Source organism: Mizuhopecten yessoensis, unplaced genomic scaffold (genome assembly GCF_002113885.1).
Source record: "Mizuhopecten yessoensis strain PY_sf001 unplaced genomic scaffold, ASM211388v2 scaffold8035, whole genome shotgun sequence".
Taxonomy (NCBI): domain Eukaryota; kingdom Metazoa; phylum Mollusca; class Bivalvia; order Pectinida; family Pectinidae; genus Mizuhopecten; species Mizuhopecten yessoensis.
Window position 1 is genome coordinate 599,466 of NW_018407346.1, and position 105,880 is coordinate 705,345.

Here is a 105,880-nt window from a genome sequence, read left to right on the forward strand (position 1 = left end):
CATATAATAATGACTGCAGATGGTTTCTGTTGGTCCGTAATTTTAGTTTTACACATATGATAATGACCACCGATGGTTTCTGTAGGTCCGTAATATTAGTTTTACACATATAATAATGAGTAAAGATGGTTTCTGTTGCCCCGTAATATTAGTTTTACACATATAATAATGACTTCACCTGGTTTCTGTTGGCCCGTAATATTAGTTTTACACAAATAATAATGACTTAACATGGTTTCTGTTGGCCTGTAAGATACGTTTTAAACATATAATAATGACTGCAGATGGTTTCTGTTGGCCTGTAATATTAGTTTTACACATATAACAATGACTTCATCTGGTTTCTGTTGGCCTGTTATATTACTTTCACACAGAAACAATACTACAGATGGTTTCTGTTGGCCTGTAACATTAGTTTTAAACATATAATAATGACTGCAGATGGTTTCTGTTGGTTCGTAATTTTAGTTTTACACATATGATAATGACCACCGATGGTTTCTGTAGGTCCGTAATATTAGTTTTACACATATAATAATGACTTCACCTGGTTTCTGTTGGCCTGTAATATTAGTTTTACACATATAATAATGACTTCACCTGGTTTCTGTTGGCCTGTAATATTAGTTTTACACATATAATAATGACTTCACCTGGTTTCTGTTGGCCTGTAATATTAGTTTTACACATATAATAATGACTTCACCTGGTTTCTGTTGGCCTGTAATATTAGTTTTACACATATAATAATGACTTCACCTGGTTTCTGTTGGCCTGTAATATTAGTTTTACACATATAATAATGACTTAACATGGTTTCTGTTGCAGACCAACAGAAACCATGTTAAGTCATTATTATATGTGTAAAACTAATAACACATACAGTATGGTAACAGATACAGTATTGTAACAGATACAGTATTGTAACAGATACAGATAATGTTTAAATCATTAAAAATATGGTACGATTTAGAAATTGGCAGGAGAACATTTTAAAATACAATGGAAATGACGTCATATACCGAATAATACACTGCTGTTTCTGAATATAGTACATGTATCACCGAGTCAACATCACAAATAACCGACCTCCACGTGAGTATGATCTAGCCAATTGGGATGTGGGGAAAGTGCGTGTTATCTAATATAGATTTAATGATTTGAAAGCCCACAATCAATACCCATTTACGTTTATGTCTACCTAAAATGGAAATATCCCGTCCACATCGACATCGACTGCGTCGAAGGATTTTAGCCATTTGACAGAACTCAGAGCGGAGGCATGAGATTGAATCCCCGCTATTTATAATGATGACGTCATCGGGTCTATATCGGTCTGTAAATGATGATTTTATATACTTTTGACATAGTATTGACCACAACAGGTTTCTGTAGGCATGCACTAGTTGTTTTTACATACATATATTAGATAAAACACAGTTTTCATCCATCCTCATTGGCTGCATCATAATCACGTGGAGGTCGGTATTTCGTAACATTAATCTGTTCTTACTATTTTTAGAAACAGCATGTTTATAATCATTGTTATGACGACATTTCAATTGTTATGTCGCAACGCTTTCTGTTAAATTAATACTTTCCTCTGAACGATTTTCATACGTTTCATCCTTTTTACTGATTAAAATATTTATCAGCATCGATATCTAATACAACAATTAAAGACTTTCAATTTGAAGCTAAGTGGTTATATCAACAGGAGAACGCGATAGTGAGCTAAATGTCGTCTCGGTCAATATCACGTTCTCGGGTTCATATAACCACAAAATTAACTCAACAAAGTCCATAATTGATAAATAGTAACCACATCTGATAGAATAACATATACTAATGACTACATCTGGTTTCTGTTGGCCCTTTATATTAGTTTTACACATGAAATAATGGCGAAACATGGTTTCTGTTGGTCCGTAATATTAGTTTTACACATATATTAATGACTACAGATGGTTTCTGAGGGCCCGTTACATTAGTTTTACACATATAATATTGACTTCATCTGGTTTCTGTAGGTCCGTAATATTTTTTTTACACATATATTAATGACTTCATCTGGTTTCTCTCTGTTGGCCGTTAATATTAGTTTTACACATATAATAACGAGTAAAGATGTTTTTTGTTGCCCCGTAATATTAGTTTTACACATATTATTATGACTACCGATGGTTTCGGTAGGTCCGTTATATTAGTTTTACACATTTAATAATGACTATAGATGATTTCTGTTGGACCGTAATATTAGTTTTACACATATAATAATGACTTCATCTGGTTTCTGTTGGCCTGTAATATTACTTTCACACTTAAACAATACTACAGATGGTTTCTGTTGGCCTTTAACATTAGTTTTAAACATATAATAATGACTGCAGATGGTTTCTGTTGGCCTGTAATATTAGTTTTACACATATGATAATGACTACCGGTGGTTTCTGTTGGTCCGTAATTTTAGTTTTACACATATAATAATGAGTACAGATGGTTTCTGTTGGTCCGTAATATTAGTTTTACACATATAATAATGACTACAGATGGTTTCTGTTGGTCCGTAATTTTAGTTTTAAACATATGATAATAACTACCGGTGGTTTCTGTTGGTCCGTAATATTAGTTTTACACAAATATATAAATGACTACAGATGGTTTCTGTTGGTCGTAATATTAGTTTTACACATATAATAATGACTACAGATGGTTTCTGTTGGTCCGTAATATTAGTTTTACAAATATTATAATGACTACAGGTATGGTTTCTGTAGGTCCATAATATAAGTTTTACACATATAATAATGACTACAGATGGTTTCTGTTGGTCCGTAATATTAGTTTTACACATATAATGATGACTACATCTGGTTTCTGTAGGTCCATAATATCAGTTTTACACATATAATAATGACAACAGATGGCTTCTGTTGGTCCGTAATATTAGTTTTACACATATTATAATGACTACATCTGGTTTCTGTTGGTCCGTAATATTAGTTTTACACATATTATAATGACTACATCTGGTTTCTGTAGGTCTGTAATATTAGTTTTACACATATAATGATGACTACATCTGGTTTCTATAGGTCCATAATATCAGTTTTACACATATAATAATGGCTAATGATGGTTTCTGTTGGTCCGTAATATTAGTTTTACACATATAATAATGACTACAGATGGTTTCTGTAGGTCCGTAGTTTTAGTTTTACACATATAATAGAGACTTCATCTGGTTTCTGTTGGACTGTAATATTAGTTTTACACATTTAATAATGACTACATCTGGTTTCTGTTGGTCCGTAATAATTAGTTTTACACATATAATAATGACTACAGATGATTTCTGTTGGTCCGTGATATTAGTTTTACACATATAATAATGACTACCGATGGTTTCTGTTGTTCCGTAATTTTAGTTTTACACATATGATAATGACTACAGATGGCTTCTCTTGGTCCGTTATATTAGTTTTAACCATATATTAATGACTACAGATGGTTTCTGTTGGCCTGTACTATTAGTTTTACACATATAATAATGACTATGATGGTTTCTGTTGGCCTGTACTTATAGTTTTACACACTTATTATAATGACTACAGATGGTTTCAGTTGGCCTGTAATATTAGTTTTTCACTTATAATAATGACTACAGATGGTTTCTGTTGACCTGTACTTTTAGTTGTACACATATAATAATGACTACAGATGGTTTCTGTTGGCCTGTAATATTAGTTTACACAAATAATAATGACTACAGATTATTTTTGTAGGTCTGTAGTACATGTAGTTGGATTTACGTACTTTAAGATGTCTATAAATGGTTTCTGTTGGTATATACGAATGTATTAATTAATTATTTTTTTGCAATTTTAATAACGCTGGAAAGCTTATTTCTTATGACAAATTGTTTTTGCCGACACTTAAATTATGCATGTTTATTTCTAGAGAGAATATGCTTGTGATGAATGTCAACGATTCATATTGAGTCGAATGGAGTGAAATTCCTTTTCAAAAATATCTGCTTCCTGGTTATGAATATCAAAATTAATCTTCATGTTGTGTTAAGGAAACAGCTGTATGGTGCCATGTATTTCATTTTTGGCATTTGGTGTCTATTTATATACTTTATATAAGTGCAGCAACCTTTGCTTGTGTTACATAAGTACGTACACCCTTCAAGATACAAGGTGGTAGACTTCTGATGGATATCCCAGTCCCTGAGGTCTGCTGAAATCTTGGGGGCCACTGTCATCTCATTTGACTAGTGGCATGGTTTATAATTTACACACTTTACAGAAAATTTAGTATGGAATTAACCGATAATCTCTATTTTTTCTGAATTCAGAAATTAAGGGGGTTTACTCACCCGTCACTCTGTTTCAACAGTAATTCAGAGATTTTAAGGATTTCCTACTTTTTGGCCCCTAGTATCACCGGCTCATTACCCGAACACCAACTCTGAAGAATTGAAAGGAAGGTGTTTATATAGGAAATCCTTTGAAGTTTAGTTATAGCCTGTTTCAACTAAGAATGTCAACTCATTTTGTAGATATGATACTAAAGTCGATAATAAAATGGATAAAAAGTTTTTATTTCCTACATATAACTGTAATACACATTTAACACAGAACTAAGTAACAGAAAATAATCATTAAATATTAATTTTTACATTATATGAAAAAGTAAAAATAACATTACATTATATGAAAAACTAAATTCCTTAATTTAAGCCACATTGATACTAATGTCAGCAATAAAATACAGTTTCTATTCCTACATATAACAGTAATACATATTTAATACAGCCCTAAAAGATAGCCATTATTAAACACAAATATAAACAGTAAACCTTTCTGGAGCTAAAGTAGATGAAGAATTTTGAATGAATCATGATGATTTTATTTGGAATGGATTTTTGGAATTCAGAAGTTTTGCCAAAAAGTATAATATCTTCCTGTATTTCGAATGTTTGGTCAGTTTTTAAGTATATCCATCTACGTATGTCTTGCCAGAAGTTATTTGTTATTTGACACTGTTAAAAAAGATGTTCTATAGTTTGTTTGCTTTCTTGGCATAAATTACACAAATCATATTGTTTGATTCCAATTATTTTCAAATAATGATTAAGTGGAAGTATTCTTGAAAGATGAGTCCTAGAAGGAGTAAACAGCTGTATGGTGCGGTGTCACTTCCATTCGACATACTGTAATGTTACCAAAGCTCCAGTCGTCCTTGTGTGCTACCTTCATCTTTGAATAAAGGACATCTTTGTTTGTTGCTGCCGTATATACCATTGTCTGTGATTGAGTCATAATTTCAAGTATACGAATAACATAATATATAAAAAAAAAAAAAAACCATATTTGGCGTCGAAAACCATTGTGAATCCATACCACGTGGTTTTATATGTAAAAATAACTGCTAGTTTAGAAACAGCAAAGATATATGAAATGGCGACAATCATAGGAGTTTTTGAAACATAAACATGTTTCATATATCACATTTTGAAAAAAAGAGTATTTTATAAAATATATTTTGAATGACAATTAATTTTAAGTGCATTGGTTTCCTGTAGTTGTGGTTAGGGTCTATTTCGGTTTATGCTCCACTACAACTTTTGTTCAGTGGTTTGCGTGTTTTTCAATTATGAGTTAATAATTTCTTTCAATAAAGCAATCGGTCATGTAAAGATTTAAAGATTGATTTTTATGACGACTTCCGACTTAACACATGGGCTGAAAATGCAAATGTATTTTGCTTTCAATAGATCAACTCAAATATATAGAAATAAAAACCGGAGAAAATGTCTTCTTAAGCTTATGTAAAGCAAATTACAAATCTTTGAAAACTATCGATCAGATTGCGTAGTAACTTATGTCACTTGTTTATGTATATTATCAATCAAAAATGATAAACGTTTCTCTATGATATACGTATTGTGTAAGTTATCTTCCCTCTCATTTTAATTAACTGTCGAAAACGTCATTCGTGACGTATGGATTACAAGATATTTTAGCATTATACATTTAGTCATCAAAATAAAACTAGTAATTGATGTATATGACTGTGTCAGACATAACGTTTATTATTTTGTAATTATTTTTGACATGTTCCCTGAAAAGGTCACTGTTTTTGCCACGTACACCAATGAATTCATCAACACATATGAAATCATTGTGACGTCATCAACGGAACCAGCATACCACACATTAATGGAGTTAATAATTAATTATATGTATGAAGTACAAATTGCCTTAACCATTGATAGCAATAAGGATCTGTATTAGGAGGCGTCCAAAGGATTGACCTCGATTAAATTCCTTTATGAATAAAAAGGCAATCGTAAATACCTAACTTGTCCTCAGAATTGTTTTTAATTGGTTTTTTCCATAAGACTCGGAAATGATTAATGGACGTGAAGACTCTGTACCAGGTAGAATGGTCGTCTGCTTTCTCATTATACAAGCGTAGTTGTAAAACGTATAAAGGACATTTAATAGTTTCCCGTCGGATGCCATATACAGGTATATTTCACAAGTATGGCAGAATATGGATATTTTTTAGGAGAACGAAACTCGAATGAAATATTCGTATTTTCTGCCGTATGTTATTTAACGAAAAAAATCCATTACATTTTCTTTTTATTACATCTTAAACTTACCTACAACAATGCAAGTTGTATTGCTTCAAAACAGTCGAGATTTAATGTCGTACTATTTGGCGCCATTTTCTAATGACGTCAGGATTGATAAGAATGCGGACTGCTATTGCGAATTGGCTATTTAATACAATAACACTTTTTTACTACAATGTATTTAATAAAATCTTCTTTCATAAAGAGTCAATATTATTTATGCATTGATACTTTTGAGTATGTGGGAAAGATGTACCAAACATCTGTAACTGACAAGGAAGTGAATGAAGTAAATATGACATGCCATTCTGATTGGTCAATAACAAAGATGAAACTATCATTGTTTTGCCTGTATCACAGTGTTAAAGATATAAGTTTTACGAAGCAAACAAAATTCGACATCTCACTGGCAAAAATGTAATAACTATACTTTTCAAAGCCAGGTCATTATCATTTATAAACGAAGATGTATTTTGGCGTCAGAAATGTGCTATGTTGTGTACTGTCAGAAATATACTGTGATGTGTACTGTTAGAAATATAATGTAATGTGTTATGTCATAAAAATGAACTGTGTTGTGTTATGTCATAAATATACTGTGTTGTGTACTGTCATAAATACACTGTGATGTGCACTGTCTGAAATCTACTATGATGTGTACTGTCTGAAATCTACTATGATGTGTACTGTCATAAATGTACTGTGTGTTATGAACTGTCAGAAATATACTTTGTTTTGTTCTGTCATAAATGTACTTTGTTGTGTACTGTGTGTTGTGAACGGTCAGAAATACACTTTGTTGTGTACTGTCATAAATGTACTGTGTGTTGTGAACTGTCAGAAATATACTTTGTTTTGTTCTGTCATAAATGTACTGTGTTGTGAACTGTCAGAAATATACTTTGTTGTGTTTTGTCATAAATGTACTGCGTGTTGTGAACTGGCAGAAATATATTTTATTGTGGACTGTCAGAATAATACTATATTTACATTTGCATGGCATTGTCACTATATAGCCTCTTTGGAAGCTGTGTCGTTGGTGGGACTTTAATTACCATGCAGCACGAGACATAATTCTTAGCGTATTTTAAATACAATACTGACAGGAACTACAATATCCAATGTAAATAAACTTGACGGCTGCTAAAATATCGCTAGGCATTGTGAGATTTTAGAATGTCATTGTAAATTTATGTGCAAAATAAAAAATAAAATGAAAAATACTTTTATTACAACAAAAACAAGACCAAGGTCTGCAATATCGTACAAAATGCACATCGGTTGAAATCACCAATGCCGGCAATGGAAACAATTTTAACGCTCATGCAATTTATCAAAAATATCGTCTGTTACACTGCACTGATCAACAGGGGTTCGTTACAAATGTCTNCGTACAGCATCACCAAGTCAGGATCGGAAGCTACTGACACATATGTTACAGACCTACTGATATGAGTCACAGCACACATAAAAATTTCAGACATTTGTAATGAACCCCTGTGCTCCGTCGCAAGATCACTCACTTCAAACCCGCCTCGTAGCCACTGTTTCCTCAGTTTCTGACGACATGTCAAATAACGAGGCTGTTATAGAATCTACAGACTGTAGGCAAATTCCCATACAATCAACAAATAAATTCACGTCTGGATTCTTCACAAAATGAGCAAAGAGAAAAGTTCGAATTAACTTCCAAAAATAACTCCCTCGTAGAGGGCAAGGTCGGATTTACGGTGTTTACTGTATTTATCCATGTGCTAAATTTGTTCCGGAGAAAAATCGAAACAATTTCAAATCTAACTTTCAGCTCAGAGTTCTATTGATAAACTTAAATCACCCTATAGACATATCATACGCAATTGTATTTCTACTGAATTGTGGAATAACATTGAAGTGTTTGTTAATATTTCAAAGTACTACTTTGTTTGCCAATCAGCACGCGATAAACACGCTGTTCAAACTATTGAACGACATTTTGTGGACTGTCGATAAGGCGGACATTTTGAATTTTAAATATAAATTGTAAGTTAAAAAAGAACATAAGAGGCAGAGAAAACGTAAATATAAGCATTGAACGGTTTTTGTATGGCATTTATTATCTATTTGAATGACACAGGTTTGCAAGCAAACAAATCATAATGCGCTAGCGCGCATTGTGGTGTTTGCTTGCAAAGCTGTGTCATTCAAATAGATAATAAATACCATACAAAAACCGTTCAATGCTTAAGTATTGTGTACTGTCAGAATAATTCTGCTGTGATATGCACTAGGGGTAAATAAGATGTTATATAATGTAAGAAAATATACTGTGATATATATTATCGAAATTAGACTTTTGAAATATGCTGTGTATGATTAAAAATGATTTTTTTCCTACTGCCAGAACTTCATGCTTTTTAATGTCTGTAATTTATCGAGGTGTACATTGACAGAAATCTATTACATTCTATAATGGCTCAATTGAATTGGGCCGTATACCGACGATTTTAACCACAGATGGGACATATAATAATTAGATTATGACATTTATGTTGAACTAAACACATAAACACGTTAATGAACTTAACAGAATGAAATTAAATATCGCGGCAATAACATCCAATTATGACAACAATTTAAGACATGATTTAAAGTGTTGGGATATGGAGGTTGTCATTTAATTAATGTTACAGATATATGGCAACAATCAAAATGTCATTTTACACCATTTGTTATTGTTATTATTTCAAAACATTCTTATTTAATTAAAATGGAAAACTTTAAATATGCAATAATGTACAAATTTCTAATAAAATATGATTATTCTAAATTTAAATTAATGTACAGATATGCAACAAAAGAAAGCAATCCCTTATTTTGTAAGATTCCAGGACTCATGGAAATTTTACAAATTTAAATGAAATATACTCTGAAATTGCTTCATAAAACATAGTCAGACAGCTGCAGACATTAAGTAACACAATTATGAAACGTAATTTATGAGAACTCTACCATACCTGTAACATACATGTACATTTGTAAAACTACCCTTTCCCTTATCTGTTTATTGACCCACCTGTAAACAATATGGTTATTGAAGGTCAACATGACAGGTAATTGAAATCGAACTACTCCTATAGATTTATTGTTTTCAAATATAAAAAAATATTAAAAACTCAATAAAAAAAGTAACAAAATATGTGATTAATTAACATTTCCGACCTAAATATATCGAAAAACACACATTCAATATTACATTTTTTAATCAATCTTAAATAAAAGCACTACTACTAGTACGACTTTGGAACGAGTTCAGTCGACCATTAGGGTTATTGCAATTGACAGCATTTGAGCCCCGGTGTGATACTTCGCGTGGGTAAGACAACTGTCAATCGGACAATTTGTGTGTGATCTGTAAATAGAGTCTGGAAAGAAAAAGAAAAAAATATTCTGAAATATCTCTGTGTGAAGTATCTATTATTCGTGTCATATTTAGTCATATATATGTATGTATGTGAAATATAATAACAATTTTAAAAAGTTTGAGAATATTATTCCTCCGTATAAACCTGTTAATGCTATATCAATCTACGAAAACAGGTGAGGAATAGAACACTACCGATGCTGATTACGTAGAACATTTTCTGCTTACGATTATATAGCATTTTTGTTTTATAGAACTTGACCACGTTGGCGATATAACTACCGTTTGATCGTAAAACTTAACCACGTTGGCGATGTACATACAGTGTACCGTTTGAATGTAGAACTTAGCACTGTTGGAGATGTAGCTACCGTTTGATCGTAGAACTTAACCACGTTAGTGATGTATTTACCGTTTGCACGTAGAACTTAACCACGTTGGAGATGTACATACCGTTTGTACGTAGAACTTCACCATTTTGGAGATGTAACCATCGTTTGAACGTAGAACCTAACCACGTTAGAGATGTATTTACCGTTTGATCGTAGAACTTTACCACGTTAGAGATGTATTTACCGTTTGATCATAGAACTTTACCACGTTGGAGATGTAGCTACCGTTTGAACGTAGAACTTTACCACGTTAGATATGTATTTACCGTTTGATCGTAGAACTTTACCACGTTGGAGATGTAACTACCGTTTGAACGTTGAAATTAACCACGTTCGAAATGTAGTTACCGCTTGAACGTATCAATTAACCACGTTTGAGATGTAACAACAGTTTGAACGTAGAACTTAACCACGTTCGAGATGTACCATATAACTACTGTTTGAACGTAGAATGATACCGCTTTGGAGAAGTAGCTACCGTTTAAACGTAGAACTAACTACGAAAGATATGTAACTACCGTTTGATCGTAGAACTTAACCAAGTTCGAGATTTAACTACCGTTTGATTGTAGAACTTAACCACGTTAGTGATATATTTACCGTTTGCACGTAGAACTTAACAACGTTGGAGATGTACATACCGTTTGAACGTAGAACTTAACCATTTTGGAGATGTAACAATCGGTTGAACGTAGAACCTAACCACGTTAGAGATGTATTTACCGTTTGATCGTAGAACTTTACCACGTTGGAGATGTAGCTACCGTTCGAACGTAGAACTTTACCACGTTGGAGATGTAGCTACCGTTCGAACGTAGAACTTTACCACGTTAGAGATGTATTTACCGTTTGATCGTAGAACTTTACCACGTTGGAGATGTAACTACCGTTTGAACGTAGAAATTAGCAACGTTCGAGATGTAGCTACCGCTTGAACGTATCAATTAACCACGTTGGACATGTAACTAAAGTTTGAACGCAGAATTTAACCACGTTCGAGATGTACAATATAACTACTGTTTGAACGTAGAATGTGACCGCTTTGGAGAAGTAGCTACCGTTTTAACGTAGAACTAACTACGAAAGATATGTAACTACCGTTTGATCGTAGAACTTAACCAAGTTCGAGATTTGACTACCGTTTGAACGTATAACTTTACCACGTTGGAGATGTAGCTACCGTTTGATCGTAGAACTTTACCACGTTCGAGATGTAACCACCGTTTGATCGTAGAACTGTTCCACGTTGGAGATGTATTTACCGTTTGATCGTAGAATTTTAGTACGTTGGAGATGTAGCTACCGTTTGATCTTTGAACTTTACAACGTTTGAGATGTAACCACCGTTTGATCGTAGCAGTTTACCACGTTTGAGATGAAACCACCGTTTGATCGTAGAACTTTACCACGTTGAAGATGTAGCTGCCGTTTGATCGTAGAACTTAACCACGTTGGAGATGTAACCACCGTTTGATCGTAGAACTTTACCACGTTGGATATGTAACCACCGTTTGATCGTAGAGCTTAGCCACGTTGGAGATGTAGCCACCGTTTGTTCGTAGAACTTTACCACGTTGCAGATGTAACTACTGTTTGATCGTAGATCTTTACCAAGTTGGAGATGTAACGACCGTTTGATCGTAGAACTTAACTACGTTGGAGATGTAACCACCGTTTGATCGTAGAGTTTAGCCACGTTGGAGATGTAGCCACCGTTTGTTCGTAGAACTTTACCACGTTGGAGATGTAACTACTCTTTGAACGTATAACTTTACCACGTTGGAGATGTATTTACCGTTTGAACGTATAACTTTACCACGTTGGAGATGTATTTACCGTTTGATCGTAGATGTTTAACATGTTGGAGATGTATTTACCGTTTGGTCGTAGAACTTTACTACGTTGGAGATTTATTTACCGTTTGATCGTAGAATTTTACCACGTTGGAGATGTATTTACCGTTTGAACGTATAACTTTACCACGTTGGAGATGTATTTACCGTTTGATCGCACAACTTTACCACGTTGGCGATGTACTTACAGTTTGATCGTATAATTTTACCACGTTGGAGATGCAACCACCGGTTGATCGTAGGCCTTTACCACGTTAGAGATGTATTTACCGTTTCATCGTAGAACTTTACCACGTTGGAGTTTTAGCTACCGTTTGATCGTAGAACTTTACCACGTTGGAGATGTCACTACTGTTTGAACGTAGAACTTTACCAAGTTGGAGATGTAGATACCGTTTGATCGTAGAACTTTACGACGTTGGAGATGTAACCATCGTTTGATCGTATAACTTTACCACGTTGGAGATGTATTTACCGTTTAAACATAGAACTTTACCACACTGGAGATGTTACCACCGTTTGTTCGTAGAACTTTACCACGTTGGAGATGTAACTACCGTTTAATCGTAGACCTTTACCACGTTGGAGATGTAACTACCGTTTGATCGTAGAACTTTCCCACGTTGGAGATGTAACTACCGTTTGATCGTAGAACTTTACCACGTTGGAGATGTAACTACCGTTTGATCGTAGACCTTTACCACGTTGGAGATGTAACCACCGTTTATACGCAGCCCATATGAGAAACTATCGATAATTTGTGTCACATTTAATGTTACATACATGCATTTGTATTTTAACTATAAACAAAATTAAAGCAGTTTGCGAGTAATGTCCGAGGTCTGAACACTTCTCTACTAAAATCTGTTAATTTTCTATTTATGAACCAGATCTATGTCAGAACTCCATAATCATCTATGCTGACTATGCTGGAACATTGTCTGTTGAAGTCTTTATAAATAGTACTATAGTCTCATTATCGTGACAAGACATAAGTGTCCTCTCTGCGATGTGTCAAATGATGTGTTTGGTTTAGTTAATCTTGTCAACACGACATCTCATGATTATCACGCGGGACCGTACGTCTACCATCTTTCCATACTACCTTGCGAATCAGAGACTAACTAAACACATCACGGAAATAAATGTTCTGTACTTAATAATAGATACCGCTAGTAACTGTTTAGATATGTGGCCTGTTTTACCATTAAAAAGTCGTTTACCATTTTAGCTCCAACAACCAAAAAATGTGATAGAATAAGAAAAAGGCAATACAGAATACTTCATGGGTCTGTGGCAGCACCAAATTATACATTGACAAAGCGGAAACCAACCAGAAAATAAGGAAGTCTTCAAGGAAGTTAAATGATCTGGTATGATTAATGTGAGAAGTGGTTCAAAAATAGAAAAAAGGAGAAATATAAACTATATGGGTATTCCCTTTATTCTACTGTATAGCGATTATATTTCGCGGGGGTTTAGATTTCGCGCTTTGACTAGTATCCGCGAATTCTAAACACCAGCGAAAATATCGAAAATGTAAACCACGTTTACAGACCTTATCATGACATGTTGAAAATACTTATAACCAAACTCTGTTATGCCAGCTTAAATGAACTCAAATCAGACTATAATCTGACAACTGGGCAGTCCATGTCAAAACAACACACATATAAGTGGCCCCAACATATTTATGTGTACACAGAAGGTGTTTAATTGGTTACAGTTTACTCCTACAAAGGTACATACTCATTTGATTTTCTTTCGAGTGAAGTCACTGGCGGATGACGACGCTCGAGATCAGTGTTTTCTAACGGTTTACCTGTATTTCGAGGTTTAACCCTTAAATGATGACACTCAAACTACTTAGCACGGCGTCCTGCTGGGTGTCTTCGGCAGTATGTTTCAGTGAGGTAGCACTTTAAAGTCGGCATCAGTTCCGCGCTATCACAAGGAGACAAACACGAACATATCGCAGCCTCCCAAAATACACACACATACACTACACGCATGCATCTTGCACACAGGGGAGGCCGTCCTTAAATGACCTTAGCTGTTAATAGGACGTTAAACAAAATCAAACAAACAAACAAACAAACTTAGCACGACACATGGGATTCGGGTGCACCGCGAAATTTAACCCCGCGAATATGTAGGCGTTTATTTTGAAGCAAGCCCACTCTTTTTTTTTGTTCTTTGTACACCTTATTATAAAAATCAACACAAAGATGTATACATATGTTCGATTTCTGGCATTTAGAATGAATGCTCATTTTCGACAATTTAATTGTTTGTTATTTTATCGACAAAAAACATAGCAGAGTATAACCTGTGTGTGCTGTTGGGTTTAGTGCAGACTAAACACGATACTATATGCACTGAATACGAAATCGCAAAATATTGACCCCGCGAATTACCATAAAAACAAGATACCTTGACCTCAATGTAAAGTTTCAGCCCTTTACCCTGGTCATTGGCTTATGATCGATACATGTATCTGACACAGAATGCCATTTTTGTTGTCAATCATTTAAACAAGACATTTCATGAAACTTACAAATGATTGATAATACATAAAACATCATTTATTTCAATTATAGTCAATTACCGAAGCACTATGATAACAAAATCTTCGGTATGTTTCTAGAGTTTGATCATCACGTTATATTTGTTTATGGGGACAATTCTATTGTTAAATGCTAAATATGTTTCATGTAATAAAGTGAGTGAAAAAGATATGTTTTAAATTATTATGTCTATCTGAATGCATCACAGTGACATGTATTCAAATTTACCATGAAGCGTATATCTTATCACAAAGTATTGTTGTGAAGCAAAGCGCTAGTATGTTAATAAAATAACGTGATAATGAAATAACGATTGTTTCTATTGTACCATCCTCTTGAATGTTAACGCTAAACTGTTTCTATATTTGTCCCTCTATATACATATGCTGCTTATCCCCTCACAAAAAGTGTCCATTTGTGGACAGAGCACCATATTGGACACGTTCTGTTGTAATGATAAGATAATACCAACCAAAATGATGATAGAGCATTTTGGATTCTTCATAGAATTTAACCACGTTGATGTAACAACCGTTTTACGGCAGACCCCGCCCCCCTTGATAATTTGTTTCAGAATAAGTGTTTATGTTTGTAGGTACTATGATGAAATAAAAAGCGGTTCGAGAGGGGAACATTCCGGAGGTCGTTTCCCTTCTTTACAGAAATCTGTTAGCAATATATTAATATACAACATATGTCAGAACTGGAACATTATCTATGCTGATTATGCTGGCGAATTGTCTGGTTAAGTGTTTATAAGTGGTATTTTGGTCTCATTATGCTGACAAGACATAAGTGTCCCCTGCGTGATGTGTCAAATAATGTGTTTGGTTTGGAGAATCCCGTCAACAAGACATCACATGATTAGTATGCGGATCCGCTTGTCTAGCAACCTTCCTAACTACCTTGCGAACCAGAGACTAATTATGCACATCTCGGAAATCAATGTTATGTACTTAATAATAGATACAAATGTGCCACGAGTGCTTAAATACTATGTGGTTTAATCTTACCTGAATCCAACCGTTCACTGTTTTCCGCTCCAAAGAAATGAAATGTTTATATAACAAGAAATGAGTGACTGTCAAGATGTTTAATAAACGAGTGACAGAAAATGTGATACACTGACAAAGATGAAGCCAACCCTTAAATCAAGGAAAACTTCAATGTAATAAAGTGATATATTATGATAAGCATTGTAATTAACAGGACACTAATGTCAAACAGATAAATAAGGGTCACAATGAAAGAGAAATAGATACTGTAATGCTATCCCATTGACCAGAATCAAGATACGTATACCTTGATCTTAATGTAAGTGTCGTTCTGTCTCTTTGTCTCTCTCTCCCTCTCTCTCCCTCTCCTCGTCTTCCCGCTCGCCATTTCTCCCTGCTGTCCATCTCTCTTCCTCTCTCCCTCTGTCTCGTAATATCAATTGCTTGTAATTAATACCAGAAAGAAGTTAATATATTTGATCATATATTCACGTAAATATGTTATACATGCAACATGTAGCTATATTCTAAATATATGTGCCCTGTACCAACTTTCTATTGGCACTTCAATCTAAACCCGTACTGGTTCTGGGAAAGAGTAAGCCTGCAGTATCCCATCGCATGCTCATAAGAGGCGACTAATGTGTACCCTTTCAGAACCGGGACTGGTATCTTACCTATTGTCCCTTGTTAGAGGTCATTGAGGAAACTAACAATAGACTGCTGTATCTCACTGCATGTGCATTGAAAAAGGCCCCTCCCTCCCTTCTGAAGAATCGGCGGTTTTCTTCTCAGATTTCTTCTAAGAAGACAACAAAGAGACCAAAATTGATCTGCTGCCCCAATAAAACACTTGAGATATTTTTTTGTTTTCTTTCTTTCCTGTCTTCTTTAATTTCTATCTACTTTCTCTTTTAGGCGGTTTCTCTCAAGGCATCCGTCCTCACTTGACCATGGCTGTTGTGTGAACGTAAAAAACCAAACAAACAAACAAAATACTTTAATCTGTCGCTAAAGTTTGGTTATGACGACTTTTGTGTTTGATAGTGTGATATTTGGCACTCCATCTTCCATGAATCGTTAATATAACAACGATTTTGGAAATGACTTTTTGTCGATATAATTTCAATGTGGAAGCACACAAATATGCAGTAGTTATCAAGGAAGTATTCATACTAAGTGAAAAGTGTTATGCTGGTATGAACTGCATCATTTACATTCTTATATATAATAATGCGTATGATTATAAAAAAAACCCAATCAAGATGTTTGTGAAGACAAATAGGCATGTTGTTGAAATAGCTAAGGTATGTGCCGTTTCGTCCCTTGAAATGATAAGACTAACCTGTTCGTATGGGAGTCTCTTTATAAACATATAAATGTTAAGCATTTCTTCCACATCAAACTATCCACTGAGGATGACAGCTCCGTTTTGGACTGAGTCTACTAATTGTATTGGTCTGTTTGTGTTTTACGTCCTATTAACAGCTATGATCATTTAAGGACGTGCCAGGTTTTGGTGGTGCAGGAAAGCAGGAGTTCCTGGAGAAAAAACACCGACCAACGGCCAATACCTGGCGACTGCCCCACGTAGGTCTCGAACACGCGACCTTGTGGTGGAGGGCTAGTGGTAGCAGGATGTCAGACGCCTTTAACACTTGGCCACCGCGGCCCTCTATCTTTATTGAAAATATAGGAAATTATACAAGAATGACATATACCATTTCTATATTTTATATGATATTTAGCCATGTCAGCCATATAAGTACGATTTTGATTCGTTAAAATGAGTTCATGTTCGAAGTATGGTCATGCATATGACGAAATGATGTGATTGCATGAAATGATGAGCGCAAACAATGACGCCCATATAACGAACGTAAACAAACTGCAATGTAGTTTATTAATAACATGACAGGTGTTTTGATCATGGAGCTGCAGAACCACTTATACCGCTTCGGTTTTCATTTTCACACGGACCTAATACAAATTAACGCAGCGGAGTGCTAAAAAAGTCCGACTTTCTTAACCTGTTATTTACGTCATATATCTCTGTGTGGGCCGTGCTTATAAACTGTCAAGTGTTTGTTTCATGTCTTGACAAGAGATGTCAATGTCAGTTTTCGATTGGGTGTGAAATAAACATTGTGCCTGACGTCAGTTTCATTTGTTAATCGTCTGCTACCAAAACAATATAATTTCCATTTAACTAAAAACTAGTGGTAATGAAACCAAAACTCAAAGACAGAATTATTATCATGGTGAACTATGAAGTATGAAGAGATGTTAGGTTCAACCGACCAAATCGAAATTTCACAAACGACTTTGTAGTAGGAGCTATGTATGATGCTAGATATGTGATTTCACTGTGTGCAAACCTTACCCTTGCCTTCCTTGTAATCCCCCCCCCCCCCCCCCCCCCCCTNTAGTTTTTAAAATCTATTTACATGATTGTATGTCACTTATAAAGATTTGAATGGATATAAGGTTAACAGTTGAGTGATAGGAAGACTCCCCCCCCCGCCCTCCCCCCTTCCTGGTTAGGGAAAGACTGACACACATATATTGATTTGATGACACGCCTTTGATTAAGTACATCCTATCGTATAACTGTCAATTTTACCTTTCTAGTGTAACATTTAAGACGTTATACGTTCTCTGTATGTAACAAACAAACATCTATTTACAATCGTATCCCAGTTCAATTAATTAACATATGAGGACTATCAAAGGAAAAATATTCAAATATTTGACCGAGAACGCCCTTCACGCCCATCACTGCTGATGATTGTATTTGCACACTTCCCGTTAAACGGGCAGTATAATTTGCCTACCGCTGATTCACCAAGGGATGTTTTTTTCTCTACGTATTTAAATTCTTCCCTCCAATCAACGAAATCGATTTTAAATAGACAATTCGGTTGTAAGACAAAATCGCTGACTTTTGAAAACCAGCCATTAACTATGACAGGGCAAGCTCAGACAAACAAAGACTTTTATAGTCGACATGAAGTAGATTCAAACACTGCCTACAAACAGTAGTTGTTTCAACATCGTGATGGGTAATCGAATAATGAGCTAATATAGACAGAAAGCGTGATGTATTCCCCATATAGATAATAGACTTCAAACCTTTTTGATGAAGATTCACATGACAGTTCATGTCAGTCACTGATGGGCTGAAATACGGCACGAAGTGCAACTGACTATTAATTTTAAGCAGTACCTCCGTCGTAGAACATTTATATAGAATGACGGGACATTTCAGCAAAAATCCCCCTTTGAAAATCTTGTATTCGTAATGGAAATCAACATTGTATCACCTACCCGTCGGTTGTTTTATAGGATCAAAAGACATATTGATAATATCAAATTTAATTGTACGTGTGTATTAATAAATTAATTGGTCGATTGATTTATTTGGACACTTCTTTGTTTTATCAGATATATAGTAAGGCCCCGTATTCTAAACTGATAATGGTACAGACTTGAGGTTGTAGAGTCAATTTAAATCGGCTGAGACCGCAGTTGTGCTTTCCTACATAATATTTCAGCGTTTATACGAAATATATTCAGAAAGTCTACATAGGTCGTTTTGTTTTTTCAGGTTTTTTTTTCTTTTTTTCTTCTTTCTTATGACTTCGCCGTTTACATATATCTTGTATAATTGCCAACTTAATCATCTAATTCAGATCTGAACATTGAAGAAATTGTACCCCTTTTCAATGCCTGTTTCAGTTGAACATATACACTAATTATACGCATTGACGATTTTTGACAAACAAGAAGTCCCGATAGTTTCTGTGATATGCTATATAACCTATACTTGTCCAGTTTATCACACTAAAATATAAATGGTATCACATTTAGATACTACATGTAATACCATTACTAATGCAAGTATGTATATATATAGGTAATATAAAATATGTCTTAATGTAATGACCTCGGCAATTGTAAGGGATATATTTATATCAGTGTAATAACGTTGGCGAGAAAGAAAAGTCAAATGTATTAAAGTGTAATAACCTTGGCAAGTATAACGATTTCATATTTATATCAGTGTCATATCCTGGGGACGTCATATTTGTTTCGGTGTAATTGCCTTAATAAGTAATGTATTTTATCCATAACAATATAATTACATGGGTAAAAATCAGTAATATAGTTTGTATTTTGTGAAATTGTCTGGATAAAAGTATATGATGCCATATATACTACAGTGTGATTACCAAGGCAAGTTTTACTAACGTACACATTAAAGTGTAATAACCCGGCAAGTATAATAGACATATTACTTTAAGTGTAATTACTTTGGCAAGTACGGGTGACATATTTATTTCAATGTAATAACTTGGGCAAGGATAGGTGATATATTTGTGTCAGTGCAATAGCATGGCAAGTAAGGGTGACCTATTTATTTCATTGTAATAACATGGCAAGCATAAATGACATATTTATTTCATTGTAATAACATGGCAAGCATAAATGACATATTTATTTCATTGTAATAACATGGCAAGCATAAATGACATATTTATTTCATTGTAATAACATGGAAAGCATAAATGACATATTTATAGTGTTACACCTAGGCAACAACATATGATATTTTCATTTCTTGGACAAGGATAAGTGATATCGTATACTTCTTATTGTAATTACCAGGGCAAGAGTAAGTGATCTATTTATTCAGTGTAATTACCCTAGCAAATTTAAGTGATCTATTTATTCAGTGTAATTACCCTAGCAAATTTAAGTGATCTATTTATTCAGTGTAATTACCCTAGCAAATTTAAGTGATCTATTTATTCAGTGTAATTACCCTAGCAAATTTAAGTGATCTATTTATTCAGTGTAATTACCCTAGCAAATTTAAGTGATCTATTTATTCAGTGTAATTACCCTAGCAAATTTAAGTGATCTATTTATTCAGTGTAATTACCCTAGCAAATTTAAGTGATCTATTTATTCAGTGTAATTACCCTAGCAAATTTAAGTGATCTATTTATTCAGTGTAATTACCCTAGCAAATTTAAGTGATCTATTTATTCAGTGTAATTACCCTAGCAAATTTAAGTGATCTATTTATTCAGTGTAATTACCATAGCAAATTTAAGTGATATTTTCCTGGGAAAGGATAAGTGACATCGTAAACTTCTTAATGTAATTATCTGCGTAAGTATTGGTGAAATATTTACCTGTTCAAGCATAAGTGATATATTTATCTTATTGTAATTACATTGGCAAGTATAAATGCATTTTTTCAGTGTTTTACCTGAGCAAGGATAAGTTATATAGTTTATTATCTAGTGTTATTTAATGGACAAATACAGGTGGTATGAAATGTTTATCAAACTTATAATTAGTTACCAGTGTGTTTAAAAGAACCTCTCTTATGATGCCCTATATAACATTGAAGAATATTGTTAGTGCGTTTTTCTTTAGATTAATTACTTATATCATGCTCGGGGTCAGACTGACTTAAAAAATATATTAACAAACGTCAACCACATATTACATAGACAAAGCTACGTCTGCTCATTAGAATGTCAAATGAAAATATCCTTTATTCAAATTTTACCTTCGTTATAATTACGGAATCATGAAACGTATATTTTTACATACTTAATGCTTTAATGAAGACTATTTAAACATATGTTAATACCAATGAAAATGTTCAGTTATTTTCACATAAGTATTTATTAGCTCAATGTTAAGTTGAACTTTTAATGCATAAAAATTAAACGGTTCATTTCCGTGTATTTTTTCCACCCTTGAAATAATAAGCGCTTATAGACAGGTTCATTTATAGCGCAATTAATACCAACCATATATAATGAGATTCTCCAGTGTGGACCTGTGTGTTTACACACACATATATATATACATTTTGAATATGCATTCCAGAATTTTCACAAAGGGACCCTCACAGGAAAACAGTATGTTTTTACTCCTGCTACGGAATTCCTTAAATGATTCGCCCTGGAATTACTGTATTGATTTAATGCAATGTCTGATGACATTATTAAGGAAATGGATTTTTTCGTCATAATGTCGGTTAGATAAATCAAACAATAAATGGAAGTTTATTATTATTGCACGTCCTTACATAAAGCTTACTCATGCACACACCTCCGGTTAATTGTTTAATGACGTATTACTTCGGATCATTTAATTTGTAAATACAATTAAATTTAAAATTCAATTGTTAGATTTAAATATTATCTTTTTTAATTTTTTTTTTTTTAAACCACCCTATTAGGCCCCTAACAGGAGACGTGAAAGCTGGGCACGATATTGAGTGACGACTCCAGGTACTGTGAATATGACGCAATGTGTCATCTGAATGATAGATACACCATTGTGGGCTGACAGCTGGGACTTCATACAGTTATACACTTGTTTGTCGGCCAACGACAATCATCTTCGATAGATCGGCGCACCTGGGAAGGTAAGATCGAAATTAACTGACATTCATTCAATAAGAGTATTGATACATTTTTTAAACCTTAAGAACGTATCGAAAAATAGAAATATAGAAATTTATGCTAAAATGTTCTTTTCTATACTTGCAAAAGGTAAAATGTAAGTTCACATTGGGATATCTTATTGGAAAACCACACTACACCAACAATATTTACGTATATTAGCTTAGTTTCCATTACATAAACATAGACAATTCCTGAACAGCGTCGTTAACAGATAAGTCAGTTTCAAACATATTTTGAAAGAAGTCTTGTATTTTTGCAATAACTTTCGTGTGATACATTCCAATTAATGCTTCACCAATATATCTAACGCTGCAGATCACATATCAAATAACACGGTATCATTTTGATTTTGTATAAAGGTTTAACTGTTTGTTCATATGAAAATCCTTGTGATTTAGATTGCATTTCACTATAATTATCGCTTTCTTTTGAGATTTGCTTTGCCAATGGATTTATTAATATATTTTTCGCTGAAATTTCTACTAAAAGGAAATATACATAATTAATGTTACTTTCCATTATATTTTGGTCATTTGAGAGAACAACATCATTGAAAGCGATGGTTTTATATTCATAGAAAGGAAAGGGAACCGATGAATCACTTGATTTAAACTGATTTCTTTAAAAAAAATATTGATTATAAGTATGATTTCATTTTTCTTGTCATGTTTTCTTTTACTTTGATATCAGATCTATTTAGGGAACCTTAACTTTCTTCTTTACCACTTCTTATTTGAAGGAATAACATTTCTATTATAGTATATTTTTACCAGTTTTTTTTTATCAATATCTACATGTTACTTGCTGTCGTTTTCACCATAGACTATACTTCTATAAATACATAATTCATCTACATGAAGTTATCAGTGTATCAATATTTCTATTAGAAATTTCATTGCACTTTTTATACATTTTGTTTTAAATTTCGGATCTTAGTAACATGACAAAAAGTTCTCGGCACTCGTACCTGACTTACGTTCCTTTTCTATGTTTAGATATGTTTTTGACTTGACTATCATACTTGTAAAACTGCAATTTTCAGGTCTCTAACTTCGAATTCCAGTTTTTAATTCTACCTTCTTTTGTTTCCATAGTTAGTGCGTCATGGCGGTGTATGTGTATCCCGTTTTGTGTCTTTTGCTTGCTTCGCCTTTGTTTCAAGGTAAGTGAAAGATACTGTACATTTTCGCTCGGTCAAACTTTCACCATTCGCCCATGAAATCAATTTTCGCCCAGTGTTAATTTCGCCCATCACATTTTGTTACTATGTGTATTCTGCTGATGACTTATATGCGCTGTCATGTTCAACTCCCTCATCATTGAGGGCGGAAAAGGCACAATTAAACTGCAGCTACAATATTCCGGTATATATTTTGTATTATATTCCATTTAGCCAACGGCAAATTCAAATGCAAACAAATAACTATCAACGAAAAAGAAACCCACTTTGCTTTATATACCGACAAACTTTCTAAAACTTACAAATATTTAAGATTTCCGAAGTTATGCTTTACTTTCATAATTTTTCACATTGTTTTTGTTTATCAAAAATAGATCTAGTTTTATACTTGTCAAAACAAGACCGTATGTCTGAATAAATTGTGCATGCATTAAATGTTAATATTTATTCATGTAAATTTATGTTATCATATTCGCATAAGTGATTCAATGGATGGCGGAATGAAGTCTGTCTAAAGCGTGCTGCCCTTTCCATAATTACGCAACAAAATGAATAAAATGAATATGAAATGAATATAAAATTGTATATTAAACTATGGAAACGTAGCAAAAAAGACTTGAATAAATGTATTAGTTCCGGTGAAAATCGTTTCTTTTCGTGTCTTTAATACTGTAGTATATAGATATATACAATACCGTATTGATATTCATCTAGTGATTTCGTTTCAACTCGTACAAGGTGAATTATATCACTAGAACCGTCTTGACAGATATTAACACGACTTATTGTTGACAGCTTGCTGATATAATGCTTTACAACATTGTTAAAAAATAATTTGAATAATTCTCCAACACCAGTCATGTCCTCGCTTGGACGTATATCACGCATGTGTCATTTTTAGTTTTGCCAACACCTCTCACGAAGGTCAGTTATGAAGAACTCGTGTATATATTTTATGCCTAACCTCTTATGGTTTAAATAGACACGTCAGTAGCTTAAAATGCTATACATCATTATTGTCTTGTTTTAATATTAATCCAACATGTTTTGAAACTGTTAATGCCTTTCTTTGTCCTAGTCATGATAATTCACATCATTACTTTGTTTTCCTTGTGATTTACGACAACCTTAAATGTAATGGTCTGATAATGATATGTCGTTGTTAGGAATTACAATGACAAATACAATTGTAAGCAATAATTGATTTTACCATATAAAAAAGTCCCCTGTTGCGCCCTTCGACGTCATCAACTCATAAGGCAGTGCAAACACATACTTTCAACTTCAATGATGAAATTAGCTAATATGATGACGTCGAGATGGCGACCATGGTAAAAAAGTCAAGATGATTGATATTTATACTTAAAGAAGACTCCGAAAAGTGTGTATTTATACAATAGTCACAACAATATCTTGATAATGTGGTAAACAGAAACTTAAATTCGTTTCATTCATAAAAGGTTAATAGAACTAACGTCATGATCGCGTTACAAAATATATTCTAAGACTCGTTTTATAAATCTCATAGGAAAAGGAAACAAATGAAAGACCCTGACAAAAATACTGAAACACTGACAGATAAAGCATTAAAGATGACACTAATTTAACAGACATCTTAATTAATGATAGATTGTCATATTGTACATCCCATGTCATTCATATTCAAATATGTCATTTCTTCCTTAAAATTATTAACAAGGATTCATTGTTTTAATGAAAGAATTAAAGATTAAGTAATCGTTTCATACATAATGATGTTTGATATATATTATAACGTATTATATTTAATTAAATAAAGACCAGCACGTATACTAAGTATATGAGTGGGGGGAATGTGTGATTAAAATATGATTGAGAAGAAGAAAACAAAACATTATATGTTTTATTGTTAACCTTTCAGATGTTCTGTCTCAGTACAGTAAGTTTCGGAATGTTAACTACCAACAACAAGACATGCCCCTCCGTGCGCGTGGAGGATTCAACGGAGGGACTAGAAATACTCAACAAAGGGGACTGCAGCAGTCAAGAATAATGCCTAACAGAGGTCAATTGTCTCCTAACCAACCACTATCTGCACAAGGTCAGGGCTCGGGTATGATGAGCCCGTATAGTCAATCGGTTGCCATATCAAGCGCAGACGCTGTGTTATCACACAAGTCACTGGGCCCAAGAGGACGTCCTCTACATGCAATGAACAATGGGCCACTAGCAAGGGATCATTCCCAAGGTAAAAAAGAAGCAAATTTTCAAATGTCCACAGACAATGTTCATTAAGGCAGTGCAATAAAAGTAAATGTCAAGAGTCACGTTAGTGATGATGAACTAAGCGCTTGTGACCAGAATGACCGTAGAATGTTTATGTAGATTATGCAAATATGTTTAAAAACGTTTAATTACATCAGTTGCTAAGGACAATGAGTGAAGCATCCTCGATATCCAGGGGTTACGCTCACTTTCGCCCTCTTTGTCCCTGGGATAAGTCAAAGCAAAATTGAAGGCATATGGCTAGTTATTTTTTGGTCTCAGGTACGAATTCCTAACCAATCGCTCGGCTTATACCTGTCCTTTGAGGATTACATAGGAGCAACAATCTACTTCAAAGCCAGTCAATTTTACCGTTACGCGACCGAGCTATTCTTTTGTATGTGCATCAAAGAATCAAACTAGCCTTCCCTTCTAATGGTGCACACTGAGTCTTCCACTTTTCCATCGCATATTCCAGGGTTGCAGGGAGCGAAAGTGAGCGCAACACCTGAAGTATCAAGAATATGAGTCAATAGGCGATTCAGTGTTAAAAGTAACATGTTTTAGTGACTATTTAAATGAGTCAAATAACGTATTTTACAAGCTTTTAGTAGCTTCAATACCTTAGTTCTGCCAGATAAACCTTCCATTAGTTGAAAATTAAAGAAAAAAACTAGTTTTGAGATCTTCTCCACATTTTCCGGCAAAGCTATCTTCAAATTGTTGAAGTTGGTCAGTACCATTTAGAAGTATCGTTTCTTCTTGCTTGGTAACGAGTATGGATCTCGCTGGGTATACAAAGCGCATTACCTGTCAAACCGTCATTTTTGTAAATCTCAATTGAAAGCTTTTTAACTTGCACTGTCAGCTTAAAGTGATAGCAATGACTTTCAAGATATCAATGAAATTTTCTGAAAAACATAAATGAAAAAATATTATGCAAAGGTCTCGTCTCTGAAAATTGTTTACAGTGACACAAATTTCAATATATGTAATGTGGTACATCAGAAATAATTGAAATGTTAACGTATTTTTTTAATTGCTCGAGTGTAATACGATTATTATAAATGAGTAAATACAACTAGCAAACTTTAGCTAGTATTATACACATAATATTGCATCAATGTCAATACTATTATTTCATACTACCCATGCACTGAAGAAAATATGTCTACGCGAAAGTGCGTTATTCAAGTCTCATCACTGTTTAGAAAATCCAAATGCATCTCTGATAGAAATAAGGTTTTACGGTAATTATATCAATTGTTGAATTTCAACAAAACTAAACTTACGAAACTCTATGATATGACGTCTTCTGTCTGTTTTCGTTTAGGGTCCTTTTCGCACGTACCAGATATGGCCGTTGGCGCTAATACTATGCAGTCCGCGCCCAATCCTTGGAATCAACCGGAAGTCAATGCACCTGGATTCATCCAAAGCCGCGGTTGGTGTTTTATTTTCATTTATTTTACCAAAGCCAAATTTAACTGGTCTAATACAAGGACTTTTTAGTCATTTATTGTCGATTAAAACCACACATTGTTGAATATAAAATGTAATTTACATCGTAAAGTTCAGAAAAAGTCTGATTCCAATCTTCAAGATTCATTGATTCATTTGGAAAAATAAAATCACTTAATTTTGTATGTCTTAATATATTTTAGTATGTATATTTTATTTTTAATATTCGAATCCTAAATTGATTTGATGACAAATCGTTTTTATATTATTTCTGCATGATTATAAACTGGTATATGTTGTAAATTGTGTTGTATGCTTAAATGTTTTGTAAGAAAACGGGAGGCAAAATTACATTATAAATGAATTGTGCTCACACTCCCGTCTTTAACTGCTAGATACTATAACTTGTGTTCTCCCATAACTTTGTAAGATAATACAAATGTTTTTGACAGTATAACTATAACATATTGCAAAACTATGATAGTCATAATTTTGCTTGAATAGTGCCTACACTTAAACTAGTACTCTGTGCTACTTAATCAAAAACATTTACTGTTTGTTATGGGAGAATTATAAAATTGCACGTGATACAATTGTTCACCATATCATTGCAGTGGCTTCTGGTTTCCACATGTCAAACACATAGCCAGTTTTGACCGTGTTTTTGACAAATGGAAACGTGTTTTCAGTGAGTGATCTGCGATAAACAATTACCGTTATGTAAGTCTTGTTGAGAAACTTGTTTGTATGTTACGGTTGTATGTGTCTTATACTGCATCAGTGTATCTTGCACATCTAACTGAATTAATATCTATATAACCTCATAACATATCATAAGCAGCTATGTTTTGGTATATACTGCATGGCTAGTCCTGTTATGTTAAATCTGCATTATTCCATATAACTAAGGGCATCCAAGCCGATTAATACTATCTCTGTTAAGAAGTTTGTCTTTCCCAAGCACTTCGTTTATAACTGACGCTACGCACACTAGCTGCTCCATATCACTGCAGATTTGTTCTTGTATATATCTTATATTCCACACAGTTTCTAGATTATAACCCAAATACTCCAATGGTGTTCATTGGATTAGTTATTTTTCAGGATATTCCATCACCATGGAAACGCTCCACCTTTCCCGTAACATAAATACATCTCCAGCATGGCCTTTTACAATATAGTGCATAATACATACAGGACAAAATACATAAAAAGCAGTATAAGTACGAACCGTGACACGTCAAAATTTAGGTGTATTAGCTCATCAGTAAACGATGTGTTTCGATCATCAGAAGGTTGCTATAGCAGAAACAAACTCAAATATTTAAAAGAAGACGTGTTCGCTGCGCAATAAACAGGCACAAGATTCTCGGTACTAATACTCGTCCGTTGACACATGCAGGAGCCACGTGGGTTGACACTGGTGCAAATAGAGGGAAGACATTCGGACATGACCAGAATATGGCATTTAATACAGCCACAAAGCAATTGGATGCGCAACTGCACGGCCCCGACGTACATGTCCAACCTGAGATGGGACATCATCACAGTATAAACACCGTCGGTATACGAAACGCAGGCAATACAAGGATTTCTTCAAATTCACCTTTCCAATCTGTAATGACGTCTCCAGACATTGTTTCCCCAACGCCTAATGATAGACCTTTCGACTCTCCTGTATCGATCACAAACCAAGGTGAAATACCCAGCGATATGCATCAAGCTCTTTCACAGACTACGGGTTCCAATACTCAGCTGTGGGAAGCATCCAGTGTCAACCAGCAACGTGCGCTAGACAATTCACATACGGAAATATTTATGGACCCGACGAAACTAATGCACAGTAAGTCTTTACTTTTTGTATTATTTCAATTTATTTAAATCACGCGCAGATGACCGATGAAAGTTAACGCCATTCAATAATATCGGTTAATGTTTTGATTCAAAAACAGCATAATATCGAAGCAGTGAAATGTAATCTTCTGTTTCAGGCAGAAACCAACCAACATTGTCAGAGCAAATGTCAGGTTTACACTCAGGAGGCGGCGCTACTGTTATGCAAGGAGAGGCTAGTTCGGTTGTTGACCCAAGATTAGGGATTATTTCCTCACCCGACCATATAGCAACAATGGAAGTCGGTTCGAGCCTTGGTGCTCATAGACCACCGCCTGACAATTGGCATGCCAGTATTGAGCACCGAAAGTCATTGAGCCAACAACGGAATATTCCGTCGCATATGCAAAATCATCCTGGAATGCATATAGAATCTCCTTCATCTCAAAGGTTTGAAAACGGAAAACATTCACTTGGAATATTGTCAGACTCATACGTGGTATCAGATGGTAGTACATACGTTAATACAGATGCTGAGGTCAAGGTCATGTCCGGTCTGTCACCTGTTGCCCGTCAGACGCCTCGACCACCACCTACACAGCCTCCCCCAGGTAATTACAAGCTTATGCTAATCACTCATGTTCTTTTTGACTAACTAATGAAAACCCATTAATGACTCCTATAATAAGGAACATTCCTTCTATTAAATAACTTCCAATATCGTTAATGGAAATATATCGGCCATTTAACAGCTTCTTCCTGGTAGCTATTGAAACCTTCGACAGCAAAAGTTACTCTTATGCAAACCACATTACACAAATTATTCGTCCATATAACAACTATATCCACAAAACGTGTTTTCTTAGTAAGTTCGGCCAACTTTAAGCAGCCTTAAACATCCTCCCCAGTGTAAAATATTTACAGTATATCAACTACACACCAAGTTCCTGGGGTAACTACCGACAACACTGTCATCACACACAATATCTTAACAACGCAAGTCACAAAGGGCAACAAATGAATAAATCATAATCAACATACTGTATTCCACAGGTAACTATGTGGAAAACCTCATTATGCAACTTTATTTTACATGTAACTTTCTATCATATTTGCCATAAAAGTCTACAGGGGTAGTTGAAGAACCCCGTCCTCACAACACGAACAAATTACCAGTAACAATAATCATTCTTCCATTAACACTGCATTGCTCAGAAAGTTTATCGCAACTGTTATCAATCTACATATTCCGTCTTTTGGTATTGCAGAGTTATCTTCTCTTGTGGGCAGGTATTGATTGTTACGTCATTTGTTTATAAGAGTAACGTCATCATTTTTTGAGAAAACCAATGACGTAACAATCAATACCTGCTCACAAGAGAAGAAAAAAGACGGAATAGTAATATTTCAAATTATTGTGTTACATATCGTACCATAGTTTTCATATCGCTTTTGGTAAAACATGTTGACCAGTAGCATGAAAAAGCTGTTGCTCTCGTTTGCAGCTTGAAATCTGAGAATTAAGTTTTTGTTTCTTGTATTGCAGTTGTTATTAAAAGGCCCGAACCTGTTATTGATCTGCCGGGTAGAGGCAAAAAGTGGGAGAACTTCAAAGAAATACCATGGGGCAGGGATCAAGGAATATACAAACCTGGTATACCAATAGGTAAAAACAAATACACATTATTCGCCACAGTGCTTTGGATAATGTAAAACCATGACGCTACATAACACGAACTACGTTATATGCGCAAGTATAGCCTTTTATATAGAAATATAATGCAAAGAAATCTGACCTAAGCATCATTTATGAGGAAAATAGCAACAATGCATTGCTTTTTTGTATCATTCCTTAGTGTTATTCATTGATGCTGTAATATGTAATCTTCCTAATATCAAGTGTTATTTTATTGACAATATATTTTCTTTTTAGGTGAAATGGCTGTTAAAAAGACATTAGATCCACATGAACAGCGCAAAGCTCAAACAAGACAACCAAGTTCAACTCAAAAGATGCCTGTGAAAACACCATCAAAACCTGCAACTAAACATGTATTAGATAATCTAATGATATACATTGACAATATTAATAAAAATCTCGAAAGCACCACAACAAAGCAAAACGGAAATACAGGAAAATCTCTAGCGGGTGCAAAACAACGACCTGTTGCAACACAAGGAGGAGCCAAGCAGCAAACGGGCGTAGCTCAGAAAGGCTCATTAAAACATCTTGTTGGCATACAAAAGGATGTCAAACAGCAAACTGGTGTACCCCACAGAGGTTCATTTAAACAGAGAGGTGGATTACAAGAAACAGGTGTAGTACAAGAAGGTGCATTGCAACTGACCGATAGAGCTCACGGAAGTTTTGGAGGGAAATCTGGTAAAGCTCAAGCATTGAAAACAAATGGAAAAAAGCAGGGGTCTGTACTAAAACAACCTAGTTTAGCTCAAAGAGGTCCACTGCACAAAATGAATTCACTTCAAGGGAGTTTACAGCACACCGCTGAATCACCAGGTGGTGCATTACAAAAGACTAGCAAAGTACAAGGAGGTGGATTACAAAAACCTAGAAAAGCGCTCGGAGGTTCAATACAACAAACCGGAAAATCGCCGGGAGGTCCTTTGCATAAAATGCGTCAACTGCAAGGAGGTTTAGAACATCAAACTGCTAAATCTCAGGGAGTTGCGTTACAGCAGACTGGTAAAGGTCAAGTAAATGCATTAAACAAAAATGGTTTAGCGCAAGGAGGTACAATGCAAGATATCGGAAAACCGCTGGGAGGTCCTTTGCAAAAAATGCGTCATTTGCAAGGAGGTTTAGAACATCAAACATCTAGATCTCAAGGAGGTGCGTTACAACAGACTGGTAAAGTACAAGCTTCCCCATTGCATAAAAGTGGTAAATCGCAAGGAGGTTTGATGCAACAACAAAATGGAAAATCTCAAGGAGTGTTATTGCATAAAACTGGTAAACTTCAAGGAGGTGTAGTACAGCAAACCGCAAAATCTCAGGGAGGTGCGTTACAACAGACTGGTAAAGGCCAAGTAAATGGATTACAAAAGACTGGTAAAACACTGGAAGGCTTTTTGAAAGACACTGGAAAATTGCCAGGAGGTCCATTGCTTAAAATGGGTACAACTAAAGGAAGTTTAATACAGCAAGGTGGTAATTCTCAAGGAGGCCAATTGCAACAAATAAGTAAAGTTCAAGGGAGTGTAGTTCAGCAAACCGGCAAATCCCAAGGAGCATTGCAACAAACTGGTAACATGCAAGGAGGCAACACACATAATGCTGCTTCAGTTCAAGGAGATACCTTGAAACAAACCAGAGTTCACAGTAGTGGGACAAAGCACATGACCGGTTCTCAGAAGAAAAGCGCTGCGACTAAACCAGCTACTATTCATACAGGTTCTGCGACGCAAACATCAAATGCTTTGACTGCTGATAGTAAAACTAGCGCTGCGAAAGAACAATTGATAGCGAAAACGAATGTGAATAAAGAAAGCAAATCTGGAATGCGCGATGCCGTCAATGCTGCCCGTTCTAAGAAGTACGAAGCCATGCTTAGCAAACCTATATATAAAGTTATGTCTAATGAGCCGACAGTTACACCGATTTATGGTTCTGTTCTCGGTGAAGCAAACATTCATCATAGCGGTGGTACAACTAGTGGCACAAAGGTCGATACGAAGCCATCGGGTGAGAAAATTGTCTTTCATTCATATTTCTTGTCTGACATGTTTCTTTTATTTAAAAAAAAGTATTTTGTTAATACTATGAAAACATAAACACGTTTAAATTAAGATGCATGAATACATGTATCGATAAATTTGAGATGCATGTCACATTTGATGATGAAATATAGTTACTACAAAACTTTTAACGACATTATATTATTACAACAAAAACATATTTTGGGGTATATTTATATATATATTTATTTCATTTATACATGCATTCAAATACTGAACTACATACGGTTATCGTTTTTATAATTTCAGGTGATCAATTCGCTACTCCATTTCCATCATCCAGTGTCAAGGTTGATAGAAGCAAACTTCATGGCATTCCAATACATTTTGGACGGCCGCAACCAACCCCACCTTTGTCTTCTAGCAACACTGGCTTACATGGCGATGCCGTAATAAAACAAACGACAACAAGGCCTACGACGCATAGAAGCCATGTATATGTAACTACTACAGTGCCATCTTCTAAAGCGATAACCACTATTGCACAATTAACAACTACTACCACTCCAGAGACAACAACAACCACTACCACTCCAAAACCTACGACAACCACAACCACTCCGATACCTACAACGACAACTACTACTACTCCCAAGCCAACGACAACAACCTCTACCACTCCTAAACCAACGACAACCACTACCACTCCTAATCCAACAACAACAACCACTACCACTCCAAAGCCAACGACAACAACCACTACCACTCCTAAACCAACGACAACAACCACTTCCACTCCTAAACCAACGACAACAACCACTACCACTACTAAACCAACGACAACAACCACTACCACTCCTAAACCAACGACAACCACTACCACCCCCAAGCCAACGACAACAACCACTACCCCTCCTAAACCAACGACAACAACCACTACCCCTCCTAACCCAACGACAACAACCTCTTCCACTCCTAAACCAACGACAACAACCACTTCCACTCCTAAACCAACAACAACAACCACTACCACTACTAAACCAACGACAACAACCACTACCACTCCCCAACCAACGACAACAACCACTACAACTCCCAAACCAACGACAACCACTACCACACCCAAGCTGACAACGACAACAACCACTACCACTCCTAAACCAACGACAACAACTACTACTCCTAAGCCAACGACAACAACCACTACCACTCCTAGGCCAACGACAACAACCACTACCACTCCTAGGCCAACGACAACAACTACTACCACTCCTAAACCAACGACAACTACTACTACTCTTAAGCCAACGACAACTACTACAACTACCGAACCAACAACCACTACTACCACTCCAGAACCAACGACAACCACTACAACAGCTGAACAAACGACAACAACTACAACTCCAGAGCCGACTACAACCAGTTCCACTCCAGATTCAACGATAACGACAGCTGATGTAACCACCACAAACGCACCAGGCGATAATTGGATTGGTTCATTTGTAACAGGAAAACCTGTACATCATGAAACTGTGCTTTTAGAACGCACCACGGAAAAATCTTCTACACTGCAATCTTTACCACAATCGACAGTAGATCGCGCGCACAATCAGGATCCTCTTTCAAACGTAGAAACCATGTTAACTAAACCCGTATCTGATGCTAGTGCAGTAAGCCAAATTAATCCAGTTTCAATACCCGGATATCAAATATCAGTAAGAACAATGGAACAAACGTCAGATGTCGGGCAAATTACAGGCATGCCTTCGACAGAACCAACTTACATACCCTCCTCAACAAACCTGGATTTTGCAACCCAACAGACAGAGCAAATGTTGGACTCATCCACTACACTTGGAGCTTTAGGAGCAGATATCCATGTGACATCCCAAACTATCGAGGCATTGCAGATTCACGACAGCAGAACGACACAGGGAACATTGCAGTATGATTCAGTACCTACTACAGCGCAAGGGCAAGCCGTATCTCTTGCTAGTTCCATGGCACACAAAACATCGTCTGTAGCTGAGGCATTCACTGAAGACACAACTACATACGCATCAACATCACTTTCAGAAGCAGATACAACGAATGTGACCGAACCAGGTACTACTAATACAAATAACGAACTAACAACTAATGTACAGACAACATATACGGAAACCAAACCCGTGACAGAACTGCCTTTGGTAACAGAGCCGCTTAGATACGATCATCTCTATATGGCATTTGTCAAACCCGAAACTACAACACAACCACCTACCACTACTACTGTGACAACCACGACAGAAAGGAGGACACCAGAATCAACCACCGAAGCAACACCACCACCACCATCAACAACAACAACAACAACAACAACATCATCAACAACAACAACAACAACAGAAAGGCCAACAACAACCACGTCAACAACTACCATAGAAGCAACGACTACTAAAACAACAGAAAGAAAAATAACAGAAAGAAAAAGAAAACATAAACCAACAGAAACATCAACCATTACAACAGAAGCGGCAACAGATGCTGTACCATCAATGAAAACAACATTTTTCAATGCGCGTTCTGCTCAAGCGTCTAGTGCTGCCGCACCAACCCTGTCTAATACCCTTATTTACACTCCTCGTTCTAGCATTGCTTCAGGGCCAGTAGTAGAAGGGTCCAACTCAGTTCTACCTACAACAGACCAAAGACAATCATCATTATTAACAACATCATCAAAGCAACAAACAAATGCTTTCAAAGGAAATTCACCCATTTTTAGTACGACACTAACGTTAAGGGCAAATACTATTACTAACAATGGCAATAATCTTAGGACACACTCCACAGGCTTAGCGTTCCCCACTGCATCGTCTGCGCGGGCTCCTGTAACCGGATATTCCACATTGAGCAACACCATAACGTCCACCATAGGAAACGGTGAGTTGTATCAGTTGTCTACTACATCTGGTGGGGATGGCATTCCCCATGAAAGTATAACACCCGAAAATGACGTAATACCCACTAATTTCAATATTGCAGGCATGGATACAGCAGTAACGTCAAAACCAAATATGATAGAGGATTCCACTGCCACAAGTGTCAATGGTGCTAAGTCTATTGGGTCTACAGCCACAGAAAAAGCAGGAGACTCAGTATCATTAACACATCTTCAGACTAAGAATGGAAATGCAATGCAGAACCCAGATGTGAATTCCAAGAACACATTATCATATACTACCGATAATACAAATGCACAAACCACAGCTAATATCCAATCATCACAGGCATATAACGCAAAAAAACATGATACACTACGACAACAAACTGAAAATAGTGTCACCACCTCCTCAAAAATCAGCACTCATTCCACAACACAGAAATCTATCGGTCAAAAGTTTACATCTGCTACTCATAAAGCTGCTACGTTGTTTACAACATATCAAGCACCCACTGATGTAGGGAAAACGACCATTAATACTGATCCCCATTCTACACGATTCTACAATCATGACAAAATGATGACATCAGGTCAGCCTAATTTACACACAGTCCCCACATACCCGTCTACAGGTCTGCATTCCACGCAACTCCACAAAACACCGTCACAAACTACATCTGAAGTACCAACAACAAATACTAAAACCACTATACCCTCTAGGGATTCTTTGTCAACAAGATCCCAGAATATAGAAACAATTCCTGTGTCAGGTCAGCCTACTTTAGGTGTAAGTACTGCACCATCGTCTACTGGTTCGCAACCATCTAAATTCCTTAATATACCGACACAAACGGCATCGAGCAAGTCAAATATAAATGTTGGCAACGCCATGTCAACAGGTGTTCCATCAGATCACGCTACTAAAAACAAAGCAAACACATTGACATCAACTGTCGCCCATACATCTCCAATTAATAACACGGAATCGCCAACACTATCACGTCAGTCGACAACTTTTGTTGATATATCAGATATGCCAATCCACCCATTTTTAAACACGGACGAAACACTACAAACGACAAATGACCAAACACACCATCCATTATCAACATCGATGACTGATAATACACATATCAACATTGGGGGAAACATCTTTACTCCGGGTTTACAGTCAACAGCTCCCGATGAAACATTTTCAAATACAAATTCACTTTTGTCACAACAAACTAATGAAGATTTGACAATTTTGAATAATAACAACAGGCCTTTTACTAGTGACCTCTTACTTGTAAATGAAAAACAATCGAAAGGTAAACTTCAAGGAATCCAAGGAATCCCTGTATTCGTTAACCCAACGCCATTACAAAATTCGAACAACCTGTTTGATTCGCATTTAAACTATGACAGGCCAGGGAAAAAGTTCAACGGACAACAGGGGCTAAAGCTTGGCGAAATTGATAATATGCCAATAAAGCCATTAGGTTTACAAAAATCGCAAAAATCGTCACCAATGAAAGCAGGCATTGCTTCTTTGAATACAAATTCTAATACAGGACTCACTGGTCATCAAATGAATCAAAAATATCCTGGATCGATATTTCAAAAAGCACGTGACAGTCGTTACCAAATTGACAGTGACATTGCAATTGTTCCGAAAATAAGTTTTGTTGATCCGCAAATGAATGAACATTTAGGTAGGTTATCTAATCGCGCAAAACAACAAAATAATCAAATTCAACAAAAGCCCAGTTCAATAAACAATAACCATGCTGATATCAATAAAGAAAGAAAAAATCCGAACCCTGAACCTAAAAGTGTATTTTCTAATAATATACCTTCTAGTACTAAAGAACAAGTGAAATCGATAAATGAAAATAAAACAAGTAATCCAAAAGTACGGTTTTCCGACCCAAAGATTTCTGAACATGTTACTGCTTTGTTGAAGAAACTGTCTAGTAGATATTCAGCTCACAAAAAAACGTCAAGTTCGAATCTTAATTTCGTAGATCCTCAGTACCTGACCCCCATATACAAAGCTCTTCTTGAGAACCGTCGTAAACAACTATTCCTAAGCTCTTCAGCCGCCTCCGTGCCACCTGACAACAGAATGAAGATGAAGTTTTCATTAGATCCTATCGCACATACAACAGGAAGTGTACAGAAGACAGAAAATACCCCGGATTCAGCGAGTTTCATCTACCATAGCCCTGTTGTAAATGCTAAAGTACCAACCCATCTCTCTAAACACAAATTTCTGCTTGCAAATGGAACACAAACTCTACCATCGGCTATACAAAATGGAACACTTTCACCAGGTACCTTACTTGGCCCTTTAACTCGTGCAAGTACTTCCAAGGCTGGCAATTCGTTGTTTGGAAAGGCCGGTCACGTACCACGTGGACCTCAACAGGGCCAAGCTTATATTCCGCTACAGAGTATCAATGGAAAACAGGTTAATGTATCTTTCGTGGAGGGATATAAATCGTTAGGCAAAGTAATAGATTATCATCACCTTGGTGATCCAAGTGCAGTTTTTAGAACACGTGATCAGTTTGTTGATGGAAGCTTTGACCAGGGTCCTTTTGCTGATAGTTATAGACAAAAAGCTGACGTAGTATTACCAACATCCGGGGTATTAACCGACTCGGATCCCAGTATTAATGTCCCCCGACAGCAAAACAAATTACCACTTTTTGCACAAGGTCATTACCTGTTTCAAGATCACAACAAACCTATGGAATTAAGCTTCGATGTTCTTCAATATCTATTTAAAACTATGGGTCCTGACAATAAAAAGCAATCCATAAATCTTGAAGCGTTAAAGTCGCAATCAAAATTTCCATTGATAATGAAATATATCGACAGAAGTGGGTTGCGAATGCAAAAAACGCATATACATTCTCCGTTGGTTGCTCTAGTAGATAGTCAACGCGCAGCTCAACATAAAAAAGAAGAGATTTCCCCTATATTATCCTTTACTAAGAATCGAAATCATAATTTAATAGATGTGAGTCAGTCCCTAGCTAAAGGGTTGAATAAAAATAATAGAAATACCACACATAATCAAAATCAAGCATCAGCCGTTGAAGCTTTGGCCAAAGCATCCCTTCTTATTAAGCAAACCCCTCGTTTCAAAGGCAGAATGGGAGTTAGTATGTTCAATAATGACAAAAATAAAGAAAGTGGAAATCTTGCAGGTAAATTTTCTATTGGCAGAAGCAACACCATGTTATCATCGTTCCGAGCTTCTAACAGAAAGTATCCGTCATTCCTAAGTGAACCTAATCAAGTAAATGGTGATTTGGTTACTGATTTGACCGACATTCCGCAGGCTCAAGAGCAGCCTCCAGTTGGATATCCAGAACATGTATCATCTACTACTAGAAGTCAGGATGGGACGACATCACAAAAGCCTATGTCATCCATGTCAACAAGTGTGGCTACAGCTCCAAAGACAACAAAGTCTAGTGTTGACCTGTCAACCGGTGTGTTTCCGGCTACAGACGAAAGTACAATGACATCAATAACACCAAACGATGCCGCTAGTTTAGCAATGAAGATGCATTTGCCTATGGTTGACAATACTGCATCGACTCAGGCTTACCGCTTAATCATTGCTAATAATGAAGACATCGGAAGACGAATAAATGAAAACAGTATTGCCAATGCTGAAAGCGGATTCAATGCAAATCATCTGAATGACATTTTGGCAACCGAAGAAACGCCAGCATCCTTCAATAATAGGTTAGATAGGTTTCGACAGACAGGTGACTCAGATAATATAGCCTTTGGTAACTTACAATCTGATTTAAATGCAAAACATCGCAGTCATAAATTCTTCCCCTCTGAAACCTTAATGAATGATGTCAGTGATATAAACATTATACCAACTGAGCCATATACACCAACAGACAAAAAACATTCCAAGAGCTTTGCAACTAACACAAACATTAAAAACGCAGAACAACCAACAAAGCAAATTCATACTATCATACCAAGTATTAATCTACACACTACAAAAACAATCCAAAGTGCATCAGTATTCCCAACCTCTAGCACAAGCATACACAGCCAAGCAGATGCTACACCTTTACACGATGTCAATAAAAACACAGACACATATATAAATTCTCAACAACATACACACAATGCACAAACCACTGAACAAAGCCCAAGTACAAACGAACAAAATGCGACAAGTTTTGTTCAGCACAAGTCGCGACAAACGGAGTCATCTACGAACACAAACTTGGAGCATGTGCAAAATGGAGCTACAAAACAGGTACAGACAGGTCGACAAGATGAAATGACTAGTTCAGTGAATACAAAGGCCAGTGCAAAAGATGGAATGACAAGTACACAAGGTGATAAAAGAAGTACACAAGATCGTACGACGATTACGCCTGCATCGCATAATGGAATGACGAGTACACATGACGGAATGACGAGTACACATACTGCAACTACAAGTACATACGAGGGAAGGACGAGTATACAGGATAAGATGACCAGTTCACACGATAGAATGACTAATACACAAAATGGAAAGACGGGATCACATACGGAGACGACTAGATCACACGATGGAATGAAGAGTACACACGATGGAGCGACGACTTCATACACGGATATGATATATGAAGAAATGCCCATGGCCAGTGCATTGGAAGGCATGACTGATACACCAAGTGAGATGATAAGTACAACAGACAATGTACCAATTCCAGAAGATGTAGCGACTACTACACATGGCAGGAGGACAGATGCACAAGATGGAATGATTCAATCCGAAGATAGACAATTTAACTTTGATCCTTCAGCTCTTAAAGTGGACCCGTTAGCGGGGAATGATTTTGGAGCAAAGGATAACAATTTCCAGGCCCTCTGGTCAACAGACACAGGATTTAATCAAGACGCGAAAGCAAATTCTGGCAATTTTCCCAATGATCAAGGAGGAAACCAAAATACTTTGATGCTATTCAATGATATGCCGAAATTCGTACAGCGAACTATTGCAAATGTGGACCATCGACCTGGTACTGGTCCTGGTACGTTAATCAATACGTTAGTGAAAGGCTTACATTTAGATTCATCCAAAGGAAACTTTGACAGTCGTGGCAATGCAATGCCTAATAACAAAGCAACTGACTTCACAACGGAACAACAAAGTACTGCTACATTTATGTCTTCAGATTCATCTACAACACAACAATCGCGGGATCAAAGACAAGAACAAACTTCATCAAACAAACAATTGGCCATGACAGACTCTCCCACTACAAAGGAACCACAATTACGGTTGGACCACCTGGTCATGCCTATCGTTAAAACAAAAGAACCGATCACAAAAATGACAGAACAGACAACAACTTCTACAACAACTGAGGTGCCGACAACGACCACCACTACAAAAACAACCACGACCACAGAGGCACCAACTACCACATCCACAACCACAACAACAGAGGCACCATCAACAACCACAACAACAGAGGCTCCGACAACAACTACAACAACAGAGGCTCCGACAACAACAACAACAACAGAGACTCCAACAACAACTACTACAACAGAGACTCCGACAATAACAACAACAACAACAACCGAGGCTCCCACAACACCTACTACAACAGAGACTCCGACAACAACAACAACAACAACAACAACCGAGGCTCCCACAACAACAACAACAACAACCGAGGCTCCCACAACAACTACTACAACAGAGACTCCGACAACAACTACAACAACTGAGGCTCCAACAACAACTACTACAACTGAGGCTCCAACAACAACAACTGAGGCCCCGACAACAACAACTGAGGCTCCGACAACAACTACAACAACTGAGGCTCCAACAACAACTACAACAACTGAGGCTCCAACAACAACTACAACAACTGAGGCTCCAACAACAACAACTGAGGCTCCGACAACAACTACAACAACTGAGGCTCCAACAACAACTACAACAACTGAGGCTCCAACAACAACTACTACAACTGAGGCTCCAACAACAACAACTGAGGCTCCGACAACAACTACAACAACTGAGGCTCCGACAACAACCACAACAACTGAACCTCCAACAACAACAACAACCGAGGCTCCTACAACCACAACAACAACTGAGACTCCGACAACAACAACTACAACTGAGGCTCCGACAACAACTACAACAACCGAGCCAACAACTACTACTGAACCTACAACAACGACAACAACGTCCACAACAACAACAACAACTGAGGCTCCCACAACAACTTCAACAACCGAACCTACAACTACAACAACCACACCTACAACTACAACAACCACACCTACAACTACAACAACAGTGACAACGACCCCTGTTCCGACTGAACCTCCGGAGCCACTTCGACTAGATCACTTATATATGGATTTCATAACAACTACGGCGAAACCTACAACAACGACAACGGAACCTACAACAACGACAACGGAGCCTACAACAACAACAACAACTGAAGCATCTACCACAACCACTGCAACAACAACAACTACTGAGGAGCCTACCACAACTACAACCACATTTGAGCCACCCACGGTCACAGAGCCCACATCAACAACAGAACCGAGAAGGACCTTCTCCACAAGCAATTTCGTTTCGAATGGAGAAGGTTTATTACAACCTACAGCATTTGGGGGCATGAGTCATATCGTTATGAGCCCCACAGTTATTGCTGGAAGGTCAAATTTGAATAGCATCAATGAAAAACAATCCTCATCTGTCATCCGCCAATCTGTAGAAAGACTGAAGCAGCTGTTTGGATTAGAAAATGTTCCTAATGTCATTATCAAGCCTACAAAGTTCACAACTTTAAATAAATTATCTGGCTCCTTACTGATGTCCAAAGGAAGCCGCCTATCTAGCAGTGCAATCGGCAGAACTATATCAACTCACCAGGAGTCACCGACGCAAAGCCTGTCTGGTTCTACCACTGATAGTGCGTCGACCACAGTCTTTACACCAGATTACATCACTGAAATCACGACTAAGCAAGAACCATTAAGATTAGACCACCTGTACATGGATATAATTACAACAACTGAGCCGACCACAACGACAACAACTATTCCAACCACCACCACCACGACACCTACAACGACAACCACGCCCACAACTACAACAACTCCTACAACTACTACCACACCGACCACGACGACCAAGCCCACAACTACGACAACGCCCACAACGACAACCACGCCCACAACGACAACCACGCCCACAACGACAACCACGCCCACAACGACAACCACGCCCACAACGACAACCACGCCCACAACGACAACCAAGCCTACCACGATAACTGCGCCTACCACGACAACTGCGCCTACCACGACAACGCCTATCCCGACAACCACGTCCACAACTATGACAACCCCTTCAACCACTACCACGCCTACCACGCCCACAAGTACGACAACGCCAACTACAACAAATTCTACCACTACCATAATGGTCCTAACGGAAAGTAATACTTTACATTCGACAACGGCGATAATTGTTCCATCGGAAACTATTACTACACATTCTACCACGCCAATATTAGTCCCGATCATAACTTCAGCACCCATACCAATCACACGTACAGATCCTACCAGCACGATCACACTTTTCACTGAAAACATGAATTATGAGGCCACAACGGCTGAAAATCTTACACAGAGTACACTTGCAGAAAAATCTAAACCACAGCCATTAGTTAGCGGATCATTTGCGACTATCCAACCCTTAGCCAGGCTATCGCAGGTGCTCAAACTGGCAAGGACTCAAAAGACAGACGGTCGTTTGAGCCGACCTCTAGCCGCCACAGCTGAATCTACAGTGGCATCAAAAATGGAAAGTGTAAAACTTTCATCTACATCTATTGCGAACACGGATGTTGCATCAACCATTACGCACACTGGTGATTATCTTTTAACTAGCGTTCACTAATATGTATAACCGTATAGCCTATACAATAACATGGTACATATTAATACCATACATCATTTTATTGACATACGCAGATCTAACATGGACATTCATGCAAAGGTACTCATCCAATCTAAGCATTGCTGCAATAATATCAAGCAGTTGTGGTGACTGTATATTCACAATGATATTTTTGTACCAAAAGGAACGCTTAACCCCTTTTACAGGTTTTTCTTCTGAACGCCTTTCTTGTCATTTGCTTGGCTTTCCTTTATATCCCAAAGAATAATTCATGTCATGGGATAGCTATAACGGTAATGATCAAATATCAATTTTCTTGATAAAAGTTACATTATTCTTTGTGTGTATAAATATAAAAAATGCATTATTGTTGCTTATCGTGAATTCGCACTATTCATCAGACTAGACAAACATACGTTCTGGTTGTTCTGTCAATCAATTAAAATGTGTTGTTTTGTGGACATTGTGAACAATATTTGGTTCAAATGTATAAACACTACAAACATTTCTGATATTGTACATAATAATATAATATTTCATTTCAACAAAAAATAAATGTTTCTGCGTTGAAACTGTAGAGAAATCTACAGAATACCGTCTTGTTGTATCTACATTTAACAGGCAGCAAGATAAAAAATGTAAGTATTTAGAAAATGTGTCCACGATACCCTGTACATATGCTTGATGTGAAGAAATGGGAACTAGTTATTTATGAATATATGCCTTCACGACTTGCACCACGAAAGAGCACTATAGTTCGTCAACATACCACTAACTATATCTAAATGATATGTAAACTAGTGGTTTAATCTTTCCTACCTGTATTTCAGGTCCCTTGGTGGCAAGCCCTCTCGGTGGACCAACACTAGATACACTTCAACAACATTCTGGGTCAAGCGGGCCACTTAATCAGATGGATTCCTTGATGATTGAGTCACCAACAGGACCGCTGGGTAAGCAACAAATATTCATTTCTTAATTCAATCTCACTAATCTTAACCTGTATTAATAGTTTGTATTACTTAAGTGCACACGTATTCTCCATATCCATCATATGATACGTCTTTTAGCATTTAATTGCCCAAGGTCAGTCAGTGAAAGATATCGCGTGGATTAAATAGAGAATAATACATGCCTTTTTCCATATCACACCCAGTATCAACCCGAGATTATATCAGCCCTAAGGGACCGAGATGGGAAAAAGTAGAAGTGTTCCAAAAGGGTTGTGATACGTGTTTTGCGGGCTGATATGAAGAGGGTTGATACGGGTTTCGGGGTGTGATACGGCGAGGGCTGATATGAGTTAAAGCAATTGTGTCGTATCGCATATACAAAAAAAAAGGTATTTTTTTAGTAAGTATGCAATAAAGAATGGTATGACATACTTACTAATAAATACGGCTTTTTTTTGTATATGCTATACGCCTCAATTGCTGTAACCCATATCAGCCCCCTCCGTATCAGCCTGCAAAACCCTTATCACACCCCTTTTGGAAATGTTTCGTTTTTCAACATTTCAAAAGAAAAATAGATCATAAGATAGTAGCTTTTATTAGTAAGTATTTAATAAACAGAATAAAACATTGCTTTTTTCTGTATTACATGAATGGATGATTCTCCAATAGTACTTACATAGATTTATGGCGATTTTGTTTTACGTTTTCGACTTCTCAGTAATAGACCCGTTACAAAACGGAAACTGCAACTACGCTTGTATATACATATATCAAATTAATATTATTTCGTTTGATTGTTTTCTAGTAGGGAATCAGCCACAATTCACGGAACCCTTAGTCCCCGGGTTTGTAGCGCAGTCCGAGCCGGCCCCTAACCAGTGGCCATCAAAGGCACCGATAGTTTCACAAGGAAACCAGGGCTCTGGTGCATCGAAACCCCTTTCCTGGACACCAGGATTAAAACAGCCACTAGCTACACTACCAGCCTCCATTTTGATCGGCAGTGAACCTAAGTATAACTTGGCATCATCTAAACCGGGATTCGAGCCAGAAGCAGCTATTGTTCCTATAAAGCAGAAAAATATTGAAAGTAAAATCAAAGACGTACGATTGGCTGATATAAACACCGGTTCAAACACATTTTCCAACCATCAACAACCAATAGCAGATCAGTTTGCCCAGAAACCGGATGTCAGAATAATGAAAAATGGTCAAAGCAACCTGGCCGATTACTCTATAATAAAAGACACTGGACCTACTGGGCCGTTGCTTCCTGGTTCACCTGCACCACCAACTTACATGTACAAATCAACTCCAATCAACGTGCAGCTCAATACAGGAAGTCCACTTACTATCAGCTCTGAAAAGCCACAGTTTCCTTTGAACATGGCAACTACAGGAATAATGGATATGGTCTACCAGGCAACAAACACCCCTGTTTTCACCGGAGCTCCCTCTGGTGGGTACACCAACACATGGACTACATCTGGAACAACAATGCCTCCTGTGTTCACAGCCTCCACAGCGCCACCTACCACAACAGCACCTATCGTAACAACCACTAACGCTTATTCGCAAATATCAGCTAACGTTATGCAAGAAAAATTGATCTGGGAGAAAATTCAAGTGTTAAAGGATTTGAGGGTTGCGCTGCAGTCTCTGAATATTCCAAATAACGGGAATTTATACAAGAGAATCGAACGTCTATCTGTTGATAAGATAAGAGCATACCTGAAGAGAGCTCAATCGATAAAGAAAGGCCGTAGTGGTACCAGACGTTCTGGCTGATTTGGGATTATGCCAGCCAAATATACAAACCACTCGATTTAAAACGATTGAACTTAAATAAGGCACTCGTGTCCTCGAAGGTTATACATGAGCTATTTCCTTTCTACCATAGCTCTTACAGAATATATTTAATGTTTTATTTCACTTGAAAGTCTTTTGATATAAAAACATGATATATACATTTTTTCCCCTTTTTTGTCCTCAAGCAGGACGTTGTTTAAAATTTTAAAATCGAGATGGAAGATATTAATATCTCATACTATTAGCCCTCTTTTTTCATAAATTATTATTTTCGAAAAATACTATGCGTCGCGAGTTTGAGTTAAAATGAATATTTGTATTAATATGTTCGTGTTTGTGTTATATATCATAGATTAACCATTAATATTCGCACATGAAACAATTTAATGTTACTTAATTACTCACAGCATAAATACAATCGAACATACAATGCGTAGCTTTGATTTGAATTATCAATCATAATTTTTACAGAGGAACGAGAAATTAATGCAATATCTTATCAGACTTTATTCCTTGACACGCTTTGACATGAACCTTAGTCAAATGTTAACTGTTCCTATACTTGTTCTGATCTATTGATTCATTAAAAAAGCACAACAGTTGCAATGCGGCGATTATTTAGAATAACCAAATTACTAGCATTGTAATACGAATTTATTAACGTTTAACAAAAAATTCAGGCCTCATACCAGAGGGCTAAAATCTTGTCAAAAACTCTTTTATCCGTATAAACAAAGAAATATAAAATTAAGTTAAGCGTTATGTCTTTTAGATCGAGACACATACGTAGTAGGGTTGTTTGTGGTGTTTAAATATGTTCACCAGGCCAGAAACTAACATATAAGGCAACGCGTTCACAGCTAGCCTTACTTCACTGAGGTGTGGTGTAGAGTTCCCTATAACCAGCGTACGTTTAATGTGTAATAAACGTCAGCACATTTTCATTTTTATCTCATTAAGTTGGATTTCATGACCTGACAACGATCACTCTGTCGAGCCATGCTCGCTGGCCACGTGATAATAATAAAATGTACATGTACTTGACGTCTTTAACAATACACGCTTGGTCTCTCATAAACACGTTTTTATTATAAAGATTAATTATGGTTGTATATAATTTATTTGAATATTCTTCATACATTTCTTATTTGACATCAAGTTCTGATGACAAGTGTCCTACGTTAGGATTCATACCCTTCTTAGTAAACGTGCTGTGTTAGTTTTCACAACGCCATATGTAACTGAATCGGTTTTGATCAGACTTTGTCTTTGGTCCTGTTTTCGGGTGTGATAACGAGCATTTGGTACCAGAAAAACTTGATAAAAATTGCACTCAGACAGGTGTAGACACGACTTAAATTAAACAGGAGTAAGTGAGTTTCGTGGAAGAATTTTTATTTTTGTAAATTCGAATTAATAATTAGCTTTGTAAAACATCAAATTTCAAATTGAAAAAAAAAAAGAAGCGAAATATCACTTTTTCATTTTGAATTAATGGCGCCATTTCAATTTATGCTATGACTTTACAAGAGGTGTTATATATAAGACATACATGTGATTGAGATATTGCCGTGAGCAATAACCAGGGTATCAGATATGACAAAGGGAGATCCACGACGAGGAATTATCAAAAATAACATGATCATTTTAACCATTCATGTAGCTGTTACATATTCAAAAAGCATATACACGCGGTGTGGTCTAAAGCGTTGATGTTAAAGAAAAAAGATGTCAAGTGAAAAAAGGATACTTGTTTTCGCATTATTATTTGTACATAGTATATACTTCATTTGTATCAGCTGCTACAACGTAGTTTCATGAAAATGTTATAAATAAAAAATAACCAATAACGTTTCTTTGATTTTATATATAGATATATATACCATTTCCTGAATACGAAATAATAATTAATGAATTGTGTATAGGAGCATATTGAATTGCATACTTTAATTCGATACGCACAACGCCGCGGAATATAACTTAAACGCCAATCAATTAACCTTGTGAACATGCACCTGGCCTTTGTTTTGGCACATACAGTGTACATACTCTTCAGATATATATAGAGGTTATCATATGATCATTTCCATATCTTACTCCGTATCAGTTCTAGACTCCCATATCAGCCCATCCAATGGCTGATTTGGTCGAGTAGTAGCTATAGCGCAACCATTCAAAGAAGTTCCATAAACAGAGAATTAACTGAGGAATGAAAACAGTGTCGCTGTGGAATAAGCGGCGTGACTATCTAGAAAGGGAAAGATTACGCTCGGGAAAGCGAAATTATATGGTTTATCGTAAAGATAAGTAGTATACCTTTCATGTTGGTTTTTCTCTAACCAAGGATCGAGGTAAGCGACTGATGCAGATAAGTACGTAGTTCCATTGATTTCACATTCCGGAGTGTGTATATAAGTATAACATATAAAAATAAAGACTAACAAATTAAAAAAAGAAAAATGAATTAAATAAACAATGGCTAGTGTAGACAGAAAAAATAATAAAATGAACTACATACTTATACAAACAATGGCTAGCTTAGTCATAACCCCCTAGACAAAGGCGATCAGTTATGGAGCTGGCCTCACATCACCTAGTAACAATATTACAAGCAAAGTTAGTAAGTTGTGAGATAGGTGGGACATCCTGTAGTCATAACATTATATCAACATTTCAAATGATCGATAATTCAATACATGCTGTGAGATTAATGCATCTTTTGATAACGTAACAATATCACCTAGTAACAATATTACAAGCAAAGTTAGTAAGTTGTGAGATAGGTGGGACATCATGTAGTCACAACATAATATCAACATTTCAAATAATCGATAATTCAATACGTGCTGTGAGATTAATGCATCTTTTGATAAAGTGACCAGAATTCCGATCGGAAAATGACAACACCGACTCTGCTTCTCCAACAAAGTGAAGTAAGGATGTGAAACTAAATGCAAAATAACTATTATATTCGAATGTAAATATTGACAATGATATTTTTTCAGAAATGGTTTCATGACCCTGCTTAAACTTTTGTTAAGTTTGTTATCAATAGGAATTTCTGTCAAAGAATTATAGCACCATTTACTAAAACAAGCTTTGCTGATTGTTAGTTTAGGAGCTGGTCTATCATTATCTGGTCGCGACAATTTAAACACTGACGGTATCTAATGGAGCTGGTATAACAGTACGTACCCACAAAATAAATGATGGAAAGATATTGGCTGAAACTATCTATTGTGAATAGACATCAACGGGATATCCCGCCTAGTCTATGCTAAATTATGGGCGGATTTGTCGAGGGGTTAACACTCCGACCTTCCACGCAGGCGGCCGGGGTTCGATCCCTGAAGTCGTCGTACGCATAGAATATTCAGAGAAATTGTTTTTCTCCTGCCCATACAACTCCAACAACCCAGGTGGAGTATACAATGGTCTAGGGTGGATGTTGCGGTATCTGTGCTGTAGCATTCAAGTGAGGTGGCACTATAAATGATACCGTTGGAAGCACGGTCCCACTACAAACCGAACGCAATATATCTCCAGCATAGACGCAGGTATACACACAAAGAGAGATACGAGCCATGTGACATAGGACTAGTAGTTAGCACCTGATAAGGCAGCTGCTGCGAATTTCTCAAAATTGTATTCATTAATGTATATATGTTAATTGTATAAAACGTATATCTATGTGCTGTAAAGCGCTTTAGAGTGGCTTATTCTTACTAGACAGGGCGCTATATCATTGTTACATACACATATGCAATGACCAGAAAGGTTTATCGACAACAAGGTAATCGATCCTCTGATTTTGATATACAATAATCAATAATACGGAAATACTGATTGAAGACAAATACAAGTAAATCAAATTGATGCATCACAGGAAAAGCGTATCCAATAGCTTTTGATTGACCTCGAAGCGGGCGTTTTTATCTGACCACAAATGACTTCAAGAAAGCCACATAGAGAATATTACATTACTGTTGGAAGATCGATATCCATAAAATGTATCCATATATTAATATGAATTTACATTTCAATTCAAGTAAGATGGGTATAATAAAAAGGACTCATTGCCTCAAGAACAGATCCCAATGATATTAAATGAAAATTGTGCTCTCACCTGATGGACCCGTCGCTATCTTCCTGATTACAGAAAATGAGGAAAGTTCAAATTAATTAGGATTAAAACAGTTTAATGGAATATTAAGGTTTAATGGAAATTTTTGATGATACTCAATTAATACTCCATAACTGATTTTGTTCGTCTAAAGTATTGTGACTTAGTAAGCTGTGGTTAATGAAATTATTTATTTTAGTCTAACAGGTTCGTTTCTCTGTAACATCGTAATTATGTCAATGAAAGGTGTGTTATTTCTGAATGTAAGCTGGTTGTACATTATTTTGTACAATAATGTAAATAGTGAATTATCTTACCAAAGCAAATAACTGTATGTGAAAATATTTACGTGCTGAAATGTTCATATTATTACCTTTAAATCTGATCGCGGTGTGGACATGCTAGCGTTGGCAACAACTATACAACCTCAATATTCGATTTATCTATAACCTATAAATAAACGTTTTCGTGTCAATATTACCGTTTTGATTTACTCAACGCAAAAAAAAAAATGAGAACATCTCAACACCGTGAAAATGTCACTTTTTACTGTATTTAATTAGTAAATAACATTCGAGAGGTAGTGTAACTTGTGTTGAAAATGCACCCAGAGGCCCAGATGTATGTTTTATTTTTCAATAAAAATGTAGTTATTTATCCGCCCATAATCTAGCATAGACTAGGCTGGATATCACGTTGATGTCCTTTCACAATAGATAGTTTCAGCCAATATAAATAAGTGATATAAGGCATTCTCTTTCCATCATATATTTTGTGGGTACGTACTGTGATACCAGCTCCATTAGATACCGTCAGTGTTTAAATTGTTGCGACCAGATAATGATAGACCAGCTCCTAAACTAACAATCAGCAAAGCTTGTTTTAGTAAATTGTGTTATAATTCTTTGACAGAAATTCCTATTGACTACGGCAGATAATGTATACATTAACTAGTACTTTTAGGAGGCACGTTAATCTAGTGGTAGGACGCCGGGCTCGTGACCGAAGGGTTGCTAATGCTCGATTCGTCGAGTTGTTTGTTCTGGCTGCATAGGGCATTCATTAACAGCTGTATAATAAAATATAAAGAATTAATAAAAGGCATTCTCATTTAAATTTTGTATAAATAATGCAAATCATATTGTAACGGAAATGAATGCGTTAACAACAAAAAGATTGCCAAATTCGTTCGCAAAAAGTCTGGATGTACAACAGAATTAATTAGACTGCTCATACACTATCGCTATCTTCATTTGTATCATTCATAGCTGGCATGATTGATTGCTGTGAGCAAAAAAACTGAATATGAAGAAGCATGTCATTAACATAATCATGTAAGCGGTCATTAAGGAAACCATCAAGCCTTTAGTGAATTTCACATTAGTGTGCAAAGATATTGGATGTGCAGTCACGCACGTTAGGTCTTATTGTACAGTTAAGTGTTTACTTTGACTTGCTTACTGCCTCTCCTTATAACACAGATTATATATTTCCTTTCTGCGTATTTCTACTTATTATCGCACGCAAACAAGGCGGTTGACTCCCTGGGTTTAACCTTTGCTTTATAGCTGGAGTTTGTTCTTGATTGTTTACATAAAAATAGTAACTCGAGGTTCTTTTATACCGCTTTATCACAACCTAGTTCGTAAGTCAATTCAAAGCGGTTCACAAATTATGATCCGTGGTTATAGGGCCTTTGCAACCAGCCAATATCTTTCTCAATTCCATGGGAAGCATACAACCGGTGCTGCCATTTCGGCGCTCACAGCTAGGATTCTACAATTCTAGCACTGCCCAACCACATACTCATTTACAGCTGAGTAGACTGGAGCAAGCGGAGTAAAGTATCTTGCTCAAAGATACAGCACAGTGCCGTGCCGTGACTCGAACCCGCAACCCTTCGGTCACGAGCCCGGCGTCCTACCACTAGATTAATGTGCCTCCTAAAAGTACTAGTTAATGTATACATTATCTGCCGTAGTCTAAAGTGATTTACTTTGTAACGTTTTTGATGGTCTTTCAGATTTGTGCTGTTGTTCTTCGTATGTTTCGATATACCAATACATGGCTTTGTCATTCTTTTGACATATGTATTACTAATAGGTTCCAAATGAATGAAATGACCAGACGGTACAATGCAGTGTTTAATAGGTATGGCTATCTGAATCTGAAAACAACTCTATTCTTTCTTTCTTCGTATCTTTTGTATTTTTGGTTTTATGGAATTCTTATTGAATTCGTATTTCTTGTTCTCTAACTAATTGTATTTCCCTATGAAACTATAACGACACATTTTTCATAACAACGAGTAGAATCTTCCATATCCATAAACAAATGGTAAAGTTCAGAGATGTAGTTACTACCTACACCAGGGCCTATACTCATGAAACCGTTTTCATGCTCAAGCATGGATTTTGTGCTCAAGCCAAATTTCTATTTCCGCTTATAAACTAATAACAAATATCTTATTTTGTCAATGTGTTTGTGAAAAAATTTAAGAGACTTAAAGCCGAATACTGTTTTCAATGTTTCCATTTGACTGTTTGATCATTTCATTTGAGTGTGACACAGGAAAGCTGGTTTGAGTCCCCGCTTGAGCATGAGAACGGTTTCGTGAATACGGGCCCTGGGCTGCACAAAAACTATTCACATGAACCCGAATACGACCATTTGTTTGTTTATTTTTCTATTTTAGTTTAACGACCCATAGACAAATATGGTCGTTTAGGGTCAGAATAAATCTATTAGTATGGGACAACCATGTGAGGAATCAAAATTAAAATAATATAAAACGTCGTATATCTTATAAAATCAGCAGCAGGATAGGCTTAGAGAGTTAAAATAGTGGAAGGGGGTAAAATATGAGACATGTTTTCAACCATCGTGTAAAGATTGAAATGGAATGAGATATGTATACATTGCATGTGTCGTAGGAAAACAAGTCATACAGGTTACAATGTAGTGGAATTACAGTGTATAACACAGACCTATGTCTTTTATAATTATAGTTGTATAGTTGCATAATGCCTCCAAGTCTACGGAAGAAAAGGGTTTTCATGTCCGACATTGCAATATTTGTCACGAAAGTATTTAAAATCTGAACAATCTATTAGCAAGTGCTCCACTGTAAAGGGAGACTCACGCGTGGAGGGTAGGTGGCTCATTGGTATTCGTAAAACCAGCAAGGAGTCGAGGAGGACTAATTCAATCATTCCCTAACTTGAGGGTGTGATAGATAAATCTCCAACCCGAGGGGTGATGTTTTTTGGTTGTCTAACCCGAGGCTCTGCCGAGGAATAGACAACCAAAACAAATCACCACGAGGGTTGAAGATTTCTGTCACACCCTAAAGGTAGGGGATGATTGTTTTTCTCCAATCCTATTATTTCAGTCACAACTCCGTCGACAGTAATGTAAACAGAAACACATTTTGGGTATGAATTTCGTCATTAATTTTTGATGACGTAACAATTACCGGTGACGCATTTTAATGACGTCACAATCGAGCACGTGCTAATCGCCACGAGGCTATCTCCCCCTAGGGGGTGACAAATAGAATATTTCACCCCCTTGGGGGTGAAATAGGAGAATCTCAACCCGAGGGGGAGGATTCTTAAGTTGCCAAACACGAGGCTTTGCCGAGTGTTTGGCAACTAAAGAATCTTTCCCCGAGAGTTGAGATTCCACTATCCCCCCCACAAGGGGGTGAATGATTCTTTTTCTCTTACCCTGTCCTTTCATTGTGGATCATATGCACAATGTAATGATAACGTTACATGCTTAATTCAGGGTTGACGTGACGTTGATGGATTGTTGACGTGACGTCATTGTATTGTTAAAGTGACGTCATGCCATTGTTAGGAATAGGGGAATCCCCCCGTCTCAGCCCTAGGGTGAGACAAGGAAATCTCACACCGGTAAAAATGCGGATACACCTGTCCAGGGTAAGATAAAAGCTGATCTTTTCCGGCTAAAACGGGATACACGCATGTGAATAGTGGGAGAAAACATACTTTTTGCGGTCTCTCAGACTTGGCGGACAAGGATACATTTTGCTTGCACTTTAAACAGTTTGTTGCTTGTCTCAAGAGACCATCGTTGCTGCCATTCACTTTGAATGGCCGATCGAATAATGGGTACTACAACTGTATTTTGCAGCTAGTTTGTTATTGGTTTGCTGGGAGTTTAGTGCATTTCAGCTTCTCTTCAAACATTTCATTTTATTTTATTTCGACGTTGCTCGGATGTGGCTTTTATATAGAAATAAACTAAAAAAAAAAAAATCCGGTAACCATTTCATCTCCGAACAAATTCACACTTTGTACATCATACACTTGGATACAAATGCAGTTAAAATTTCCAGTACGTACATGTAGACCGATAAAATAAGTAAAACTTCAAACAGAGATACGACTGCATCATTTGTTAATGTAGTAAAAAAAAGTCATGCCGCTTTTAATTGCTACCCACGTTTTGGTTAGATTTGATATATAAAAATATATTAAAAAACATGTCGTAGATGCAAATGTCAGAAGAATATAATATTTGGCCCACTTTGGGGCGAGATAGGGGAACCGTGTGGGACATCTCACACCTAAGATGGGACAAGGACATATCACACCTGAAGTGAGTCAAGGACATCTTACACCTAAGGTGGATCAAAGGACATCTCACACCTAAGGTGGGACAAAGGACATCTTACATATAAGGTGGGACAAGGACATCTCACACCTAAGGTTGGGCAAGGGCATCTCACACCTAAGGAGGGACAATAACTTCTCATACCCTGGACAGGGATATCCACCATTTTACTGGTGTGAGATTTTCTTATCTCACCCTAGCGTTGAGACAAACTACACGTGTTCTTTGCACATTCTCAACAATTGTATGACGTCATAGCAACAATACCATGACGTCACGGCAACAATACAATGACGTCACGTCGACAATTCAGCCGCATCACATCAACATTGTCTTGCATTGATGTAACGTCTATATCAAATATAAGGGTAAACAGGGTAAGAGACAAATAATCATTCATCCCCTTGGGAGTGAGACAGGGTAATCTAAACCCTCGGGTTGAGATTATCCTGTCTCACCCACCAAGGGGGTGAAATATTCTAATAATCTCACATCTTAGGTGGGTCAATGACATATCACACCTAAGGTGGGACAAATAGAATCTTTCACCCCCTTGGGGGTGAGACAGGGTAATCTCAACCCTCGGGGTAAGATTCTTAAGTTGTCAAACACGAGGCTTGCCGAGTGTTTGACAGCTGAAGAATCTTACCCCGAGGGTAGATATCACCCTGTCTCACTCCCAAGCGGGAGAATGAGTATTTTTCTCTTACCCTGTGTTTACCCTCTTATGTATTTTATATAGACGTTACATACGTTATAGACGAGACTGGGGGATTCCCCTATTCATAACAATGGCATGACGTCACTTTAACAATACAATGACGTCACGTCAACAATCCATTAACGTCACTGACGTCAACCCTGAATTTAGCATGTAACGTTATCATTACATTGTGTATATAATACAAAATGGGAGAACAGGGTAAGAGAAAAAGAATCATTTAACTCCTTGTGGGTGAGATAGGAGAATCTCAACACGAGGGGGAAAATTCTTAAGTTGCCAAACACGAGGATGTGCCGAGTGTTTGGCACTTTAAGAATCTTTCCCCCTCGTGTTGAGATTCTCCTATCTCACCCCCAAGGGGGTGAAAGATTCTATTAATCTCACACCGAAGGTGTGACAAGGACATCTCACACCGAAGGTGGGACACGGACACCAGGAAAGGGTTGGAAACATCTGTCTAGGGTTCCAGAATAGAGAATGATATACTTATATACACACAGAAAGATATAACACATATAACCACCAATATTTCAAATTTCATTGTGATTATGTGTCACAGGTTCAATTAAGATCGGCATACAAATCAAGCAGTAGTTTTTCGGAAATGTTTAGCAAGAAAAAGGGTTGTAATTTTATCGGATATGCTTAGCGGAAAATAGAAAAAGGCTATAACTTTTGTTGTAATAAAAATGAAAAAATAAATAAAATAATGAAATGAAATAAATAAATAAGTTAACCAAAAGCGCACAGCTCCCTAGGGTACTGACCATGTGTACCACGTTCAAAATATTGGTGTAGGAGGTCGTCTAAAAACAACTTTATAAAAAGGGAGATGACTCAAAAACTATTCTTTCTTAAAAAATATGTTTAGAAGATAGGCAGCGGTGCTCCAAACTCTTCCGTCCACAGCGGGACAAATAATTTAAATGGATAAGTGTTTACTGCATGCAATCTACGTAGTACTTTCGCGTAGCCTACACTTCCATATATAAAAAGAACGCAGTCAACAGCATATAGATCTGCTTGATATCTGCGGCGAAATGATTTTTGAAATAATATTTGTATGGACTCATTCCAAAAGTAGAACTACAATATTGTGCGACATATCTTTTATTTCATAATAAAGATAATCGAAAAACACCGATTCCAACAGGTTTTTTTTTTAAATTTATTCATGCTCAAATATATAAATAAAGTTACTCACTCAAATAGAAATAGTTTTATATACAGCAAGCGTTCATCTTAATTGGAGCCTCAAATAGTAGTTTGGTGCGTTAGTTAAGAAGCACGTGACATTTACTATCGTAAGAGTTTCGTTTGATAAGCAGGAAACATCTTGTCACTGACAAGACACTATATGTAAAGACCTGTAATATATGTATGTTCTTGTGATTTAACCCTTTCATCCCTATATAACTTTAGTAGACTCTACCATGCATTGATCTTGACGAGTCCATTACGGTCTACAGTGGTGAGAACATAAAGGTGAAGATTAGAACACGCACATGTGGTTTTAGTGACATGACTTGTCATGTTTTACAGTTTGACGAATCGCTGGATTATCACAAACCAGGTGTACATTTGTATCGTTAATAAAGCATTTCAATACCTACGTGTGGTAAGAAATACATGTCTCATACATAAATAATGCTACTACATGTACAAGTTTCATTATGAAAATATTACCTGAATGACTGTAAAGGCAATTATAAACGGTGAGCAGAAAGAAAATCAAATACCTATTTCAAAACCAGAATCTACCTGTAAACATTATGAAAAGATTCTTGTACATGTAACACAACCAAAACATGTTTATATGTGACGTTTAGATGGCTAGTACCGTATGTATTCCGTCACCTTCGTCAGAAAAATGACCAGTGACACGTATGTACATAAAGGTGTAAAATATGTACGAGTTATCCACAAATCGATGTCGATTCGGCTACGCTGTAAGCGTATGTACAGTTAGTTGGTATATATGTACCGAAATGACTCGATTCAGCTACGCTTTATAATATAAGAACTAATTGGACATACGCTTACATCGTGGCCGAATCGACATCCATTTGTGGACAACTTGTTCATAATGTTCATTTGTCTTATGAAGGTGACAGAGTATATGTACATACCGTACTAGTCATCGAAACGTCACACATAAACACTTTTTGGTTGTGCTACATGAATCTTTTCATAATCCATATTTACCAACCCGAAGAAAATGTTTAGAAACTTCTACAGGTCCCATATACATATCAAGATGCACTTATATCCATACTTGCCATTTACACATGAATCTGTACGAGACACTCCTTGTGATAAGATGAACATAAGGCATTGACATGAAGATTGTACCTATGGAATTTGGTAATTGATCTAGTATGCCAACAAAGGACTTACACTGCACCATACAGCTGTTTCGTCCTTCTAGCACTCATCGGTGATGCTAGCAGGTCAAAAAGAGGGTATCCGAATGTGTTGGTACATAAAACCACTTAATTTTACGGATTATAAATATAAGAGTAGGACTGAGTGATGTCAAATTTACAATGAATGAAGTGTGTATATCAAGAACCGTTCAACTACTAAAAAGATACGAAATACAGGTTACAATATATACCAACATGTACGTTTAGCAATGTATGTCAGATAATACATTCGCAAGTCCCAGTGGTAGAATCCAATGCAAACATGATTTCATTGGACATTTTTTACTCTTTTCATTGTATTCTACCAGAGGGACCTGCGAATTTATTACAGCTGTATTTTGACATTTACATATGAGTTCAGAACAAGTTTACACGTTTTCGGAATTAACATCAATTTTCGATAAAAGTGTAACTCCCAGTGATGATACATGTAGACACGAGAAAGATCGATCCCCCATTAACGTCAACAATCACATTTCTAATTGTGGTACAAAAACAAAACACTTAGTACCGTTGGAAAGATGGATACATTTTCTTTCACACACCTCCTTTATGCAAGCAAAATGTATTCTCTTTCCGCAGACATGATCTCCGTTTCCTCCAAAAACACACGTCTTTTCCAAGTTTCGATGTTTTTCGCCGTCACATTACTTTTGATGAAACTGGTGACAATGTCTTTTAAGAGCGTTCATAATGCCGATGCACTTTTGCAAAAGTATCTTGTTACTGAAATGATGTCTTTCGATGTTATTTGGAATACAAACACTGTTGATTCAATTACAGGTACAATACATTGTATTTATTGTCTGTTGACATGATGAACAGTTGCTGTATTGACAACGCGAATATCATATTTCTAAAACATGACAGAAGATGTGTCATAGTTGTCATAATCATTAATATTTTATCAAACAATATATACAAAGTCATGAGTTATAGCTGTATACAATATGCAACATAAATTAAGGCAAACATAACAATCAAAAGGTAATATGGTCAGTTAAGTATTATTGCCTTAAAAGGTATACATGTTTACTTTTTAGTAATTACGCTCAAGATCCATGATAGCTTGATTTGTTTTCCGTTCCATTCTAGAGGTTGAAGTGTTGGAGGATAAGGTTATTATAATCAATGACATTGTTCAAGGAATCAAAACAGACAGACGACCCTATGTACCACGTGTTCTTGTGTCCCTGTAATGTGAATATGTCCCATAGCAGGCCTGCGGCCATTTCTGCTGGTCCAAATTTGGAAAAATAGTTCCATGTTTTCCTAGCTAGTACAAGACCGTGTGTTATTCCGTATAAATTTGCATGATTTAAGAAACCAGATTTAATATCGTCTTCTGATGGAAATGAGTCACCATATTGCCGAACTACTATGGACTGGTACATTTCACCGTCATATCCCCCTGGTATTAGTCCGCGACTGTAATTAGTTCCCTGGATGTTATGTAAAATGCTGTAAGAATCTTCATGGTACAAAACAGAGTGATTTGCCCTTGATTTGATATTATACATGTAGTATGCTCTCGGCATGGGCGCACGCCGACCGAAGTTGGTATCGATCAGTGATGACGTCATAAAAGAAGGTGTAAGATGGCTGAAAATCCCTCGCTCTATCCAGGAGGTGTCAACAATGCCCAGAACTTTACTCATATCTCTGGCAACTATAAGAAAATCGTAAACTTCCATGGTTTCTGCCTCTGCAGTGCCATCATAAAACACATTAATCTTCCCAGGTGTTCTAATAATGTAAGAAATGTTCCGATTAACCCTCACATCAAGATTAGCCTTATTAACAATTTCCGCCCACAATGCTGAAAATCCACGCTCCAGAATGTACGTGTCACCCCTATTCGATAGATCTATAAATGATTCTATTAATCTAAGCAATCGTTTTGGTGTGACATACATCAAACCATACAACGCTGCCCTTTTATCTATATCTCCGTACCCCTGTGCAGTGTATAATACTCGGAACGGTGTTTCTAACATACTGAGATCGTTTCTTTTAAGAAAATCTTCAATGGTACCGTTAACCATTTGCATTTCAGGTGTAAGAGGACGTGGCATCAATAGACCGTCGTAGTCCCCGAAAATCTGTCGATGTATCCTGACATACGTCATGACGGCTTCGGACAACAGGTTAAGAGCAGTTAACGGATTGCTATCGTTTGATCTTTGGTTTGCATCGAACAGTAAGTATGGCAATAAGTCTTCAGCATCTGAAAAATACCAAAGTTTGTCATCCCAAACATTAATGTGATCATAATCTAACTTCACACAAACACGTTTATTGAATATAAATAGATTTGCCATTGCATGGCATTGTCACTGTATAAACCTACCACAGAATGTTATCAGCGGATTATTGGTGTCGTCATTAATATGATGTCATAATTGTTTCGTTGGAAACCAATGATCTTCTCTCGCCTGATAGCTGTTTTTATTTTCATTGCTCAAGGTTATACGATTATTTACATTATTTAAGAAGTAAATGCAGAATGATGATAAGCATAATTCAATTCTATGAGATAAACAGATTCCAAAATTGGAAATGTAAGCATAGAATTGCTTTCATTTTACTTTCATAGGCAATGTGAATGCCAACTAGACAGAGGCAATTCAAACATGATGCTAATTGAATTTGCCTTTGTCCAATTTCCATTCATATTGCCTATGAATGCCAACTGAAAGCATTCCAATGCTTAAAAAGCGACAATTACAAATCCAGCTAGGTATTCTTATACATCTATATATATATATATATATATATTGCTATGTTATAGGTAATACGGCGACACAAACACTTGTGTGTGTACGCCTGAGGCCTCTGATTGGACGAATATATAACGTGTATCGATATATTTCACGAGGGTTCAACTAAAGTGTAAAATATGCATTTACACAACACCCGAGCTCAACCCGATACAACAGATGAACACTTTTGTGTGGTAATGTTTGTATAACATACCTACAATTGTTCTTTCGACGTTACCAGTCGTATTCATGAACCGGTTCCTGCGCTCAAACTCAGATTCTGTGTTCAAGCTACAGTTCTTGTTCCGGTTATAATTAAATTAATAAGAAATTATCAATGATTTGAAAAAACTGTAAAGATAATTAAAGCTATAGACACTGTTTTCAACGTTTGCACTTACATTTTTTACCATTACCTTGTATTTATAATTGAAGCGAGCTTTGGTATTTTTGTTTTGTTAACAGAATCTATGCTTGAGCAAAATATCGTTTTATGTGAATACAGGCCTTATCTTCTGGCGTTATACAACATCTTGTTTTATCTTAGTGAGAGATATAATCAATTGTAGTGCAAAGCCTAAAACCTTGCTATTTTACAACATATTCAATATGTTTGTGAAGAAAAGAAAAAGGGACAAAAATATGTGCGGTCTTGAATAAATGGCTAATAACTAACAAGTCAATTTGATGCCAGTGTATTGGAATGTTCAGTGCACAATTGTATGCACAGTCAACGTTACACAATAAACGTGGATTGACGATAAAACCCAGCCGAGTACCCCTAGTCTACATATACATACGGTCACTATCAGGCCACACAGAAACGTCCCCTATGGGCTGGACTGGACCCATCCTAAAGTCCTGTATAATTGACAGGATGTCTGTGTTCTCAACGCGGAAGTGACCAACGCCCAGTTCGTGTCGGACTCCTCTGTGATAGACTGTCAATGAATCTCCGCCTATCCGATCCTCAGGCTCCAAAACTACCACATTCGTATAACCGAGTTTCTATGAGAGAGGAAAACAATATTATATGGTGATTGTCACTCTGACAATTAACAAATACGATGTCCTGTGTATAGTGTTTTTTTTCTCCATTAAATCATTTCTAAATTGACAAATAGTACATAACGTACTCGAAGTGCTATACTAAAAGTAGATAGGACTACGAAACAACAACTCAAAGATCGAAGTTCGAATGATTCCAAGAAATATTGTTTTCGATTGAAAGATACAATTTCGTTTCAAAATCAAAGCAAAAGATCAATTGTGTAGCTTTAGAATTTAGGACCGTCGGCACTTTCCCCAGTCCGGAAAGTGCCGACGGTTCCCGATTGACCACTTTGTATACTGGATGACATGTTAATGTTAGGAATTACACCCATTTGGTGAATGGCCAAACTCACTAGCCCGTATTCATGAAACCGTTCACATTTCTAAAAATAACCATATTTCATCAATGATTTGTAAGGAGTTTGGAATGACATTGAGCCGAGCACTGTTTTCAGTGTTTACACGTGACTTTTTGACCGTGTAACATAGTTACAAGAAAGACGGCTTGAGCACAGAAATCATGCTCTGGTATGAAAACGGTTCATGAATACGGGCCCCGGTGTATAACCATCCTCGATATCTTGGGGTTACGCTCACTTTCGCTCTCTATACCTAGATGTTTAATTGGTCTCAGGTAAAAAAACTGACCAATCGCTAGGCTGATACCTGTCCTTTGAAGATTACAAAGGAGAGACGCCCGACTTCAAAGCCTGTCAATTTTTAACGTTACGTGATTGAGATATTATTTTGATGTATATCAAAGGATCAAACTAGCCTTCTTGTCTCATCAACAAGGTGGCGCACCCTGAGCCTTCAATTTTACTATGACATATTCCAGGGGTGCAGAGAGCGAAAGTGAACGTAACCCCTGGATATATTACTATTAAATGAGTGGATGTGTTTTAATACATATTTACTTGTAATAATAAGATTGCTTCATAGTAAGATACCATTATTCTATATTTTGTAATTTGTTTATAAAATGTAAAATTCTTAATCAATCGTCATAGTTATACATTTACGTTCAAGTAGCAAAAATAAAGGTATTCACCTGTTTCTATTGATTGAAGCATGCTTAGCTTGTCATTACAACTTCATTTTACATAATGGAAGAACAATTAAATTTCCTTACACTAAAGTTTTATGTACATGGATAGCAAATCAATCCAATCCGTTGATGTATTTTAATGCACGAATATAGAAATGTTAAATATATCCAAATTATATCGATTTGAAAATTAAAAGTCATGGCTCATTAAACTGAACATGCTTTGCACAACTTGGCATTTGTCGTAACGTCACTTCCTGTAGCAAACCTTCAATTTATAGGCCATGTGTATGCCAGCTGGTTCTGCCCCCAAGATGGCTATCTTTGAGTCGAAAGATTTCGGACCGGTGATGTTTGGAAACGCCTCGCCCTTTGCAGCAATCGGTTCAGACAACATTTCGCGAAGTCTAGTCAACTGGAGTACTACAAAAAAAAGCCATTCATATGTTCGTTACAGCTAAGGTATAAGTATTACCATGGTCACGTGACTCTGACAAAAAGGGCTAAACAGAGTAACAAATTGTACATTGGGAACCACCCCCAAACCAGCGAAAAGAAAAAGGTAGAGATCTCAAGTTTTGCTATGAGGGAGGAAGCTAAATTAAATTTTGTTTCTCCATTATCTCTTCAGAATCAAATGCATGTAAAACAACCGAATCTGCTGGACACTGCACTGAAGTTGACTTATTTGACCATGCAGCTTGATACAGCAGGCATATCCCCCCTCACCTGCAAGGTAACAATTTAAAAGTATAGGACACGACCTGCACGGTAACAAAATGATATGATAGGACACGACCTGCACGGTAACAATTTAAAATTATAGGACACGACCTGCACGGTAACTATTTAATATGATAGGACACGACCTGCACTGTAACAATTTAAAATGATAGGACACGACCTGCACGGTAACAATTTAAAATTACAGGACACGACCTGCACGGTAACAATTTAATATGATAGGTCACGACCTGCACGTAAACAAATTAAAATGATGGGAAACGACCTGCACGGTAACAATTTGATATGATAGGACACGACCGGCACGGTAACAAATTAATATGATAGGACACGACCTGCACGTAAACAAATTAAAATGATGGGACACGAACTGCACGGTAACAATTTAATACGATAGGACACGACCTGCACGGTAACAAATTAATATGATAGGACACGACCTGCACGGTAACAAATAAATATGATAGGACACGACCTGCACGTAAACAAATTAAAATGATAGGACACGACCTGCACGGTAACAAATAAATATGATAGGACACGACCTGCACGTAAACAAATTAAAATGATAGGACACGACCTGCACGGTAACAAATAAATATGATAGGACACGACCTGCACGTAAACAAATTAAAATGATAGGACACGACCTGCACGGTAACAAATTAATATGATAGGACACGACCTGCACGGTAACAATGTAAAATGATAGGACACGACCTGCACGGTAACAAATTAAATTGATAGGACGGGACACGACCTGCACGGTAACAAATTAAAATGATAGGACACGACCGGCACGGTAACAATTTAATATGATAGGACACGACCGACACGGTAACAATTTAATATGATAGGACACGACCGGTACGGTAACAATTTAATATGATGGGACACGACCTGCACGGTAACAAATTAAAATGATAGGACACGACCGGCACGGTAACGATTTAATATGATGGGACACGACCTACACGGTAACAATTTAATATGATAGGACACGACCTGCACGGTAACAAATTAATATGATAGGACACGACCTGCACGGTAACAAATTAATATGATAGAACACGACCTGCACGTAAACAAATTAAAATGATGGGACACGACCTGCACGGTAACAATTTGATATGATAGGACACGACCGACACGGTAACAATTTAATATGATAGGACACGACCTATACGGTAACAATTTAAAATGATGGGACACGACCCATTATCAAGTGACGTACATTTTGATTAGTTCTAGGCAAAGGCACAAAGATCGTGCAGAACAGTGAGTACAAAGTTCTAATCGTTACAAAATTTAAGCCTTGAACCATGATTTGGCAATTTTAACGGATAGGCGAATCAATTTGCATAAAAAAGGCGATCTCAATTTATTCTTAACTTCAACATCTAAAATAATTTGGAATTTAAAAAACAAGTACATCAATTGTTTAACCTGGCTACCACATGACATTTACCAGTACATCAAAAGTTCAACCCCTAAACGTACATCAAACGTTCAACCCCACACGTACATCAAGCGTTTAACCCCACACGTATATTGTACATCAAACGTTCAACCACACACGTACATCAAACGTCCAACCCCACACGTACATCAAACGTCAGACCCCACACGTACATCAAACGGCCAACCCCACCCGTACATCAAACGTCCTACCCCACACGTACATCAAACGTCCAACCCCACACGTACATCATATGTCTAACCCCACACGTTCATCAAACGTCCAACCCCACACCTACATTAAACGTTCAACCTCACTCGTACATCAAACGTTCAACCCCAAACGTGCATCAAACGTCCAACCCCACACCTACATTAAACGTTCAACCTCACACGTACATCAAACGCTCAACCCCACACGTACATCAAGCGTCCAACCCCACACGTACATCAAACGTCCAACCCCAAACGTGCATCAAACGTCCAACCCCACACGTACATCAAGCGTCCAACCCTACACGTACATCAAACGTCCAACGCCACACGTACATCAAGCGTCCTGATAGGACACGACCTACACGGTAACAAATTAATATGCTAGGACACGACCTGCACGATAACGATTTAAAATGATAGGACACGACCTGCACGGTAACAAATTAAAATGACGGGACACGACCTGCACGGTAACAATTTAATATGATAGGACACGACCTACACGGTAACGATTTAAAATGATAGGACACGACCTGCACGGTAACAATTTAATATGATAGGACACGACCTGCACGGTAACATTTTAATATGATAGGACACGACCTGCACGGTAACAAATTAAAATGATGGAACACGACCTGCACGGTAACAATTTAATATGATAGGACANTTGTACATAAAACGTTTAACCCCACACGTAGATCAAACGTTTAACCCCACACGTAGATCAAACTTTTAACCCCACACGTAGATCAAACGTTCAACCCCACACGTACATCAAACGTCCAACCCCACACGTAGATCAAACGTTCAACCCCAAACGTACATCAAACGTTTAACCCCACACGTACATTGTACATCAAACGTTCAACCCCACACGTACATCAAACGTTTAACCCCACACGTACATCAAAAGTGCAACCCCACACGTACATCAAACGTCCAACTCCACACGTACATCAAACTTTAACCCCACACGTACATCAAACATTCAACCCCACACGTACATCAAACGTCCAACTCCACACGTACATCAAACGTTCAACCCCACACGTACATCAAACGTCCAACCCCACACGTACATCAAACGTCCAACCCCACACGTACATCAAGCGTCCAACCCCACACGTACATCAAACGTTTAACCCCACACGTACATCAAACGTTCAACCCCACACGTACATCAAAAGTGCAACCCCACACGTACATCAAGCGTCCAAAACTACACGTACATAAAACGTTCAACCCCACACGCAGATCAAACGTTTAACCCCACACGTACATCAAACGTCCAACCCAACACGTACAGTAAACGGTTAACCCCACACGTACATCAAACGTCCAACCCAACACGTACATTGTACGTAAAACGTTTAACCCCACACGTAGATCAAACGTTTAACCCCACACGTAGCTCAAACGTTCAACCCCACACGTACATCAAACGTCTAACTCCACACGTACATCAAACGTTCAACCCCACACGTAGATCAAACGTTTAACCCCACACGTAGATCAAACGTTCAACCCCCACGTACATCAAACGTTCAACCCCACACGTACTACAAACATTCAACCCCCACGTATATCAAACGTACAACCCAACACGTACATCAAACGTCCAACCCTACACGTACATCAAACGTCCAACCCCACACGTACATCAAGCGTCCAACCCCACACGTACATCAAACGTCTAACCCCACACGTACATTGTACATCAAACGTCCAACTCCACACGTACATCAAACGTCCAACCCCACACGTACATCAAACGTTCAACCCCACACGAACATTAAAAGTGCAACCCCACACGTACATCAAACGTCTTACCCCACACGTACATCAAACGTCTAACCCCACACGTACATCAAACGGCCAACCCCACACGTACATCAAACGTCCTACCCCCAAACGTACATCAACAGTTCAACCCCACACGTACATCAAACGTTCAACCCCACACGCACATTGTACATCAAACGTTCAACCCCACACGTAGATCAAACGTTTAACCCCACACGTAGATCAAACGTTCAACCCCACACGTATATCAAAAGTGCAACCCCACACGTACATCAAGCGTCCAAAACTACACGTACATAAAACGTTCAACCCCACACGCAGATGAAACGTTTAACCCCACACGTACATCAAACGTTCAACCAAACACGTACATCAAATTTTCAACCCCACACGTACATCAAACGTTCAAACCCAAAACGTTTGACCCCACACGTAGATCAAACTTTTAACCCCGCACGTAGATCAAACGTTCAACCCCACACGTAGATCACGTTCAACCCCACACGTACATCAAACGTTCAACGAAACACGTACATCAAACGTTCAACCCCACACGAACATTAAAAGGGCAACCCCACACGTACATCAAACGTCTTACCCCACACGCACATCAAACGTCTAACCCCACACGTACATCAAACGGCCAACCCCACACGAACATCAAACGTCTAACCCCACACGTACATTGTACATCAAACGTGCAACTCCACACGTACATCAAACGTCTAACCCCAGACGTACATCAAACGTCTAACTCCACACGTACATCAAACGTCTAACCCCAGACGTACATCAAACGTCTAACTCCACACGTACATCAAACGTCTAACCCCAGACGTACATCAAACGTCTAACTCCACACGTACATCAAACGTCCAACCTCACACGTACATCAAACGTCCAACCCTACACGTACATCAAACGTTCAACCCCACACGCACATTGTACATCAAACGTTCAACCCCACACGTAGATCAAACGTTTAACCCCACACGTAGATCAAACTTTTAACCCCGCACGTAGATCAAACGTTCAACCCCACACGTAGATCACGTTCAACCCCACACGTACATCAAACGTTCAAACCCAAAACGTTTGACCCCACACGTAGATCAAACTTTTAACCCCGCACGTAGATCAAACGTTCAACCCCACACGTAGATCACGTTCAACCCCACACGTACATCAAACGTCCTACCCCCAAACGTACATCAACAGTTCAACCCCACACGTACATCAAACGTTCAAACCCAAAACGTTTGACCCCACACGTAGATCAAACTTTTAACCCCGCACGTAGATCAAACGTTCAACCCCACACGTATATCAAAAGTGCAACCCCACACGTACATCAAGCGTCCAAAACCACACGTACATAAAACGTTCAACCCCACACGCAGATGAAACGTTTAACCCCACACGTACATCAAACGTTCAACCAAACACGTACATCAAATTTTCAACCCCACACGTACATCAAACGTTCAACGAAACACGTACATCAAACGTTCAACCCCACACGAACATTAAAAGTGCAACCCCACACGCACATCAAACGTCTTACCCCACACGTACATAAAACGTCTAACCCCACACGTACATCAAACGGCCAACCCCACACGTACATCAAACGTCCTACCCCCACACGTACATCAACAGTGTAACCCCACACGTACAGCAAACGTTCAACCAAACACGTACATCAAATTTTCAACCCCACACGTACATCAAACGTTCAACACCACACGTACATTGTACATCAAACGTTCAACCCCACACGTACATCAAACGTCTAACCCCACATGTACATCAAACGTCCAACCCAACACGTACAGCAAACGTTTAACCCCACACGTACATCAAAAGTGCAACCCCACACGTACATCAAACGTCCAACCTCACACGTACATCAAGCGTCCAACCCCACACGTACATCAAACGTTTAACCCCACACGTACATCAAAAGTGCAACCCCACACGTACATCAAACGTCTTACCCCACACGTACATAAAACGTCTAACCCCACACGTACATCAAACGGCCAACCCCACACGTACATCAAACGTCCTACCCCCAAACGTACATCAACAGTTCAACCCCACACGTACATCAAACGTTCTACCACACACGTACATTGTACATCAAACGTTCAACCCCACACGTACATCAAACGTCCAACTCCACACGTACATCAAACGTCCAACTCCACACGTACATTGTACATCAAGCGTCCAACTCCACACGTACATTGTACATCAAACGTCCAACTCCACACGTACATCAACCGTTCAACCCCACACGTACATCAAACGTCCAACCCCACACGTACATCAAACGTCCTACCCCCACACGTACATCAACAGTGTAACCCCACACGTACAGCAAACGTTCAACCAAACACGTACATCAAACGTTCAACCCCACACGTACATCAAACGTTCAACCCCACACGTACATTGTACATCAAACGTTCAACCCCACACGTACATCAAACGTCCAACCTCACACGTACATCAAACGTCTAACCCCACACGTACATCAAACGTTCAACCCCACACGTACATCAAACGTTCAAACCCACACGTACATCAAACGTCCAACCCAACACGTACATCAAACGTCTAACCCCACACGTACATCAAGCGTCCAACCCCACACGTACATCAAACGTCCAACCCCACACGTACATCAAACGTCCAACCCCACACGTACATCAAACGTTCAACCCCACACGTACATCAAACGTCCAACCCCACACGTACATTGTACATCAAACGTCCAACCCCACACGTACAGCAAACGTTCAACCAAACACGTACATCAAACGTTCAACCCCACACGTACAGTGTACATCAAACGTTCAACCCCACACGTACATTGTACATCAAACGTTCAACCTCACACGTACAGCAAACGTTCAACCAAACACGTACATCAAACGTTCAACCCCACACGTACATTGTACATCAAACGTTCACCCCCACACGTACATTGTACATCAAACGTTCAACCCCCCACGTACATTGTACATCAAACGTTCAACCCCACACGTACATTGTACATCAAACGTTCACCCCCACACGTACATTGTACATCAAACGTTCAACCCCACACGTACATTGTACATCAAACATTCAACCCCACACGTACATCAAACGTTCAACCCCACACGTAGTAGAACAGATACATTAAAGGTTGAACCTAACATTTGCCAGAACATCACGTCCAACCCCACACGTACATCAAACGTCCAACCCCACACGTACATCAAACGTTCAACCCCACACGTACATCAAACGTCCAACCCCACACGTAGTAGAACAGATACATTAAAGGTTGAACCTAACATTTGCCAGAACATCAAAAAACAAAAACAATTTATAAAAAAACACCAACGAACAAAGCTAACCTTTATCATAATATAAAAAATAAACCTCATATATATAAAGGATAACATCAAAATATTAATCTGACTTTTTTCAGTAAACCTGGCTTGCCAGTGTATTAATAATTGACCTACATGTTTATCACTGGCTTAGACTGTCATGTAAAATGGATAATAAACGTTATGGCTTATCTTTATGGTATTCTATATACAGCAATACATGCCATTAAACAATCACTCGATAATTTCTAAAAATAACACTGAATTTACATGAATTCCATTGCATAAACTGGCGTCTATATATGGTGTAAATTACAATCAATCTAAATGCATGTATATGTACACAAATTATTTAAGGTAACTGGTGTCGGACAGATAATGGAAAAATGCACAGAAATTTGTACCCAACAGTAACTGATACTGAACAGCAACTGTTTAACCCGTACATGTTCGGGGGAATACTAGGCTTGCTGTATCACACGGCATGATCGGAAGAGGCGACTAATGGGCCCCCATCTCATTGCAGGATCGGGAATGGTTTATTCCATGTCGTCCGTTTAAGGGACAGTGGTGGGGTAGCAATATTAGACCTGCTGTGTCCCACTGCGTGTGATTTATAAGGGGCGACTAATGTAAGGTAGAGTCTGAGGTTGCTGATGTTGGGATGGGGGGAGGGTCTTCTACTAAAGAGACCAACACTTATCTGCATCCTCCATTGTAACACGTGGGATCCTTATCGATTCCTATCCTTCATGTATTCTTTCTTTTTTTTCTCCTTTCTATCCTATCTATTTTCTCTTTCCAGCGGCGTACTTCTAGGTACCCGTTCTCATTTGACCCTTGGCTGTTGCGAGGACGCTAAATTCCGATCGGATACTAGCGTAGGACGGATTACACATGTATACAATTAAAACAAATGAAGACGTCCATAAACTAACTACATGTATGGGGATGTAAAAATAACCATGATCATGAATATTCCTCAGAATCACATTTCAGCAAAAAAAGGTCTTTCATGATATATTATGCAAACTTCCTCGGCTCTGATGGGTGAAAGTTGACATTTCTTTGATACGTTTCATATTCCAAATACATACCTGCCAATCTTAACATAGTGATCATAGATAAATCAGATACACTTTTCGCATGATATGTTAATAAAGGAACACGACCTATTCCTTTGATGAATCACATTCATCAAATAATACAAGTTCAAATGACCTCATCGGCCTGTGACTCATTATCTGGATTTCGACATTAACCCTTTCACTCCAGTAGACTCTCCCATGCATTGATCTGGTTGAGTCGATTATGATCTACAGTGGTGAAATAGTTAATATCTTATCAACTAATACTTAAAGTAAATGTGCCAAAAGTGCATGTTACAACCTTGGTTATAATGGTCACTTACCAAAGTGCTCCTCATGCAATTTTTCATAGTACTTCATTTTATCGACTTCGTGACGTGCCAAACGATTGTTATGTGTCTATGCGTTGAATTTTTATTCGTTAAATGGAATTTATTAAATCTAGAACTATTGTATTGGGAAATGTTGTATGCTTCTTCGAAATCCAAGGTTCCTTTCTGCATCCATGGAATATGTCATGACAAAGACGAAGACTCCCTACCAGCCATTTGATTGGTCCGAGACGTTACAAAAAAGCTGACCAATCGCTAGGCTGACACCAGTCCTTTGAAAATTACAGCGGAACTACACCAAAAGCAAAGACGATCATTTTTTCTGTTACATTATATGTTGTCGCAAATTCATTATATTATGTACAAAAGAAGCCACATGTGCAACGTATTCATGATTTTGAACCATTTTATAGGCAAGCCAAACCGTATCTTTCGAAAGGCGGCGCAGAAAAAGCTTACATTTTGTCAAGACGTATTTCAAAGTTTTATATAACACTTTGGTGTCACGGTGGCCGAGAGGTAAAGGCTCTGACATCACTAGCCCAACATCACTGGGTAGCGGATTCGAGGCCTATGTGGAGCAGTCGCAAGGAACTATCCGCAGGTCTATGTTATTTCTCCGGGTACTCCGCCTTTCCTCCACCATCGAAACCTGACACGTCCTTTAATGACCAAATGTGTTAATAGGATGCAAAACATATCGTGTAGAGAGAACAGGTATATCCCTCGGATTTCGTGGTTGCGTTATTGGCAGTTTACATGTTTGTAATGGTGGATATACATGATTGGGCGTGTATTTGGATGGTATTGAGGAAGGTTTGAGAGAGCGATGCGTATGCGTTGTGTATTTGACATCAATTAAAACGAAATAATACAGTACTCAATACTCCTTTCATGACCGCGTCACGAGGAGATATTTTATCATAAGTTGTTGTGATGATATTGTCATTATCATTAATACACTATGAAATTGGTTAGAATATGTAGACAATGTTACTCGTATATACCAATTTTATTTCTATTACCAAAACGTTACTACCGCTGTAGTGCATTCACGACAACATAAAAACAGCTTATTACATTTATGAATTACGTTATCATTGCTATATGACAAGTCAACCTAAACATTTAATACCCAAAGACGGGTCTGTCTTCATAATTTAATACAGGTGTTGTAAGTAATAACGACAGTAAGATCCAATATCAGCACTGGATTCGAAAAATGTTGGTTGGATGCGTATTACTTAAATAGATATATGGGGAAAGAAGTAATAACGGCAGTGCAGACAAAGCAATTTGTCAAATGTTCAGGGCGATCTGCCCCTTTATCAAGACAGGAACATGAAAATGTACATATCACAACAGATAACAGAGATAAACAGTCACCATGAAACAATAATACAATAAAAAATACATAAACAAACAGAAGTTACTTATATTAAATATGCTGTTGTAATTACATATCGCCTGGGTTAGCTTGTAACCGAATGCCTCACTAGAGTAGTAGTGTGACAAATCGTATGTCCTAGTAGTTCGTGTAAACACGGCGCGAAAAAACCTGGGGTGACGCGGTGTACCTGTAATTTTAACGAATTAATATCTAACATAATTTATTGATAGGTTAATAATTAAGTGTAACTGAGATATCTTTCATAAATCGGACTGTATTAAATAGTTCAATTGTAAATAAGATATTTGCCAGATTATTAATTATAACGCCGTCAATGTATAATGTATGAGACACAAAGTATAGAAGATGTTTAATGTTAAGTTGGTTTGCCCAGGGACTGTATACAGACTCCATTATACGTCCCTGGTTTGCCATATTGTTAATATGTATATAGATTTATGATAACATTCTTGTATTTGTTCATATATGTCTATATATCACTCTGCAAGGTATACCTATATTTTTTTATATTTGGGTTAAGACACAGGTCTGATCCGATATCAATACATCATTTTTAACAGCTTCAATAGAATATATTAACTATCCACTGATTTGGGGAGTTCATATGGATGACAAGGCAAAGAATATATATAATACCAATCTACATACCTTTATCAAGCGAAACATCTTGGGAATGTGAAGGTTTTAACAGACTGTAACAAACCTACAATAAAGCATTATGTCCAGAAATTATCCAAATGAGTAATGGACGCTAGTCCTCAATAAGACATTGTCTTCCGATTTACAATGTAAAACATCTCATTATCCTTTATGGCGCTTCAGTACTTCTCGTTAGTAGATTTATTTGAATAATTTTACCTACTGAAACCCTCACCTGCATAATTATTAACATAACGTGGTAAGATAAAAAAAATACATACACGTAATAAATGTCAAAAAGTAAACAATCAACACTTAATTAGAAGTAAAAGTTATACTCACCGCAACAGCGAAATACACTAGCCTCCATAACAACATGGTGAAGAAGGTATTATGTGAACTTATGTATTTTCGAAACAAAAAGGCAGACAGACTATACTACACTATCCCAGTAATTTTGAGAGTTCTGCTAGACACCTAATACTTATACCTTCATCTAATATTTCACATAGAAACACAAATATAGTAGTACTTTAAGGAAATTTTGAGATTCTATAATTTTCCTAAAAATCATGAAATGCACAAGGCAAGGTAAACGTCACTGAATTAACTGGAAAAGGAGATAACTTTTGTAAGACAATGATGTATCACTTTTATTATGGATGTATATTATGAATACGAAGGTTTACGTTAAACATTAGTGTCAGTAGTTATATAATTATATATACACACCATGTTCATGTCCTGATCGTTCTTTGATGTACGACCTACCTAATGATACGTCTTGTAAATAGGTTATTTTTACCTGTAAATAATTTCTGTGTTCAATAAAAACAAACCCAACGCATAATTTTTTTCTTTATTTACCACAAGAATACATTTTTGTAGTTTTGAAGTTTGTCAGGAAGATATAAATGTGGTATTTTCATTAAAAAAAGAAATTATACAGTTTTTAAAATTGCCACTAGGAATAAATTACCTGTCAACAAAATAATGTTTATTGTTGTTTACTTCTGCAAGATGTAAAAGTTTGAAATCCCGTGCACATAACAAACCTGACAGAAAAGATTGATGTTTTGTGTCAGTTTGCTAGCTTGTGGCGATACATTGTTATGCAACGAACATTTAAGTTTCGAGGGGACACGACTTCGGTTTTTTTTGTTTTGTTTTTTGTTTTGTGAGAGGTCTATTAACTAATTTCTTTTGTTCTGGTTTCTCGCAGTATCGAATACATATCTACTGAAGTATCCTTGTGATTAGTGTGATATGCGATTTGTTATTTTAGGCGTTAGTTATCTAATGATTATGACCCAGACGTATAAATCATAATTAGTTAATTGTAACACAATTGGCCGAATTAGGCCATAATGACAAAGAATGGAACCATCTTATAACATGTAAGACAGTGGGTATCAATAGAGAGCAACTATTTGGTCAAAAGTACATTTAATATCAAATCTAACGATTAAGGTAAGACCGTGTAGAAACATATTGTAGACTGTCAAAAGTACTTTGGGAGAATTTTTTAGGGAGTAAGGAGTCGGGAGTCTAGAGTTGAGAGTTGGGATTCGAGGTTCGAGAATGTGAGCCCCTGCAGTGAGAGGCCAAGGCAGGCCTCGACCAGTGGAGCCTGTAATGGCCCTGGAATGGCCCGGTACAGCCCTTTGTGTGCTTTATGTGTTTGATGTTGCATTGTAACTCTATATAATCTGTGTGCAGGTAGATTTGCTTTCATGTTCCGGAACTATGCTAAAAGGGACATTTTACTTAGATTTGGAGATCTTGTACATAGAGCCTACTACAAGATTTAGGGGTATGGTATCTGCCTGTCGCGCTAAGTCCACATGTGTTGTTCCGTATGCTGTGTAACGAACGGTTGTTTTTTGGGGGCCGTGGCCAGGATTTCGAGCGGTTTCAATAATTTTGCTTATTACATGTAAGAACTGTCATCTTGGTTGGAGGGCTGGCAATAAGTACCAATATCTGTCACGGTGTAATTCAATGTTGTTATAGACAGCAGGAAGTCACCTGTGGATTTAGGAAATAGCACAGAGAAAGTCATGGTTTTGACTTGAGATGATGCCGTTAACGGGACACGGGAAGGATGGTTGTTTCTTCAGGAAAGGGAGATTACCGTCTTCATCATCTGAGATAAGAAACAGGGTAGGTTCCTTGGGAAACTGGAGAAATGTGGAGGCTGTACCGTCCGCGGCTGTGACATTATTGGTGCACTTGGCAATGACCACTATGCGAAAGTATCTTTTTGTGCGTAGCCAATATTAAAACTGATACCGATGTGCATTGGGTTTGGATCCTGGAAGACAAAAATAAGAACGCGAATATCATCGTCACTGCTAGTGTTTAACTGGATATGACATATCATGGATTATTTTAGGAACCATGTAGAATTGTTATGTTGTGAACGATAGTATATAGCGATTGTTAGTTTGAATCGTGATATATAGCTGTGTTTTGAACGATAGTATATAACGATTGTTAGTTTGAATCGTGATATATAGCTGTGTTGTGAAAGATAGTATATAGCGATTGTTAGTTTGAATCGTGAAATATAGCTGTGTTGTGAACGATAGTATATAAAGATTGTGAGTTTGAATCGTGATCTATAGCTGTGTTGTGAACGATAGTATAAAACGATTGTGAGTTTGAATCGTGATCTATAGCTGTGTTGTGAACGATAGTATAAAACGATTGTGAGTTTGAATCGTGATCTATAGCTGTGTTGTGAACGATAGGATATAACGATTGTTAGTTTGAATAGTGATCTATAGCTTTGTTGTGAACGAAAGTATATAGCGATTGTTAGTTTGAATAGTGATCTATATCTGTGTTGTGAACGATAGTATATAGCGTTTGTTAGTTTGAATCGTGATCTATAGCTTTGTTGTGATCGATAGTATATAGCGATTGTTAGTTTGAATCGTGAAATATAGCTGTGTTGTGAACGATAGTATATAAAGATTGTGAGTTTGAATCGTGATCTATAGCTGTGTTGTGAACGATAGCATATAACGATTGTTAGTTTGAATAGTGATCTATAGCTTTGTTGTGAACGAAAGTATATAGCGATTGTTAGTTTGAATCGTGATCTATTGCTGTGTTGTGAACGATAGTATATAACGATTGTCAGTTTGAATCGTGATCTATAGCTGTGTTGTGAACGATAGCATATAACGATTGTTAGTTTGAATAGTGATCTATAGCTGTGCAGTGAGCGATAGTATATAACGATTGTTAGTTTGAATCGTTATCTATAGCTGTGTTGTGAACGATAGTATATAGCGGTTGTTAGTTTGAATCGCGATCTATAGCTGTGTTGTGAACGATAGTATATAGCGGTTGTTAGTTTGAATCGCGATCTATAGCTGTGTTGTGTACGATAGTATATAGCGATAATTAGTTTGAATCGTGATCTATAGCTGTGTTGTGAACGATAGGATATACTGATTGTCAGTTCGAATAGTGATCTATAGCTGTGTTGTGAACGATATTATATAGCGATTGTTAGTTTGAATCGTGATCTATACCTGTGTTGTGAACGATAGTATATAACGATTGTGAGTTTGAATCTTGATCTATAGCTGTGTTGTGAACGATAGTATATAACGATTGTCAGTTTGAATCGTGATCTATAGCTGTGTTGTGAACGATAGTATATACTGATTGTTAGTTTGAATCGCGATCTATAGCTGTGTTGTGTACGATAGTATATAGCGATAATTAGTTTGAATCGTGATTTATAGCTGTGTTGTGAACGATAGTATATAGCGGTTGTTAGTTTGAATCGCGATCTATAGCTGTGTTGTGAACGATAGTATATAACGATTGTTAGTTTGAATAGTGATCTATAGCTTTGTTGTGAACGAAAGTATATAGCGATTGTTAGTTTGAATAGTGATCTATATCTGTGTTGTGAACGATAGTATATAGCGATTGTTGGTTTGAATCGTGATCTATAGCTGTGTTGTGAACGATAGTATATATCGATAATTAGTTTGAATAGTGATCTATAGCTGGGTTGTGAACGATAGTATATAGCGATTGTTAGTTCGAATAGTGATCTATAGCTGTGTTGTGAACGATATTATATAGCGATTGTTAGTTTGAATAGTGATCTATATCTGTGTTGTGAACGATAGTATATAGCGATTGTTAGTTTGAATCGTGATCTATAGCTAGCTGTGTTGTATACGATAGTATATAGCGATTGTTAGTTTGAATAGTGATCTATAGCTGTGCAGTGAGCGATAGTATATAACGATTGTTAGTTTGAATCGTGATATATAGCTACATGTGTTGTTAACTCATCACAAATATATATGGACAGTTAACTTGTTTATCAATTAGTTACTAGGGAAAGAGTGTTTCAAGTGATTGGCACTGTTATTTGAAATACCTGTTAGAAATTATCATTTGATTACTGTGGAATTTCAGTGACTGCTTAATAAAAAAAATACCTGTATGTGTCCCTTAGGTATAGGACAATGGGGAGCTTTATAGACATATATTTGATTGTGTTATAAATGCATAAACCTGCCTGTATATATGGACATAATTAACAAATCGCATTTTGTTTTCGGATTACGAATGCTAGACTATAGTCTTGATGATAAAGGTATGTAACAAAATTGGCTGTTAATTAGGTAATAAATGATTAAGAATGAAACACTCTAATAACAAGTAGGATAGTAGGTATCAATAGAGAGCAGGTGGTCCGGTGGCGCAGTGGATAGCTCACTTAGCTTTCACGAAGGCGACCGGGGTTCGATTCCCCGATCGGACGTGTAAAGGTTTGCGCGGTCACCTGTCCGAAAACATTGGTTTTCTCCTTTTTATGTTTAAATAACTTGTTTAATAATTGTTGTAAAATAAATAAAGTTTATACGTGTATATAGCGAGCAGCACTTTGGTCAAACATACATTTGAGTTCAAATCTTACGATTTGGGTAACACCGTGCAGTAACCGACAGGGAGACTGTTGAATTGTAGATAGTGCTATATATAGGGCTACCCATCTGGTGGTTACCGGGTCAGTAATGGATGACAAAGAGATAGGAACGAGAGTGTGAGCTATCAAAGCAGACAGGGGTAACTGTCATTCCAATATGGTACATCTAGTATTATTTTTTCGGTTGGGGGAACGTTTGTTTAGAGGTTAAATTAGAAGTTAGATTAAATTGCTGCACGTGCCCTATTACTTATGTGCAGTGGGTGGTACCTAATCATGAATAGTTAATACTGTATATATTGTTAAAGTACATTGGGAGAATTCTATAGGGAGCTAGGAGTCGCGAGTCTAGAGTGTAGAGTCGGGATTCGATTTTCAGGAATGTAAGCCTCTGGGGAGAGAGGCAAGGGAAGGCCGATACAGACCGATTCAGACAGACAAATGCAGACCGACAAATCGATGAAAAGATTTAATTAATAGACCAATTAACAGAAGACTCAATAGAGAAATATCAACCCGAAACTACAACATAAATAAATACTAAAAACATGCTAACTGATTTCACATGATCATTTATAACCGGATACATGCATTCTTTTTCAAAGTTTCAATATATTTGTACTTGCATAAGATGAAAAAAATGCGTTAAATTGTCGTTAGACTATTCCTACTTTGAACAAATTGGCACAGTTTCATTTCATCTAAGACGCTAAAGTCAAAATGTTTAAGGTTAAAACGGTTAGATAGAAGCTGATTTAAAGCGATACCATGTTAAGAGAGTAAAAACAGCTGTAAATGCACTGAACGTCGTGAAACGAAGCACAGGAAACGAAGTGAGATGTATACGGTATTTTACGTTGATTGTTGGGAAAGGTATTTCAGAATAAATGCAGTTTATTTACACTGTCTGACACACTAGTTGATCTTTATAATGTTGTTCCCTCATTCCTAAATCAACTTCAGTCCTTTCAACGAATTGCTTTTAGTAGTTGTGTTAATTCTTTATTATCTCAATTCATCAAGAGCTCTTACTCAATATGAGAAAAATGTGCACTGTACTTATAGAGAGAAGCGAGGTAACTCGTATATTATACCTCACTATGCAGCTAAGCGCTGTGTGTTTGGCACACTTCTCTTAACACCTTAGTTTAGGTCCAAATATACCTGTAGCAAATTCTCATGTCCCTGTGACTTGGACAACACTATTTAAGAGCACATATAGGTGATAAAACAACACATACAATTGACATGACAGCTCATACTGGTGATATAACAACAAATACAGTTGACATGACAGCTCATACTGGTGATATAACAACATATACAGATGATATGACGGCACAAGCAGGTGATATAACAACACGTACATGTAATATAACAACACAAACATATGATATAACAACACATAAAGGTAATATAATAACACATACAGATGCTATAACGACACATACTGGTAATATAAAAACACGTACAGGTGATTTAACTACACAAACAGGTCAAAGACACATACAGGTTATATGACAACACGTACATGTGATATAACAACACGTACAGATGACATAATAACATATACAGATGCTATAACGACACATACAGGTAATATAATAAAACGTACAGGTGATTTAACTACACAAACAGGTCATATGACAACATGTAAAGGTGATATAAAGACACATACAGGTTATATGACAAGACGTACATGTGATATAACAACACGTACAGATGACATAATAACACATACAGATGCTATAACGACACATACAGGTAATATAATAACACGTACAGGTGATTTGACTACACAAACAGGTCATATGACAACATGTACAGGTGATATAAAGACACATACAGGTTATATGACAACACGTACAGGTGATATAACTACACAAACAGGATATATGACAACCATTACATGTTATATAACAACACATGCAGGTGATATAACAACACATACAGGTAATATAACAATACGTTCAGGTGATATAACTACACAAACTATACAGGTGATATGATGACACATAACATTCAAAATTATATTATTTCACATGTAGATGATATAACGATAAATAAAGGTTATATAATGTGAAATACTGGTGTCACAATAACACTATTTGATATAAGGTTATCCGTGATATGAATTGTTGTCATATCCTAGCAGGTGCCTTTTCCGGCACGTGTTATATTTGTGTTTCCTTCCGGTTAAATAAAGTTAAGAAAATTCACACATGAGTTACACATGATTTTAGTTATTGCTTATAATTTCGTGTAATACAATATATGATAAAGGGTTACAATACTAAATCATTTGCATATGCAGTGAACGCACGTGAGCGTACACCCTGGAATTTTAAGTATGTTTTGAGTTGACGCTGATCATGAATTCAAGTACGTACATATTGTAATACATTGTATGATTCGATAGTTATGAAAAATACATGTACAGCTAAATATACTACCCATTGAGTTTTACTTTGTTTTATGTATAAATTATTTCTTCTTTGGTTTCAGATCAAACATTCGATTCCATCAATTGATTTCTTTCCCTACCTAAAACAATGAATAATACGCCAGGCTACCCCTCATTCTCTGTCCGTAACAACATTTACATACGAATGTTTTTCATCCAATTTTTCGCGCAATAAATTGACATTATTTCATGTTAAACAGTCTGGACAACGTTCTGGTTATATTGTATAAACTTAACATGTATGCGTTATCATATCACCTGTATGTGTTGTCATATCACCGGTATGTGTTGTAATATCACCTGTATGTGTTGTCATATAACATATATGTTTTGTCATATAATATGTATGTGTTGTCATATAACATGTATGTGTTGTCATATAACCTGTATGTGTTGTCATATAACCTCTATGTGTCGTCATATAACATGTATTTGCTGACATATAACTTGTATGTGTTGTAATATCACCTGTATGTGTTGTCATATAACATGTATGTGTTGTCATATAATATGTGTGTGTTTTCATATCAACTTTATGTGTTGTCATATAATATGTATGTGTTGTCATATAATATGTATGTGTTGTCATATGACATGTATGTGTTGTCATATCACCTGTATGTGTTGTCATATCACCTGTATGTGTTGTCATATAACATATATGTGTTAACATATAACATGTATGTGATGTCATATAACATGTATGTGTTGACATATAACATGTATGTGTTGTAATATCACCTGTATGTGTTGTCATATAACATGTATGTGTTAACATATAAAATGTATGTGATGTCATATAACATGTATGTGTTGACATATAACATGTATGTGTTGTAATATCACCTGTATGTGTTGTCATATAACATGTATGTGTTGTCATATAATATGTGTGTGTTTTCATATCACCTTTATGTGTTATCATATAATATGTATGTGTTGTCATAAGACATGTATGTGTTGACATATAAACTGTATGTGTTGTCATATAAACTGTATGTGTCGTCATACATGTATGTGTTGATATATAAACTGTATGTGTTGATATATAAACTGTATGTGTTGATATATTACATGTATGTGTTGACATATAACCTGTATGTGTTGACATATAAACTCTATGTGTTGTCATATAACATGTTTGTGTTGACATATAACTTGTATGTGTTGACATATAAACTCTATGTGTTGACATATAAACTCTATGTGTCCTAATATAACAGGTATATGTTGACATATAACATGTATGTGTTGATATATAACACGTACTTGTTGACATATAACCTGTATGTGTTGACATATGAACTGTATGTGTCGTCATATAACATGTATGTGTTGACATATAACATGTATGTGTTGATATATAACATGTATGTGTTAACATATAAACTGTATGTGTTGATACATAAACTGTATGTGTCGTCATATAACCTGTATGTGTTGACATATAAACTCTATGTGTCGTCATATAACATGTATGTGTTGACATATAACATGTATGTGTTGTCATATAACATGTATGTGTTGACATATAACATGTATGTGTTGACATATAACTTGTATGTGTTGTCATATAAACTGTATGTGTTGTCATATAACATGTATGTGTTGATATATCACCTGCATGTGTTGATATATAACTTGTATGTGTTGACATATAACATGTATGTGTTGTCAAATCACCTGTATGTGTTGTCATATCACCTGTATGTGTTGTCATATAACTTTATGTGTTGTCATATAAACTGTATGTGTTGTCATTAACATGTTTGTGTTGATATATAACATGTATGTGTTGACATATAACATGTATGTGTTGATATATAACATGTATGTGTTGACATATAACTTGTATGTTTTGACATATAAACTGTTTGTGTTGTCATATAAACTGTATGTGTCGTCATATAACATGTATGTGTTGATATATAACATGTATGTGTTGATATATCACCTGCATGTGTTGTCATATAACTTGTATGTGTTGTCATATAACATGTTTGTGTTGTCATATAACATGTATGTGTTGATATATCACCTGTATGTGTTGACATATAACTTGTATGTGTTGACATATAACATGTTTGTGTTGTCATATAACATGTATGTGTTGACATATAACATGTATGTGTTCACATATAACATGTATGTGTTGTCATATCACCTGTATGTGTTGTCATATAACTTGTATGTGTTGTCATATAAACTGTATGTGTTGTCATTAACATGTATGTGTTGATATATAACATGTATGTGTTGATATATAACATGTATGTGTTGACATATAACTTGTATGTGTTGACATATAACATGTATGTGTCGTCATATAACATGTATGTGTTGATATATCACCTGCATGTGTTGACATATAACATATGTGTTGATATATTACATGTACGTGTTGCCGTATCACCTGTATGTGTTGACATATAACATGTACGTGTTGCCGTATCACTTGTATGTGTTACGTGTATCATATACAATTTATATGTTAACCTATTTCCGTCAACCGTACATTTGTGTGTCTTGAAAGGACATTTTATTTAAATGATCAAAGGATATACAGGTATAGTCAGTTTGTGTGGTAAATACACCCTTTAAAAAACTTACCTGTCTGTGTACTAAATAAGCCCTAAACAGACGATCATGGCTTCAAAAATGGACAAAATTTTATCTTTATGAATTGTTTATTGAAAACTCAGTTGTAATTGATTATATTTTCCAATCAAAATAATAGCAATATTGAATTTCTCGAAAAAGACCGACTGTAAGCGTTAACGTACCAGTTAATACATGTATAATATATGTACGTTTTCGTTCCATACATGGTCATATAATTATAACTGTACGGGTAGACTGATCACGAGACAGGCACGTGATGGTGTTCTTTAACTGCGTGGTCCAAAGTATAGCCATGTCATGTTCTATTGTCGTTAGAACAAGATCACATTCATGTACACCTAATATTCGGTAGTAGGGTAAAGGTGTTGGCTAGTACGTGGTGTCGCAGCATGGAGGATGTAACTATATACATGTATATATTAGGTAAATATGGTCAAAAATATTCACCACTGATAAAAGTGTAAGTCAACAAGTGTTTTTTTAAGTTTACGATATTAATCTTACGTTTCATTTGGTTTCAGTTTTGTTTTAAAAGTTTAGGCGTACTATTAAAAGTAAAGGTCATATAAGAACGTGCCTCTATGTTAGTAATGTCTATATGTTTATCTATTGTCAATTATGCTTACATAAATGTAGTTACGTAAAATCAACATTAATGGGTAGTTCTTAGATACATTTGAGATTTAAAGCATTGTCACAAAGAACAGATAATTTGTTATAGAGGAAACCGTAATTGGGGTGGCATTTTTACCGAAAATTGATCTAAACCTCTAAAACGTGTAAATATAGCCTAACAAGTCAGTTGAGATCCAAATATAGATGGAAGAAATTCCCCGGTCTCTGTAACCATCAATCAAGGATTTAAATATATATGTGTATTAGTTAAAGACTTGTTTTTGCAGTTTATAGGATTATTTTCATGTCTATGGTTATGAACAGGTCCAATAAGTAGTCTATACTTGCGCAAGTCAATATATAGAAAGGAAAAGGAGTGATAATCGCCGAGACAGACAGCAATTCTACAATAGTCTTTGATTCATCTATTTGATTCAAATAAACAAAAGATCTATTTTTCTATACATTTTTTATTAAACAAAATCAACAAAAACAATGACTGAACGTGATTCTGACGTGCTAGTTGTCGATGGCAAGGCACTTGATCGAGACTCGTAAATGCGTATTTCGTAAATTATGTATAGATAGCTCTTCACATAAAATTTGCAAAGCGATGCATTAAACGATGTAATAGGCGAAAATGAATATCACAAAATCTAATGTACAGTATATATACGTAGTTACCCCTAGTGTTCGAAATTTAGCTTTATATACAAAAAATGTACTTTATCATAAAGTGCAAATTGGCCATAACGCAATTTACATGACGTCATACATTTACTTAAAATGTTGCAAATCACACGAGATTTAAGTTCTATCGCTACATTTATGATCGAAATATATAGCGCCCGCAGCCTGGATATGGACGCTATATGTAATAGCCGAATTGATATACCAACATATACAGGAGTTGTCGCGCTTCTCTCACAAGCGCTTTTCAGAGCGCAGGATTTCATCAGCATTGCGTTCTCTTGCATCACCGAGCGAAATTTCACCAATTGTCGACAGACTGGCCAACCGTCTTTCAGTTACGACGTTGGGCGCGTTTATCTGGATACTTCTGGTATTATTATGGAAATGAAAGTGTCTCGTTTCGTGCCGCCAAATGGATATATTATATATGTTATGACTGTAACAAGAATGCGATGTATGAAGAAATACCCCAAAGATGTGAGGAAAGGCTGGTACATTGAATTCAAAGGATGTGCTACATGTATATGTGGAGGTGTGTGCTCATAAAATCTACCATATATATACCCGTACAGTAAACTTAATTGACATGGGTGTTAGGTTAAAGATATGTCGTTATATGACGGTTTACCCAGCAACAGTTGAGAAATAGAATGGCCCACATGGAAATTTTGTAAACCAGGGCCCTTATTCATGAAACCGTTCTGTGCTCAAACCAACTTTCTTGTATCAAAAAGTCAAATATAAACATTGAAAACACAATTCAGCATTAAGTCTCTTTAATTTTTTTCCAAATCATTGACAAAGTAAGATTGTTTTTATTAATTTATAACTGAAATAAGAAATTAGGCCTGAGAACGGGTTTATTAAGACTGGTCCAGTAATGGGAACTGTCACTTATTAATAACAAATGTCATTGGTATAGTTTACAGATGGTACTGTACGTATGCTAATGTACACATTTTACCGATAATTCTTTTTAGACTGAAAGATTTATGCTACATGTCACTGGACATACATGATGTATGTGATTTTTGAGATATATTCATATATTACACCTGATGCACGTGGCCTGTGTTAGAATTAAGGATGTATATTTGTACAATGTACAGTAAATGTAAATGTGATTTTTGTCGGAATCGCGAAATTATGCCCCCTTAACACATTATAGTTTATGCTTATGGCTAGGGACGATAGAACAGAGATAGATCTTTGAAATGCATTTATGTTTATAAAATATTAATATACTAGCATAAAAACATTCTGTCTTTTCGTTTTTACCAATCAGGTACATGTACATTTATGCAAACATTCAGTAAATAGTGAATATTTTTTACTAAGTAAACACCAAATAAACGAACGTGCATTGTTAAACACGAAATAACGACACAAATCTGTTATGTTTATTCAATTTTAATTAATTGTTTTAAGGATTTTTTTTCTCCACACTCGAAGATATTTTAACTTATAAAATTGAAAAAATGTTGCTATCCTAAGCTATAAAGATCCAGTCTTTGGTAATTCCGTACTTTAAAAGGGCACGGGTAGGCTGATCACGAGGAAGGCACGTGGATATGTTCTTAACAAGGTCCAAAGTTTAAGCATGCCATGCCCTACAGTCGTGAGAACACACGCACATATGTGTAATTCGGTGGGAAATTCAGGTGTTTGTTAGTAAATTTATTGTCGTTATTTGTGAAAGTGTCCCGGATGTACGTGGTGTAATGAAGGATACGACCATAGTATGTTTATAAGGTAAATATGTGTGCAAATAGTGTCATCACCGATAGCATCCTATTTGAGCAAGTTTTTTTTTTTTTTTTTTACTTCATACTTATAAAGTTACATAATATCATATCCTTATGAATATGCAGTTTCCAGCGTTATTTGAAGTTAAATATGACATATATAAATTATCAATGCAGTAATCTTAAGGCTGGTTTTCAGTAAAAATGATTATTGTCTTGCCTATGGACTTGAACACAAGTAACAGGTGTATAGCCTGTAGACTTGCTCAAGTCAGAAATAGAAAGGAAAATAAGCAATAATCATAGAGGCTACATGACCATCCTTCAGTTTCTGATCAACTTACTTGATTGAAAATATACTACATTATGATATATGGGGTTTTTTTCATTTCATTTTTTTGTTGTTATTATTTTAACAAAATCAACTAAAAGCATTTCTACATACTACATTGTACATTGCCATTGATTGCGTATTGTGCAGTATGTACAGTAACTTTCGCGAAGACATCAACTTGCGCTTTGCCTTATATTATTCAGAAATAATCGTTTACGCGAAACTTTTAATTTCGATCTATACTCCACAAGTATATACATCCAGCGAAAAAGTGGCTAACTACAGTAATCGAAATTGAGACTTTATAAATTAGTGTCCAAATATATATATATCAAGCGGATTTTCATTTTTTTTATATATATATATTTGTTGTGATTGCTGACGTAATCATCTGCTTTATTATATGTTAAAGTACGTGTGCCGCTTATTGGCTGACATCGGCACACTTTTAATCAAAAGCTGAATTAACCTTGTACACAAAGCAATTTACACGATCACATACACCAGGGACAGTATATAGACTGCATTATACGTCCCTGCATACACGAAGGGCGTCAGAATGCAAACTGGACTAAGCAGGTTAATGATATACAGGGGTTGTCGCGCTTCTCTCACCAGCGCTTCTCAGAGCGAAGGTTGCATCAGCATGGCTTTTTCTTGCATCACCAAGGACAAAATTCACCAACAACGGCAGTGACCATTTATCTTTCAGTTAAGACGACGTGTGTTTCCCACACTGCATTGGTTCTTTAGTATTATTCTGAAATGAAGTGTTTCGTGACAACAAATGGAAATATCAGACGTTCTGTGACAGCAAATGAGTGGATTACTTATTCCTATAACAACAGGACGCAACGTATTGTGTTCAGAACGTGGATGTTTAAGTGAAGAAATATTTAAAGGACGTGAAAAATAAGTGGATTACACATATTCGTATTACATTGGAATATAACTTACTATTTGAAGAACGTTGATTCTTAAATGAAGAAATATTCTAATGATGTGAAAAATAAGTGGAATATATAATATTCGTATTACAAAGGGAGAAAATTTACTATGTTTAGAACGTGTATGCATTAATGAAGAAATATTTCAAAGATGTGAAAATAAGTGGATTATATATTCGTATTACAACGGAATCTAACTTGGATGGTTAAATGAAGAATATATTCCAAGGATGTGAAAAATAAGTTACGCATGGAATTCCAGCGATATTACTAGCTTTGGATAGGTGTGCTCAACTAAATAATTTCTTGCAAAATGTTAAGTACAAAAACCACTAAAATAAAAAAAACGTGGAAAACCGAGCATATGAGTCATGTGAGTCAAAGTGATAGTGAGACATATTTACTCCAATCCGAAAACAATTTCTAAACCAGAAAAGACCACCTGAAAAATGTGTAAATCAGAAACAAGAAATTGTAACTTACCAATAAGAGTACGTGCCGTTGCTATATTTGGCAAAAAGAGTATTATTCTTCCTTGCATATTAAACATGTTTTTGGTGTTAGAATTAAAGGTATTTGCTACCTTGAGTTTTTACACCTGCTTTTGGTGTCAGAGTTAAGGGTTTATGATACCTTACACATCATACCTGGGTTTTTTTTCTGTTTGAGTTAAGAGTATGTGCTTCACCTTACATATTAAACATGTGTTGGTGTTAAAATTAAGGGTATATGCTACCTTACATATTATACCGGTTTTTGGTGTTATAATTAAGGGTATACGCTACCTTACACAGTATCCCTGTTTTCGGTGTTAGAGTTAAGGGTATATGCTCCCTTACACATCATACCTGTTTTTGGTGTTAGAGTTACGGGTATATGGTACCTTACACATTTTACCGGTTTTTGGTGTTAGAATTAAGGGTATACGCTACCTTACACAGTATCCCTGTTTTCGGTGTTAGAGTTAAGGGTATATGCTACCTTAGACATCATACCTGTTTTTGGTGTTAGAGTTAAGGGTATATGGTACCTTACACATATTACCGGTTTTTGGTGTTAGAATTAAGGGTATACGCTACCTTACACAGTATACCTGTTTTCGGTGTTAGTGTTAAGGGTATATGCTACGTTACACATCATACCTGTTTTTGGTGTTAGAGTTAAGGGTATATGGTACCTTACACATTTTACCTGATTTTGGTGTTAGAGTTAAGGGTATATGGTACCTTATACATTATACTTGATTTTGGTGTTAGAATTAAGGGTATAAGGTACCTTACACATTTTACCTGATTTTGGTGTTAGAGTTAAGAGTATATGGTACCTTATACATTATACCTGATTTTGGTGCTAGTGGTAATGGCATATGGTACCTTACACATTATACAATGTACCTGTTCTTGGAGTTAGCGTTAAGGGTATATGCTACACATTACACATCATACCTGTTTTTGGTGTCTGAAGTATTTCACTTATTTTGAAATAGCACTTTAAGGTGAACATATTCGTGGTGTTGGAATGGCCTTTTCGGGTAAATTGGCGCAATAATATCCACAAGCAAAACAATCATTTATAGATTATATATATTATAAAGATAATATATGGAATTAATAGATTTAGAACCATTGCCTACGGGAGCATTTCTACACGGTGGTCTGTTAAAGGATACACACCGCGAAAATGTCCACGATGCAAGAATTTTCACTTTTACAGTAAAATATTCATCCCACGTATCTAACATACAAAGTAATAGTCGACCGGGCCAGGTAACAACTTGTATATAGGTAATTAATTAAGGTAAGATATGGGGTATGTATGGAACTAACCAAAACTTATCATGATTGGCTGTTACCTTCTGGCAACACTTAACAGTGTCGTCCAAAAAGTCGGACGGTGGAGAAAACCGCTTTCGCCCTTATTTGAGTCATATTCCGAATGCTCCGCTGATAGCTATTGCTTTGATGTCTAACATACCTGCTTAAGACTCCTTATAAATCTGACTTAAAACCATGACTAATTGCAAATTTGACTACCACAGTTTGATTGTATAGATTGTCAGTTGTGATTTTGTTAATATTTGCTGGACGTAATCTTAAATCATTTAATTTACTGGCCTTTGTCATCCATTTAGTGATATTCTATAGCATCTGGTCATCCAGGTAGAAAACCGCTAGGCGTGCAAAATGACCGTATACCCAGTCACGTGGACGCTGAACAAACACTTGATGATTGTATAGTGCAAACAATTTAAGAGACGAGTAATGCGTACATAGGTTCATGTTCTACCATACAATTCGTCTAGCTGTAATAATGCTTCGTGTTTTCTTCAAAATTCAAACAAAACTGCAAATAATTAAAGTGCATATTTTCATCGTCCGATATATAAACAAAGAAATATTTATTTCTTCGCATATTGAAAACTGAGTGGATAATTTGAGTAATCAAACCATATAGATGAACACACTCCATAATACATGATCCATTCATATTGGCAGCCTTGGAATGACCTTTTCAACTTTAAACGAAAGATTTATGAGCGTTTGAACACCAGAAATCATTATGGATAGAGGAAGATGTCCCAAATTTTTACACATGAATAGGCAATAAGTTTGACTATGCTTGTGCTGTTGTCACCACCTTAATCGACGGAAGAATCGTTGACAGGGGGCATAAGGAGTCAGCAACGAGGTCAGTGACGCCTCGCGCTTCCGTGAGCAATTACGAGGGTGCTATCTACATGTAAACTGGCTGACTGAATGCTATGTATTCTGTAACACTGCAATTCAAAAACAGGCTGGAAATGATAAGGGTCTATTTGGACACGAAGAAAAACATCTCAAAATGCAATATCTGATCAATGTTGTTCGCATACATATTGTTTTACCGTCGGCCGATATGTGTTTAAAGCGAAATATTAAAATTACAATATCGGCAGGATCATTCTTGTCAGTTACCTCTATATCCCCAAAATAACTTTATTCTGTGAAATAAAAATATCTATGTATGTAAAACAGATAAAATGCGTCTTCATCCCGGATTGCTCATATAGGTATAGGAGCGGGAAAATGCATGGCCAGAACGTTATTCGAACCCGTAACCCCCCGAAATCTAGACGGACGCTCTACCAATTGAGTTGTATGATCGCGGACGATCGACCCAGTCCAGTTCAGCTATGTTGGTATATAGTCAAACACAACCAAAATTATGTTCTTATAACAGTATTGTTAATACGATCAGGTGTTTAGTTTATTATTTAATTCAGTATTCTCAAACATAGCACGGTCTTTCTGTGTTAAAAAGACATCTTTTGTCAGGTTCGGTAATCCCATTGCCAATCATTCACCCAGTGACTGAAACAAGGGTTGGTCACAGGTACCAAATGTAACAGAAGCGGGAAAATGTACGGTCAGATCGGTGTTCGAACCCGGAACTCTCCGAACCCTAGACGGACGCTCTACCAATTGGGTTGCCTGATCGCTGACGACCGACCCAGTCCAGTTCTGTTATATTTGTATATAGTCCGACACAACCAAAAACTATATTCTTGTGTACTGTGAACTCACTAATTATTGTGAGGTTGTTTATTTCGTTGATTACCCTCGAATTTATAGGTCCACGAAGTAATTACATTGTACGAATTTGATATAAAGCAATTCTCCGTTTGGGGTACTCGTAATCCACGAATTCATTTACCAACTTAGTGATGTTTTGTCAGGAAACCACGAAACTCGGGGCCCTATTCGGTATTCTCACTCATCGTTTGATTTCCCCCTTTTTAAACAAGCTATTGAATAATGTAAAGGTAATGCAGTTAAGAAACACGTGACATTCGTGCGTCTGCAGCATAAGCTATGGTCCTTATTGGACAGGTACAGATAGAGTGAATATATATAGTCAGACCAACTGGTAATTTCAAGCGAAAACCTGCATTTATCAGGAAATGGTAATATCGCTTTTAATATGATTTTGAAATATTTCAAAGTTAGGACATGTTAATAAATCCAACACATCAAACAGAGAACAGACATGTTTAGTGAAATGGCACTGGAATCATGGTGAAGATCATGGCCCAGTCTGATATTGGTTACCACTTATCATGGTGAAGATCATGGCCCAGTCTGATATTGATTACCACTTATCATGGTGAAGATCATGGCCCAGTCTGATATTGATTACCACTTATCATGGTACAGAAACAATGGGAGATGCAGTTAAATCTTTCTTTTATTGCATCTAATACAATTAAAAAACAAAACCGAATCCGGCACGACTAAAAAAAATACTAATTTCAACAACAATCACAGTACATATATCCGGAAAATTACCAATGAATTTATCACGACCAGTATACCAATACAGAACACAACACCTAAACCAGCACTGGCTGAAATGACTTTTAAATACTTTTAAGTCTTCTATACCTAGTGGTGAAAATTCGTCTCCACCATCTTATTATCGTTTTGGCGAAAGCAATATAAATACATTACATACGAAACTCAGGCATCAGTGCAGCTCTTTGAAAAAATGATTTGTTCCGTGTTAAGATTATTGATAATCCACCATGCGCTTGTGGACATTCCTGTGAGGATGTTGGCCAATACAGCACGGATTACGCTATTTAAAGCATAAGCTTGTCGAATATAATTATATCCAGTAAATTTAGGTTAATTTTTATTTGGGAATGAAAATCTGTCCGTAGATACCGATACAGAAGTAATCAGACACGTGTACATTTTCATCAAATCCAGCAACAGGTTTCAAGTAAAATATAATAATTGTAAAATATAGTATGCATTTCTTGTTAAATGCTTTCATGTACATATTAATATATATGTACTGTATTAGAGGAAAATGCGTTGATAAGTTGATATAACGTGTGCCTAATCCTTCAGTTAATCCTTCAAATTTGGGGCAATAAATAGGATTAAATAAAAAAAAAATCTAACAATGGTTTGTTATTCGTCAGAGAATTGTCTGTTGCATGAAATATATCTTTAAGCATGTGTCTTTATAATGTAAATGATAATTATTGATATACATATAGTAATAATTCGAGGTTCTTATATACCGCTTTATTAAAACCTAGTTTGTAGGTCGTCTCAAAGCGGATAGCCAACATCTTTCTCAACTCCCTGGGGAGCATACAGCCGGTGCTGCCATTTCGGCGCTCACAGCTACATGTAGCATTCCACAATTCTAGCACTGCCCAACCACGTACTCATTTACAACTCTTTACTTATTTACAGCTGAGTAGATTGGAACAAGTAGAGTAAAGTATCTTGTTCGAAGATACAGCACAGTGCCGTGACATGACTCGAACCCGTAACCCTTCGGTTACATGTACGAGCCCGGCGTCCTACCACTAGACCCCCATGCCTCTTTGTGTGTGAAGAACAATAAGTTTATTCACAAATCTACTGTAGATTTTTTCATTCCATCAGTCATCGTTAATTAGGCTATTCCCAAACCGACATGTTTTACAGCATTTTTACTCTCAAAAACTATCGATAGCTGTTCCTGGAGGAATTGATTGTATTTTCCTATTATGTTTATTTAATGCATACAACTGGTTTAACCATATGCATCCGAATTCGAGATATATCAAAAGTAAGTATTGATATACCTTTTTTTTATTCTTGTCTAATATCTCTGAAAATCGGATGCATGTCTAAATGTACCAATGTAAAGATAGCTTTGCAGTAAGATATATTTCTACATGACAGTAAGATACATTACTACATTACAGTAAGATATATTACTACATTACAGTAAGATAAATTACTACATTACAATAGGATACATTACTACATTACAGTAAGATACATCACTACATTACAGTAAGATACATTTCTACATTACAGTAGGATACATTACTACATAACAGTAAGATCAATTCTACATTACAGGGAGATCAATTCTACATTACAGTAAGATACATTACTACAGTAAAATACATTTCTACATTTCAGTATAGGATATATTACTACAATACAATTAGATACACCACTACATTACAGTAGGATCAATTCTACATTACAGTAAGATACATTTCTACATTACAGAAAGATACATTTTTACATTACAGTAAGATCATTACTACATCGCAGTAAGACACATTTCTACATTACAGTAAGATACATTTCTACATCACAGTTAGATACATTATTACATTGCAGTAAGATACATTACTACATCCCAGTAAGATACATTACAACATTACAGTAAGATACTTTACTATATTACAGTAAGATACTTTACTACATTACAGTAAGATACATTACTACATTATAGTAAGATAAATTTCTACATCACAGTAAGATACATAATTACATTACAGTAAGATGCATTACAACACTACAGTAAGATACTTTACAACATTACAGTAAGATACATTACTACATTACAGTAACATACATTACTACATCCCAGTTAGATGCATTACAACATTACAGTAAGATACTTTGCAACATTACAGTAAGATACATTACTACATAACAGTAATATACATTACTACATCCCAGTAAGATGCATTACAACATTACAGTAAGATACATTACTACATTACAGTAAGATACATTTCTACATTACAATAAGATACAATACTACATTACAGTAAGATACATTTCTACATTACAGAGAGATACATTTCTACATTACAGTAAGATAATTTCTACATTACAGTAAGATATATTAATAATTAAAGTAAGATATATTAATAATTAAAGTAAGATATATTACTACATCAAGTAAGTACGCTTCTACATTACAGTAAAATAATTTATATATTACCGTAAGATACCTTACTACATAACTGTTAGAAACATTACTACATCCCAGTAAGATGCATTACAACATTACAGTAAGATAATTTACTACATTACAGTAAGATACATTTCTACATTACTGTAAGATACATTTCTACATTACAGTAAGATAATTTCTGCATTACAGTAAGATATATTAATATATTAAATTAAGATACATTACTACATCACAGTGAGATCCTTTTCTACATTACTGTAAGATCATTACTACATCGCTGTAAGACACATTTCTAAATTACAGTAAGATACATTTAACATTACAGTAAGATACATTTAACATTACAGTAAGATACATTTCTACATTACAGTAAGTACGTTTCTACATTACAGTAAGATACATTTCTACATCACAGTTAAATACATTATTACATTGCAGTAAGATACATTACTACATCCCAGTAAGATTCATTTCTACACTACAGTAAGATACATTTCTACATTACAGTAAGATCATTACTATATCACAGAAATATATTTTTTTACATTACAGTAAGATACATTTCTACATTACAATAAGATACATTACTACATTACAGTAAGATACATTTCTACATTACAGAGCGATACATTTCTACATTACAGTAAGATCCATTACTACATCACAGTAAGACACATTACCACATTACAGTAATATACATTACCACTTCCAAGTAAGATGCATTATAATATTACAGTAAGATACTTTACTATATTACAGTAAGATACATTACTACATTACACTAAGATAATTTCTACATTACAGTAAGATATATTAATACATTAAAGTAAGATACATTACTACATCACAGTAACTTACATTTTAACATTAGGATAAGATCATTACTACATCGCAGTAAGACACATTTCTACATTACAGTAGGATACATTACTACATTACAGTAGGATACATAACAACATTACAGTAGGATACATTACTACATTACAGTAGGATACATTACTACATTACAGTAATATACAGTACTACATCCCAGTAAGATGCATTACAACATTACAGTAAGATACGTTACTGAATTACAGTAAGATACACTTCTACATTACTGTAAGATACATTTCTACATTACAATAAGATACATTGCTACATTACAGTAAGATACATTTCTAAGTTACTGTAAGATACATTACTACATCACAGTAACTTACATTTTAACATTAGGATAAGATCATTACTACATCGCAGTAAGACACATTTCTACATTACAGTAGGATACATTACTACATTACAGTAGGATACATTACTACATTACAGTAGGATACATAACAACATTACAGTAGGATACATTACTACATTACAGTAACATACATTACTACATCCCAGTAAGATTCATTTCTACACTGCAGAAAGATACATTTCTACATTACAGAGAGATACATTTCTACATTACAGCAAGATACATTACTACATTACTGTAGGATACATTACTACATTACTGTAGGATACATTACTACATTACAGTAACATACATTACTACATCCCAGTAAGATTCATTTCTACACTACAGTAAGATACATTTCTACATCCCAGTAAGATACATTTCTACATTACTGTAAGATACATTTCTACATTACAATAAGATACATTACTACATTACAGTAGGATACATAACAACATTACAGTAGGATACATTACTACATTACAGTAGGATACATAACAACATTACAGTAGGATACATTACTACATTACAGTAGGATACATTATTACATTACAGTAAGATACATTACAATATTACAGTAAGATACTTTACTACATTACAGTAAGATACATTTAACATTACAGTAAGATACATTACTACATTACTGTAGGATACATTACTACATTACAGTAAGAGACATTTCTACATTACAGAGAGATACATTTCTACATTACAGTACGATACATTACTACATTACAGTAACATACATTACTACATCCCAGTTAGATGCATTACAACATTACAGTAAGATACTTTGCAACATTACAGTAAGATACATTTCTACGTTACAATAAGATACATTACTACATTAAAGTAAGATACATTTCTACATTACTGTAAGATACATTACAACATTACAGAAGGATACCTTACCTCATTACAGTAAGATACATTTCTAAGTTACTGTAAGATACATTACTACATCACAGTAACTTACATTTTAACATTAGGATAAGATCATTACTACATCGCAGTAAGACACATTTCTACATTACAGTAAGATCCATTACTACATCACAGTAAGACACATTACCACATTACAGTAATATACATTACCACTTCCAAGTAAGATGCATTATAATATTACAGTAAGATACTTTACTATATTACAGTAAGATACATTACTACATCCCAGTAAGATGCACTACAACATTACAGTGAGATACTTTACTGAATTACAGTAAGATACATTTCTACGTTACAATAAGATACATTACTACATTAAAGTAAGATACATTTCTACATTACTGTAAGATACATTTCTACATTACAGTAAGATACATTTCTACATCCCAGTAAGATACATTTCTACATTACAATAAGATACATTGCTACATTACAGTAAGATACATTTCTACGTTACGGTAAGATACATTACTACATTACACTAAGATAATTTCTACATTACAGTAAGATATATTTATACACTAAAATAAGATACATTACTACATCACAGTAAGACCCATTACCACATTACAGTAATATACATTACCACTTCCAAGTAAGATGCATTACAATATTACAGTAAGATACATTTCTACGTTACTGTAAGATACATTACTACATCACAGTAACTTACATTTTAACATTACGATAAGATCATTATTACATCGCAGTAAGACACATTTCTACATTACAGGAAGATACATTATTACATTACAGTAAGATTCATTTCTACACTACAGTAAGATACATTTCTACATCACAGTTAAATACATTATTACATTGCAGTAAGATACATTACTACATCCCAGTAAGATGCACTACAACATTACAGTGAGATACTTTACTGAATTACAGTAAGATACACTTCTACATTACTGTAAGATACATTACTACATTACAGTAAGATACATTTCTACATTACTGTAAGATACATTACTACCTTACACTAAGATAATTTCTACATTACAGTAAGATATATTTATACACTAAAATAAGATACATTACTACATCACAGTAACTTACATTTTAACATTACGATAAGATCATTACTACATCGCAGTAAGACACATTTCTACATTACAGTAAGATACATTATTACATTACAGTAAGATTCATTTCTACACTACAGTAAGATACATTTCTACATTACAGTAAGATCATTACTACATCACAGTAAGATATATTTTTTACATTACAGTAAGATACATTTCTACATTACAGTACGATACATTACTACATTACAGTAAGATACATTTGTACATTACAGTAAGATACATTACTACATTACAGTAAGACACATTACTACATTACAGTAAGACACATTACTACATGACAGTAAGATACATTACTACATTACAGTAAGACACATTACTGTAATGTAGTAATGTATCCTACAGTAATGTAGTTATGCATCCTACGGTAATGTAGTAATGTATCCTACAGTAATGTAGTAATGTATCCTACAGTAATGTAGTAATGTATCTTACTACATGACAGTAAGATACATTACTACATTACAGTAACATACATTACTACATCCCAGTAAGATGCATTACCACATTACAGTAAGATACTTTACAACATTACAGTAAGATACTTTACAACATTACAGTAAGATACATTACAACATTACAGCAAGATACATTACTACATAATAGTACGATACATTTCTACATTACAGTAAGATACAATGTTACATTACAGTAAGTTAATTTCTACATTACAGTAAGATACATTACTACATTACTGTTAGATACATTACTACATTACAGTTAGATACATTACTACATTTCAGTAGGATACATTACTACATTACAGTAAGACATATTACTACATTACAGTAAGACACATTACTACATTACAGTAAGAAACATTACTACATAATAGTACGATACATTTCTACATTACAGTAAGATACAATGTTACATTACAGTAAGTTAATTTCTACATTACAGTAAGACACATTACTACATTACAGTAAGATACATTACTACATTACAGTAAGATACATTACTACATTACAGTACGACACATTACTACATGACAGTAGGATACATTACTACATTACAGTAAGATACATAACAACATTACAGTAAGAAACGTCTTAGTTCTCGGACACCAGTTGCACTGACGCCAAGAGTCGAACTCGCGCCTCAATATCTCCCCAAGCGCTCTGGACCTTTTGCTTAATATTATGATTCAAACCCCCCACCTACCAGATCGTCGATATCAAATTTTATCAAATGTTGGAAAATATGAGTGGACCGGGTCTGATTACCGAGATTATGTCAAAATAAATTGTATAACTGAATAAACAACCTTACACGGAGTCAGTTGGTGCTTTAATTGATATGTTTATGATGTTTCGTATTATTCGACCGACTGGAATCAAAACATTATCACCACTAACACACTTAACACACATGAACACCTGTGTTTACATTGACACTGTTGCACTTTTGAGATGTCAATAATATGTTTTGCATTAAGTTGTTTTTTGTTTGTTCTGACATTTTCTTGCAGTAAGCTTATCAGGTGACGTCTTTCTAAAAACAATTTGGACGACTATTTTTGTTATTTTGTCCAGTTACTGTCACGGCGTTTCCTGTGTTTTTATCAGTTTCAGTCAAGGCCATTATCCAAATTGTATTTGTCATTCAGCATGTAGCTTGAGGGAATACATTTCTTTGGGTGTATGGTCACTTGTTAGGATAATCTCCACATATTGTGTTAATTCTAAACCTCTTAGATAAAATCTCTCGTGTCTAATTCTGTCTCGAAATAGATGCACTTTCCAAGGCCGAAAAAATGTTAGCGCCATTATTATCCCGCGAACGATTGCGTTGGGCAATAGTTAACCGCTAACGTATTATGTCATCGATATAATCTAAGGCTGCTATTCCGTGCAGGCCTGTAATCACTGTGCAACATTTCATGTCTGAAGTACGTATGCATGACAGTTAGTGGGGTTTCATGTGATGACAGAGATGAATGCACGTGCAGTTGGGCCAACACGTGACAAACCTGTTCCCTGTATGATGTACACGTTTTGACAGTCAGTGTGTGAATTTGCGTGACGACAAAAGTGCATGCACGTATGCAAGTACAAACACATGTGATACACATGTAGCCAGCCACACGTGAGTGACAAACATGTCATTATAAAATAATTTCTCTTAAATGCATAGGGAAGCTAATGTGACCACAAGTGTATAAAATTAAGGTTCAACAAGCCTCCTGAAAGATGGTAAAATCACCCAAATTCCGACCCCTTGATAAGTCATATTCAGAAACCCGAATTCAAAATCGATGCTTGCATATGACATTTGAATACAATTAACTCGTTATGTATGTAGGTTAGTGATACTGTATAACCTCGATGTATCGACCGACACCCGTTGTACCGCCAAACTCGCATACCGCCATGATGTAAATACGGTCGGTATGTCTCTCAACAGTTAGTGAAAGAGAAAGGAAGCTCCGCGTGACCTGGGTATGTGTATGAACTCAAGATAATATGTCATTTCGTATTCTTAATGACTTATAATTGACTATGTTAAACTCGCTAAGCACCATTTTAATAACTAACACACATGGCCAATGTGTTCAAAATATATTAATTCCAATTTGTAATTGGGGTTTTTTCAATATGAATTATCATAAGGATGAAATTTTGGGTGAATCTTTCAGTGGGGCTTGAGGAACCTGAAAAAACACGAAGTTTATTTAAGGATTGGCAGGGAAGGATGGTAGAAATGGAACCCTTAGGAGAAATTCTTCGTCTTTCCATCCCAAATCTACAACTAACGAAATTGGTATATTTTATAAAGTAACATTTCATATTTACTATGCCAGAAGTGATCTCAGCTAACGACCTTAAGTTAATTGATCATTAGAAATATGATGTCGTTTTAAAAAGTAAAAAAACAAAAGTCGAAGCAGAACGAAAAACAATGCAGATATAAGCAGCTCCTTATGAACGCTTTGAACGTTAAGGACCTTCAGTTGTAATAACGAGTAAAGATCCCAGGTAACATGGATGTAACTCGAGGACGTCATTTGTTGACGTCTCATTGATTCTTATCGCAGTCTTTACCTCCAATCTTTGAACCTGCTTTTGTGTTTCTATTTTTAGGTTTACATAAAGACTTCTCTCTTATAGGAGTAAGTATTTATAAATATCGTTATCATCCCATTGTGTTTAAATGAATTAAACAAAACAGGTGTGTTATACAAACAACACCAGATATGAAGTAATCGTGTTGCTTTGTTTCCCCAACCTGAATGTTTACGTTTCAAAATTGCACTCTAGTTCGTTATAAGATTGCAACTGCTGTGCAGTTATGATGTAAGGGGTGCATCGAGTTTTACCTTAACCACAACTCATATACAAATGTAGATATCAAAAACTATAAACTTCCTTTTAACGAATCAAATGTTGGCACAAAAAGCGTGCCAGATATGATTTGTACGGCAAAATGTTTAACGTCATAATTGCAATTGGAGATGGGCCAACACGAAGCGTTTTTTTCAATATACTGGTACTTATCTTAAACATTCAAATCACGAGTTGTATTTCCAAAAAGTCGCAGGCGTCCTTGAATCTTGGAAATCAACGATAGTGCATTATTTCTTTCAAATATTGGAATTCATTCAAACCTGCATTGACAAATTTCACCGGAAAACACACAAAGTGGTTCCTAAATCATGTTGATTATCGACACATGTTCAGTACACAATGATAGCACACAGATAGCGAACTTGAAGCGATCGTTTTTAACAAAGGTAATAAAAGCGAAAAAACAGGGCGAAAGCGTGTTTAGTTATCAAATAGCTGTAATTATTTTTAATTATTTCAATAATAAAATTTACCCACACTGGTTTATCAGCTAGCTCTATCCTATTAAGGTTCCCCTTACCACTCCCAAAAATTGATATGATATATTCGAAAATATTTTTTTACGGTATGAAGTTAGCTTTGATAAATCATATAGAAAAGAAACTACCCTTGCATGTTTTTTTTTTGTTTTTTTTTGGGGGGGGGGGGGGGATGATGTAAAGAAAGAAATAATCAACATTGTTGTTCTGAGTGTAACGAGTCAGCATGGCTAGACCAGGATTCGAACTCTTGACCACAAATTAGTTTTCTGTAGCTTTACCCGATTGAACTACCTGTTCAACGGATCACTAATTTTCGAGGGTTGTTGTTTTAAATTTTGTTAATTTCGTGGATCATCGTCCTACACGAATTAATGTCCAAGGACACAAAGATATTCTCTGCACGAGTTTGTACTCGTAATCCACGAATTCATTTATCCACGAAATTGTGTTTTTTGGGAAGCCTGGAAATTCCCATTATGCTACAGTTTTGATTCAAAACGAAATTAAGGGTATATGTTACTTTATATAGAAAAAGCTACATCGCAGTAGGAGAAGGATCCTGAAAAATGTCTGTCACGATTCTAGTGCACACCGTCGACCTATCAGGTATGATCATGTTAAAAATTTAATCTGTTTTAAATGATAAACATGTTTACCGATGTGTATGTATGGGTAGTACGAATACTACTTACCGGCGCGACTTAGTGCTAGGCACGCGTGGTGTGACAATGGTTGAAAGCTATATCGGTTGCCCTAATAATGACCAACCTTGACTGAATATCAACTATGTCAATTATTAACATATTATTTAAATACGTTTAACATTCTTTATGTGTTCATGTCAAACCTCATACAAGATTATTTCCCGATTCACGTTCTCGTTTTAATGTGTTTGATATATAAAATTCATTTATAAAAGATTTTATTCGTGTAGTCTAATGAAAATATAAGCTCATTATATAATGTACGATTGGTATAAGGCCATAGATTTAGGAAGAAGTAAAATAAAAACGACATCGTAGGAAGTGTCAAAGCGTGTTAGGACATAATTTAAACAGAAATTTTAATTTTGCAAACAGATGTAGATATCATTAATAAAAAAACATCAATTTCAACCTTGACATTTTTTTTGTGACAAAAGAATCAATGATGGCGACAACTCATATTTTAACTGTAAATTTAGTTTTACAACGCTCGGTTGCTGTATACTGGTTTATAAATGTATTTATCCTTTGACATGTTCTGCTATATTTCTTTTTCATTTCGTTTATACAAAGAATAAAAAACCTGGGGACTCAATACTCTTAGTTTGTATAGACAAAATAGTTTGAAAAACACTGGTTATATCTCAGTTTGAATAACGTTATCATATTAATACATTCATTATTTGACTCCGTAATGTGCCATGCCTACTCTTATCAATAGGACGTTCACATACATCTTAGGAATTATTAAGATAAACGGAATAGTCTAAACCTGGAAACTTGACTTGCTATTTCTATGTATACATTGTAGTATGATGTGTACCTCTATACCTAGTAACGTCACATACTATAACTATGATTATATTGTAGTATGTTGTGTAACTCTATTCCTAGTAACGTCACATACTGTTACTACGTCTACATTGTAGTATGTTGTGTATCTGTATACTACATTGAAGTATGTTGTCTACCTCTATGCCTAGTAACTTCACACACTATTACCATGTATACATTGTAGTATGTTGTGTATCTCTATACCATGAAACTTCACATGATATTAAGATGTATACATTGTAGTATGCTGTTCGCCTTTATACCTAGTAACTTCACGTTATATTACTATGTATACATTGTAGTATGATGTGCACCTCTATACCTAGTAACGTCACATTCTATTACTATGATTATATTGTAGTATGTTTTGTAACTCTATACCTAGTAACGTCACATACTGTTACTATGTCTACATTGTAGTATATTGTGTACCTGTATACCTAGTAACTTCAGTAGTATGTTGTCTACCTCTATACCTAGATACTTCACATACTATAACTATGCATACACTGTAGTATGTTGTGTGCCTCTATCCCTAGTAACGTCACATACTCTAACTATGATTATATTGTAGTATGTTTTGTAACTCTATACCTAGTAACTTCACATGTTATTACTATGTATACATTGTAGTATATTGTGTACCTGTATACCTAGTAATTTCACTTGCTATTTCTATGTATACATTGTAGTATATTGTGTACCCCTATATCTGGCAACTTCACATGCTATTACTATGTATACATTACAGTATGCTGAGTACCTCTATCCCTAGTAACGTCACATACTGTTACTATGTCTACATTGTAGAATGTTGTGTACCTCTATACCTAGTAACGTCACATACTCTAACTATGATTATATTGTAGTATGTTGTGTATCTCTAAACCATGAAACTTCACATGATATTAAGATGTATACATTGTAGTATGTTGTGTACCTTTGTTCCTAGTAACTTCACATGCTATTACTATGTATACATTTTAGTATATTGTGTACCTCTATAACTAGTAACTGCACATGCTATTACTATGTATACATTTTAGTATATTGTGTACCTCTATAACTAGTAACTGCACATGCTATTACTATGTATACATTTTAGTATATTGTGTACCTCTATACCTAGTTACGTCACATACTCTAACTATGATTATATTGTAGTATGTTGTGTGCCTTTGTTCCTAGTAACTTCACATGCTATTACTATGTATACAATACAGTATGCTGTGTACCTCTATCCCTAATAACTTCACATACTATTACCATGTATACATTGTAGTATGTTGTGTAAATATATACCTAGTAACTTAACATACTATAACTATGAATACAATGTAGTATGTTGTGTGCCTCTATCCCTAGTAACGTCACATACTATTACTATGGTTATATTGTAGTATGTTGTGTAACTCTATCCCTAGTAACTTCACATACTATTACTTTGTATACATTGTAGTATGTTGTGTATCTCTATACCTAGTAACGTCACATACTATTACTATGATTATATTGTAGTATGTTGTGTATCTGTATACTACATTGAAGTATGTTGTGTATCTCTATACCATGAAACTTCACATGATATTACTATGTCTACATTGTAGTATGTTGTCTACCTCTATGCCTAGTAACTTCACATACTATTACCATGTATACATTGTAGTATGCTGTTCACCTTTATACCTAGTAACTTCACATACTATAACTATGCATACACTGTAGTATGTTGTGTGCCTTTGTTCCTAGTAACTTCACATGCTATTACTATGTATACGTTACAGTATGCTGTGTACCTTTATACCTAGTAACTTCACATTATATTACTATGTATACATTGTAGT

The 105,880-nt window shown here is 36.1% G+C and overlaps 2 protein-coding genes across 3 annotated transcripts; one reads left to right on the top strand and one right to left on the bottom strand.

Moving 5' to 3' along the window:
- The first annotated feature begins 21,715 nt into the window (after positions 1 to 21,715).
- On the top strand, positions 21,716 to 48,265 carry LOC110454695 (mucin-2-like). The gene is made up of 12 exons (XM_021504347.1): positions 21,716 to 21,798; positions 22,122 to 22,310; positions 23,445 to 23,512; positions 25,431 to 25,757; positions 27,108 to 27,218; positions 28,638 to 29,078; positions 29,227 to 29,679; positions 30,615 to 30,734; positions 31,002 to 32,771; positions 33,074 to 43,621; positions 44,481 to 44,603; positions 45,412 to 48,265. Exons 3-12 carry the CDS (start codon positions 23,455 to 23,457, stop codon positions 46,392 to 46,394), a joined length of 14,934 nt encoding a protein of 4,977 aa, XP_021360022.1. The 5' UTR covers positions 21,716 to 21,798; positions 22,122 to 22,310; positions 23,445 to 23,454; the 3' UTR covers positions 46,395 to 48,265.
- An 8,742-nt stretch (positions 48,266 to 57,007) lies between these two features.
- LOC110454720 lies at positions 57,008 to 74,906 on the bottom strand. 2 transcript variants are annotated; one of them, XM_021504391.1, is made up of 5 exons: positions 74,615 to 74,906; positions 74,282 to 74,336; positions 63,461 to 63,615; positions 61,892 to 62,099; positions 57,008 to 60,556 (listed from the first exon to the last, which is right to left on the bottom strand). In XM_021504391.1, exons 1-5 carry the CDS (start codon positions 74,648 to 74,650, stop codon positions 59,421 to 59,423), a joined length of 1,590 nt encoding a protein of 529 aa, XP_021360066.1. In that variant the 5' UTR covers positions 74,651 to 74,906; the 3' UTR covers positions 57,008 to 59,420. The 2 variants fall into 2 exon arrangements, with proteins under 2 accessions (XP_021360066.1, XP_021360067.1); XM_021504392.1 differs by lacking the exon at positions 74,282 to 74,336.
- Positions 74,907 to 105,880: the final 30,974 nt, after the last annotated feature.

Coding starts and splice junctions, on each gene's coding strand:
- LOC110454695 (XM_021504347.1), top strand. CDS start 23,455: ATGGCGGTGTATGTGTATCCCGTTTTGTGTCTTTTGCTTGCTTCGCCT. Junction 27,219..28,637: donor TGGATTCATCCAAAGCCGCG/GTTGGTGTTTTA, acceptor TGACACATGCAG/GAGCCACGTGGGTTGACACT. Junction 29,079..29,226: donor CCCGACGAAACTAATGCACA/GTAAGTCTTTAC, acceptor CTTCTGTTTCAG/GCAGAAACCAACCAACATTG.
- LOC110454720 (XM_021504391.1), bottom strand. CDS start 74,650: ATGTTGTTATGGAGGCTAGTGTATTTCGCTGTTGCG. Junction 74,337..74,614: donor TAGTGTATTTCGCTGTTGCG/GTGAGTATAACT, acceptor GCTTTATTGTAG/GTTTGTTACAGTCTGTTAAA. Junction 62,100..63,460: donor ACATGGCCTATAAATTGAAG/GTTTGCTACAGG, acceptor CCTCTCTCATAG/AAACTCGGTTATACGAATGT.